General features: G+C 37.4%; 3 protein-coding genes across 3 annotated transcripts; 2 read left to right on the forward strand and 1 right to left on the reverse strand.

Moving 5' to 3' along the window:
• The first annotated feature begins 9,662 nt into the window (after positions 1-9,662).
• Positions 9,663-28,392, forward strand: LOC139745496 (probable Bax inhibitor 1). The gene is made up of 10 exons (XM_071655885.1): positions 9,663-9,885; positions 13,097-13,183; positions 13,573-13,681; positions 15,192-15,312; positions 16,662-16,710; positions 19,535-19,632; positions 20,572-20,651; positions 22,638-22,738; positions 26,560-26,635; positions 28,156-28,392. The coding sequence occupies exons 2-10, from the start codon at positions 13,122-13,124 to the stop codon at positions 28,183-28,185; spliced, it is 726 nt and encodes a 241-aa protein (XP_071511986.1). The 5' UTR covers positions 9,663-9,885; positions 13,097-13,121; the 3' UTR covers positions 28,186-28,392.
• Positions 28,393-40,220: 11,828 nt separating this feature from the next.
• LOC139745501 (1-phosphatidylinositol 4,5-bisphosphate phosphodiesterase delta-4-like) lies at positions 40,221-120,164 on the forward strand. Its single transcript, XM_071655889.1, has 20 exons — positions 40,221-40,359; positions 49,456-49,608; positions 58,778-59,012; positions 65,524-65,653; positions 68,503-68,630; positions 78,757-78,823; positions 85,141-85,234; positions 88,417-88,534; positions 91,686-91,771; positions 93,071-93,191; positions 94,047-94,132; positions 95,510-95,592; positions 96,625-96,747; positions 111,725-111,812; positions 113,074-113,253; positions 114,398-114,505; positions 115,404-115,465; positions 116,080-116,206; positions 117,799-117,948; positions 118,947-120,164. Exons 1-20 carry the CDS (start codon positions 40,338-40,340, stop codon positions 119,033-119,035), a joined length of 2,250 nt encoding a protein of 749 aa, XP_071511990.1. The 5' UTR covers positions 40,221-40,337; the 3' UTR covers positions 119,036-120,164.
• A 9,776-nt stretch (positions 120,165-129,940) lies between these two features.
• Positions 129,941-142,376, reverse strand: LOC139745497 (dipeptidyl peptidase 4-like; the record flags this gene model as incomplete). Its single annotated transcript, XM_071655886.1, has 13 exons — positions 129,941-130,053; positions 130,913-130,986; positions 131,851-131,923; positions 133,402-133,466; positions 134,500-134,593; positions 134,956-135,013; positions 136,043-136,212; positions 137,061-137,207; positions 138,367-138,583; positions 138,891-139,027; positions 139,660-139,767; positions 141,313-141,475; positions 142,309-142,376. Coding segments are annotated over 13 exons (1,479 nt in total), but the record flags the coding sequence as incomplete, so codon positions are not given.
• Between the last annotated feature and the right edge of the window lie 7 nt (positions 142,377-142,383).

Below are 142,383 nucleotides of genomic sequence, written 5' to 3' on the forward strand. Positions count from 1 at the left end.
AACAATTAATGATGTCATATATGGACTATAACAAAACATATATATCCCTTTCTATTTTTGAACATAACAAAAGAGCATTTGATTCATGTTTTTGTTTTGTTTTTTTAAAGGGGGAAATAATAGCACACTCAACACATTAATCAGTAACTATAGTGAAAGGAAGCGCACGTTACCGGTACACAAGGTAGGACATTGTGCAAAACTTTACTTGTTATTTTCTTTATGTCGTTACCCTGCTGTGGCATCATGAATTATTGTAGTTTTTAAAGCAATAGCGGTATCAAGAGTTTAAACTCTGATTCGTTACTTTTGAACGGATTGTCCAATTTTCTTCAAGCTTCACTGATGTGTGTTTAATTTTCTGCTTTCACTCAATTTACGTATTAAAGGGGAAATCCAGTCCAAATATGTTAGTCTGATAAGAAAGAGTATTACGAGTTCAACGGTATAAATTTGATCGAAATCAGATGAAAAATAAGGAAGTTAGGACATTTTGAAGTTTCACTATTTTGGGGGAAAACAGTTCTTGCACAGTCAATGTGAATACGCAAACGGCAAAGTGAGCATGTAATTCCCGCACAACTTACCGTATCATGGTTTGTACATAGAATTTAGAAATTTCCCGTTTTTTATTCAAAAGCAATTATGTTCAAGACTCAAATTCTCATATATCTAAATGATCAATATTCTGAAGTTATTCAATCAGGAATAACGTCATGTTTCAGACTTCAATGACAGAAACATTGAATTTTCGTCTTTTTTTTGTACACGATCAATGCAAATGTGTGAGGGTATGGCATGGTTAGCTCACTCATTTGCATATTCATACCCACTGAACAAGAACTGTATTGGAGAAATTATCAAAACTTCAAAATTTCATAACGTCCTTACTTTTCATCCGATTTCAGTCAAATTTTTACCGTTGAACTCGTAAAATTATAGGCCTATACTCTTTTTTTTTTATCAAACTAACTAGACTGGATTTCCTTACCCTTTGTATACGCGACAAGAACAACTCATCACACCCTTGGTAACACAAGCTGATGTAAACTATTATGTATATCGTTTCCGAGGTTTCCACTTCCCCCTGTTTAGGATCGCTTGCTTCTGTTTTTGTTTTTGTTTTTTCTATTCTGAACACCCCCCCCCCCCTTCATACTTAGTTTCAGTGAAACAGCATGCCCCCCCCCCCCAAAAAAAAGGCATAGATTGGCGATAGAGGGCGACATTCGTTATAATATACGAATAATTTATGAGTTGTGAGTGCATAGGGCACGAATATCGCACGAGGCGCGAGATGAGCCACTGGTCTATTCAACAAGGCGCGTAGCGCCGCGTTGAATAGACCAGTGGCGAATCTCGCGCCGAGTGCGGTATTACGTGCCCCAATGCACGAACAAAATCATAAATTATTCGTTTTATACAACACCTTGTCCACAATCACAATACAAAATTAGTGACCGCCAACTCAGGAAGGCCCAAAAAATAAATGTAACAATTAGGCAGAGAATTGTAAACCACCTTGCGTGTACTGCTTTCAAACACTCGTCATGATTCGACCACACAGTCACAGGAATCACGAACTCCGCAGGGTCTATACCCATTCTACGCTAACGTTAGATCGAGTTAGGCCTGACTGTTAGGTCGATCTGAGATGTCGGTAGATCTAGTAGTAGGTCTAGACTTTGTCTATTTCCGAAAATGATTTTGTATAAAAACACAGAAAAATAATCAAATTACGGTTTCTCAACTTGAAATGAAATCTTGATGTTGGGATCACTGTGGTCCACGTAGCAGATCAGAGTCAAAAGTAAAAACACAGCAGTACCGCTAGGCGTAAAGGCCGCGATACATGCAACTAGCTAGGTAAAGTAACTGCGCGTACACGTTAACGTTGCAGTACTCCGCCGGTACCCGGTTGGTCTGTGAGACTTATGACCGGCAGCGCAGCGCAGCCGGCCAGCACGTAAGCTCACGTACACTGTACAATGTAGTTTGCTGGCGCTTTGCTACGGGTGTGAGCCACAGAACTCTGTGAGCGGCCATGCATTAGTAGCCCCCCGCGAAGCCGTGCTATAGTACCTTCGAGCCGTGCTATAGGCCCATGCCAGGGGCCTATTGTATGGCTGTCACTCTCAATGAGTTTGATAGGTATTTTCTATTGAATGTCATGTGACATGTTCTTGGCCAATCACAATTCGACATCATTCTGAGGTGTTGTATAATACACAGAACTCATACACATAGAAGAATCACTCGCCACCCGTTTTGTCGCCGTCGCTCGACTCATTGTCACGTGACGTCCGCCATTTTGCTTAGCGGAACTTTTTTGCGTGCAAATCCCAGCAGACGCTATCCACATACAGTGACTGCATGTTGTACCGTGTTTTTCTGACGTTCCGAGACCTTGAGCGAGGCATTAAAATGCCATATTGTGCGGCTGTAAACTGCACAAATCACTTGAAAAAAGGATTTGGAAACAGGTAAGTTTGACACCAAGCCATGATGAGAATAAGAAGTAGTAATTCCCCAAGTAACGTTACAATTAGGCGGATCGGTCGTATGTTGGCTTTCTTGTGAGCGCAGTAGCAAAGGTAGTCCCAGACACTGGATTTTGTGTTTGCCGTCGACATATCTGTTTACCACCAACTACTATGCAAAATAAAAAAGATCAATTAGATCTAGGCCTAATTTAGGCCCTGGGGCTATATTACACTCTGTACGTTGTGAGTTGGGGCAAACAGCTTTGTACATGAAAAAAGTGTAAATTTATGTAAATTTGAGCTTAGGTGTAAACTTTACACGTAGATTTATTCTTGTCTAGGTAGTTAGAGTCACAGTACCAGTGGTGGGCCAGTGTCAGTGTCAGTGACAACACTATGGTCGTTTAGATACTAGATTGTCTAGACTGACTGTGTACTCTAGTATTAAAGTAACCCCAGGACATTGCTTTCGCAATATGCAATATTTGTCATACATGTATTTGCGAGACTTGTCTTGCCTACATATTGTTGCCACGTTAACATTTCGTACTATACCATATAGTATGTTTTCACACTCATAAGGATTTCATTTTGAATTGTGCTTGAAGCGAACAAGTGCAAGTGAAATCTTGGATTATACAGTATTGCCTTTGGTATTTTTTTTTAATATTCGTGCCAGTGTCCATTATTCATGGTTTTATTTTGCTGCCATATTGTATGCTAAGTGATTGTACATGCATTTGCTTTCATGATATACAATACATGTAGTTGTCTTTGTGACACTTGTTTTGCCTACATGTACATACTTTGAGATGCAGTGTAGTATGTTTTCACACTCTTTAGATTTCACCTTGAATTTCGTTTGAAGCAAATGGGTGCGTGTGAAATCTTGCATTATACAGATGTTCATGTATTGCCTTTAGTTGATATTGTTATGCCAAGAATGCATTTGATATTCTTGCCCGACAGTGTTCATTCTTTATGGATTTTATGTTGTTGCTATATTGCATGATAGTTGATTATACAGGCATTTGCTTTCGTGATATACAACATTTGTTGTATATCTGTGATACTTGTTTTGCTTACATGTTGCTACCAAATTATGTTTTCATACTACACAGTGTATGGGATAGTGTTTGTTAAACTCATTACTACGGATATAATCTTGAATCATGCTGAGCTAAGTACGAGTGAAATCTTACATTTACAAATGTATTGCCTTTAATACTGTTGCCAGGAATGCCTTTGGTGTTCTTTTCAGTGTTCATAATTCGTAGATTTATATTGCCATAGTGCATGCGGATCAACACAATATGTTTTCATACTATACCATAGTGTGTTTTTACACTCATTAGGATTTTCTTTTTGAATCACGCTTGAAGCTATCAAGGGCAAGTGAAATTGTGCACTATATTGATGTATTGCCTTAGATAATCTTGCCAGACAGTGTTCATTATTCATGAATTTTATGTTGTTGCCCTATTGCATGTCCATTATAGATGTATATGCATTTGATTTTGTGATTACAATAGTTGTCACAAATTTGCGACACTGGTGGTCTTGCCTATCATTTGCATAATATATTCCTGACGCATGTACTGCCTGTGATTATAGCCGCCGTATTAGGTATGATAATGGTACGTGTACTTCAAGCAAATGGTATATCACTTTACTGTGGTTGATTCTCAGCAATCAACTTTGACCTTGATGAATGTCAAATAAATTGTAAAAAATCAGGAAAATTAACTCTGTCCAACTTAACTTTCTGTTTTTTGTGGAAGACAATCTTGAAAGGAGTTCATGCTTGTAATGTGTGTGTGTGAGTGTGTGAATACATATATATATATATATATATATATATATATATATATATATATATATTATGTATATATATATATATATATATATTATGTATATATATATATATATATATATATATATACATAGATAATTATATATATATATATATATATATATATATATATATATATATTGATTGAGTACCAGGTAGTCTACATGTTGGTGCAGCAATATCATGATATCGAAAGTAAAACAGAAACCAATTTCATGTTGATCACCAACAATTTATTTACAGCACACAAATATTTGAGCGATTCGCTCTTTCTCAAGTGTTGTTGCAAATCGCTCAAAAATTGGTGTGGTGAAATAAATTGTTGGTGATTAGCATGAACTCGATTTCTGTTTTATTCATGTATACAGATATACAGTGTATACATGCCTATAGGCATATTGCTTCCTATACCAATATGTGCAATAGTGGTAACTACATTGTACTACACACTACTAATGATAATGATAACAGCAGGAATATAGATAATTAAGGTGATGTTGTCTTCCAAATTTCTCATATGTTGAACGAGTGTCAGATGGGGAAGATGTATTACATGATCATATCCACAAATCACTGATTTTTACAACTGGACTAACTGGAAATTTAATTTGACCTGTTTAATGGGAGAAAAATCAAAAGCACGAACACACATCTTCTTACAATATCATTGGAGGGGGAAAAATGCAAGACATAGGGGTGAGAGGGGTATCAGAAAAATGGCAGGACACAGACAAGGACAGGCGCGCGTCTTAGATTATTTTATACCAAAGCAGATCACGTCTCCGAAGTCAAATAGATCTATCCGAAAGGGGAAAAAACACCTGTTTCAATACAGACAACTTTCAGGGAAGAGTGTGAAATAAATAACATAAATGAGTACATGAATCTGTGGTCAACGCTGGATTGAGAAGTACCAGTTTGACAGTTTACAAGTTCAAGTAAATATCAAGGGCTATACAGGGGCGTCACCAGCTTTTTTTCAAGGGGGGTGCGTTTTGACACTAAATGTAACGAGATATTTTGGACAGACCTTTGGAATATTTGAAGCTCTCAATCCCTAGACTTTTACTTTTTTTTATTTTTTTATTTAGGGAAACCAAGCGGGGAAAGGGCACCGGCGTAGCTATATAAGATTTCATCTTGGGGGTAGGGGGGGGGGGGTGGGGGATGTTAGTATACGAGGGAGCGAGCAAGGGGGGGGGGGGAGGGTGTGGAAGTGCCTGTTGTCCCCCCCCCCCCTCCTCCCACGGTGAGAACTTTTTGCATTTTGATGTTGTACATGGTGCAAATTGATGCAGTCTTTTTGCGTTTTTTATCGACTTGAAACAGTCCCACTTGTTCAAGGTATGAGCAGTATATTTTGATGGAAATTGTTGTTGAACAATGTGCCTATAAACTATATCATGTCAATAAACTTCTTGTATTGATTCTTACACTGATGTCATGAACGCAACCGAGCCCGAGCAAGCGGAGCGAGCGAGGGGGGAGGGTGTGGGAGGGGGCCAACCCCCTCCCACGGTTAGAACTGAAATTGCATTTTGATGTTGTAAATGGTGCAATTTGATGCATGTTTTGCTTGTTCTATCGACTTCAAACAGTCCCACTTGTTTTAGGTAGCAGTATATTTTGATGTAGATTATTATTGAACAATTTCCCTATAAAATAGTATCATCCAAATAAACTTCCTGTTTTGATATTTACACTGAATATCATAAACGCGGCCAAGCAAGAGCGAGAGGAGTGAACGAGGGGGAGGATGTGGGAGGGAGTGTCCCCCTCCCACAGTGAGCACTTTTTGCATTTTGACGTTGTAAATAGTGCAATTTGATGCAAGTTTTTTGCGTGTTTTATCGACTTGAAACAGTCCCACTTGTTTAAGGTATCAGTATATTTTGAAGTAAAATGTTATTGAAAAATTTGCCTATAAATGATATCATTTGAATAAACTTCTTGAATTAGTTCTTACACTGATGTCATGAACGCGACCGAGCAAGCGGAACGAGCAAGGGGGGAGGTTGTGGGAGGGGGTTGTCCCCCTATAAATGGATTATGGAATGACGGTGTGAAACGACAAAATTACGGGCAGCAATATCAGGAGAATGGCATAACGATTACATGCGAGCGAGCGGAGCGAGCGAGCTTGAAAATTTTGACATTTTACAGTCCAAAAACTGCCGTTTGTAGCCATATTTTTTTTGCTTTGGAAATTATGGGGGGGGGGGGCGCACCACTGGCGCAACTGCTGGGAATTACTGGCAGCAACATCAGGTGAATGGCATAACAATTAAATGCGAGCGAGCAAAGAGAGCGAGCTTGAAAATTTTGACATTCTACAGTCCCAAAACTGCCATTTGGAGCCATATTATTTTTTCGCCGTTGGAAATAAGGGGGGGGGGGGGGGTCCGCACCCAGCGCAACTGCCGGAAATTACTGGCAGCAACATCAGGAGTATGGCATAATAATTAAATGCGATCGAGCGGAGCGAGCGAGCTTGAAAATTGTGACATTTTACAGTAAAAAAAAAAAAAAAAAAAATTCCTTTTGTAGCTATATTACTTTTTCGCTTTGGAATTTAAGGGGGCGCATCGGGCGCAACTGCTGGCAATTACTGGCAGCAATATCAGGAGAGCATAACGAGCGAGCGAAGAGAGCGAGCTTGAAAATTTTACATTTTACAGGCCAAAAACTGCCGTTCTTAGCCATCTTTTTTTCGCTTTGAAAATTAGGGGGGAGGGGCGCACCGGGCGCAACTGCTGGCAATTACTGGGAGCAACATCAGGTGAATTGCATGACGATTCAATGCGAGCGAGCGAAGAGAGCGAGCTTCAAAATTTTGACATTTTACAGTAAAAAAAACTGCCGTTTGTAGAATAGCTATATTTTTTCGCTTTGGGAATTAAGGGGGGGGGGGGGCACCGGCGCAACTGCTGACAATTACTGGCAGTAACATCAGAAGAATTGCATAAAGATTAAACGCGAGCGAGCTTGAAAATTTTGACATTTTACAGTCAAACAACTGCCGTTTAAAGCTATATCTTTTTTGCTTTCGATATTAAGAGGGGCGTACCGGGCGCAACTGCTGGCAATTACTGGCAGCAATATCAGGAGAATTTAAATGCGAGCGCGCGGAGCGAGCGAGCTTGAAAATTGTGACATTTTACAGTCCCCAAATTGCCGTTTGTATCTATATTTTTTCACTTTGGAAATAACATATTAAGGGGGGCGCACCGGGCGCAACTGCTGGCAATTACTGGCAGCAACTTCGGGAGAATGGCATTACGAGTAAATGCGAGCGATCGGAGCGAGCGAGCTTGAAAGATTTGACATTTTACAGTCCAAAAACTGCCGTTTGAAGCTATATTTTTTCGCTTTGGAAATTAAGAGGGGGGGGGGGACGCCCGGTGCGCCCCTCGCCCTGGGTCCGCCACTGGTAGTAAAGGGTGTCGGTTTATAGTCATGATTGGGGGAGGTATGACCAGCGAGGTGGCGTCGAAGTGACCAAGCGGGGGAAAGATGTCCAAAATCTGCACTTTAAAGCATCCCCTATTTGTGCGTGATTGTTTGTGTGTGTGTATTATACATGGAGAAGTTAGGAATTAGCCCAGGTCAAGTCTTTTTATTGGCAATGCAAGACATTTTTATATAGACTAGTATATGTAAAGCAACAATGCAAAATCAATGATTTAGCTTTGATATAACGAAGCGTATAGGTACAAAGGTGTACATTCTACATCACATTGCGCAACATTGTAGCGACTCTTTTTGCCGTTCGGATGTTCTGAGTACACTGCCCACATCCTGGTTATATGCAGAATGCCAATCAGGAATCACGCTGAATCACAATCTTTTGTCGGCTCCGGGCTTTTTGAACAATGTTTTACCCTTTATATCTAATTGATTATGGTTAAAAAAAATCATAGAAAATATCTTATTTCATGATCACCCTTTCATTCAAAAGCAGTTTACTTACCCTTGAATTACTATTTTGGTAAGTCTCTTTTTTTTTTTTACCAGCGGATAAGGGGAGAGGGGCACCCCCCCCCCCCGTGCGCCCCCCCCCCTCCGTAGTTACGCCACTGCTTTTGGGTGAAATAATTGGACAGGGGGGGGGGGCAAAATTATAATATGCTTGCCCCTCTAATATTTTTATGGGGGCAACTTTTTTTTCTGTCAAAAAAAAAATAAGGAAATCTCCTTGTCTCTGGAATTATAGAGGGGGGGGGGGGGCAAATTAATGATATGCTTGCCCCTCCATTTTTTTTTCTCATGAGGCTAAGCTCGATCTTGGGATGGCAATATGGATTGGTCAGAAGTAACGTACATAGACCCTACATACTTGTAAGTAGCACACGTACATGCAAACGTGTACGTGCTCTGTACCGTACGGATGTACAGTACGGTCGATAAATAGCAAACACTGTATAGAATACTAGTAGATATGTATAAAATTAGAGCTGCCAGAACCAGGGGTGCGAATTGTTTTTGCCCACGATTTTTTTTTTTTTTTTTTTTTTTTTTTTGTCTCTGGTGCTAAATTAAAAAAAAAAGATGGAAAAGAATAATTATTTAGCGTCCGGCGTTGAGGTCACTCGCAGACTGATTTTTTTTTTTTTTTTTTTTTTTTTTTTTTTTTTTTTTTTTAAGGATCTGAAGGGGGGTGCGTTCGCACCCAACGCACCCCCCCTGGTGACGCCCATGCTATAGCGGCTGTCATACTGTCCGATCAGTGAGTTGACCGTACCGTACTCGCGAGGAGCTGCGGAGGTACCGCTAAGCAACATGGCGGCGTGTGCACTGAGGCGTCGCATCCGGGGTGCGCGGTGGCGACACCGAGCTCAGCGGGTTGTGAATGGGTATGATTCTTCTATGTGTAAGAGTTCTGTGGTATAATACCGCGCTGTCGTACGATCATACGTGTTTCTGTGGGTAAGCACTATTTGGGCACCCGTCCCGCTTCATAATTAATATTCATAAGGCAGTAAGATACTGTACTAGTAAATGGCGGAACGCTGGATACGTGCAAAACATATGGCCGGGAAATGTAAAAATCTCGAAAAATTGCATCAACGGGGAATTATAAAACGTCTCGTCTGGAGATGAAAAAATGTTCAGTTTTGCTGAGAAATGTAAAAACGCTGCCGGGAAATGAAAAAATTATGTATTTTCACGGTATTACGAATACATGTAGATGATGAATATTCATGATGAAGCGGGACGGGTGCCCAGATAGTGCTTACCGTTTCTCTTCTGTGGGATGGGGAATTCCTTGTGTTGCGTTGATCAATAAGCTGGTGTACGTGTGTAAAAGTATTGTGTACGCCCAATAATCACACGGCACGTAAACGCAATCGAAAGAAGGATTGAGACAGGTCACATTACAGAAGTTGATTCTCACAGGAGCACCGTCATTTTACTTTTGAGGCCAACTCTAGAAGCTGTCCAGAGATAGTATACTAGAATCTCGGCTCTAGTGCTGTACTAAGTCATATTGTCAAAGCTTCGCGGCTCCTACTTCGAGGATATCCTTCGAGAAAGGCAACCGTGTCGTGTGTAGGTACAATACGATTCGTTGACATTGGTGATTGTGCGTGCCACTTTGTAGTGCTACATACGGTCAGCTACGTCAGTAACCGGTTTAACGTCAACGAACATTCTAGTTTCTACAAAATAAGTTTATCTGAATCACCACATTAACGTTAAACAGCCATGTTGATTGTTATCATATTGTCTACTAACAGTTGATCTAATCATATTCATAATAGAGGTTCATCTAGGGCAATTTAGACCCAAATCCCAACTAGTGACAGTGTGAGTGTTTACAGTGTTTATAGAACTATTATAAATTAATATCAAATGTTCTTTTCTAACGTTACAAGTACAATACATGTAAAATTACGTCGTTGTCTGTGTGTTATTTTTTTTTTTTCAGAATCTCAGTAAATTAGTGCTGTCTAGAAGTCTGTAAATGCGTATGCTGTGTTGTGTTTGTCGCATGGGATCCCCATTAGGCTATAATAAAAAATGATAGGCCTAATAAAAGTGGGCAATATTTGTGTAAGTGTATGTAACGTTACACTCTTTTTGCATTCTGCTTGCTTACTTATCATGCCAATGTTATTTTACTTTTAAATCCAGGCTTTATCCACCCAAAAACTTACAAAGTATGGTTGGGTGTCCAACGCATCGACACCTTAATTTTTTTTTTTCATATCAATTGATATAGAAGGTTTATGTAATCAATGTCACAATTTGACTGAAATTTTACTCACAATTAAAGAAAATACACTTACTTCACAGGCGCTCATTAAAAATGTGATTTGTAGTACACGCTCCAAGATAACTGCTTCGTCTTCGAATATGTGGGTTGTTATTTTAATGCACTCAGTTGCGCCGTAAATTTTGAAACCAGCACCCCTTCTCTCCATTACATTGACAATACGTGTGAAATGCATGTGCTTTTTCAATGTGCATTTATAATGTATGGTATCATTGTGTTGCTGTTAATCTTGTTTATTATCAGGTTTTTCAGTAATATTATGACATCAAATCCCCAGTGAAGAATGCAAAAACCACTTTGTGTAGTTTCACGCATGAATGTTCATTCTTATAAGCGCAATGCTATAAATAGAGGGGTGTCGCTTTCAATGTACAGTGTCGATGTGTTGGACACCTACTATACCTACCAAAGTGTGCATGTCTACAACCACAAGCATCCTCTGGAGCTACCGTAAGACAATATATTGTATGTGACCCTGCACCACAAAACAAACAAAAAGTCGCCAGACATGAATTTTTAGTTAAGACATTTCATATTCTGAAAGAGCAGACTTTAAGCTTTAAAATGATGTAGAACTCAAATCAAATGGCCCCTCCTAACCTATTTAAATATTGGAAAGAAAGCACGAACTCAGGAAAAGCGTGAACTGAGAAAAGAGGCTCTGAATTACAGTGTCTATTCAAGCGCTTAATCTTAACCAAGCTGTGCTGGCTGTGTGATGAATGGAACAAAAAACAGGAAGTAAACCACCAGAGTAACAACAATGAAGGGATTATCAGATTAAATTGAAATTAAGCATGCCTCATTAACACATTCTATCAATAATCAATGCCAACTTCCAAAGCAGTAGCATCATCCTTTCAAAAGTAACTAGAGTTGAAAGTGAAGAGTGTGTTCAAGGTTTTTCAAAAATGAAAAGGGGACTCTAAAGACACACCTAATCACACTATTCTGCCAAAATATTCGATATAAACTTCTAAAAAAACACACTTTCCTGCCTGTGTCATGATCCCAAATTTCAGCATGATGTAAAAGAAGACTCGCTCTTTCAGAAAATAGAAAAATTCAACATTCGCCAGGTTGACCCATTTCACATATTTTCAGTCCCTCATGCAAAATTAGTGAGTACGACTTTTTGTTCGTTTTGTGATGCACGGTCACATACCCTCAGACCTGATTAATTGTTAGGCCTATCCAACGATGTTAGATCTCTGTTGTGAATGTTGAAATAACTTTGAAACAAACACGCATGTTTACTTTTCAGGATCAGTATTAAATGTACTGTAGACTATAAAGAAATATTGCAGCATTTATATAGCCTAGACCCATGTGTTTGCTGTTTCTAAAATGGCACACCGTGGCCATGACTCGCATTCTCTAGTCCTCTACATTTGCACACTATCAACATTAGATTAATAGAATAAAACTTCACTAACGTTGCTACAAGTACATGTATACTAGTAACAGTTTCATACTGCCACTAGAAACGACTAGTAAAGTAGATCTACAACCTTGTAGTTAGATCAGATTCTGTACACCTATGTACTTACACTATATACAGTTTGCAGGTTTTTGTGTTTTTTTTTTCTTCTTCTTCTTCTTCTTCTCCTTCCATTAAAATGCAGGCTTCATGCATGGAGATAAACACACTTTTTGTAATTGTTTAATCTGATGGTATGTTTTATAATTTTGTTATTTTTTGCTATCTCCACATAGTTAATTGTTTGTTGTGTCCCACTACAGTTGTATTGTATGCATGTTATTCACACACATGCAGATGTAAGAGCGTGAAATTGATCTAAAGATGTATTTGTATGAAATTCAATTTTCCTGTTTTGCTTTCCATAGAGTTTATTTTCCATACATGCCCCTTATCATTTCCTCTCACACTCAGCCTTCCAAACATCCCACAATTCATTTCCCCTTCCTTGTGCCTATTATACACTTTCCAGTACCTTCTTTACTTCTCGCCCATCTCCACACCACATGACTCTTTTGTTCTGTTCCCATTCATGTTTAAGTTGAGCTCATGATCACCTCATCTTTACTTTCCATTGGTTCTTTCTTTGACCTCAGGTCACACTCTTTTCCATATAGCATTTTGATTGGTTTGTGTAGTGACTGTAGTCTATATGCAAATGGAAATAACCTGTGGGTTCTCAATAAAGAATCAGTCTACCACTGGAACTCACTGAGAGAGGACCCTTCTGCCTCTCCCTTTTGCCGTGAATATTTGTTGGAGGTTGACTAAGTAGGCCTACTGCCCAGCTCGTGGAGTGTCGAGTGACTAGCTGATGATGATTTTGGACACCAGAATAAGTGTTACAGTACAATACATGCATCTTGCGTATTACAATATTACCCGTATATGATGGGAGACACACATGATACAGGAAATAAAGAGTAAACATACTAATGGTTACAGCTCAAATACAGTTTCTCACTGAATGTTTAATGTTTTTCCCATTAATTTCACCTGCTCAGATTTGCCACGGAAGATACTTTCATCATGGACCTGTTCACGGGAAACCGCAAGATAGAGTGGAATGCCTTGTTCCAGTTTTCACAGCTGTAAGTCAAACAATCCAAGTCTTCCCTACAACTTTTCTTTTTACCTAATGAACACAGTTTATTCAACAAAAAGTCAGTCAGCTCTCAAATCTTTGATCCAGCCTTTTGTTGTTTTTTGTTGTTGTCCTTGATATGTTTTACACTCTATGACATGTATTCAACATCAAGACTGTTTCCACCTTAGATATGATGTGAAATTTATATACAGAGGGTTTAAATCACATGAGATTTGTAATTTATTCATCGTGTAGCTGAGACTGGGTAATGTCATAGCATTTGAAATGTAGGAGATGAAAGGAATATTCCTAGATTTTGATTACGAATCGATGATTATCTCCTTGAAGGACTCGTTAAACAAGATTTCACTTTATGTCATTTGATATGGACAGGAGCAAAGATTGCCAGTCCCATTTGAAGCGAGTCTACTCCTGCCTTGCTATGTGCATGATGGCTGCTGCAGCGGGAAGCTATGTGAATGTTGTGCTACAGTTCCTCCAGGTAAGACTAGTGCGCCGGTTACAGCTCGTTATTCGGAAGGGTCGTTATTCCGAAGGCTCTTTATTCCTAGGATTCGTTATTCGGAAGGTTCATTGTTCCGAATTTCATTTTCGGATTAACCAATCTTCGGAGTAACGAACCTTCGGAATAACGCCACAAATTTTTCGGATTAACGAACCTGTAGGTATAGAGAATTTGCGTGTTTCGGATTAACGACCCTTCGGAATAACGAACCTTCGGAATAGCGAACCTTCGGAATAACGAACAGCACCCAGTGCGCCACATCATAGTCAAACTCTGTCCCTAAGAATTTGTATGCCATTCTTCCCATACTTAGCCTGTTGGTGGAAAGAAAAAATTTATCTTCCTATTAAGAAGGTTCATGAACAAGAATGCTGTTAACCAGGGTCTTTTGAAGTGAGGGCAGCATTTTCAAGTATCCTCATCAGGTATGGCCTTCCTTGAGGGTGCTCCTGGTACAATAAACACTTTTATAATGGCATTTTTAATGGCATTTATAATGGCATGTTTAAATTTCTTGTATGTATGTTATTTTGTAATGTGCAGTAGAGTATATTATTATAGCAGCTGCGCAATATAAATGTCCTTTATTATTATTGTTATTATTATTATTATTTTGTTACAGTGAAGTATAAAGTCAGGTCGCCAAATTATTGTTACTGATAAGTGTCTATTGTGCAAAATTCCCTTCAGTTATAGTGATTTAACCGACAAAAAAAAAAAAAAAAAAAAAAAAAAACTGCCGGTCCCGAGGACTGTGTTACAATGGGAGTCGTCTGTAGGCCTACTTGTATATTTCACTGCCAATGTACACAATATCAGGAACCACCTTGAGATTCGAGACGGTTAAGAAACTTAATTTATATCTCATCTTTTGTCAAAACGGAAGGCATGATTTGGAAGTGTGTATTGTCAGTATCATACTCTAAAAATGAAGGGATGAAGAATCAGAGTGACCACTAGTTATAACTTTAATATGATACTCCTTTTAACCAGACAACCTTTGTAAGTTTTGTTTTTGGGACTTAAAGAGTGGAATTAAATACTGGACCAAAATGTTGCAGTAGAAGATGAAGTGTACACATATCATATTGTAGAAACCAGTGTGCTATTCCTTGACCAGGTACAGTACTTGCCATAGGCATGTGGTAGATCTTGAAAGTAAAGCTTGGCCAGTGGTGCTGTTCTGTTATGTGTGTTCCACGAGGTTAATTCTCGATTGATTTCATGACTACATTGCAGCTCTATTGACATGCAAACTTTGCTATTGCAACAGGTCATACAATTGCAGCTGATTTGCAATTTGCCCTTACTACATCACATAAATACAAGTCATCAATATGGGTACTTATACTTGCATTGTCATTCTGGTTTTAAATATGTAATGCATCATTCAGTATTACATGAGATTGTGCTCTGCGTGGTCCTTGAAAATTAAAGTGGTATATGTTTGATGTTTTTCTTATCCCCCCCCCCCCTACCTCCACAGAGTCAATTCCTGACCGCCATTGCCACATTCGGCCTCCTCCTGTGGCTGCGTGTGACCCCGCAGACTCACGACAACAACGGCAAGCGCCTGTCCATCCTCCTCGGCTTCGCCTTCTGCATGGGTGAGTATTGTGTGCTGCCCTCGCTGGAAGAAAGCCGCACAGTGACACCTGACTGACAGTACCTAGCTCAGTCATGTCCATTTGCTCCCGCAGAGTTTGTACAGTGTAAATGCCTTGCTTGTGCTGCACTGAGGCAATAGTTCTTAAAATCAATATGAAAGAGCATCATGACTTGAAGTGTTCACACTATTTTTCTCAGTCAGTCTGTTCCTATATATCATTATTTCTGTGATTGTTATTTACACCTTCCTATATCCCATATATCAGTCAGAACACCTGTAGTGATTTCCAAGGGAAATCTGCTCCAGTTCACTGGCATACTGTGCAGATAGATATCACTTGGTTTCTGAAGTCATGTGTCCACATTATGTTGCTAGATGATCGTGTTGTTTGTATTTATGAAGACTTTGCTGTCTGGGAGGCACACCTGCAAGCTTAAAGGACAGGTTCACCTTCATAGACATGTGGGTTGAGTGAATGCAGCAATATTAGTAGAACACATCAGTGAAAGTTTGGAGAAAATCTGACAATCTGTTCAAAAGTTGTGAATTTTAAAGTATCTGCGTAGTCACTGCTGGATGAGAAGACTACTATAGTGTATGATGTCATATGCATGCAACCATATAAAGAAAATAAAATCAGAATTTCACAAAACTTTACTTTTTTAATTCAAGTGCACATTTCTTCGACTTGTTACTGACATATGTTAAGGGTAATATCATTCCCCCTGCCTTCTGAAAGAGAGAAGTCAAGTGTTCTTTTGTTTTGTGAGAAAAGTGAGAATATGTTGAATTTTCTTTATTCTTTTTTTATATCGTTGTACTCATGTGACATCACAAGCTATAGTAGTCTTCTCATCCAGCCTTGAGTGAGCAGAAAATTCAAAAATTCATAACTTTTGAACGGATTGTCCGATTTTCCTCAAACTCTCAATGAAGTGCTCTACTAATATTGCTGCATTCACTCAACCCTCATGTCTATGAAGGTGAACTTGTCCTTTAAACAAAAGAGTAACATGACAGATTTGTAGTTCAGAGAGACCCTATTATAACAAGGTTGCCAGGACCAATGCTTTCACCTTGTAACCGGTACCTTGTTGTAAATGTACTAAAAAAGACTAAGATAGAAAGTTGTGATGGCCAGAATCACCTCCTTAACCTATTGAAGGCTAATATTACGAGTGTACTCGTGCAGGTGTAAATGGTGAAACATTTGTTAAAGCAAAGTTGGCTCATCCTCAACAGGTGAAAAGCAACATCTCGTCATAATGGAGTTCATTCTAATGAGGTTTTCGTTTGCATTGTAATTGTTTACCGTGTCTTTCAACTTGTTTTGGTGCTTGTTTGCAGGAATCAGTATGGGACCTCTCCTCTCAGTGGTGGCCGATATTGACCCAGCGTAAGTTATCATGTTATCGATGTGAACAGGGTCATCAAGGTTAAATTGTTTCCACTTTAAACTCTGTGTGTCAACATGATATATTACTCATGTGATGATTATTTAATATCATTATAAAAGAGGCCACAGTAGTGCTTTAGTTGTACAAAACATACCCACCATAATGCCAGTACATCAAAATTCATTGATCTTACATGATTTTTTTGATCAACCGGGTTCTTCCCAAAGCCAGGGGACAAGAACATACCACATAATTTGATTGGCATACGTGTAAATACAAGCAAGTGCTGTTGGGGGTAAAGAGGATAATGATAAAGAAGAATCAGAAGATTTATTTTGATAAGGTTTCTCCACCAGCAGTAGATTATGTGTTCTGCAGTGAAACATTTGCTTCCAATGAACCCTTATAGCAAAACCTGCAGAGACATGTACATCTATTCTGTATGTTGCTTTACTTCTCAGAATAGATACCGGTAATGTGAGCATTACAAATACGCTCAATTTTGATGTACCAAGCTCATTGTGTTAATGTATCATCAACTTCAACCTAGTCAGTGTCCCAAGTAAGAAATGGTTTCTATCTTTGGAATCAAAGATTCACTGCAAGTAATTTATATTGATCGTCCAGTTTTCACTGTTATGTACAGTATAAATAACAAATATTCATGTACGTATATGTGGAGATATGTGTTCAAACAAACATTCATCTATATGTAGCCACCTGATGTTACTGGATATATGTGTCTGTCTCTGTGTGTACAGTACAGTGTGCTCCCATTATAACGTACATGGTTATAATTTTTTTGTCCCCGCCGAACGAGTTCGAGCAGGGGACTATGAAACGGGCTCCGTACGTGTGTGTGTCTGTGTGTCCGTCCGTCTGTCCGTCCGTCTGTCCGTCCGTCCCTCTGTGCGTCCGTGTGTGATCAAAATGTTCAATTTGCTACTTCTCTGTCATTTTGTATGAGCCAATTTTGATTCTGTTTGCTTTATATGATAGCACTACATGGGAGCTTTGAAACGTCTATACAGAATTTCAGTTGTGACCTTTGACCTTGACCTTTGACCTATATTGTACATTTTGCTTCAAAATGCTACTCCTTCGCCATTTCTAACCCGATTTTGATTCTGTTTGCTTTATATGATAGCACTACATGGGAGCTTTGAAACTTATACACAGAATTTCAGTTGTGACCTTTGACCTTGACCTTTGACCTATATTGTACATTTTTGCTTCAAAATGCTACTCCTTCGCCATTTCTAACCCGATTTTGATTCCGTTTGCTCTATGTGATGGCACTAGGTGAGGGCTTCAAAACTCCTACACAGAATTTTGACCTTTGACTTCTTTGACCTTTGACTTCGATTTTTGACCTATATTGTACATTGGCTACAAAATGCTACTCCTTCGCCATTTCTAACCCGATTTCGATTCCGTTTGCTTTATGTGATGGCACTAGGTGAGGGTTTCAAAACTTCTACACAGAATTTTGACCTTTGACTTCTTTGACCTTTGACCTTGATTTTTGACCTATATTGTACATTTTGCTACAAAATGCTACTCCTTCGCCATTTGTAACCCGATTTCAATTCCATTTGCTTTAAAGGACAAGTTCACCTTCATAGACGTGTGGGTTGAGTGAATGCAGCAATATTAGTGGAACACAACAATGAGAGTTTGAGGAAAATCGGACAATCCGTTCAAAAGTTATGAATTTTTGAAGTTTCTGCTCAGTCATGGCTGGATGAGAAGACTACTATAGCTTCTGATATCATATGAGTACAACTATATAAAGAAAGTGTAAAGAAAATTCAAGATATTCTCACTTTTCTCACATAATAAAAGAGCACTCGACTTCTCTCTTTCAGAAGTCAGGGGGAATAATATTACCCCTAACATAAGTCAGTAACAAGTCGAGGAAATGTGCACTTTATTCAAAAAGTCAAGTTTTGTGAAATTCTCTTTTTATTTTCCTTATATCGTTGTACGCATGTGACATCATACACTGTAGTAGTCTTCTACCCCAGCAGTGATTGCACAGATACTTTAAAAATTCATAACTTTTGAACGGATTGTCGGATTTTCCCCAAACTTTCACTGATGTGTTTTACTAACGTTGTTGCCTTCACTCAATCCACATGCATATGAAGGTGAACTTGTCCTTTAAGTGATGGCACTAGGTGAGGGCTTCAAAACTTGTACACAGAATTTTGACCTTTGACTTCTTTGACCTCTGACCTTGATTTTGACCTGTATTGTACATTTTGCTACCAAATGCTACTCCTTCGCCATTTCTAACCCGATTTCGATTCCGTTTGCTTTATGTGATGGCACTAGGTGAGGGCTTCAAAACTTGTACACAGAATTTTGACCTTTGACTTCTTTAACCTTTGACCTTGATTTTTGACCTATATTGTACATTGGCTACAAAATGCTACTCCTTCGCCATTTCTAACCGGATTTCGATTCCGTTTGCTTTATGTGATGGCACTAGGTTAGGGCTTCAAAACTTCTACACAGAATGTTGACCTTTGACCTTGATCTTTTGACCTATATTATACATTTTGCTACTAAATGCTACTTCCGGCGGGGACATACACTGTGTATTTTACGCACCGCGTAATTTCTACTTTTTCTTGTTTTTTTGGTCACAATGAAGTAGACCTTCAGATCCAAAAATTATTTCTATTATTTGTCTATACTTAATTTGTCCAGCTGTAACAAAACTTTGATATGATAAAAGAAAACCGCTCGTCCTGAGGACTTTGTTAAAACAGGAGCTGCCAGTACATGTTAACGTTTCCTGCTATTCTTGTATACTAGGATCATCACAACGGCCTTCATGGCTACCACAGTGGTCTTTGTTTGCTTCTCTCTGGCTGCCTTGATGTCACAGCAGCGGACTATGCTCTTCTTGGGAGGTAAGTGAACACATTAACCCATTAGTATCTGAACCGTCCGAAACCACCCTTCCGCTCTTTTTTAGTTTTATACTTTACCACTTTTATTGCTTTCATATAGAATACATGATTACGTAATTTGAAAGAGGTCTAAGGTCAATTAATCTCACATATTTGTCAGTACAATGACCCCCCTCCCCCCCCCCCCCCCCCCAAAAAAAAAAGGAAAGAAAAAAAAAGGAGTGTGACTGATAGACAGCAATGACAAACTTATTTGACGGAGAAACAGTTGGTGTCTACAGGGAGATCATTCTTATATTAATAGTAATAGTACACTTTACTGACAAAAGACACTAAGGTATTGATGTGGAATATGTTTATCTTGTCTATCAAATGATATTCATATATTTTACAAGGGCATAATAGCAAGTTTCTTTTCAGTTCCCACCAAACTCGTAAGATTCACATAGCGCCCTCTGTAAGGACTAGAATAATTAGCACCATTAGCTTAAAACTAAAAGTACAGTGTAGAAGATGGTTGTGAGATTGTGTGAACTGCAAAAATTATGGTAAGTCCACTGAACTGGGGGGCATTTCATGAAGCATCGTGTCCGACAAATTTGTCGGACTTAGCCAATCAGATGCAAGGATTTCAGTAGCTTTTAACAGTTTGTCAGACGAAATATCTGACAAAACGCTTCATGAAATGCCCCCCAGAGCTGGATACTTGGACCCTTTGGTCAGGCTGGACCAACATTCAGGGCATAGTTTAGTTCCATATAGGAGCGTGGATGGCCACCGGAATGACCCTGTCAAAGCAATCTGCTTGTTAAGTGCAGTTTATCCTGCTTGTTGTTTTCTTTTTAAATACTAACCTGGGTCCCCTGATGTCTGGGCTCTCCATCATGAATTCATGTTCTTTGTTTGTTTGTTTGTTTTTCTTTTTCAATATTCATCCAGGTCCCCTGATGTCTGGTCTGTCCATCATGTTCTTTATGAGCCTCATCAACATCTTCTTTGGCTCTACTAGGATCCTTCAGGTAAAACACAGTACCAGTATAAACCAGTCTGTGGTTCCCCTGTGCACATGAGTAGAAAAAGGTCATATGTACTAAGAGGCATGATGGCTCTTTAATGCAGTGAGATAGCATCTGTGGGTGTGTTCGAGCGCTCTAAAGCGAACCAAAGCATACCGTACCGAAGTGTGCCAGATATGAAGCATATGAAAGCTCTGTTGAGAAAGCGTACCTCATGAGTTATTTTTAGAAAAGGTTACGCATTTTAATAGCAAGAATGTCATTCACCTGGCGCTTGAACTACTTACAGCTATCCCGAACAAAGAGAATGATGTCTTTGCATTGTGACGTATGCGTATGATACACGCATGCTTTACAGCAAACTTTTGGGACGCTTTAGGTATGCTTTTGAAGCACATCGGGAAGTGGTCCACTTTTGGCTCGGTACAGTACAGTACTGTACACTTAAGGAGCGTTCGAGCGCTCCTCTGGTGCGGGTACGGTATGGTACGGTTCGCTTTAGGAGAGCACTCGAACGCACCCTGTGATATAATGATTATTCATGTAATTCTTACAAATAATGCTTGCCGGTTTATCCACTATCTATGAGCAACGATGTGTTTGTTAAAGACAGCCAATCCCTTTTGCATGCAAATTTTTGAAGAATTGGTGAGAACACTTAGGTATTAAAGAAAACACTATTTTGAAACCTCCTGTAAATTTTGAACTCAAGAGGGTCTTTATTTGTTTAGTTAAATTGACCGTTAAGATTTGAATAATTTTTGCGAACTTCGCAAAAATTACAAATCTAAATACTACTATTACTAGTCTAGTTTTACAGACCTGTGTGATGCACTTAGTTGTACATGTAGTTCATGTTGTAAGTGGTGTGTTGTTATTTTCCATTGATAACAAAGTAAGAGAAGCTAGTGAATTCTTCTTTTCTGACAGCTTTAACATGCATATCTGTTGTTCGAAGTATAAGTATCATATTACAACCACAGGAGGATTAATGTTTGCAGCTGTGCCTAGTACACAGAATACGTTACGGTGAGCGTTTGGTGCACTATTTGAATTTTAACGGCTAACAACCTTCAAATATCACAGAAATGTTATAGATTTACAATAGTCTTGTCATTCTGGTAGAATATATCATGTTCTGTGCAATTTGGGAAGGAATGCAAAAGGGAAGGGCCATCTTTAAAGTCTAGTTTTTGGCAATATTTATAGATGAAGTTTGTTACTCCATTGAATTTACTGCACTGAAATCAATGCTTCCTAAATGCTAAATGATGTGCCATTCTGGTAACAAGGTCAACACATGCTCATTCTTTGTTTGAATGTGAATTACTTTGATAGTTACGCCAGGCAAGCTGTCACATTGTGTCGCATTAAAAATAATTGAAGTGCCTAAGCAATTGAGAAAAAGGAAGGTCATTTATACAAATGTACACATGAGCTACTTACATGCTGCCTTATTACTGATCATTTGTAAATTGAAAACTGATGTATGGTGATTTAACTCTTTGCATTTTATGCTGAGCTCAAAACCAACTGACAGACCAAGTATCCACCATGGTATGTGTTTATGCCGGCTTCTTCCAAATTACCTCCATCTTGCCCTGGATAAGGTAAAAGCATAGTGAAGAGTGCAAAAGTCTAATATTGTCCCTTAGGGCCCGCTCCCACTGGCATTTAGGAAGATATGCGTATGAAATGCACACAAAATTGGTTTATATTCGCTAAACATCTGCAACCAAAATTTTGTGCAACTCAAGAATCCTGGCAACTGAAAACGTGCCTCTGCAGATAATTGCGGACCTGTGCAGATTTCTGCTGACTCATACAAGCATGTTTCACAAATATTGCAGATGTTTAGCGAATATAAGCCAATTTTGTGCACAATTCATACGCAACCCTTCCTAAACGCTAATGGAACCGGGCTCTAAGTTTGAGTATGGTTTCGAAATCTTCTTGGTCTTATCTCCTGTCCTCTTCTAATTTTTCCAGATGGCTCTGTACATGGGCGTGGTCATCTTCAGTGGTTTCATCCTCTTCGACACTCAGCTCATTGTCGAGAAGCATAGCCATGGCGACGATGACTTCATCTGGTGAGTGTCAGCAATACCAGCAATAGCTCAGCAAGTATTCATGAAGAGATAAGTGCCACTTTAAAACATTTTAAGTAAGTCCATCATCAGATAGAGCAAAATGAAACCTTACCTGAGATACGTTACTTGTTACATAACAAGGAATCTTCTTGAAGTTATGAAAGAAAAAAAACACATACACGTATTTTCTTATTATTTTCTTTGTTTTTAGCAGCTTTAATCGCAAATATCTCAAGTGAGCAGTAATGGAGTTAACTCGCTTTGCGATCAACCTCTTCACATGTCTTCAAATACAGTGGAAACTCGATATAACGAGATGGTCGGGACCGAGTCGTTTTCCTCGTTATAGCCGATATCTCGTTATATCAGTAGGCATAAAAGAAAGCATAACATAAAGACATTAATTTGCACATGTGGGACTACCCATCATCTTTCCATCAATACTGATAACTTGGTAATGTGTGTGAGGTAATTACTCACCTTTATGGGTAAGAAGATGTTTTTTCGCCAATGAAATCCGATATCAAGAATGTTTTTCTTATTGTAGATGTTTGAATTTGTAAATCTATATAGCTTGCGATTGTGTGAAGATCGTCTGTGGATTGGTGTGTGGTTATGGTATGGGTGTGTGTTGTGTGTGGAAAGCTTGAATATGGTCTGCACAATGCTGTGTGTCTGTGTGTGTGACACATTCTGTATGTACATTATGACTGTGTGTGTGTGAAGATGGGGAATTCCCTACGTAGAAAGCCAATCACAGCATCAGATTGCCTCACACTTGCTTAACGTCATGATGATGTCATGTATACGGCCATCCCACCACATTTTCTGCGTGTATCACACACACACATTTCGTATACACGTACAACATGCGGTGCTAGCTGTAGAGTGAACTGAAGAAAATATGTGTGTACAAGACAGTTTTTGGCGCATCGAGCTTTACAATCTCGGAACATGATAGCACAGGCGAAGTAAAGCTTTACCCGAAGACATTTTGCTTTACCTCGCTATATCAGGTTTGATTGGCTATGTTTTTCTTTGTTTGGAAATCACAAAATTTATCTCGTTATAGCAGTTATTTCGTTACAGCCGATCTTGCTATAAGAGTAGCATTTTACATAGACTTGTGTGGAAGGAAATTTGGGACTGGGAAAATTTCCTCGTAATAACCGATATCTCGTTATAGCAGTGTTCGTTATACCGAGTTTCCCCTGTATTGTGCTCTGCACCCTTGCCGTCACCCAAAAAAATTCACAGAAATAAAAGTACTGTCTGTACTTCTACTCTTGTCAAGCTCTTTGGAGTTTCCATATGTTGTAAAGCACTTCCATCACAGAAACATTAACCCATTGAGGATGAGCTGATTTTGCTACAACACGCATTTTCCATAGACACCTGCCCGAGTATACTCGGGACTTGTCCTCAACTGGTTAAAACACAGTCAGTCTTGCATTTACATTTTTCTTGTCTGTGAAATGCCTGGCTAGCGTTCAGCTTTCCTGTCCGTTCTCTTAATTGTCATCTGGCATCTGAGTGAATCAAGTACTGAGGAAGGCATAGTCATCAGTCAGTTGCTGCAGACCAAGATGTTTCAAAAGCTCCCACGATGATGAAATCGCTTTGATGGGAATTAACCCTAACTAGACCAGGGGGGGGGGGGGGGGGGGGGGGGGGCCTCGGAGGCCCCCCCCCCCCCCTCGACGTTCCGTGCGATGTATCACTATCGCGAAAAGCTAGCGCCACGACATTTCATAACTTTTTCTTTCGAGTCTCTTGCATCTTTTGACACCAAATTTGCGATGCCCGGGCGCGCGGTTCCGAAGTTGCGCATAAATGTGTACGTGCATGTCAGACCAAAAATTGCTCAAAAACGTGAATTCGTGTACACTTTCAATGCAAACTGTGCTTACAGGCAAATTTCACAAAAGCATGATTATTTTGGTGTTTTATTGATTACAATCAATTAATAACATATTTTCTTGTTCGGAACAATGTCACCGACAAATTTCATCGAAAAAACAATGAAAAACATAAAGTCAAAAAAACAACGAAATACATAAGAAATTCAAAAAATAATGAAATACTTGAGAAATTTTTTCTGATGGCACAATTTTTTTCTCTTACATTTGGTATAAGGACACTAAAAAGAATATTCACACAAAAAATGTGCCTGTTTTGAGCTTTATTTAGTGATTTACACCAAATTGTCTGATTTCATGCATCATTATGCATAAATTAGCATGATTTAGCATAAATGGCAATTTTTAAAAAAATTAACTTCATGGTACTCTAGATTATGTCATAGGCAATGTGTGTGCCAATTTTCGTCGCGATCACGCGGTCGACGGCCGAGATCTGGAGGGGGGGCCTAGGAGGCCCCCCCAGCTCTATCATCTACCTAAATAGCCTGGCTTACTTGTAGTTAGGGTTTAAGCAACATTATTTATGCAGAAGTGGGCTTGTTTATACAGCAACAGTTGATTTTCCCAGTTCAGCATAGAACACTCAATTTCTGCCAATCCATCTGATACACTTTGCATGTTCAAAATGCTTCAAGAAAACACAAACTTCCATTTCCCTTTTCTCAAAGCAGCAGAAACTGTATAGAATCAAAATACACCGACCCAATTATTTCAATGCAATACTCCAGTCCACATGATTCTTCTTGTCTTTGACAGATTGTTATGACAGATACTTCTCTTGTGGAAACAAAAGCTTGTAATATGTTTCCAAAATTAGCTGGCTATACTGAGCACTTTGCTCAATCGGGGGGCGTTTCATCAACGAGTTCGTCGGAGGTTTTCACCGACAAATTTGCTATCAGCCAATCAGACGCAAGGATTTCAGTAGCTTTTAACAGTTGTCAGTGTAAATCACTGACAAAAAGTTTCATGAAACGGTCCTGAAAGATCCCTTACGTGGAGAATCTCACAATTATGGAATCTCTCATTGGTCTCTATTTTATGGGGTTCACTTGCAAAAACTAAGAAGTTTTAAATTGAGCAGGTTTACTGTACTCAAAGATTACCTGTTGCCTGTTGTCTTGGATGAAATGTTTTCTGACTGCTTCAAGTACTGAGGAAGTCCATTGTGAGTTGTACTGATTACATTCTCAGTAGCGTGGGGAAAGAGGGGTGGCTTGATTGAATCGAAATTTGTTCACTGCCCACAGGGGAACATTGATAGATGTATGAGCAGCATAGGCCTGCTAGAATAGAATTGCCCATCAGCAGATATGTGCATCAAAGCATACGCTCATCGGTAATATGTGATTCCCGTCGAAATTCTTCAGATGTGTGTGTACTTACATAGAGATCAGTGAGTAAGCTGCACTCAATTCATTACGGGATTCCCCCAAAAAATCCCAAGTCAGGCCAGCCGTCCCATTGCATGGTGTTACTACAATACTTGGTCTTTAATAGGCCATGTCTACTATTGCAGAAGAGAATGCGGATTGGGCTGGTGCCTCTTTATTGACTGATTTGGGTTCGTTGAGGGCAGCAGACATTTTATGGCACTGGGCGCAGCCATGAGGTGTCTCAGCCGACCCCCCCGGGCAACATGTTTATCGCGCACTTGTAACAAAGGTTCGCGCACTAAGCAAGCATTCGCGCAGTCAATACGAGACGCCCATTGGCTAAAGCAACCATGCATCAGTTTTTCATTCTGCGCGCGTGCTAATGTAGGGAGAGGGGTGGGGAGTGGGAAGGGGGGGTCGGCTGAGACACCGCGTAATGGCGCTGCCCATGCCAAAAATACACATAGCGCGTCACAGAATCGGTCAATAAACACAATACCAATCTTTTCCTCAAACTTCACAGGCACTCTGTTGACCTCTTCTTGGACTTCATCAACCTGTTCCGTCACATTCTTGTCATCTTGGCCCAAAACAATGAGGTAAGAACTTCTTCTTTTCTTCTTGTTTTAATAGTTACATTCACACTCAGTTGCCAAACTTGAGGTTTAGGTCGAAAACCTAACTATCAATGATTAGTTCCATTCGTGAATTCACGACACGGGTCCGAGCGAGCCCCACTCAATGATTACAACGGAAGTGCAGAGTCTGTGCTAGATGACCTCATGCCAATACAAAACAGCCCAGCGAACGAGATGCGAGGTTCACGCTAACTCACAAGCTCGTTGATTATTGTGTCCACACGGAGAGAAACTACTAGTGGAGAACCCCTGTGGCTCGTGGAGAGAGCATAAACCCTAAGATGTCTTGTGGTTCTAATCATTGACTAAACTTTAAGATTGCTAACTTGCAAGTGCGTCCACAGGGTGATAAACTACAAGCTAATCATCGAAAGTTAAGTTTTCGACCTAAACTTAAAGTTTAGGAACAGCGTGTGAACCTAACTATAGGTTGTGTATTTTTTTCATTATTATTATTATTATTTCAGCTGATAAAAAACAGGAAGAGCCTACCCTCGATTTGCGACATGATTTAATTAAAATGAGTCACTTGTCATGTTGGCTGACAAGATCTCATTTTTCTACCCTTTCTTTCTGTCCCCAAGGAAAATTTGTTCCCATGGAAACAGTGATATGACAGTAGCATATCATACAAAGCATTCAAAATTGTTACTGATTGTTTCTAAAATTCTTACAGACTGTCCGATAGGCACTTGAAAACAGCTGCTGTAGGCTGACATCCCTGGTAGATTGGCATCAGAATTTGCCTGTAAATGTGTGTAGAAAAATTGTGCTGATCAAGCTATTTATGTTTAATAAGTATGAAAGAAGATTGAAATCCTGTTTCTGCCAGACATGATTATGATTATGATTTAGCGTTTTACTAATCATTGTCAGAGAGGTTCATTATTGCTTGATTGTGGATATGTTTTTGTACTTTGAAGGCTGTATCATCAAACATACCAAGTTGTATTTGAGGAGTTTTAGCTTTCACTGGTTGAGCTTTCATAGGTAGGCCGCTTTGTCGGCAAAAAAAAGAAAAAGAAAGAAAAAATGTATTCAATCTAACTGGGCCTCTGAGAATTTGTAGGAGCCAAAGTGGGTCTCATGTTAAAAAAAAGGTTAAGATGGGTGTAGTAGCTCTACATGCATGTGTGTTATTTACTCTTGCATGTACAGTGTATATGTGCAGTCAAACCTGCCTTAGGGGCCACCTGTCTATAGCAGCCACCTGATGTATGCAGCCATTGAAAACAATTCCCTTCAAGAGATAAGCCATGTTAAAGATCCTATCTTTTGAAGTCACCTGTCAATAGTGGCTACCTTACTCGTCTCCCTTGGGTGGCGGCTATAGACAGCTCTGACTGTACTTGGAGCTGGATACGTGATTGACATTATGTGGCCATGATTACAATAACCCGTGCATGCCTGACTGCCATACAGTATTCATCCATTTTGAGGGGTTAAATTTTTTGTCTTTATTTCCTCTTCCGTCTCACTAGAACAAGAATCGCCGTAACCGCAGGAACTGATTCAATCAGCCACTTAACAAGCATCAAATAGTGTTGATGATGCCATCACGGATTATTCATCATATATGTGATCTTCAATTTCATTTTTATTGTACTTGATCGAATCATATACTTTTCTCAGTCACAAATCTCTGCATAACATTAATTTTGTTGTCGTATTTCTCACGATTAGTGGTCAGTGTGGTTAAGAAATGCTCTGTCATTCAGAATACCACATACATGTTCCTGTAATATGCCTCAATTCAGGAAGTGACCCCCTTCCCCTCCCCACACAGGGTTCACGATATGAAATAAAAACCAATAACAGTATTAAACAGTGAACCATAAACAATTTTGACAAAAGCTGCGATAGATTACTGTCCTACAAAAATGAACAAATTGCTGTTTTCATATTAATGCTGTTTTGCTGTTGAGTGCAGATACATGTGTGCATGATAAAGCCTTTGGTTCAAATTCATGAATTCGTATTTGTCAATCAGTTGGAAAAAAAAGAAAGAAAGAAAGAAAGAAAGAAAAAAAAACCTTTGGTACCTGTAAGTGCACGGTTGCTGTGTACAATGTCAGTGTGATTTTGTGGCAGTTTCTGAGAGGGTGAAGGAGATGTGTATGCGTTGGGGGGGGGAGGGGAAGATATTACATGGCTTCACATTGAGGAGGCATTTCCTTGCAAGCCTGATAATGCTTCTGCAAAAAGCAGTCACTTTTTGACCTCACAGCTTTGTCCCCCAGAGCAATATATATCTATATATTCAATATATTCAAATTTCAGTGTGGCTTTTGCGCTGTAAAGTTTCTTTCAAAGTGTTTGTTTGATGTACTCGGATATCTTATTGGGCAAATAGTGATAGGTAGCTCATCCTGATTCTGACCATTCTAGCCAGGCTAATGTCCATCATACATGACAATGATGTTCAGCTGCTAACTTCAATTATTTCCAACACAATGTAGGCTATGATGTACAGATTTTGCAACTGATGTTTTCTTTACTGAATATGCCGCACGTAAAATGTTTGTGTACGTGTGTTTCAGCAAACCCTGATGTAGTGCAGTGTATGTAGTCAGTAATTGTTTCATGGTGGGGGAAATGTATGTAATATCAATTCAGCTACATGTATGTGTGTATAGTTGTATCATCGACATGTAATCAATGGTATCCAATACAATTCAATTTCTTACCATTTGCCTTGTTTTATAATTCTCCAGATAAGAATTAAAGGGATGGTACAGTATTGGTGGAGATGAGAATTTGGCTTTTAACTTTTTGCGAGATACCAAGAAAACACTTATGATAAATAGTACAGAACATACCATTTTAAGAGGAATTCAAAGTTTATTTGATGAAAATCGGTTTAGAATGACTGAAACATCCTAAAACAAAGTAAAACAAAGCGATTGTAATAAAGTGTGGGTCCCACACTTTATTTGAATCGCTCTTTTTTGTATATCTCAGCCATTTCAAAACCAATTCTCATCAAATAAACGTTGAGTTCCTCATAAAATTACATGCTCTTTCATATTTCATAAGAGGTTTCTCATTATCTCACCCAAAAAATGTTAGAGACCTAAAATTAGGTCTCAACCAAAACTGTATGATCCCTTTAAAGTCAGTATATAATTATATTTGTAGGATGTGGTCAATACTATGAGACTTTGTACTGTGTTACTTGCATGACAACATAATAACATGTAGTTGCTGTTTTTTTCTTTTGTTAGTCTCACATTTTAAATACCTTAAATTTCTCTTTAAATGCTTGAAAATAGAATTGTTCAAAAGGCAACTAAGATGTACTTTGTCAATGGTAAGATCTCTATAAAGTGGATTATGCGTATTTCCAAAGTTCTTCATAGAGAACTCTGTAAGTACATGTAATTACAACATAAATGGGGTGGAATACCAGGAGTTGATTGTAGCGATTTTCATAGATGTTATGGCATTTCAATTAATTTTGTTATGTCATTTTATTCTTACCCACTTCAAATACAAAACTGCACAGAGCGTATGCATTGATGGAGAACTTTAAGAGGCAATATTGTGTATCACCAGGCCTTGTCATTGATTTGATAGGTATAAATGTACAGTGTACATGCAGGTTGTATCAAGTACTGAACGAGGAGATAAGGTGTGAGAAATTCTTGCTCGAAAAGTCTGAGTGCACCTCAGAAATATTAACAGGAAAATATTCAATTCATAATGTTCATACATGTATTGCAGAATATTGTATGCAGCAGTTGTTTTGTGATTAATAGTGAATGGATTGTTAGAGATTCTTTGCTCATTATATATGACTTGGTGGCAGAGTGTAATTGACATCAACTTTTCTTTTCAGACTGTTTATTAAATGCTTAAAGATCTTTTAAAAAGAATCAAACACTTGAGATACAGTGTGATTTTAATTACCGGCATGTGTGGCTTGTTGGCATTTTGAAAGCTGCTGCATAAGTTATGAGTGCAGTGTGTATGTACATTGTATGTTGATTTTGTTTATTGTGATATTGTATATGCATGTAGCTACGTTAGAAAGGAAGTCAATCAGGACATTACATGTGATAATGACTATAACACTAGTTTATTACAATGCACTCCTGTTATTATCAACATGGTTATAACAAAACTCTCATCACAACGAAGTAAAAACTGGGATGCCAAAATTACTACATCTACACATATACACGTATACACTGTATTTACGTGCTGTTTGGCTATAAAAAAAAAAAAAAAAAATTGCTGGTCACGAGTTAACCCATATCGGGCCATCTACGGGATATTCCGTGGTTCGTCCGAACGCCACAGGGGCCACATACGGAATATCCCGTAGTGAATAAAATGACCATTTATGAGTGACGTCATTCACTTCCGCTGAGTACTATGACTGTACTATTCATTGAATGGCAGTATATTGTATACCATATTAAAGAGATTGTTTTCCTCTTTCAAATGATATATAACTTGACATGTTTTTTTTTTTTTTTCATTGCTTGCTAATGAAGAGCGATTGTTTGGAGAGTTGTCTGTTTGTCGGCGTGTGCGCGCGAACGGTGCTGGGCCACTTGGGTGTTTGTGTACACAGGTGTGTTGGCCCGATATGGGTTAATGATAGCTTCATTAGATGACCCAGCATTACAGACTAGCTGGTGTGTGTGTGTGTGTGTGTTTTTGTTTTTGTTATTGGTTTTTTTTTTGTTTTTGTTCTCATTTCTTTGTTTTGATTATGAAACTTAAATAATGTCTACAAAACTGCACTGACACAGTCCAATTGCTAACATAAATGCATATCATAACACAAACATAGACCTATGTATGTGTGTATGTATGTTTGTATGTATGCATGCATGTATGTATGTATGCCGATGTATAATGTATACATATATCTAGCGTTCATCTTGGAACTTTCCACGTGTTGGACTTCGAATGTCGTAATTATAAGAAGAAAGAGTCTCAAATACGCCATGGATCCAACGAGAAGTTTTTTATTACAAAATTTTCGGTCTGCCTCAGACCTTCGCCAATGTAAAGACAATGATATATCATTGTCTTTACACTGACGAAGGTCTGAGGCAGACCGAAAATTTTATCATTGTCTTTCTTTATATATATATATATATATATATATATATATATATATATATATATGTATATATATATATATATATATATGTATATATATATATATATATATATGTATATATATATATATATATATATATATATATATATATATATGTATATATATATTTGCAAGAACATATATCTTTTGACTGTACTATCATGGTTTTCTTGCGTGTTGATGTGTCTGCTGACAGGTATGGAATTTTCGGCCTATCACTTTTTTTCTTTTGTAGGGCCATTGTTTATTCGTACTTGTGATGAGGGGTATTTTATGGTCTTTTTTCACGAGGCACGCGAGTGATTGAGAAGGATGCAGATGTCAAAAAAAGGGCAAAACTTGCAGAGAAGTTTTGCTCCGAGCTGAGCTGTGAACCATTTAGATATTTCAGCCATACGTTCTACACAAGACAGATGTGTCGCATGGTGCGAATTTACCCCCAACCATACACCAAATGTTCGTTAAGATATCGCTAGACCTGAATGGGATACAGAAAAACCTTCGTAAGAAATTTAGCAAGCTTTTGTTTGTTTGTTTGCTTGTTTTGTTTTGTTTTTGGAATTCCCGCCAAAGTAAAACGAACAGTTGACAACGCGTCAGAACATCGCCCTTGTGATGATCTTTTGCAGACTGCTACAAATGAACTTTTCTGCTTTTAGATTTTGTCCAATATTAGCATCCTTCTCAAGTAGTTCGCGTGTCCCGTGAGAACAGGCTTTTTTCCCATTTAGAGCATGATATAGTGCCTGGAAGCTAGAAAATCAGTTCCATCAGAGCAATGAAAGCAGATCTACAAATCAGTGAAGTTTTAAACCAATGCAATGCATTCCTTTAAGAATAATTGCTCCTGGAAGGAGCGTATATATGGCATGATACTTTTATATAACATAATCCCTTGATTCTGCGTACGACTTCATGTTATTTGACCTTGACTTCATTTCGATATTATTTTTGACAAACATAAAAAGATGTCTTTTTATTATATCATGACAAAGAGAAAAAAACAGTGTATAATTTGCGTGCGTGCATTCATGTAGATGCAGCGTGCGTGTGTGTGTGTGTGTGTGTGTGTGACTCTATAGTATTGGCATTATTTTGTACAATGTTTGTTCATAATGCAGTTTGTCTTTGTATAGTGTTTTGTTTTTGTTTCTGTGAACGTGAATTTTGTGATATGAATGAAATTGAACGAAATTCGAATAAAGAATTATTTTTACAAAATGGTCCACAAGAATGAAAACGTGTTTGGTGAACGAGGGAGGGTGATAGCTTTGTCTAGTTAATTTACTTACTCTTTCAGGAACATAACAAAATGCGTAAGCAATCTTTCATAATGATAAATCTACCATTTTCCGAATCTGTCGTTGGCATTGAGTACCTCAAATCCGGGTAATTCTGAAGAGCACCGAGGCAACCAATGCTCATGCAGATGTAATATTTGGGTTCCATGACATTTGCTCCTGCGGCAGTCGCTCCAATGAAATAATATTTCAATGGAGCAACTGCACGCTAAGCCAAACATAAATTCTACCCACAAACATAACCATAATCCTTATCTTCATAGGGGCCTATAAATCTTAAACCCTGTCACAACCCTAACCCTAAGTCCTTGGAGAAAATAAAAAACTATTTAACTGTCGCAGGAGCAAATGTCGTGTCACCAATATCTTATGCAGATAGTGTCTGATCACGTAATTTTGTAACGAACTAATCAACGCTACTCAAAAGCAAACAGATGTGTAATTTACAAATTCTCCAAGTAGGTGTAAAGTCCGTGTGTGCATTTAACGGTGAGCTCGTGGCGCCATTGATAATGAAAGGGATTCCTGTGTAGCAGCAGGTAGGTGGGAAGACGCAACGCACAGCTACACATAACATAATACCCAGGACATACCACTCGCCGTGTGCGTGCACGCCTTGCATGTGTTTCAGTTCGAACTCTGTGAATGGTTGCGAAGGTTATCTTTTTTTTCCCTAGGCCATCGCATAGTATTACTATTACAGAAACCTTTGAAATTACATTGAGTTGAATCCCAAATTGTTCACGCTATAATACATAAAGTGCATCATGAAATGAGAGACCTTTAGGACCAGCCATGCCAGGTATTTAGGGTGGCAATCTCCGATATCACCACAAATGAAATAACATAATGCGATAGGATAATATAGGCCTATACGTCCTTGCAAGCATCGTTCTCTGGAGGATCCGTGGTTTTGTCTACACATTATGTCATATCACGTTACGTAACCTATGTATACAGAGTATTGATAGCCTAGTTAGATGTTACAGCAGATAAGCAATCGCGTGGGGATCCGTGCAGATACAGCCTTGCCGTGCACAAGAATATCGTAATTAATGCACCAATGAAAACCCCATCATCGAGTCATTCTTAAGTTTTGGTGAGAGCGATATACGCCGGCGCTAGCAGAGATCGTCAAATTATCGAGCGAGGATGGACTGTCTACGATTCCGTCAACGATCGTCGGCTCTCGATGACGTCTCAGAAGGTTCCATCGACTTTGGTACCGTTACAAACCTTGAAGGTAAGCTGTCTCTTTTGCCCTAGATCGAAGACTGCAATTGGTACTTCGCGCATATTGTTATGTCATGTGAGTGAGACAGTCATTAGAGGAGAATATTACTATGTCTCTCAGAATCTCAAAATGCAACTGACACCAAAAAAAAAAAAAAGGGACACAATACTGTCTATTGTACGGACGAACTCATGATATAAAGACGCGTGGTATCCCTCGTTGTCGAACATCAGGCGGTCTGATCTCATGGGCACAGCGTATACTGAAAACCAAATTTATGTTGTCTTGATCCCTGGGCCAGTCTTGATAAGACGGTATACTCCAAAAGCCGCGATAACACTACCAGGAAGCTTTATACATTTCATTACCCTATATACCGATCAACAATGTAAATCTTCAGAAACACTGTCCAGTCCAATGGATGAGTTTGGGCCATAGACCAATGTACTGCAAATTTTTGGATCTATCATGTTTGGGTTTTTTTTTTTTCTTCTTTTTGAGTTCTGTAGTAACGAGCTATACTTATTTTTCCTTTTCCTAATTATGAGAAAAGATTTACTAAACGGAGTTGGTTATCATGCATAATCAACTGTTATTTCAAGATGATAAAAGCGTAAAACTATGATAAACTGATGTCAGCATGTGGTGATACGTCTCGAATTAACGTCACACGATGTACACTCTAAAAAGTATAATAATGATATGGACGTTCAATATTGTCAGCTTCTTGAAAATTGCCACCCACACATTGAAGTGGAAATGCGACTGTTCTCTGATAACATTATTGTTGTTGGTTGGTTTTTTTTTTTGACACCCACATTGCATTATGTGATTGATGAGGAATGCACGTCATTAAGTTAAATGTCAGAAGAATTTAATGACCATCAAGTAAGCTAAAGTCTCACCAATGTTGATCATATCGGAAATGATGTGGTGCAATTAATTAGCGTGGCTGCATGTATGAATCCGCATTATACTGAATGCACATGTTATCACCCTCCGGCAGAAACATATCGAATATAATGGCGGGCAATATAACAATCTATTTCGACATCGGCTAATGAGTAATCATTCTGCCTGCCTGCTTGAGTGTCATCACTCTATGTGCCCTGTAACCATGGCAACCATTCAATTATTGCTGCATTTTCTGCGTTATAGAATTGAGATCACAAACAGCACACTTATGGTACATTTTCTTTGATGCAATTAAATAGTCCAAATAAATGGACGACAAGTAGAGATCGGTACCTTTATAAAACGATATATTGAGTAGTTGGTAGATCGAAACAAATGCCATGTGTTAACACGTTGGGTGTTTGATTATTTAAAAAAGGGGTGTAACTTCAGTATTTTATAGTGTTCGAATGACGTAATTGCTTTTGTAGCAACATAAGGCTGATATAGATTCACCTCCGCGTGATAACTGTGTCTATTAGCATCGATGTGTGCGAATACCAACACTCAGCAATCTACCGCCATATTACAATGTATCACTGTAAAGGATAATGTCAAAGTCTTACTAATGGGTTGTACTATCTCGGATAAAGCATGAGGCCGTTTGCGAATTAATGCGATATGGTCATCGCTTGGAGAGTTGGAAAGACTGTACTATTGTCCACCACCAACTGAATCGAACGTAGTTTGCATCTCTTCTCAAAATGAAATGAAAACACAATGTTCATGAAACATGGCTACCGTGCCGTGGAGACTATTGTTCATAATACCTTGATAAAACATGGAAGGACGAACAATGGAATTACCTGACGAAAATGTCACAAGCGCTTTTAGGGCTCAGTCCCCATGCACGAGCAGTCACAATGAAATGATGATAATAATGATGATGCATGATGATGATGGTAATAATAAATAATAATAATAATAATAATAATAATAATAATAATAATAATAAACTCCAAATTTTATTGTCCGAAAATGGAAATTCTTTTTGCCCAATTGATCGTGGGCCCGGCAGTCACTGAGCAGCGCCAGATCGACGTTGCTCTAACCTTTTCAACTGTCGAACGGCAAACAAGGTAGCAGCAACTCCCATCTTTTAACGTCTTTTGGTAGGACGCGGCCGGGGTTCGAACCCACGGCCTCCCGATTGTGAGGCAGCCGCTCTACTTACTGAGCTAACGCATCGGTAATGATATTAATAATGATAATAATAATAATAATAATAATAATAATAATAATAATAATAATAATAATAATAATAATAATAATAATAATAATAATGATAATAATAATAATGATAATAATAATAATAATAATAATAATAATAATAATAATAATAATAATAAGAATCAACATTATCATCTTGATGGTGGTTCCATGTATTTGTATAGCGCACAGGTCCACCTTTCGGTGCTCATGCTGGCGCTTCAAGAAAAATGCATTTACAAAACATGAGAACTGTAAAGGAAATAACAAACTATTCAAGCAAGCAAAAATGAAAGTATATAGACCTGATGAAAGCAATTACTGGTAACTCTTGTCTTTATGTGCAGGGATTTGGTTTGGTAGACATGCATGTGTGCTCGCGTGTGTTTGTGTAGGGCCCATATTGTGCGGGTATTATGAGGGCTCGACATTCGCGGGGCCCGATGGCCCGATGGCCCGATGGGCCGGGACCACCAAAATTTGATGATGGGCCGCGAGATTTCCAATAACGTTATCTTTCAGTGGACCAATATTATTAGGCAACTAGGATTCAAAATCTATTGTTGCTGTTTTTCCATTTATTTCGGGCCAATACATTTTCTCTTTGGGCCACTACAATTTGAAGTTAAAAGAAATCGGTGACCAAAGTGGGCCACCAGGGGATGGTTGTGTCGTGCCACGCACTGTGTATTTGTGTACATCATAATTTATATTCCCAATTACTGTATCATTAGAATCTGCGCCAGTAATATATTCATCATTAGTAATATACAGTGTATACGTGTGTTTCAATGGAGTAAATCCTTGTAGCCCAATGCATGTCAAACAGTGATTCTGCAAAAGCGCCATCTTGAACATAATGATATAGGGCCAAACTTTGACCTAATCCGAAATGTACCCTTATAGTACAATGTATTACGATGAGGCTGTAGTCCGTGTGATATTCACATAATGTGAAACAGTTTGTTGTTTTGGGAAGCGTGTAAACTGTAACATGATTATGCAGGGGTGGATCCAGGAATTCCGTAAAGGAGGGGCGCCTTTACAAAATTAAGGGAGGAGCATGCCCCCTTATTTTTTATTCTTTGTATTTCTTTTAACAAAATTTAAAGGGGGTGCTCCCGTTGGGCCCCGCCTGGATCAGCCACTGCGTATGCGACCATGTGTTCGTATGATTGACTTGTATAATTATAATAGTGTTTTCAGAAGGGGAGGGGTTCGGTAACCCTTGATTGTGACGCTTGGGATGTGTTACCAAGGAGGTATACCTCCTTGGTGTTACCATTTACAGATGCCATATGGTTTGACGAGATGACGGAAAAACGTAAATCTCATATAGACTCTCCACCAAAATCGTATAACATGAAAGTTACGATGCTGTGCAATTACATTACTGCCGGATCATTACTGACATTAAATTTATACATTGAAATAACCTATTTATAGACAGTACGTAATCCGGGTTGATTTAATGTGCGTCTCTCCAGGGACAGGATATTAGAGACAGAATAAAAATTGAAAGTGGTGGGCAGGTTTCCTTATCTTTATGTAGAACCTTCTACAGCAATATAGAAACTTGCTAAATAACTATAGGACTGGTACTTACTGTTTTCGCTAAGGGATCAGTTGCGAGATCCTGATTCGAGTGGGTTGTATGGTTTATGCTCAAGAGGTGGCGCCCTACCGCCTACGTAGTTTTTGTCTTAGTACGGCACCGCACTCGTCTGTCTCAATTGTATTTTCATCTATTTATACTTTTATGTTGCCGGAAACCGGGTGCAAACCTCTTCCCTTGATTGACTTCCAGCAAACAAACATACAAAAACAAACATCTAAAAGAGATCAAACATATAGAATCAGATTAACAAAAGAGAATATGAGACAAGCACAAAGAAAGGGACAAAAGAGATTATTTATGACCCTGCATGATGGCAAACAAATGATCTATCACAATACTCGTAAAGTTTAATCGTGTTCAGAGGTTAGCAATAAAACATTTAACACATTCATTCTTTTCCCACGAAGATGAACTCACATTAAACGACACAGGGCCATGCAGTCGTTATGGGAGCAAAATGCCGTCCACGACGTTATCAATGGACGGATACAGTACAATTTCAGGTTTTAACTTTTTGAGAGATAATATTAGAAACCATTTATGTGAAATTAAAGGGCATACAATTCTAAGAGGAATTCAAAGTTTTTGATGAAAATCTGCTTTGGAATGGCTGAAAAATCTTAAAAATTAAAACAAAGTGGTATTAATAAAAGGTGTGGGTCCTCACTTTGTTTTACTTTGTTTTTGAATGGGGACTTTGGACAATTTTTTTTCACAATGTTTTGGTAATGCCGGGGGACTTAGGAAAATGTGTAGCCGCAGTTCTCAAAATCATTCGGCATAATAAGGTTATTGACATTGCCGTTTATATGATTTTGTCATTTAAAGTTCTACATTCTCATCATTACAGTTTCATGTAGACCCAGGTCCTATATATTATATTATGCTTGGATTATTACCTTCCATCTCCAAAAGCTAAATAAGCTATTTAAAGAGGGACGAACAGTTGCGAGTTTTCACAATGAAAGCAACAATAGGCCTAATGCAGTCAAACCTGCCTTCTGCGGCTACCTGCCGTATGCAACCACCAGCTCTCTAAAAAAAAATTGAGTGAAAATATTCACTCTTAAAAGAGTGAATACAAAAAAGAGTGAATTTAGAGTGAAATTGGAGTGAACATGTTCATTTTCACTCATTTTGGAGTGACCTCAGGGATCACTCGAAGATTTTGGAGTGATTCCTGTTTTTTAGAGAGAATGAACCCCCCCCCCCGAAAAAAACAACAAAAACGTTACAAGACCCGTTTATAGCGGTCACCTGTCTGTGATATAACGTTCACGTTTTTCATCTTCCTTAGAGTGTTGACCACTATTATTGTTGTTCAGGAGTTCTTTCATTATTACGCGCTGTTCTCTCGAGAAATTTCTGCCTTTATATTAAATAAAACTCTATCATCATCACCATCATCATTACAATCACTGCCAAGTTTATTAGTTAGTAGTCATCTTTTCGTCACTTTATCATCATAACCAAATAACGACGACACCATGAAGAAAGCCACGCACATTGAAACAAAACGATTAACCATGCAGAGATTACAGAAAGGAAAGTTTGAGAGGGAGAAGCAGTTGACATCTCAGATAAATTTCACGAGGAGAAAGAAGAGAGAAACCTGGTTGTGGAGAGGGAACACACGGAAGAGATTGTTTAGATTTAGGTAAATTCGCTTTTAGCCTACTAAAGTATTCATGGGTACTAGTAAATGTTTTGCTATCATTTTGCCAAACTTCTGTCTGGGGATTAGTCTTAACGCATTTTTTTTTTGTAAATCAGATCCACTGCATGAGTTTATTTTGGAAATGAAACAGGCTACGGTTATTGATGAATTTTAAAATGCTCATAAAGACTTGATCATATCAAAATCTTGTCTGTCCAGAGCGGGACCAGAGTTCATGCAAATTTGCTACACTACTTAATGATAGTCGTAGTTTGAAAATGAAAATATCTACGTCTGAATCCAATCTAAACAAGACTATCCGCCCACTACGTGCATGTATCACTATTCGCTAGCCATGCAGGGAAAACTGAGGCGCTCAGGCGAAGCAATTATTGTTTATCGATCGATCCGGCCAGCTAGCTAGGGACGCGTTCGGCTAGGTGGGAGTTGAGTGTATTCGAAGGCTGGCTGTCACCGGTTGAAGGGTGTGAACAACACTCAAGCTCAATTTTCCCGCTGAACATTACAGGGATTTACGGACACTTCGACAGTTTCATATACATTTCTATGCAACATGGGGGACAATCAAGGACAAGGTAAGTTAAAAGAAACGCCAAGTAGTCGACTTTCCCCCTCTTATTCTTGTTAGAGGTGAGGAGTGTCGACAGAGTTTGGGACAGCTCAACGAAACCTGTAGCGGGGCGCGGTCGGCCTGGCGCGCTACCCACGTTCCGATACTCGTTGTGGACACTTCCGCACAAATAGCATCAGATTGGAACAGTTCTGACTCGTTGCGTATCATTATGCAGAATAGGAGTGACTAAGCCCTACCGACGAGGCTTTAGCTACTATCCGGCGTTTGAATGGGGTACACTCCATGCCAAAACGACTTTGCTCAAGTCACTGTGTATAAAATAAAAACCTTGAATGTGGAGATGTCTTATAACTGCAGTCTTGGTAGTCTTGCCCTTGTTGTTTGTCTACAGGTCTGGAAATCCATTTTAATAGTAACATTGATGTACATTGTAAAAAATTTTACTTGTAGTGCAGATAGCGCTGCCACTAGCAATCATAATTAATATTTTAGTAGTTTAGCAGGTTATTTTTTTAAAACTCACAGGGTGAAGTTCTGAGAACAGAATTGGCTGATTTTGCTCGTAGAAGCACGTCAGTTCAGGGTAGGGAAGTCTGCACCATTGGCATTGCATTGGGAGGTTTTGCTTTGAGTCGCTCATTTTTATGCTGTGAGAGTGTAGGGCCTATAGAGTTTACAGTATAGTGTAGATCTATTGTACAACAAGGTTTGCTACACTAGTACAGATAGGGATTTGTAAACTTTGTTCCTTGCAGACATTTGTATTTATATTGATGTACCAGTATGCTTTTTGCTTTAAACAACACATATGGAGGATATTATTATAAGTAAATGGAAATCAGTTGGTCAATCAGCTTTAATAAAGAGATGCAAGCTACATTGTACATAATTGTTAATACAACGAATGATCATGGTATTTACAATGTAGTCGTGGTGTTGAGGAATCTTTAACAATTTAAATGATTTAAATAGGAAATTACAATTCTTCAGCATCGGTAATGATGTTAACTTGCATTCATTTCAAACAAGAATGCAGGGCTTGATGTTGGAGTTGAATGAAACGTAAACACCATTCGTTTGTGTTAGATTCTTGATTTCTTACATGTGAACTTTTTGGGAAGTACTTGCACCACTGTTTTGGAGGAACTACTTATCAGTACTTGTGTGTCTGATTGACTGTCAGCAAAAATGCAGCCGAGGAATTTACTGGGCAGGCAGAACACCAGTAATATACAGCAATCAAACTCTTCTGGTGTAGTGAAGCATGCTGACTTCCAATAATTATTGAATGCATTTATTGGGGTATAGTATCTTATTGTTGCTGTTGTTTTAGTTTTAATGGCATGTATCACTCAAGATTGAGTATCCTGGTGTATCTATACAAGGAGCTTCATGATCTATAGGTAGTCTCTGTACTACCCTAGATAAAAGGAAGGTCGTGTTTTACACTTTCGTGAAAATGCCACAGAGCTGATGAACTCGGTCAGGTGTGTTACTCTTTTGTTGTGGTTGAAGACCATGAAAATGCAAAGGGGATATGGAGGATTAGTAATCCCAAATCACCAGCTTCAAGACATCCTTCACTAATCCCCCCCCCCCCCCCCACCAAAGCAAACGAAACATGCTTGTACACCCTTGTAGATCTGTGGGCTTGTTGAACCATTCAAAGGCTATTTTAAAGGGATGGTATACTGGCGTATATGGTGGAGATGAGAATTGCGCTTTTAAATTCTTGTGAGATACCAGGAACCAGTTATGAAATATAATACAGAGCATACTACTCTGAGAGGATTTCAAAGTTGATTAGATGAAAATCGGTTTTGAAATGGCTGAGACATCCAAAAAACAGTAAAACAAAACGATCCTAATAAAGGGTTGGTCCCTGTGGGTCAGATTGCTCTGTTTTGAATATATCAGCCTTTTCAAAACCATTTGTCTATAAAAATGTCATCATATAAACATTAAATCCCTCTGGGAATTATTTGCTCTGTCATATTTCGTAAGAGGTTTTTCATTATTTTACAGTTTACCAAAAATCTTTAATAGAAACTTGAAATTAGATCTGAACCAAAACTATACAATCCCTTTAAAGATGGGATGTTTTTGTTTTGTTTATTTGTTTTACTTTGATAGATAGGCCAGAGCTTGCTTCAGTCTGTAGAGGAATATGATTCACAATCCAGCATTACTTTGCAGTATTATGCAATACTTTCATGTAGTTGTAGTTATGGAGCTGGCCTGTATTTCCTGGGAAGTGAAGTTCATCACATGTGATAAATTGTAGAGTAAGTGGAGGAGTTGATGACATTGATGTTACAAAGTCATCCTAAAGAGTTGTTTACACTTGATCATTATTACATGAAGCATAATACATGCATGTTGTATTGTATACATTTTAGTCATAGTGTTGCTTTGTCAGGCAAAAAAGATATGAACATATTTTGATGTACAATACCTTGTATCTGTTGAGTTTTTTTTTTTAATGCATAAATTGTAAGCTTAAATACACCTACATATTCCATAAACCATGACAAGCTTCATTGTTTCATTGTGGCTATTCCTCTTGTTGAGTGAGTCCAGCCAGTCAAATAAAAAATGTCAAGGTTAAACTCTGGCTGAGACAAAAGTGCACCAGTCTGATATAATATGATAGAGAATACAAAACCACAGAGGCCTGTGGGTGTGCTGAAACTGGTAATTTCCCCTTGAGAATGCTAACAGTTATTAGAATGAAGTGGACCTTTTATCTGGTATAGTCTCATACCAAATTCAAGTTAAGTACACTAGCTCTCATGAAAAGGGTAGAAATTCTAAAATTCTAAAGTTTCCATTAGAATAGGACCTGGAATATGAAAGTGTTTATTCAAAGGAATTTTAAATCTCATGTACTTTTCACTCGCAGAGTTACACTTAAAACTGGTGATATTTTCCCCAACCACATGGTGCATTGTATGCTAAATATAATACATACCTTTGAAATGATCAGTTCATGAACTCATAACCCTAAGCTCTGGTTTGTGCACAGTGAGTGTGGTGGTCAACAGGTGCATTTATCAACTCACTTCTAGTGCAGAATTAGAACTTCAAAAACATAGTTTTGGGCAGTTGGTAAATGCAAAGCTGTTTTGATAACTGGGTTTAATAGAAACAAGTTTCAGAAATACCAGAAAGAGTGTGATCAAAGTGTGATCTCAAACCCGTTTGATCCAGAAATGCATTTCTGTAGAAGCTATAACTGCTGAGTTACAATGTTTAGCAATGAAACAAAGAACTGATTGACATTTTAGTGAAGAGTTATGTGTAGGTTAATGGGATACTTATGATGCCATGACATCATTGCCCCGTCTAATTTGCATATTAGATGTTTGCCACTAATAAACGTCACAGTTGTGTGAAGCATAAATGAAACTTAGCTATTCCATGCCATGTGATATCAGATTTAGTGAACCACCTAGTTTTTTTTCTCTTGATTTTGTTCTGTAATATATACCTGTACCCAACCAGTTGAACATATTCACATGTTGTATACACTGTACATGTATACTGTACATTGGTGTACATCATGGCATTGCACTACTGTAGTATAGTGTAGTTGCTACTGTGTAAATTAGTGAAAGGTTCAAGGAGAAAGTTGTCAATGGAGGAAAAAAGTTGAAATAAAATATGAAGGACTCTGGATTGTGGCCTACTCAACAGAATACACTTTATTCATGAGGAAAAAGGTCGAGGGATAGAGTTTCTCAGGCAGGTGAGGGTGAGAGTACTTATTTTGTCTGAAATTTGAGACATGGTACTGTAGGTCTGTATACTGCTGTGTAACGAAATGTAGATATGGGTAATTCCATGGGGTTGGGACTGAAATTGTGACATACAAGTTGAAAATTCAAGTTGGGTAAATTGAAATTTTCTTTTTCCCCCTGATTTGTTACTCCCATTCTTCAACTTATTCCACTAGAAATCTGTTTATTACTTCGCACACTTTCAGTCAGCATGGGTAAACAGGTAGGACAAATACCTACGTTACATGGACTTCATTTTATGACATCATCAATAATTTTGTGTTCTGAAATGATAACAATGAACATATCCCAGTTTTTTTCCACCATAACACATCAACATGTTATCTGACAGGCACACAAGATCATTATTAGTAAGATTGTCCATTCTGATATCAACTGCAAGACACTTTTATTAACATGTTTTTTTTACAAACCATTTACAATTTTAACCAAAGGTTTAACTTTTTCCTCAAGAGTGACACAATAACAATATTCTTTAAAAAACTACAGTCGAGGCAAGTGAGTTGTATGGACATTCAAGTGAAAACATGATTTTATTGTTATCATCAGGGGTTTTCGTACTACAACCTTGTCCACAGTATACTACCTATGTTACACGGACAGTATGTCTTCGTAACATAGGTACATTACGACATATCAACTGATTTCCTTTGTTGTGGTGTCAGATGTTAAAAACCTACACACATAGACTTTATGTATGTTCCCATGAATAACACTAATGTAACAGTTCTTTGGAATTATACCTGCTGTATACCTTTGGAACAACACCTATGTTACACAGACTTCAATTCTTTGTAACTCTGGTATGAAAGAAGGTAGACTTAATAATAATAAGAAGAATGATGTCGAGCCTTTCACAATTTGACCTTATATACTCTGACTAACAACTTCATCAACTGTCAACTCAACTATGAAAACTAATAAAGAGAAATCATACAAGTTTTCTTGTCTTCTCCATGTTCTTTGTTTGAAGTTAATTTCTGCTCTTTTCTACAATGTCCATTTTCCCTCCGTGCAGTTTTCTTTTTGTCTAGTTTGTTATGTTCGCTCTTCTTTGGTGTTGCTTTGTCAGCTTCCTCTCTCTGTTTGTGGAGTGCTGTGGCTGTGCCCTTTTCACTCTTTCACGTAGTTTAATCACGTAGCGGCGGCAGAGGAGGATCCATGGCAGATTCATCGACAAACTGGACAAAAGGTGTGAAGAGAAATAAAATGAAAGAATTAACAGAAAATTTGTGTCTGTGTACTCTTTATATTCCTGTTGATGTATCTGTGTATATGAATGGAATTAAATAATTTGGACAATTTTGCTTACCTTTCTACCTCTTGTCATACCAGTTGGCTACAGTTCCATGTGTACCATCCACCAAAAAAAAAAAAAAAAAAATATGGGTTACGCTTAAAATGATGTACAGCAGTAAAGTTAATAATATTAATAATAATATAGCATGTAAAAAATCATTTTCATATTCTACGCTAATTTTTTTTTCACGTCTATGTAAGCTAGCAAGGCCAAGGGCAGGGCACTGCCCCCAGTGTCATGGCTAGGGTTAGGGATAGGGTTAGGTTTACGGTTACGGTCCTATTCCAAATAGACCTCAAACAAAATACTAGGCCCCCCCTTTTTTTTACGGTACTCAATCCCCATCAAATTCAAAATTTTTGCCCTCTTTTTAGGATAGGATAGACCAATATTATACCAATTTTGATTGCGGTACACATGGAACTATTTCCTACCAATTACCTACCCAAAAGGAATATGAAACTGGCATTTTAGCTTTGAGACTTTACAGTGGGTGAACGTGGAATGGAAACAGTGAACCCATGTACTGCTTCATCAGAGCACCGTAAAGCCATCTAACACTATTAACAGGTCAGTGAAATCTTGAAAGGAAAACACTGACATTGTAAATCTGTTCAAGAGAAAGAATCTAACAGCTCTTAATTCCCAAAATATCAACAACAAAATTGGGCAAACTCTTTCTTTAGCTCAGACGCAGTCTGGACGTCTACGTATTCCAACTTCATAGTACCGTACTAACGTTCAGCACATCTACTTGGTAGATACGAATGACATAAGTAAGGTCCAAAATTCACAAGAATCGGGAGGTAAAATAATGTTATATTGCCGTGAAGATACACTGGACATACTTTTGTACGGTTTTCTAAGAGAGGAACACATGTTCCTTTTGCAGAGACGGGCATAAAAGGGGAAATTTGGCGATCACAATTACGAACATGAACAAGTAACAAATATCTCAGTATGTGGGACTACAGCGTGTTAACAGCATCATCGTCCACCGTATATTTGGCCAGTTTAGTGGTTTTAATATCGTTTTTTCCCTCCAATACAGTTTACAAAATGTGACAAAAGTTATTTACTTCGTAAAATAGCGTACAAGCTTACTGATTGACATCGGAAACATTGAAATTCCCGATCGGAAACATCGAAATTCACGTACCGATGTAACACGGACTACAGCAGAAAAACGGGTCTTGCGCCGTCCAGGTAGGTGTGAACGGGCTGTAAGTGGTCTTCCCGCCGTTGGGGAAGTACTGCCAGTGACGTAAATACGATTGCTGAAGTTAGTAGCTCTTCTTTTTGTCGCGAGCGCGACTTTCTTATCCGATGTTACACGAAGAGGCCGGACTTCGGACGGAAGTACGGTAATATGTTCTGTGTTTTCTCTTTTATTTGGAGCTTTTTGATGCTAATTTTTGGACAATAATACTCCTAAAATATGAGTCTAATTATAGAAATCAAGTTTCTGATCATATTATGATTATAAGTGTATGTAAAACCATGCAATACCGATGTTACAACAAAAATCGCCGCGGACTTCGTTTGTAACATCGGTATGAGGTTGCTTCAAGATGCTCTGGTGTTCTTATTTTGTGACACATGTTTATGTGCCTTATACTGTCTTTGTAGAAGTCACCTTGCCTCTCTTAATTATGATAGGCATAATGCTGAAAGGTTGTGTATTTCTGTATTACATTGCCATGAAAATGGCATATATTTTTGTCACAACTGGTACCACAAAAAAACCATGAGACATCAACAATGAAACAGTCACAGACAAAATAAATTTGTACACAGGCTTGTTTTTTATTCATCAAATAATTCTTCACACATCTCTCTCCAAGAATAACCACAAACCACAAGCAATTATTCGATAAAATTTTCAGAATATGACTTTTATTCCCTGCACAACATGAAAATCTAGAGCAGGCCCAACCCCATGGAATGACCCATCTCCAAACAACTTCGGCTGAGAATCAAAAGGGCATTATTGCGTTGTATATATATATATATATATATATACCTATATATATTTTTTTTTTTTTTTTGGGGGGGGGGGGAGGGTATTGAGTTATTGGTATCATGTTGTAGAGCTACATCTCATCTACAATATGGTGTCAGTTTTAAATTATTTTCATTTTCAGTAAATGTTAGAAATCAAAATCACAGGGGCACTATTTTATGTGATTTTTTTGGATCAATGCTATATCAACCTACTATTTGTACATTTGATCAGGTAGACTTTTGATTGTTTCGTTTTTATTCATGCTGAAATCTTAGAATGGGACTGTGTCTCTCTGGTTCTCAGCTATTGGCTTGAGAAATGAGCAGCTGATTCAGTCCTTGAGGTGCTAAAAACTAATATTTTGCCCTCTTATAGTTTGACAGAAGGGGTACATTTGTAGGTATAGTGTGTGTCCACTGAGCCCCAAAACCCTGGAAATCAAATTTGTGTATGACTAGAATACACACACACACAAAAAAATCTGTGATAGCCCCTGAAAGTAGACATATATTTTGATAAATCAAATCTTTATAATGATTTAGCACTTGTGCTATGCGCGTTTATAAGTTCTGCTCCGTTTATAAGTGCCAGCACTGATGTGTAGGCTACTACGCTTTCTAGCTAGATGAAAAAGTGCACATGTTTTTACGAAAAATATTGAGATTCCATGTCAGTAGCTTAGCTGATCACGCACATGCATTGCATTTATATATCACTATCGTTCAAGACATATTTGGACAAAGATATTGATAGCTGGATCATTTGATTGAAAGAATTAGGTGATCGACTAGTCTATTTCAAGTCGTTTTTGCTTTTGTATACTCTTTAAAATCTGCATTTAAACCCAATGAATAAAAATCAGAGTGACAAAAAAATCAAATATTTTGCAGACGGCATGTCTCAAGTATATATTCTACAAATCTAGCAAGCATAATAAAGAGTATTGGTGGACATTTTAATCCAAAGGTAATTTGAGGTTAAACAAAAAAATCAGATGGGTCTCAAAGAGTCCTTTAGCTGAGGCTTGTCTCTGTCTTGCATGATGCCCTCTGCTTACTTCTCATGGACTGATTACAGTCAGAGGGCCTGTGATGAAGGCTAAAAGCACGAAGGGTAAGGAAGACTGCAGACTTGAACAATTTTGACAGCTGCATCATTCTATTCTTATTTGAGCAGTTGGTATCCATGATGACTGGTTGATGATAGTAGCGCTAATTAGGGGCCTTTCCAGGGGGTTTGACCGTACCACAGCTCTGAAAGAGGAAACTATGGCATTACTTTTGTATCTAAAAGACTTCCATTTGCCAAAACCCAATGTCAAAATCTGAGGTTCTGATCTACATGTGCATGTACCCTGGTACAATATCAAAAGTAATGTACAGCTGTACATCTGTAGGTCCTACCATACGTATACACTATGTTTTATTCATCCCCAAAATACTATTAAACATGTCCATGTTGAGTATACTGCCATGCATGTTGAACCTTTTGGATGTTCAGGGGAATAAATAACATGAATTTGCATTGGAATTGGTATTAAATTCGACAATCTCCATTGGCTAAGAGTACAGCTGTATGCACTGACATTTCATGTATCTGTACATTGTATGTTGTAGTCCCTTGTGCTTCTGAGAACACCGAGCCCCACAGTGTTGAATGAAGTGAGGGCATCTTCAAAATAGTGTACTTTGTTCAGGACTCACACAAAAATTTGAATTAGTGGATGAATGTATGAATGTACGAAAAAATGAATAAATGAATATAAATGAATAAATGAATAAATGAATATAAAAGCCCCACAGTGTTGTACGAAGTGAGGGCATCTACTTTGCACCTCACACACACACACAAAAAAAAAACTTGAATTTAATTAGTGGATGAATGCATTCATGAGTGTATGAATATGAATGTACAACTGTATGAATAATTATGAATAAATGAATAATCATGATAATAAAACCAGCTCCCTCCGTTCTGGTCCTCTCTTTGCAGCGGAGCAGATGCAGCAGAAGTTGCGGCAGGGGACGAGGTTCACCAAGATCTCGCCTAATAGCACCAAGAAGCACACACGCACGTTTGTGCTCACCGATGATGCCTCCGCTCTCTGTTACACTCCGTCCAAGAAGGCTGCACACAAGGCGCAAGGTAGGCATAGATTTTCATGCCCCTGTATCTCAGGTTTTCACATGAATTTCTACCATTCAAGCGCTGTTTGGAAATGATGACTCGTTCTCTGTAATTATCATTCTTTTCTTCTTCTTTTTTTTTTTTTTGGGGGGGGGGTTATCAGAGCAGCTTTACGTAGTTTACAAAGGGTATTTAGTTAGTCGTCTAAATTCAATTACAAATGTAACACAAAATAAGAAATTTTATTAGCGCAAAAATAAGCAAAGAAAATGAGATTCCATGAGGATTCGAACCCGGGACTCCCAGATTGTTATCCCTGTGCTCTACCGACTGAGCTATAGAAAGCCCAGGTAGTTCAGTGTTCGTCCCAGAAAAGACAGCACTCGTATGAAAACAAGCAGCGATTGTCGCCTCCCTTGTCTGCAGGACATGCAGTCATAATGCTCTGGGCATCTATTTGCCTATTCATATGGAGACAGGAAGGCGTGCTTCAAGTACTTACGCATACTTGGGTATGTGGGACAATGCACTTTGACGATTTTGTTTCTATAACACAGGAATCAAGTTTTTAAGTGATATTTGATTATAGCGCTATGATCCCTCAATGACTGTTTTAAAATTATAATTACTGTGCACTATTGCACTTCAGATCTATCTGTTGGTTAATACAAAAAATTATGAACAAATTTTGTAATGCTACCAGAAACACTAGAGGCACACAATTTTGTATACAAAGTAGTAAAAGTTGATCAATGTCTCTTTAATATTGTCTTTAAGGCTCCAGACTCTGATGTGTAACTTAGCATGGAAGTTAACCTAGTATGGACAACTACAACACTGTAGATACCATAGAAGCATCTCTTAGGAATTAGAGGCTCTTTACAGTCCCGCTGTTGAATAGAAAACAAGGGTAAAATTGGACCCTAAATTTGTGACCCATTCAAGCGTGCTTTTAGGAGTGGCATTGTGTGTAGGAGGGGAAGTAGAGATCCCATAGCACACATTACAAGAGATTCATCAGATTAACCCAAATTTTGGCAAATGCTTCAAAGTTTATATACCGCTTGGAATGCCTATCTCTCGGCTCACTCAGGCAGAGTTACATGAGGTCGAAAAGCGTGAATTTAAAGTCAGCATATTCACTATTTCATTGAATATAAATACAATACCTATTGTAATAATATTTAAATCTCTACATGTATAGAAAAAAAAAGCTGCTTTTGAAACAAGTTCTGCTTATCCAACAGTGGAGCTTTCAGTCTTAACAGAATCTTTGCAATACATGTAGGCAAAATCTCTGTTCTAAAAGACACATTTTTGATCCCCAAATCCATTTGACAAATAGCAAATCTTTTAGTAAATCAAAAATGGCTAAAACTGAAGGTTGATCTTCCCCTGGCAAAGTGAAATGTGCTTGAGCTGAAAACTGTCATCTACTGACTTGTATACAGTACATTTATTTGCCATTTTGTTGGTGGGAAATGACAAGTGCATAGTGTTTCCTGAAAGTGCATGTATTCTTTGTTTGGTCACAGATGGTAACACTGATCAAAGAGTAGTCGGTTAGTGAAAAACCAACAACAAACATACAAACAAGCAAACATGAAATGAAGCCCTTATGTACTGTATTAAACCGTTTTAAGTCAGCAAATGCTCCTTTTTCCTATTCCATTTCTTTTTCAGCGGTATATGCCCAGTACAGTCACCAACAAAAATGTTGAGAAAAGGAAATAAGTCCTTTGGGTTCTTTCCTGAGCAGCTGACTGTTTGAAGCTTTGACTCATTCTCTTCATTGCTACTTTTTAATGGTGTACAAAATGTATTGGCTTATTACGTATTGAAATACCTGGTAGTGTCTGCCCGGATGATAAGAAATGTTTGCATGTTTTATGGGTGTTGATGAAGGTATTCTCTGAGATAGTAACAATATGCTCCTTTAAAGAACATCTAGAGATCAGCAAAGATTGCTGAAACAACTGAATTTGATTAGTAAAATAACTGAAAAAGATTAACTCCAATTTCGTGTTCTTATTGCATTGTCCCACATATTGACATCTGCCAAGTAGAATGTTAAGTGCACAGTGTGTCAGTGCCATTTTGGTATGGTCATTTATGGCCCAAATTCCCTACTATTTTCCTATTTGACCACATTTCAAAGGATCTTTATATATTTCAGATTTATATTTATGCACTAGAATGAAATTTTTATTCACCCTTAATCTGTTTGAAATGAAAGTCATCAGTATATTACAAAATAAGTAAAGAAAAATGTACATCAAAATGGTGGTATATAATTGGGAATATGTTGAATAGAATATAAAACTACTACAGTGTACATGCTCTTCACTACAAAAATGCACAATGTGGTGCTGTTATTATCATAAGGTGTACTGTGGTACCAAAAGTTACCTTGAAGATTATATGTTTGGGCAGATCTTTGTGTTATGGCAGATTGTGTGAATGTCTACTTGATGCACTTTGTAGGGTTTACTGTAAAATATGTACCAGAGAATGGAAGGAAAAAGAAATGCTGGGGGAAAAAAACATAGAGTGGGATTGAAATTCAGTTACATCTTGTATGCTGTATGCAAAGTGCATGTTGAGGAGTCAAAAAATACCCTGACTGTCTGACTGTGTTTGTTTGTTGAAGGCAGTGTGTACAATGTCTGGAATGTGTCATAAAAGTGTAGGTGTATTCAATGCATGTTCAAACCAAATATGAATCACTGATTTTGTTCGCTGATATGTAGACCTACAGTTTGTACAGAGATAGGCAGGACTAATGATGCAATTGAGCTTAATTACAGGTATGCAAGTACAGTATGCTAGATGATTGAAACACGTACAATGTAGGCAACCTAATTATCTACTGGCCCACGCGAACTGTGCAGCAACCCTGTAATTATTTGCATTGTGATATACCGTATTATGGAGGTAGGCTTCTTGAAGGCTTGGCTTTTGAAACCACTATTAATAAAAATAACTTTCTTAAAAGATCCCACAATTGCCAGAGTCCAGAGAGATCAAATTTTCTTAAATTGCAGAAAGCTGGTGTAACTTGATTGGCGTCAAGTGGATTGAAGTGCTAATATGCAATTTACTGTACTTGCCCACATACAGTTGTATATTTTTATCAGTCTAGAAGGCTTGTGTAGTACATTATACAGTACTTACATGTGTTGTGCGCAATGAAACCTTGATTCTAAAAGTACCGGTATCAGTGATATCATTGAGAATGATTGATCTACAATGATTCTATCACTTAATCTTGTACACATACTGCTTTCAGGCTGATATGTATCATGAGTGCTGATGATCGAAAAAACTTGTATCATTCTACAGGCAATGATAAACTGAAAAGCTTAAATTTGCTATCATAGGTAGTTTCTGAAATTTGTGATTTAAATTCATGGTTCAAATTAATTCTTGGACCAGAACAAACATGATATTAGTGGTAAAGTATGTGTGCCTACATTACATTTCTGTGAGTATCAATGTGCATTCAGCATTGTATCTCGTGTACTTGCACAATGTTTCATGGACATTAAAGGACAAGTTCACCTTCATATATATACAATATGTAAATAAGGTAAATGCAGCAATAATAGTGGAACACATGAGTGAAAGTTTGAGGAAAATCAGACAATCCGTTCAAAAATTACAATTTTATTTTTTTTTGCACAGTCACAGCTGGATAAGAAAACTACTTTCAGCTTATGTGTGTAGAACGATACAAGGAGAATGCAAAGAGACTTTATCTTTACATCTTTAAAATCTTTACATTCCCTTGACTTTTTTGTAGTGAAATATGAACATAAGAGTTTGGGAAAAGTTTTTTCTGACACCAAACTGCATTCTGCGTCTAAATTTGATAGAAATTTGAAGGTACAGTTTGTACTGTCGCAAAGAAAGAAAGAGATAGATAGATTGATTGATAGAGAAAGAAAGAGATCTATGATAGATAGATACAGTGTACATGCAGATACATAAGCTGTAGATAGATAGATTTAGAGAGAGGGTTACAGCTAAATATTGTAGATGCACATGTGCACCTTTAGACCAGTAACAAACTGTGGTATTTAACCTCATCAGCATTGCATTGATCAGGAAATGACTTGTCACGGATTGCGGAACTAGCCCAGTGTGAATTGTACCACATGTATCAAGGTATTACAGTACCACAAGGCTTTGGCTGGAGTCCTGCACAATTGTACACCAGTAAGATGTTCTGCATCTCGTATTATGTCTAGATGAACATACAGGTGTACTGCTGTAATTGAGTGTAAAAGCTGTTATTTTCATGTACAGTATTTTCATGAATGTGGACATCACAGACATTTTCCAGAGATGCTGTTTTCGTAATTCGACACCAAAGCTACAGCTGTATCATACTGCCTACATTAGTAAATTGATTGCAAGCAAGATTAGATGGCGATGTTATTTTCATAAGTGTCATTCAAAATTTGTGGCCCAATAGTGATTCACAAAACTTGCAAAAATAACAGCTTTTACGGTACAATGTACACCAACACTGTACCGTCATTTCTGGGGTGATTCATAAGAATGCCCTGATGTTACAGATATTTTTTTGCAATGCCTTCATATTGTTACACTTGTACTTACAAATGTACATATACCCACAGTCATGATTTTATAGGGGGCATAACATACTGTACATGTAGTACATCCTCTGTCCGAAACTCACTAGCACAGGTTTAAAGGCATAATTTACCATAATGCAGATGAAATAAAAACCCAACATTAGTGCTTCAAAATAGTTCTAAAATGTGAGTTAGGGATAGAAACAACCAATGTAAAAGTTTGAAGTAGTATAATCGATATTAAGTATTATTAAGTATGCAAAATGTGAACAATAGTTGTAATAAAAATGTTTCCAAACTCAACCGTCTACAGTTACGGTTTAATGATAAAAAATAACTCCTTATATTTTAGGTTTTATTGCAAAAATTTTATATGGTACATTGTAGGATGTTTTGTGATACAACTGACCTACACATGATGTACTGTATGCATCAAAAGTGATGTCTTGAACATTTTTTTTTTATCACTGATTCCAAAGGTAAACAGGACCTTTAACAGTGCTCCACTAGGGTGGGGCATAGGATTTAGATGAGAGCCATGGCCTAATTACCATGGCACTGGACACAAACACACTAAGGGGTATGATTAGGTGCCTTTAATATCTAATTGCATTCCTCAGATTCCAAGGGTGTTGTTTTCATTTCCATTGTTTCTCTCCAATCTGTGATTGTTTGTAATGTGATGATAATGGATGCACCCTTATTGACCAGTCTTTAGGTGTGTCCGTCAGTACAGATAATTGAATTTCAATATTTACAATGTACCAAAGTGAGGTTTCTATCCAATTTAGAGAAGCTTCTAATCAAATGTATAAAAACTAGGGCCTATAGATAAACTTGTCTTTTATAGTAATAAAGACATTATTTGCCATTTGCAAATGAAACAAAAACCCAGCTTTAGGGCTTCAAAATAGTTCTAAAATATGAGTTGGGGATAGAAACAATCCATGTTAAAGTCTTAATCAGTATTATTGTTCTGTAAAATGTGAACAATAGTTATCATAAAATTGTTTCTAGAATAAAACATCTACAGTTATGGTTTGTTGAGAAAAATAGTGATATCTTCTAATATTTTCAGTTTTATTGCAAAATTTACATATGGTAGGACATGTGATACAACTGACCTACACATATATATATGCATCAGATGTGATAAGGTGTACATTTTTTTAAATCACTGTTCCCAATGATAAACAGTTCCTTTAAAGGGACCCTAAACCCAGAGAGCAATGTGGATTGAGTAAAAGCAGTAACATAAAGTCAAACACGTCAGTCAAAGTTTGAGGAAAATCGGACAATCGATGCAACACCCCCCCCCCCCCCCCCCAAAAAAAAAAAAAAAAAAAAAAATGAATTTTTAAAGTTTTGGTGTTGGAACCACTGGATGAGGAGACTACTAGAGGTTATGTAAATGACATACGTGTATGTGTGGACAACAATATAAAGAAAATATCTTAACGGGAATTCACTTTTCTTGCATAATGAAATGAGCACTTGACTAACCGCTTTCAGAAAGCAGCCTGGGGAATAATTGCTAACCTTTATATTTATGCCAGGATCGAGTTGATGAATTGTGTAATTTTCGTGAAAAATGAATTTTGTGGAATTCCCTAAGTTATATTATAATTCCCTTTATTCCTAACTTTGCATCAATTGTCTGATTTTCCTCAAACTTTCACTGATATGTCCTACTATTGTTGCTGCCTTCACTCAATCCACAAACTTCTCTTTGGGTTTGAGTTTCCTATAAAGAGATGCTTAGGTTTGGAGTCTGTACAAGGTTCAGCTTCTAAACCACCGACGTCTTGAAGTGTATAGATCCTACATAAATGGACACTATATACAATGTAGTATACTGTATACGCCGAATATTTCGCGAGGTTTTTATTTTCGTGAATTTCGCGAGTCGGGTGCTATTCGTGAAATTAAAGACACATGAAAGTATTGACTCTGATCCTGATTTGGATGTGATGTACGCATGTACATGTCTCCGTTTAGGACAGGACTCCGTGATCGCGAATTTAACTACTCGCGAAATTGTCGGGAATTCCCAATTCGCGAAAATGTAGACTCGCGAAATATATGGCGTATACAGTAGTAGGTGGCAGTTGGCAATGACTTTAATAGCCTGCATGGATGGCTCTTTGTAGGCCCAGGAGTGGGAAGGTCATTGTACGAGGATTATCAGCTTAGCTGGAACCAATTCATAGATCAGTCCCGAACTGTCCAACTTCAGGAGAAAATCTACCAAAATATTCCCAATCAGTCTTCATTGTTGGTATTCCGTTCTGGAACTTGTGTGTTGTACATGTACAATTGTACTCCGTACTGTATGCTGTGTTTATAGCATAAAGTGATCCAAACTGGGCTCACCCAAGCATGCATAAGTTGGGCGTGTCAGTAATTGGGAGGTTCGGCGAACCAGTATTTGCTATCTGTGATACTAGATAAAAACAAAGCATACAATGTAGATAATACCTGCCTTCAAAGCTTCGTCTATAGGCACATTTTATGGGTGCCAGCCATAAGTTTCTCACAACTTGGGTCTTCAGGAAAACATATCATGTATTGTACATATTTGTGAAAACAAATTAAGAAGAGAGAAGTTTACATTATGTGTGCTTGATTGAATGGGCAAATATTGTATTTCTTACACTACCAACAGTGAAATGTTGATTGAGGACGGATTGATTTTGCTACAATACGCATTTCCCATAGACACCTGCCTGAGTATGCTCAATCAGGACTCATCCTCAACGGATTAAACTCATTCCTCTGAATTACAGGATATCCATGCACCTAGCATGAAATTCATATTTTGCAGATTATATATGAAAGATTGTCACGTTTACTTCGTAGAAATGCACTTTTCAAAGAAAATGTCTATAGTGAATTTACATACAGCTGTAATACAGCACAGTACTTTGATTCAATGGCCTTAATGGTCTACCATACATTTAGTGAGGGTGATACCCAAGACATATTTTCTGGATACTCCGTGGGAAAAGCAGGCAAAAGAAAGTCACCTAAAGACACAGACTGTGAAATAATAGTGACGCTAATGGGTAGTTGAAACTGAAATTTTACACACTTGACGCCAATTAATGGTTGATGCAGTTTTTATTTGAAAAAAAAGTACACAGGGACATACATTATTTTTGATCCTGTATGTGGTTGAAAGTTTGTTTTGCAAAAGAAGGTCCACGTAATATTCAGTTGAACACTGTTTTCTATGTGTATCTCCGTCTCTCTCCTTTGTAACTTTGTAGGATGTGAACTTGTACCATGTGAACTTGTACCATGTGAAAAGCAGTGGTATGGCCATTGGGTCATATGCAGTCTGTTCAAGTACAGTTGAACCTCTCTTATCCGGCCTCCCTTTATCCGGATCTCTCTATTATACGGACGCAATCTCGCCGTGATTCTTTTTTTAAGAATTACGGGAGGAAAGGGGGATTCCCAACTCCTTGAGAACTCCTACACAAACACACATGAATTACATATACTTGATACATTTCTTAATAGTTATTTAGGTAAATAATCCCAAGAATTTATAAAAGAAAATGATTTCAAACTTGCAAACACAAACCTCTATTTTGGGGTCTGTTACTGAGTGTAACAATGAAAAGGTTGCAGTATACACATTACTACATGTGGTACTACAATGGGCTACTGTACATGTGTATATCATGTACACATATAAAGCATTGAGTCTCCCGTATCCGGCCAAATCCCTTATCCGGATGAGCCCCGGTCCGGACTTGTCTGGATACGAGAGGTTAAACTGTAAGTGTTTTTCAAAATACAATTTTCTATGCAATTCATTTCTGTGAGTTATTTTTAGGGGGAGATGAAAAACTCGATTACTGAGTGCATTGGAGCAATGCAATGTGTTTGCTGTGCAGGGTATTCTATTTTTTTTTTTTTTTTGGGCGACAGCTAATTCTAATTGTTGGGAGCATCATCGTATCATTGTATGCAGTCCCTACCACTTCCTATATTAAAAAGTTTGTTTTGTTTTCTAGGATCTGATACAAGGCACAATACAATATAATACACATTCCTTCAAATGTATGAATTCTTGTGTCGAGTTGTTTTCAATTACGTCGATGTAGTGCAATTTGTTAATTATAGTGTAGTTGCAACACACATTCCATGAGTACATGTAGGTCCCATAAGCCTACAGATGTGTATAAAGTATGTGGCTCAATTGTGTCAATGTTTGAATAAAAAAAAAGGGTATTTGATATTGTTCTCACTGGTGACAAAATTTCCTTAGCCTTGGCATGGACCTAGTAGGTGTACAGTGCACTCCCATTATAATGAACATGGTTATAACGAAATTCCGGTTACAAGGAAGTAAAAATTCAGGCCGCAACATTATCCGCTCTATTTTTTTTTTATTGTTTGTTTGCTCGGTTTATACATGTAGTGAAACTTCGATATAACCAGGGAGGTGGAAAGATCCACCTCCTGTTCAAAAATAAATATTATTCTTTTTGGCAGAAGGAAAGATTTCATTTCTTTAAAAAAAGAACAACAACAAAAACAAACCATCATTTTCATTTTCTTGTTCTAACCAACAGTGTCTCTCTCAGAGATTCATGAAGTGCGCAGCGGGCAGGAGACGGATACGTTCCGCATCTCAAAGAACATGAAGAAGTATGACCGCGAGTGCTGCTTCGCTCTCATTGTCGGCAGCAATAACCACACCATCAACCTGGTGGCGCCCTCCGTTGAAGATGCCCGGACCTGGGTGATGGGGCTGCGCTGGCTCAAGAAGAAGTCGCAGCACATTGATATTCATGCCAGGCAGGCTGCGTATCCTTTAGAATGTTTTCTCGTGTTTTGTTCATTCGATACGATGCAGATGGATTATACTGTTTCCTATTATGCCGATTGTTTAGCCAAATGTTGTGAAATGCACATCAGGGGTAAAGATTTATGTGGCAGCAATATAGAAAACAAATATTTTCAAGTTTATGTTTTTTGCTAGTAAGATACCATGAAAAGTGTGCAAACGTGCCTACACAGCATAGTATTCCACTTTTGTGGTATTTCAATTACCTTTAAACTTTAAAGACCTTGTGAGTCATACATCAAGTGTTAGTCCATGAGATGAACACATGTTGCTACAAGCTGGATAGCATCGATAAGACTATTAATTTAGCTATTATAACTACACTCATACTGGACTTACAGTTACCAAAAGTTACAGATCTATGAACTGCTTCAGAGGCAGTATGTTTTTGCACTGTAGAGCTCACATCAATTTGACGGCGATGTACTCCATATCAGATGAATATTGGATCTATAGGTATAGGAGGTCTTACACTAAATGATAATGAAACACTAGAGCAGAATAGTAAAGAGCAGAAAAGTAAAGGGATGGTACAGTTTTGGTAGAGATGGGGATTCAGGTTTTAACTTTGTGGTGAGATAATTAGAAACCATTTGTATGAAATATTAAAGAGCATACAATTCTAAGAGGAATTCAAAGTTTATTTATTTAATGAAAATTGGTTTTGAAATGGCTGAGATATCAAAAAGAAAGCAAAACAAAGTGGTCCTGATAAATGGTGGGTCCCATCTTTTATCAAGACCTCTTTGTTTGTGATGTCTCAGTCATTTTAAAACCAATTAAATGATAAAAGGTGGGTCCCACCTTTTATTTAGACAGATCTCTTTGTTTGTGGATATGTTTAAAATAGACATTTCAAAACAGATTTTCATCAATAAACTTTGAATTCCTCTTTTAGAATTGTATGCTCTTTGATATTTCACATAAGTGGTTTCTAATCATCTCACAAAAAAGTTCATACATGAATCCCTATCTCAAATGAAACTGTATCCATCTCTTTAACTGCATTTGGACTAGGTTCTCTCTGTTTTTGTTTTGTTTTCTCAGTTTGGCTGCCAAAACATCATTCTTGTGAATGATGTTGCTAGCTCGGGCTGAGTTTTGGCAAACTTGGTCTTTGAGACGAGGCACTTGCCAACTACACTTGTATGAGCTGTGACTGTGTGACACTACCAATTGCTTAAGTTACAAACTGGGATCCCTAATACCTGAATCTATCCATGTGCTCAATTCTCTGGATTTCCACATGTTAAGGCCCTAGAGGCAGCCGTCAAATGGAAAATGAGTCATAGTGCGGGTCTTGCCAGATTTGTTGTCGGTAACTTTGTCAGTCGTCACGGCAACAAGGAGTTAAAACCTCTGATGGCCGACAGAAGCGGGGTTAGGAACGTTTGAGGGAATTGAGGAGTTCCCCTTCGTGCAAATTTCTGAACCAAGAGTGAATAAAAACAAAAGTGAAAAAGTAGCAATCATTTTGTTGCCTTGTGTTGTTTACGTGCATGCTCTCGATTGCAAATGATAGGCCGGGTCCTGCATGGATAAAACCCACTACCAAATTTGGTCATTTCTTCCTCACGCGGGGAAATGTGTGGGCGCACTCCTGTGACATAGTTTAAAGGAAATAATCTTCCTCTGGAGTAGTATCCTTTTATTTTTCAGTGGCAAAAGTCAAAACAAGTAATGCAGGTGTACATTCTTATTTGTAGTCTGCGATACCAAAATATCTGAATTCTTATTCCGACAGATGTAATGGTCATCAGACCAGGAATAAAGTATGAGATTACCTGTTGAGCTCAAACTTGCAGAGAACTGCTATGGCTGTTATGGATCCCTTGAGCCAAACTGTTCATCCAAATGCTGGTTGATATATTTTTAAGCTTTATCATGATATCAACACATTGTAACTCTCTATAACAATTGCCTCAACTTCCAAAGCTTATTTTGAATGTACCTTATAAGAAGAAGAAGAAAGAAAAAAAAATGCACCAGATACTTTATTTTTTCTCAATTTGATTTTAACATAATTCTTAACTCTTTATTTGCCATGGTGGAAACCCCTGTGTGCCACGTTATTCTGAGACACGAAGGTAGTCATGCTTTGAGAAAGAATTCTGTTAAATTTCCATTCTATATATTATCTTCTACAAATTTCTGTTAAGCTGGACATGATAGTGAGCAAACTTGAAGAGGAATGCCAAGCTTTGCTTTGATATAAATTGTATGACAAATCTGTTTCTATTTATTTTCTTTTTTAATGACCAGTTGCTACATTACTGTAAAGGCAAGACTTTTGCACATGAAACCGTGAGAGAAACTTAGAATTTACACGCAAATTTAGTTGGGAACACTGCTTGATAGTCAATCACCACATAGAATGCAAGCTGTATGTGAAAGGAACAAAAGCGTGAGAAAAGCTTTCATTGTACCGCGGGATTAGGCAATTTATCGATCAGTTTAATCGGATTAGTGCGTTTGAGCGGAATATGCGAAGTTCGCCCGCCATCGACTGAGTGGGACGTGCGAACATGGCACATAAATAGTTAAAGCGCATCAAAATCAGCAACTTATGTTTTTTGTTTGTTTGTTTTTTGGCCATGAGGATATTAAATAGTGACTCTTTAAATATAGCCCTGATGATGAGTGACCCCTTTGTCACTCCTGACAGGAATGTGATTATGTAATAGAGACGGTGGACAGGGATGAACACATGCTAGGAGGCGGCTTACAGGGTCTGATTAATTGAGGCTTTGATCAGTCAGCAGGTGATTATCTGCTGTCCTACGGCAAGACAATTAGAGGAACTGTCACTGGGGGCATTCACACAGGAGTTATCGCGTTTTGAATCACGATGCAAAAATCAGTTTTATTTGTCAGATCATTAACATGGGCTGCATGGAATAAATTATTGCTTGACTTTCCTAGAAAATGCTTCTATTGCACAAATTTACTTTCTGCATTCTCTTTTCTCTGCTATTGATTGATATTGAGGGAAAACTTGATCATTCTTAATTGCACACATCAATAGTGGCTATAGTGTGCTAGGATGCTTTTTAAATGTTTTTGATGACCTTTGAACAGGAAATCACTCACCTGGCAGCCCCAGCTATTAAAAAGCAACAACAAAAGGGGCAAGATTGAATAGGAATGGGCTTCTATAGTCAATACTGTGATGTGATAGTTATCATATCACATCAATGCTTGAAGTCATCACGATGATTAGTTTTGCCTTTCGCATCAGCTGAACAATGTGTCCTGGCATCAGTGATTGTATATAGATGTGTGTGATGTGGTCATGCCATTTGGTACACTTGGGTGAGGACAAAAATTGCATAACAGTTGTATAGAGAGCCAATAATGATGATCAATATCATAGAGAGGGTGAATTGATAATCATCTTGTCAGTTTTTCGTGATGGCAAAATTTGATTTCTGTCTATTCTCTGGTTCTTACTGACCCCAAAAAGGATTGCTCTTGTGACAAATATTTACAGAGAATATAGATACAGGTATGTCTGTGGTGGATCAAAAAATGGATTTCAGGCCTACGTAAAAGAAGAACACCATTATGATGTGAATAAGATGACATTGAAGGCACACAGAGTTGGGTGTGGTCTGCACCAATATAAATCCCATTAGTACTGTTCACTGGAGTGTGCGTTATTAGGTGATACGCTATCAGCGTATCACCTATTGTGATTGTCAAAATCTCTCTTTATTTTTTTTTATTCTTCTTTCTTTCTGGACAATTTTGTGTCGTCAATATCTCAACAATGACATTACGGAATGACATGAAATTTTCAGTCAACATGTCTCATAACAATATCTAGCCACAATAAGGTTTTCATGACAGTAACATATCTATGACGTCATCTAGGCGCCATTTTGTGATTTTCGGACCTTGTCACATGATCGATCATAACTTCATAACTAGATGTCATTTCTGCATCATTTTCGGTGGACATAAAGTTCAGGTCACGCTCTATCTTACTTTTTAACGCTAGTTACCCAGGTCTTCATTACGCGCGCCTACGCGCGCGTCAAAATTTTAAAAGGCTCAAAACGACTTCCCAATGGGAAATCTCGAAGTTTCAGACAATTTTAAGCGTTTCAAACATTTTCTCGCGTGCGCGTCCGTCCGCGCAATTTCACGCGCAGAGGGCGTAACCAACATGAAAATGCAATTTTTTTGACTGATTTGGATTCCTGATACTTTGAGTAACAATATCCACTGATTTCCGATCGATGTTGACCTATAACAAAGGAATGCACTGGCGTCAAAGTTGAAATTCCGCGCGCGCGTCTTTCTGCAAATATAGTGAAAAAACATGTCTTTGTTTATTTCGCCATAGCTCTTTAAATCGTCCGTTGACCCGATATTTCTATTGCATATTACAAAAGCATATGAATTGTAAATAACATTCCTAGTATCAATATTGCCAGGAAAACGCGATGAAGTGATCATATCGTCATTTTGAATAAAAAAAGTGGAATTGATTTTTTTGAGGTACTGTTTCTGACATTCATTTGCTCGTATCTCTGTTGTTTAAGCTCAATATTATCCCAAATTCACATATGTTGTCCTTTAAACATTTGCCTTTCAAGTCCATGTCATGGTTTTGAAATTTGATGACGTCATCATACTTTAAATTGTGATTAAAAGTAAAGATGCAAAATCGGACAAGTTTACGTGTTATGTCTATGGGAGGTGATTTTTTTTAAAAGCATGCATTGACTTAACAACGTTTAAGCACCTTTATCTCAGCTGATTTTGCTTCATTTCCTCTGAAACTTTAGTATGTTGTAGCTGAGACAATAAGCTGCAGTAATCATGCATTTTATTCTTTGAAATCTCCTCATCAGATTGACAATTTTGCAGTTTAAAACTGAAAATGAAAATGGAATGTGGACAAAACGATTCCTCATGTATCTTTCATATACATAAGTTTACGTTCCCCATATTTTCTCGTCGAGACGTATGGCCGAGTGGTTAAAGGCGCCGTCTCAGAGACGTGAGGTTGCGGGTTCGAACCCCACAAGATCACGAAACAATTTTTTTTTATTTTACTTTTTTTTCTTCAATTTGTATTATATATTCGTCCATGTAGAAATCACGTTCGTATATAAACGCACCTATACACACACACAGACACACACACACGCCATATCCCTCTTTTTTGTGTGTTGGAGACCACATTGCTTCGACTGCAGCAACATTTTGCAGGTTGACTTTGTCAAACCGATCATAGTATGTAATGACGACGACTGAGGTGTTGTACTTTGAACAATTGTCTTTCAAGACGATGTCATTGTTTTGTAATTTGATGACGTCATTACACTGAAAATTGTGATTAAAGGCAAGGTATCAAAACCAGCCGATTATAGGTTTTATGTCTGCGGGACGTATTTTTCCCAAGTTGCCAGAAATGGCATAGCGACCTCAGTCGTTACATGGCCGCTTTTCCGTCTAGCAATGCAATAGATGTTCACACGGCCACGTTAGTTGAGTGGGCATTGACTTTCCCCCTGTTATATCTATACATTGTTTTTTTTTTTTTGTCTTACCATTTCCGTGGATGACCCGTGGCCGAGTGGTTACAGAAACGGTTTCGCATGCACGCTCAATATAACTTCAAGGTGCCTATATCACATTCTTTTCTTTGTCGATCACAGATGACTGTCATCTGATGACCACAAGCGTATCACCTAACTCGTCCTCAATGTGACGAGTTTTCATGTCTCGTTTGAATTTTAAGGTGGGTCACTCAACTTGATGGGCACTATCATATATGTAAAATCTTGTCCGTCAAGAAATAGAACCAAGTGAATTTATTCTATATAATGCTACCAATCAATATCCAATACTTTCTTGACTCCATACACATGTGGTATAGTGTAATTATTTTACCATTATTGTAATATATCGGAATCCCACTACCTGTATAAAAAAACACGTAGAGGATCGATTGATTATGATTATACACTCTATAAATTACTATTATCAAGACTTCTGCTAGCTTTGCTGAATGTGGTCTATGCTCAAAGGAATATTTAACAAGTTTCTTTTCATGTGACATGTTTGGAATAAATCATGTAATGTACAGCTTGTATACAACATCAAACTCATCAACGAAGAACTTGTGGAGCTGTTTTGAGACCACTGCACAGATTCAAATTGTACAAAACCAATGCACAGTCACATAGAATCAACGTGGATACATTCTCTTTTACACCTTTGCCATTCTTAAAGTTTGTTTAGTATTAAATATAACCTATTTGTTTTACAGAACAGTTAGATAATCATTTACCATATCTATAGGTGTGTTTGATACCCACTTCATTGCAACATGTATCAATTAAAAACTCAAAATTAGAATTTGTGAGAAAAAAAAAATATGTGATGACTTTATGATTGAAATGTTGGGCAATGATTCATGACATGCACCTTGACCACCACCACCTCACTGGACATCAGGTGGATCATGGATACCTTCCGTCAGGCCGATGTGGACCAGGACGGAACGGTGGACTTTGAGGAATCCTACAAACTCCTCAAAAAGCTGAACATCAAGATTGAGAAGGTGCACGCCAAGAGACTCTTCCAGGTGAGATTTGTGAAATTTGATGTTTTGTCATCGAAAGCAGACCGAAGCCATTAACAAAGGACTTTATGTATTCATGACTCTCAAATGTTCATTGTAAATAGTTGTATGCACGTGTACACATTTAGATCAATGATAGCCTTGCTGGCATCTGATACTCAGTCAAAGACACACACATGGACATGCATACACACAGACAGACAGACATGGAAACCTGTAACTACCAGATGGAAAAGTCTGATGTTTGATCGCTTAAGATATATTTGTTTTGTTTGCTTGTTTGCATATTTTCTGATCAAATCTGATCTTTGATCTCCTAGAAGATATTTGTTTGTGTGTTTGTTTGTTTACATGGTTGTGTATCTTCTGATCAAGTCCTTGATATTTGGTCCCCTCGAAGATTTGTTTGTTTGTTTGTTTGTTTGCTTGCTTGTTTGTGCATTTGTTTATCTTCTAATATTGTCTAACTCTTGGCTCGAACAGCAGCACAATGTTTCTTTGGAGACTCACCAAATCAGTGATTGACAACCTTGGGAAAGCAAGGTCGACATTACCATGGCAACAAATAGACACTTTGAAAGCTGATCTGCCATTGTTAGGATAGTGCTCTCACTGTGACAAATCTGCACACAAAGTAAATCTTGTCAGTAATCATTAATCAGAATCATTGATTTTTAAAAATAGATCTTTTATCTACAACTACAATCTACAACTGATTTTAGTCTATTTATTATAACTTGAACGTCGTGTAAAATAGCACTTTCAGGAGGTGAAGTGGGAGGAAACGCTCATGAGGAGCGTCAAGTGTAAAATAGGAAGCGTCATGGAAATGGTTCGCCCACGGGGGATGAGTGATATAGAGGGTGTCTGACAATTCATGACTGCTCTGTCAAGGTGGCTTGGGTGCCAGAATCCATGCGAAAGGAAGCAGAGCATTTCGAGTATTGCGTTAACAGGCCTGTATCCCATTTGAGGTTAAAGGTCCTGTTTACCTTTGGGAACAGTGATTTAAAAAATGTTCAAGATATCACTTTTGATGCATATGTGTAGGTCAGATGTACCACAAAACATCCTACCATATCAAATTCTTGCCATAAAACCTATATTATAAGGAGATATCAGTATTCTTTTAATTAAACTGTAACTGTAGGCGGTTTAGCCTGGAAACATTCTTATTATATCTACTGTTCACATTTTGTGTATTTAACAATACTTAACATCGATTATACAGATTCAAATTTTTACAGTCGTTGTTTGTATCCCTAACTCACATTTTAGAACTATTTTAAAGCACTAATGCTGGGTTTTTGTTTCATCCTGCAAATTGTAAATTACTGTATGTCTTTAAAGTGCAAACTTCGCAAACAAGTTCCATTTTGTGAACTATAATGCTCACAAAATATGAAGTGTTTGCAGTAGCCACACCCTTTGAGCATGGTGTTAGTAGCATTGGTTTCATATGCACACAGTTATCAAAGAAAAGTGAAATCCTATAGATATGGTACCATAGTAATACTTTCAACGTTGTTCAGAGATAAAGCACATAATGTTTTCCTCTAATGACGCACTGTGTTGTATGTACAGCAATAATTCTTTTTTTTTCTTTTTTTTTGATAATGCTTGGGTGGAAAAATGTCTGTTAATCATTGATTTGTCAGTTTTTGTGTCATCATCATCAAACACATTGAAAGAATTGAAAAATATAAATGTGATTGCAGGGGATACAGCTCTTCAGTGTCAAATGATAATGCTCAAAGAGCTGAAACTATTTCTATTAAACAAACAGAAAGGCCACAGCTTATGGAGTAAACCTTATAAAGAACAGATTATTTCTACTCTGCAGTTGACTTGAATTATATATTTATCCTTGTATGGAAAAAAAAGAGAAGTGTCAATATCATTTTGTTGACATTTGCACCTGACTTGTGCAGTGAAGTCCAGGGATAGAAAAAGTGAGATTACTATGTATAATAGTCTGATAGCTTCTTGTTTGGATAGGGCAGCCAAACACCAGTCCACTTGGCATATATTGTTTCAAGATTGGAAACTAGACTCATTTGTCATTTTGTAGGCATTCTGTCAACTGGAGTGTAGAACTCGGGATTTTATCGATTCACCTTCGTGTTTGCAGACTGTTAAGTTGCCAGTAGTGGTCTCATTCAAAGGTTTTTGTTTTTTCCTCTGTTGTATAATGTTGACTCTAATTTCTGTGTTTTCATTATTCCTGCTTGTCTCAGAAAAAAGACAATGAAAGTACACTCCATGATTTTATTATTAGTCAATTATTATTATCATTTATATATTATTATTATTATTATTATTATTATTATTATTATTATTATTATTATTATTATTGTTAACATTATCATTGTTATTATCATTATTTTTATTATTATTATTATTATTATTATTGTTATTATTATTATTATTATTATTATTATCATCATCATCATCATCATAATTGTAAGAAGTAGTAGTAGTAGTAGCAGCATTAATGTCACATATTTTGGGAGCAGAATATTACCTAAAATTGGACGCTCAAACCTATTGTCAAGAAATGCTATGCTATAATGAGAATTAAGTATCATTCCTTTTCATAATGGGAAAAGTAACACTTTTCAACCTTGGAGAAGTTATTAATATCTTTAATTGTCCTTACATTTGTTGATAGTTGGCTTTTTGTTGCTTTAGCAACTATCAGTCAACTCACATGAAAATAAAATTGAAACATTTGGCATAATATGGTATCACTTACGTTACATTATTTATCGGTTTTATATTGTATTAAGAAATGCTAATGACTGAAAAACTAATGTAATCATCCTTACCCTGTTGTAACCACCCTTTCCCAGGTTGCCAACACCCAGTCGGCTCAGACTAAGAAGGGGAAGGTCAGAACTGATGCACTCAACGAAGACGAGTTTGTCGAGTTTTATCGCATCATCACCCGTCGCCCTGAGCTCTATGAAATCTTCAAGAAGTAAGTGTTTTTTGTAGAAGTTTGGAAACAAAAGGAAGAACAGAAAGCTATGACGTAGGGCCAATAAACCAATTTACTGAGTTAAGTTTTTTTTTTTTCAAATCTATGGATGCTTTTTCCGTCCTTTGAATACACAGTAACAAGCTATTCTATTAACCCATTGAAGATGAGCTGATTTTGCTTAACATGCATTTCCCATTGACACCTGCCTGAGTATACTCAGGACTAGTCTTCAGTGGGTGAATCTTTCACTAAAAACACTTTTCAATACTTGGAATCTAGTTTGCATACATTAGTTGTTGCTACAGGCATAATAGGTCATAAAAGCTTCCTATACCAAATGAGCAATGTAAACTAGGGGTTTCAGGTTCACTGTACTAATGCTGTTCATCGCTCAATTGGTTTAAGGGCACCGGTCTAGCAATCCAGAGGTCTTGAGAGTGAATCCCAATGGAATCTAATTGTCATTACTCATTTCCATTTGAAGTTTAGATAAAGCATATCATTACACTCATCCACACACACCCACACATAGAGTGTAGTATGAAAAGTCATTTTTTTTCTTTCTTCTAGATTTTCTGTAACGAGGGCCTTGTCTTATGAAGAGTTATAATCTATTATGATTTCTATCATAAGTCTATGGCAGCCTGTGTGTTAAGAAAAATTATAATCGATATATCTTTACCACATTGCCTTGACTAGATTGCATATATTCGGGCTTTACTTTCCCACATTCGGGCATTACTTTCCCACATTTGGCTGTACTGCTGCTAATAGAGCCGCAGTGTTATTTCTATTAATGAGCAGAAGGTCGTATAGCTAACAGATAGATCATGGACATGTAATTTGACAAAATGGATTTTTCAAGGTTGCCGTAATGAATGTGACTGATTGATTGCTCACTTTGATACTTCAATGTAGTCCATGTAGTCTGGGTGCCAAAGCCACTTTTTGGGCCTAACCTTGTTTTACCGTCCACCCAATGTTTTTTGATGGTTTTGCCCTATTTCGAGGGTGCTGAATCCGAATCTGGATGATGCAACTCTTGCATCCTTGAGGGTTTTAAGATATTCAAGATGGCCGCCAAAATGGCCGCCCAAACCGGAAATTCCCATGTATTTCCTTCTAAATGGTGAGAAATTGAGAACAATTGATGGTTTTGCCCTATTTCGAGGACGCTGAATCCAAATCTAGATGATGCAAGTCTTGCATCCTTGAGGATTTTGAGATATTCCAGATGGCCGCCAAAATGGCCGCCCAAACCGGAAATTCCTATATATTCCCTTTTAAATGGTGAGAAATTGAAAACAATTGATGGTTTTACCCTATTTCGATGGTGCTGAATCCGAATCAGGATGATGCAACTCTTGCATCCTTAAAGGTTTTGAGATATTCAAGATGGCAGCCAAAGTGGCCGCCGAAATGACTGCCAATTAAAACCAGAAATTCCGATGTATTTCCTTCTAAATGGTGAGAAATTGAAAACAGTTGATGGTTTTACCCTGTTTGGAGGGTGCTGAATCCGAATCTTGATGATGCAACTCCTGCATCCTTGAGAATTTTGAGATATTCAAGATGGCCACCAAAATGGCCGCCAAAACCGGAAATTCTCACGTATTTCATTCTCAATGGTGAGAAATTGAAAACAATTGATGGTTTTACTCTATTTTGAGGGTGCTGAATCCAAATCTGGATGATGCAACTCTTGCATCGTTGAGGATTTTGAGATATTCAAGATGGCCGCCAAAATGGCCGCCCAAACCGGAAATTCCTATGTATTTCCTTTTAAATGGTGAGAAATTGAAAGCAATTGATGATTTTACCCTATTTCGATGGTGTTGAATCCGAATCTGGATGATGCAAATCTTGCAACCTTGAGGGTTTTGAGATATTCAAGATGGCTGCCAAAGTGGCCGCCGAAATGACCGCCGATTAAAACCAGAAATTCCGATGTATTTCCTTTTAAATGGTAAGAAATTGAAAACAATTGATGGTTTTACCCTGTTTGGAGGGTGCTGAATCCGAATCTTGATGATGCAACTCCTGCATCCTTGAGGATTTTGAGATGTTCAAGATGGCCACCGAAATGGCTGCCAAAACCGGAAATTCTCACGTATTTCATTCTCAATGGTGAGAAATTGAAAATAATTGATGGTTTTACTCTATTTTGAGGGTGCTGAATCCAAATCTGGATGATGCAACTCTTGCATCGTTGAGGATTTTGAGATATTCAAGATGGCCGCCAAAATGGCCGCCCAAACCGGAAATTCCTATGTATTTCCTTTTAGATACACAGTGAGAAATTGAAAGCAATTGATGATTTTACCCTATTTCGATGGTGTTGAATCCGAATCTGGATGATGCAAATCTTGCAGCCTTGAGGGTTTTGAGATATTCAAGATGGCCGCCAAAGTGGCCGCCGAAATGACCGCCGATTAAAACCAGAAATTCCGATGTATTTCCTTTTAAATGGTAAGAAATTGAAAACAATTGATGGTTTTACCCTGTTTGGAGGGTGCTGAATCCGAATCTTGATGATGCATCTCCTGCATCCTTGAGGATTTGGAGATATTTAAAATGGCCGCCAAAATGGCCGCCAAAACCGGAAATTCTCACGTATTTCATTCTCAATGGTTTAAAATTGAGAACAATTGATGGTTCTATCCTATTCCGATTTCAAAATGGCCGCCAAAACCGGAAGTTTCCACGTATTCCAATTCTAATGTTTCGCAATTGAGAACAATTTTATTTATGATTCTACCCTATTTCGATCACTGTGCTGAATGCGAATCTGGACGATACCACCCTTGCATCATTGAGAGTTTGGAGATATTCAAGATAGCCGCCAAAATGCTCGCCAGAATGGTGAGAAATTGATAACAATTGATGGTTTTACCCTATTTCAGGTTTTCGTCAATGGCAAAATCTAAACCCAACCATACTCTGCTGATAAACGAACGCATATTGTACATCCCAGTTTGAACTTGCTGTACTGTGAAACCAGCTTTACCGGATATCTTGGAGTTTGTAAGATACAGCTGTGCCAGAATGAATCCTGCAAGACTACAGATGCGGTTGAATGTTTGAAAGATTACACTGTTTCATCTACATATCATGGATACGTTTTGAACACTAACAATCAGTGGACAAGACATACCCATCTCGATCAAATAGTGATAGTGATGTAGAGAAGTATACCGAGATTCCCAACATTACCTGTTTTAATCCATGAACAGTTTTAATCGTTTCATCCATGAACACTCACATTGGTTAATTGGTTTATATTGGTGGTCTTGATGACATTGTTGAAGACAAGAGTTGGACATTTTTATAGTTCTGCTTCAAATTTTTCTTCAATATGATGTAATATCATATATAATAAATGTGGCGACAAACCTCGTATCTACAAAATGTCACATGTTCAGGAGAGAAAAACAAAAACAAAAACAAAAAGCAAACAAACATGGCAGCCAAAGCACTATAACAAATGAGAGAACTTTTCCTTTGACATGCCATGGTAGCTTCATATTTGGGGTAAGACAGCTAAGGTTTGGACAGGACATCATTAACTGATTATCTGACTGTTTATTCAAAAAAGTCATTTTCACTAAAATTTCAGATACAGGGTCTTGTCGACCAAGCGACAATATCATATATACACACGAGGGGATGGAAAAATCACAGGTAACTCGCAGTAAAAACAAACGACAACATGTAAGGTAATAGTTGATAGTCCAGTACTTACGAATATCATAATCACGCAGAGTGCTTTTGAAATTACCCTTATATTGATATCTACTATAGTGGTCATGGATGCAACCATTTCTAGTGACGTAATCAGAATATGCCACAAGTTTCATAAGAGTACGCGGCGAGACTCATAAAAATACAAAAAAAAAAATTCAACACCAAATACCAGCAGGCCATAATTTGATATTACTCTTATAGCCAAAAAGGATTAACTTCACATCAGTCTGCAGAGCTCTTATTGGCTACCACAGGCATTACTTTATAACAACTGTGCATAAAAAATTCAGTCTTATCTTTGTGTTTGTACGTTTCAATATGATGTCAATATCATTTTTCTTTCCATTGCGTGTTAAAGTTCCGTTTGAGACATATCGGAATATCTCAGTATATTACAATACCATTGTGACAGTCATTTTGGATGCCATTAATTGTTGGCTGATTTGACAAATTTGCTCAACCGAGTTGAATTCAAGAATACAGATTATTGCTTTTAATCCCTCGTTTCACGTTATAGCACAATATTTTACAATTTATAAGAAAATATCAAGGAATTTTCGTTTATACAGGACATTTGTAAATATCTCAAAGCCTTCAGCATCCTCGAAATGGGGTGAGACCATCAATTTATTTTCAAATTTTCACCATTTAGAAAAAAAATATTAACATTGGAATTTCAATTTCTGCCAATTATTTTGGCGGTCATCGTGGACATCTGATAACCCTATAAGGAATGCAAAAATGGCAACAACAAAATGTCGAGGGTGCTGAATGGGGTCTCAAAAATTTCAATATTGACAGTTATTTTGGCGGTCATCTTGGAATTCTCAAAAAACCCAAAACACAAGAGTTGCATCAACCAGGTTCGGATTCAGCACCCTCAAAATAGGGTAAAACCACCTATTGTTTTCAATTTTACACCATTTAGAACGGATTAGGGGGCCTACATGGGAATTTCCGTTTTTGACGGCCATTTGGGCCAACAGTTTTTCAATCTCTCACCATTTAGAAGGAAATACAGGGGAATTTTCGGTTTTGGCGGCCATTTTGGCGACCATTTTGAATATCTCAGAACCCTTAACGATGCAAGAATTGCATTATCCTGATTCGGATTCACCACTGTCGAAACAGCTTCGAACTATCAATTGTTTTCAATTACTCACCATTAAGAAGGAAATACATAGGAATTTCCGGTTTGGGCGGCCATTTTGGCGGCCATCTTGAATATCTCAAAATCCTCAAGGATGCAAGAGTCGCATCAGCCAGATTCGGATTCAGCACCCTTGAAATAGCTTAGAACTACCAATTGTTTTGAACTTCTCACCATTAAGAAGGAAATACATAGGAATTTCCGGGTTTTGGCGGCCATTTTGGCGGCCATCTTGAATATCTCAATATCCTCAAGGATGCAAGAGTCGCATCAGCCAGATTCGGATTCAGCACCCTCGATATAGGGTAAAACCATCAATTGTTTTCAATTTCCTCACCATTTAGAAGAAAATACATGGGAATTTCCGGTTTGGGCGGCCATTTTGGTGGCCATCTTGAATATCTCAAAACCCTCAAGGATGCAAAAGTTGCATCATGCAGATTCGGATTCAGCGTCCCCGATATAGGGTAAAACCGTCAAAAAAGATTGGGTGGACGGTAAAACAAGGTTCAGCCTTTGGCACCCAGACTAATGTGGACTTCCGTGTAAGTGCTGTCAACCGCATGCTAGTACATGTACTTGTATATTAAAATGGAGTATCTATCCACTAATAGAACAAAAGCTTTAATGGAAACCACAGACTTTTGTGTCAGTTTTTATCTCTTTTGTTTACTTGCTTGCTTTGGTGCTTGATCAAGGAGATGAGCTGAGTGTTTTTAAGTAGATTTCATGTAAAGATAATGATTCTATCTCTCTAGCTCTCTGTCTTTAATATATTAGTGCTATGTCACGTGAATTATTGATTAACCCATTGAGGACGTGTCACGAGTATACTTGGGCAAGTGTCTATGGGAAATGCGTGTTGTAGCAAAATTAGTTCATCCTCGACGGGTTAAAGTTCTTGCTGTCTGGAAGAAGGTATCTCATAGTGTATGAGATTGGTTGCATGGGCTAGTCTTTGGTCCAGATCCCCCATTTCATTGTTTCTTTTTTTTTTTCTTCTTTTTTTTTGGCAAGACACTTAATGTGCACTGCTCAAATGTCTCCCTAACTTGACATGAAGCCAATCCATGTGATCTTTAGGAGAGTGATCTTGATATGGCTGTAAGGGTGAAATGTACAAAGTGCTTTCCCCATGCAGGGATGCCAAGTTCAAAAAATTTTTATGAGTGAGATTTTCATGACTCGGCATCGCTCGGCATCTCGGTGCGCGAATGTGCACGCAAGCGAGGGTGTAGGAGGGGTTTTTCCCCCTGTGGCCTCCCAGGGTAGGGAGCTTTTTCAATTTTTAGCTCTTAATGGTGCGATCAGGTGCATACTTAAGTGACCATTTTTTACTTATTTTGAAAGACGTAAGGGAAATATACCTTCAGTTGCAACTATCACTTTAATCTTTTGAGCTATGCTCCTTATTATAGGCCCAAGTTGCAGACTTTGCCCAATGCATGAGAAAAACGGGTGCCATGCGTGAGATTGTGAGACAGACCCTAAATGCTTGAGTCTCACGCAGAATGCGTGAGACTTGGTAGCTCTGCCCATGCTGTATTAAAAGATGGTTCTCATTAGTATTGGGCAGACTTGCGTTGTGTGTAATATCTTGGGACCAAGAGCGAGGATTTGCAGTTGAGAGTGACTTGATAGTAGACTATGAAACCAGCACCTCCACCCTGTTTTACCTACAATATTGAGGGCAAGTCCCGAGTGTACTCGGGCAGGTGTCTGTGGATAATATGTGTTGTAGCAACATCAAACCATCCTCAACGGGTTACATTTTGAAGAGGGAAGTGAACTGGACTTTTAAAAAATGTCTGATTATGTCTGGTTTTGAGGATGAACTTGTTAAACCAGTTTGGGTGGGGCATGGGATTGGGTTGGGGAGTGTGAACTGGATACGTAGCTGCTAATGACGTACATGGAATGTTCATGCTATGTCTCAAGTGGCCTAGAAGTACGCCAGACTGCCTTATCTGCATGTTTGTATGATTCGTTGGGATGTGCATCTGGAGATTAAAGGTTGAAAAGTTAATCATTACATATTTTCTTTTCAGCTTTGGGAGTTCGTCTCTGACGTTATTTTGCGTGGGGCGAAGGGGGAACGCATCCCAGTTAATTGACCCCAGCCTAGAGAAGGTTTTGATTAGGAACTGGATCACACATTATGTCGGGGCAGAAAATAATCGTTTCTGATTGCATGAATGTTTCAGGGCCATTACGTGCACTGTGATAAAAGTGAGGGACTCGTTGTTACAAGCTCTCCCAATTTCTTCGAGATTGTATGGGCAGATCTCTTTTTGTAAAAAACAAAGAAAACAAAATCACAAAAGTAAACCAAAAAAAAATATTTGCCCATAGCTGCTTCAGATAGATATATGAAAAAATTCTAAGATCTCCTCTATATTTTGAGAGCTTTTGAAAATAGTGCTTGCTACAAATTTTTATGTCTAAAAGCTTGTGCATGTATGATTGTCTCAGAGTCTCCAACTATAAGATGGCAGAGCTTCGTCAAGAAACCAGTCATGATATAGTCAGTACGAACAAATCATGCTGATGACATTGTAAGTGTATGGGGCCTTACACAGATAGAAGTACATGTATTTACAACATTTCGTTGCAGGTGCAGCAGTATATTTCATTTTTAAAAGCAAAGTAGCATTTCAGCAATGCCATGGTATTTATGTGATTCTTTGTCACAAAAGCTGTGTTGAGACCTTTTTTTTTTCCTCTTCTAAATCTCATGCCTTCTATCATGATAAAAGAACAAAGTGGAAAACTGACATTTTATTGGAGAATGCTGTCCTTTATGCAAGTGCAGTACACAGCTTGAACTTCTATCAGGTACATGTATAGTGTTGCAAACAAGCTAGAGAACTCCTGATCAAGCAGCAGGAATAGACCAGACAGCCATCTAGATCATACCCCTGACTCACTGGGTGTAGAAAGCTTCCAGCTTCCTCGTCTGTTTCCCTGGGGCACTTTTTTTTTTTTTCAAATACATTTTTTTTCTCTCCCCCAGATGTGCCTTTCTTTCAGACTTCTTTAGGATGCCATGCTGTTAGTGTTTTAAAGTCTGGGTGTGGTATATATAGAAATAACCTAACCCACTCCCCCCCCCCCCCCCCCCAAAAAAAAAAGGAAAAAAAAGAAAAGAAAAAAAAGAAATAAAGAGAGAAGATAATTGGAGATTGATTAAAATCAAAAAGTGAATGAAAAGAAATGAATGAATAAAAAAACAAAGAGAGTATCAAGTACAAAAGAATTTCAGTCTTTCTAACTAGAGTGTGCAGTGTGATTTAAGTCCATCTCACATGAAAATGTCAAAACTGAAACGAACAACTACAACGTAGTTGGTCTAGTTAGTAAACCTGAAAACTGCAGTATCCCATTTAATTTCATCTCCTAGATTCTCTGAAAGCCATTTGATATATTTATGTGCAAGTATTTGCGGATGTGGCACCTGAAACATAAGCCTGAAGAGCACTTGTACCTAGACTAAAAAAGAAAGTAAAATGAAAAAAAAAAAATGTTTCCAGTAGGCTCACATTTGACAGATAGGTAAATCAAACTGGGCTGAATGACTTTACAATATGATGTGTTAACAATGGAGAATTGAGCTTTATACGGGACATCGTCTTTGTTGATTTTTCAATGATCAAATGGCTTTGTAGTTTCTGTATCTTTACTGGAGAACAGTTGTTGTAGTATGCATAGTAATCTTTGGGACATGGCTGTTTTGTAGCGGGAAAATGGATTTGGGGCATTTCCACAGTAAAAGGGTACTTTTCAGGGATGTCCCCTTATTTTCTGTTTCCAATGTGCATTATCCCCCAGTACAATATGATCTTCTAGAACACTTTTAACAAGAGATAAATTTGACAGACCAACTTGTTGCATTTTGGTCTGTCCATGTTACATACATTCACCACTAAGTCTAGAAAATGGTATAAAACACAATGTTCAATAGAATTTTAGAGCTGTTATTATCTCTTCTAATAGATATTAGGCCATTCAATTGAAAAAACAACAAACTTTCAGTGAGCATTCATGATTTGACCTTCATATGTTAGTACACAAATTTTTGTCCAGCGTTACATATATGTTCACCAAAAATTTTCCATTTCGGCATAAATTCTAATAGATTGCTCATTTGAAGCAATTTTTGGGCAGAGTTATCTCTTATTAGATTGTTCTAGAAGATCATATTGAAATTGGGGGGGGGGGGGGGTAATGCACACTGGAAACAGAAAATAAAGCGACATCCCTGAAAAGTACCCTTTTACTGTGGAAATGCCCATTTGTACAAAGATACATGGTATGCATTCCTTGGGAGCAATCTCAACTATTTGCAGTACATCAACTTTTACTGTTGCCATGTGTCATAACTTTTGTCGCTGGTGTGTCTGTCAAACACAAGCTCTGTCATCGGCTTTTCCACATTCATGAATAGATATATGACTCTTTGTGGCCAGCCAGCTGTCCTTTTCGTCTTTTCCTCATGTTGTTTCTCAGTGAAAGGAAGCAGGATCTGTTTGGGAGACTTGGGGAAATATTAAACCTCTCAGAAATTTGCTTCCACCTCAAAACTGGAATGAGTCTGGGCCATGATGTAATCAGTGAGGCCGTTGAACCAAGAAGAGCTTTCTTGCTATTAAAGTTGCACTGGCTCCACCTCATCAATTTAGATCAATAATGTCGCTGAATCTGCCTAGTCAATAGTGGAGTTAATGACCTTCTGCTTCTGACATGAAAGAATGTGTACTGAACCTAACCTCCAACAAACTGGAGTTGTAAGTTTAGCATACCATACCTCAGACAACACCATCTACATTTTGATCGTTACTGAATACTTCCATTCTCGTATAAGCACACATGGAACACATAAAGCATGACATAATCTATTACACTGTTAGACTCTGGTTCCTTTGGAATGTAATAGGCTGCAACTGATTAACAAATCAATATCGTATGGAATTCAGGACTGCATTTCATTTTCTTCCTTCATGATTATGATAATAGTTCCCAAGCCTTATTTTTTAATTAATTAATCAATTCTTTTAATGAGGTTGTGTGTCTGATAGGGGTAAATGCCCTGTGAAAATATGTTTCATTAAGTTTAGCTCAGTCTATAGTGCATAAGTCTTGAAATCAGACTAGATGAAAGGGTTCTCTCCCCCCCCCCCCCTCTTTATTTTACACTCATGATCAATGTCTGTTGCTTCTTCTTTGATACAGGTATGCTGGAGATGATGAATACTGGACTCCAGGAGAGTTTTTGGAATTCATGCACCAAGAACAGAAGGTATTGTAGACATCTAAAACATTGGAATGTACTGTAAAAGTGGAAGTTTTCATGATGTGCAAATTTTTGTGCATTTCATGCGACCAGACACTAGCTGCTGCACAAAAATAAAAGCAAACAAAATCATTGCTTGTTACATTTGTATGTTCCACTTTAATAGATGTTTTGTGGTCTTAAAGATTAATAAATTCATCTTCCCGTTATGACCGCCAAAAAAATAAAAAATGAATAAATAAATAATTACTGGCGTGAAATATATCCACTTTTGCAGTTACTGAAAAAAAAAGAAACAATAATATGGTGTAAGAGAGCAAAATATATCAAACAGTGTGACCTTGGAAGCTATTCTCTTGTCTCAAGTCGTGGCTGACAGGTATGATAAAAATTAAAGAATATGTTTGTAAGCTTGCTGTCAATTAAAGTGTGTAGTTGTAAGGCAACTCTCTATTAGAATGAGAATGCTATCATTAGAATGAAAAGAGCTCTACCATGACTTCCGGAAATTTGTTTGTATGGTTTCAAATGACCGAATGCTAATGCAATGGACGATATCAGCTCAACCTGACCTTACCATCATGATGATTGAAACTCAAATTATTGTTTGATTATTCCCCCCCCCCCCCAATCAATTAAAGATGAAGAGCATGAAATTTAGACGTGCTTCCAATTTCTCTCAAGTGATGCTCGATTTGCGGTCATGACAGGCATAAAAGTCGTGGAAGGAAGCTTGCTGGCAATTAAGACTCTCTTAAAGGGGTCATTCAGACTCCTGAAAATACTAACTTTGTGTCATGGTTTAAATATGATACTGGTCCACATACTGCTGTCATGTGACAATGGTGTACCAATTGTTGGTAGTAATAAAATCTTGGACACAATGACCATAACGATAATGGTGATAGTAATTAGATGGATGTGAAATGATTGAGGAGGAAGTGTTTAGTATATTGGTGGTATTGATGATTTAGTTATTTCAGTTTCAGCTTGATTTCATCAGAGCTCTCCTTTATATGATCGTTCAAGAGCTATCGTGTGAGCAGTTTTGGAAGGCTGGCCTGGCTCAGATATATTTGAGATTCCTCTTAACCCGTTCCTTACGGGAACCTGGTTTACCAGGTTCCCGTGGGAGCAACTGATATACGGGAACCTGGTTTACCAGGTTCCCAAAATGAAGACAAGGGTGCCTGCTTCAGTGGCCTAAATTCATGTTTCGATGTGTTAAAATGCTTAGAAAAGTGGGTTTGATAAAAAGATCAGAGTTTATTCTATCAGGATTTGTTCTTCTGCTGTTAAAAAAAGGAGTTTTACAGTACTATATAATGTACCTTTTCTGATTTAGTTTTTTGCTTGTTCTGCTGTAAACTCGTACGAACAGGTACATAATGATCAAGGCTGAGATCAGTTAGAAATGCGGGTTCGCTGACCCCAGTCACCTCATTCAGGCACCTGGTTTTGTGTAGAAGAAAAGAGTCTGAGAGCTCATCAGCGCACGCTCTATTCATACCTCGCACCCGATCAATATTTCCATTGTTCACGGGCACATGTACAAATGTAGTTGACCATAGAAAGGGGGACACAATGAACCGCTTGACTGCCTTCACACAGCTGGATTACCAACCTGTGTGCCTCTCTGTCGACGGGCGAAAAGAATCTCGTTTGGGGGCATTAAAGCTACTCAGAGAATTGCGGAAGGAACGGGTTAAGAATTGCTTACAGCTTTATCACTGATCTACTGATCTTTTAGGGTAGATCTCTGAAAAAAAAGCAACAACAACAACTCTCATCAAAGTACCAGCATGAAATATTTCAAGGGAATAGATGGAGATTCTTTATGCTCGGTTGGCTTTAACCCGTTCCTTATGGGAACCTCGTGCCCTGCGTATCAAGTCTGTGGACATTTCAGAATTCAGTATTGAACGGGTAAATCAAAGGTTGTTGGTTTGAAGCCCAAAGTGTAAGATTGTATAGTACAGTGTATTCAATGTTTGTTTCACAATTGTAATTATGTCAAATACTCCCTCATATTAAAAAAAAAAAAAAAATAATAAGTAGATCAAGGGAAAAAAAAAACAGACTGTAACAAACCACTCACAAACACACACACACACAGACATGCACACACACATACACACGCACAAAACCACCTGCTATTTGATTGCCCGCATAGACTATTTTGTTTTTAATTGGAATTTTATTATGTGAAACAATGAATGCGTATTAAGCCAAGCTGTATCCTCTCATAATAAACTGTTATATGATAAATCATATTGAGTTAATATAAGTCAATCAGTGACTGTATTATAAGTGCACTAAGTACACTCTGATGTCACATCTTGTTCTACAGGTTTATATACTGTATTTCCTGTGCATTTACACATTGGCCGTCATTGAGTGAATTCACACCAATATGATAATGGCCTCAACTCCATTCCAATGAGTCCTTGAACCAAGTCTGTACTTGAGGCCTTATTATGGGCACTGCCTCCTAATATAGTCTACTGGTATCAGAAGATTACACTGTAATTCACTTGCTGTACAGAAAGTTATAGCCTAGAATGACATTATGGCCTGCTTATTGGTTTTAATCTTTTTTTGGCTTGACTAAAAACAAAACAACAAAATGAAACAAAAAACATAAGCAAAAGCCAATTGTGCTTTCCTTGATTATTCTAAAGTAGTTAGGTGTCTTTGTAGATATTTGAGACTCTGAGATATGTATTAAAATGATAAAAGATATACAGTACATGTATGTCTCTTTATCTCTATACAATGTAAGTACCACAGGTAGCTAGCTAGCTAGCTAGCTAGCTAGATAGATAGATAGATAGATAGATAGATAGATAGATAGTAGGTAGATAGATGAATAGTTAGAGAGAGACAGAAAGAGATGTATAGATGTGTGTACTTATACAATTATTCCTCTTTCAAAATGTTGGTGTATTTCTTCATTTTATACTGACTATGACCAATTTCTAAACCATATGAGGGAATTTTACACAATGAGTTCTACCCATTGATTACTGTGTGTCAGTTAATAAGATATCGGTCCAGGAATACTCATGACTCAGCACAGCTCATAATCATATACTTTCATTCTGGACACTTGTCACCCAGTACTGGGGGTTTGAAGATAAATCAAGATTTAAAAAAAAAAAAAAAGATCTTGTGAGATCGCTCTTGCCATGGTTGCCTAGCAACTGCACATTGATTGCCCCATAAAAAGAGTATGACGAGCGCCAGTGTGCTTGTAGTCACTGTCATACCCCGTGGGACAGGTATTGGGAGGTTTGGCAGGTTGCTCTGTGCTGTAACTTTCTGATCAGGAAATGTGTTTAATCGACTCTTTTCTTTCTTTCTTTGTTATCCTCTTATGCATTGGCTGTGTGTACTGAACGTGCAATTAATAGGAGGTATATGTGATGTAGATTAGATGCTAAGATCATTTCTTGAGGTCCAAGACCTTACAGTGCGCTTGGAATGCAATACTTCAAAAGATCTGGACACACACCAAATATAATGAACAATTTTTGTCCAAACATATTTAGACCAGTTTCAGATCAAAACTGCATTTCAAAAGTCTTGTGGGAGATGTGTATGTGAATGTTTCTGAATCGTAAAATTTAGGTTCAGTACAGAATACTCATTCTGCAAAATGGGTCTATCAATGTGTGAGATAAGGTTTGTCTAGAATTATAAAGATTTGATATTTTTCTACAGACTTAAAAAGAACTAGAGATTGTAATTTGTCATCACTGACAAATTAAGGTGATCCGATTTTTTTTATCAATGATTCGAGTCCTGATCGCAATAGGCATGACCATACAAGTTTCATCTCTGTTTAGAGACATTGGCCGTGTGATGTTTGCATTCTCATTTAGAAAAGGGAGTCATATCTGCCATCTTTGGTACCAAATTCTGTATACACTGAATAACGAAGATACAGCAATGAATACATATGACCTTTGACCCACCTTTGCACTCCCAAGATTGCATCTGATGAAATAGTGGTTATTTTGTGAAATGATTCTCGCGACATCGTCTATACGTGTGAAAAATATGGGAAAGATAGGACAGGTATTCACTAAGATACAAGATGAAACATTTATGACCTTTGACCCTAATTTACATACCCAAGATGTTGTCCGATCTAGTAGTTGTTATTTTATGAAATAATGTACGAGACATGAACTAAACATGTGCAAAATATGGGGGTGATAGGGCGTGTTTTTCTTGAGTTATTGCAAAGAAAGTTGCAGAAAGAAAGAAATATCTCAATACATAGAAGATAAGCTTTAATTTCAACCAATTTTTTATCGTCATCCCGATATTGTATGAAAAAACAAAGGAAACTAAACGATAGCGCAAAGTCTCAGCTACAACATATTAAAATCTGGGAGAAATTCACCGAAGGGTAAGTGAGCTAGTGCTCGATAAAGACAATCATGTCAATTTTCACATTAAAGAAAATTCCCTCCCATAGAGATAACACGTCATAACGAAGATACAAAAAGAAGTACATATGACCTTTGACCTCAATTTGTACAGACAAGATGGCATCTGAGTAAAAAGTGGTTATTTTGTGAAATGATCCTTGTAACATGGTCTTTGCGTATGCAAAATATGGGAAAGATAGGACATGTATTCACTAAGATACAGGGTGAAACACTTATGACCTTTGACCCTAATTTACATACCCAAGATGGTGTCCGATCAAGTAGTTGTTATTTTATGAAATAATTCACGTGACATGAACTAAACATGTGCAAAATATAGAAGTGATAGAGGCCGTTTTTCTTGAGTTATTGCAAAGAAAGTTGCAGAAAGAAAGAAATATCTCAATACATCGAAGATAAGCCTGAATTTCAACCCAATTTTTTGACGTGATTCTGACATCGTATGAAAAAACAAAGGGCACACTTACGGTAGCGTAAAGTCTCAGCTACAACATATTAAAATCTGGGAGAAATTTACCGAAGCTTAAGTGAGCTAGTGCTTGATAAAGATAGTCATGTCAATTTTCATTTCCAGAAAAACTGCACTCCCATAGAGATAACACGTAAACTGGTCAAATCTGACAAGATTACTTTTAATCCATTTTTACGAGGTGATACCGTTATCCAATCAAAATATTGTAATTTTATGTTTGAAAGAACATTAAATAAGCTACATCATACTGAAATCTGGGTGAAAATTGACAAAGGACTAGTGAGATATGCTCGAATGAACTTGAAATTTGATGACGTCATTTTGAAAATTTACTTTTTTTACTTTATTAAGAAATTTGATATCTTTTAATCATTTTGTCAGCATTGCCACCCCATGAAATGACATGTACAACTCATCAGCTTTCAAAATATGTACAGAAAATGGGGGGTCACCGTCCATCCTGACGAGTAAAATCGGATTTAAAATTGGCAGTTTTTTGGCATAGTTGCACTGTATATCGCCATTGACGCGCGCGCGGAATTTCAACTTTGACGGGCCCGTATGACGTCATATTGAGTCGGATTGATTTGAAACTTGGTATAAATATTCCTTAACATTTCAGACATCCGATCAAAGTGAAAAAACTGGAAATTTCAATTGCACATGAGCTGTGCGTGCGTATATGCGCGCGCGTGTACGCATCCGTCCGATTTTTTCAATTTTTCAAAAAATGCTCCAAATGGTCTGAAACGTGTGCAAAAAAATTTTGAGCTCGATTGGAGCATACAAATATTTCAACGCGCGCGTACGCGCACGTTTTAAGAGAAAATATGAATTTTGAGAACATGAGTAGAATGCGCATAATTTGAAATATATGTGACGTAAATTTCATTGAAAAATTTCATTCCATTAATGAGATATGATTGAGAACGTGTTTTCATATAATGACGTCATAGTGACGTCACGGTCCACTGATCACAATGATACGTTAGATTTGTCGTCTTTGGGACATGATGCATACATGGTATAATTTTGAAATTGATAGGCAGCGGACTTTCTGAGCTAACCTCTGCACAACTTTTGCGGAGAAATAAAGAAACAAAGAAGAAGAAAGAATCCGTACAGATACAGAAGGTGATCCGAAGGATACTCGGATCACCTAATAAAGACTAAGAAACATGAATTTACTGCTGTTGTAGATACGATGTTAAGTCTACTTTAACTGTCTGCACCATTCTGCACCATCTGTTCATCTGTAAATGGAGTCAGGGGAAGAACCGTTTCTAAGAATGCAACAGTATCTTAAAAAGCTGCTTTGCATTTATGGGACTCTACCATTTCTCTTTACCCATCTGTTTGTCTGTGTGTTTTGTTTGTTTGTCTGTCTGTAGAGGATGGAAGTGACCACTGAGTGGTGTGCGTCGGCCATCGAAAAGTACGAACCAAACCAGGAGTTCCGAGATAAGAAGATCATGACCATGGATGGTAGGTGATCTGTTGTGGATTAACTGATTGTGCCCTGACGCATATTTTCTGTAGACACTTGCACTGAGTCTTCATTGGACTACTGTAAACATACATTTTCTCGGTACCATATTAATTTTCATGTACTTGGCAACACTTTTGGTGAGTGCAAATCTTAAAACACATGTTATCTTTTTCATCACATTTTGAACAAGTTGACAATTGCACAGTGCAGATTGAAGAACATGAGAATATGTTTTTGAAACCCTAAGGGTGAAAAATTAATCCCGCAAAAAATATTTATGCTTACGGCCATCTTTAACTGGGTCACATTGATGTAACCTTCCCTCAATATCTCTTGCCTGAAAATTAGATATCAATGAGGTGTGAGACCCTTTCTTGAAAATGAAAATAAACCTACAAACCTACCTCTTATGCTTTTGCAAATTAGATATCATTACATTTGCGTGAAAATGAAACCAAACCTACAACCCTTATCCTTTTCAAACAGTATTCATGATTATTTTTAATAATAGGGAGCTTTAGATTTTTGCAACGGGATGTTCAGAGGAAAAAGGCATGTTCTGAGCATGTGCAAAAACGCACGTCAAGTCAATCTATTTATAGCTTGCATTGTCTGAGTTTTTCACTACGTGTTCTGGGCTATTTTTACGTCCGCTCAATTTACGACGTAGAGAGCTACCTCATGCACCGATCATATGGGGGCGCCCCTTTTTTTTTTTAATACGTTGCGTCCCAGCGTAATCTAAAACTATGTTTCAGCACGACGCAGGGAGAGGAGAATGTCTGATGCACTTGTCGTCTCAAACGTCCGCGCAGCAAATCTAAAGCTCCCTAATATAGATTCAGAGCAGCAGTTACAGAATTGAGCATGAAGCCTCTCGCACACGTACATCACTTCTGATTATAAAATCTTTAATCAGTTGAGTACAAAATTTTATAATTATTGTAATGCAAATGCTCCCCAATTTATTTTTCTTACTTCCCCTTGACATATCACCTTCTTAACCTCTGACTACAAGATAGTGTACATTGTAATTTCTCATGGGGTAACACATGGTATACACAGTTTGCATGTGCCGTGAGCAATGTGCAAAGTTGCTGTAAAAGATTTTACTTTGAATTTAATCTACAATGTGGTTGTTTAGACATCCAATAGTTACAATTTCATGTGGAATCTGGGAGGGTAACTATACATTTTCGAGGCTTTGCTTAATTTGTCTGCCAATGAAAAAGCAGAGCCAAAACAGATATTGTTTTCGGAGCTAATGATACATAGTTTCTAAGGAGCATTTTGATGTGGACAGTTTGACTATCTCCATGTGAAATGTCAAACTGGATGCCAGGAGCACTAAAAGTGTAGCACAAAAGAAAATTAGATTAAAAACAAAAAAACTTTTATATATAATTTTAAAGGCAATAATTTTCAAGCCTCTCATCAGAAGCCAGCAAGAGCATATCTTTCCCTTGATGTTAGTGTGGAGTAATTTGCCATGGCTCGTTAGTTAGGGAACAGGCCGCACTGCTGTTAATTGACCTAGTGTACTTTGCAAACTAATGATGTTCACCAAATGACTGAACCTTTCATACCCACCATCCTCTGTACTTTAATGGAGCAAGCGGTAGTGGTATGTTAACGACAGCCTAATATGTTTTTCCTTAATTGGTAGTGGAGATTCCAAATACGCCACTCATACACACATACACACACAGGCATTAATGAAGAGTTTTATCGCAAAATGATCTGACTTCTTGTTAAGTTGAGATATTTGCAATTAAAGCTGCCAGAAAACAAAGAAAATTGTAAGAAAATTCAGGATATTTTTATTCATAACATCAAGAATATTCCTTGTTATGTTACAAGAGGTTTCACTGGAAAGGCTTGATTTTGCACTGTCTGATGATGGGGACTTCAAAATGTTTAATATTGGTGCTTAGGCCATTATGCGATTAAACTCTTCAAATATTTGATGATATATGCACTCCCCCACATGCATGCACACCCCCACACACATGCAAACACGTCAGAGGAGAGTTAATCTTTAAAGAAACATTGAAAATGAGAAGGGATGTTGTTTTGGTAACAATCTGTTCCGCACTGGATAGCACAATAATGGAAACCGGCGGTAATGAGTGTTTTGTTGTTGTTGTTGTTGTTGCTATTCTCTACTCCCAGCCCTCTTCCTGTTCATTGCAAGGCTGCCTCAATGTACTTTTCATGTTGTACTGTTACCATGGAAACAGAAAGCCAATATAGTCAATGCTGTACAAGGCATATATTAATTCTATTTCTATGAAGCATTTGCTTCTGAAATTGTGTTCAAGATATAAATTCTTTGGGGAGATTTATGTCAATTTGGAAAATGTTCTCCAGTTTGTCAAGTTTATTATGTTCATATTCAGAGAGCACTCAGACAAAGTTGTTAGGGGCATTACAAAGACCCTACATGTATGTCATTATTATTAATGGCATTCTATTGCATGACAACTATTGCAAGAGGGAAGTAAAGGGATAAAGTGAACATACCCAAGTCAATTCCCTTTTGTCATTTTCTGTTTGTTTATGAATTGCTATTGAATGATAATTATTCAGCTACTAGATGATTACAGAGATATCAATATTTAATCATGCCTTTAATGTTGATTATGAGTGTTTGTGTGAGATTATGGAAGGTACAAAGTACACAAATGTTGAAGTCAGTATATATATACCACAACCTATATCTTCTCTTTTTTTCCTCTCTAGCTAGGTGTAGGCCATTGTCTTTAAAACTTTGAATAATGTAATTTGATGTGGTGAGTCATTGTGAAGTGAATGATTACTTGCCACAAGGATATGGAGCTGCTTGGTGAATTTTTTAATTCATAAATTGTTGTTTTGTTTTTTTTTAAAGTTAATCTGAAACTAGCCTTTGAAGAGTCAGAAAGCTTGCAGTCAAACTAGAAGAAACAATAGCAGCAACAACAACAAGTACTCTTTATCTCAAGCTAGGCACTTGACCTAGACTTAAGTCAAGCAGTCATGCACAAAAGGAGAGCAATAGAATTGCTAGAAAGATTAATTAGTGAAACAGGTCTGTAAAATGTGACTAATTCAGTCAAACTTCATAGTGGACCTTAAGTTGTGCTCAACTTATTGAAAGTTGGTGATTATTAGTTTTGTTTTGATCATTTTCCATCAGGTTTCTTCCTCTTCATGATTGGACCCAATGGCCTGGTGTTTAATCCCTTCCATGAGACCGTCTACCAGGATATGAAGCAACCTTTGGCCCACTACTTCATCAACTCTTCCCACAACACGTAAGGGGTTAAAGTTGATTTTGTGCTGGTGTTTTGTCACATGAACAAAAGTCTGTCTTCGTTAGGAGAGGAAAATGTCATTGAGGGTTCTAGAACAGAAACCAGCTGATTTTATCTCGAGCAATATCTGTTTTGTCTCGACACATACTAGAGATTAGTGTAGTGTGATATTCCTGGGGGCATTTCACAAAGCATTTGTCAGACATTTTTTTTTCTGACAAACTGTGATAAGCTACGGAAATCCTTGTGTCTAATTGGCTGACAGCGGATTTGCCAGAAAAAAGATATTTTACAAAAATGCTTGATAAAATGCCCCCCTGGAGTGACATAGATGTTTCAAGTATGGGAGGGAATGTTGAGGGTCCTAAAACAGAAATCAGCTGATTTTATCTGTAGCAATATCTACTTCATCCAGACACGTACTAGAGATTAGTGTAACATTATGTTACTTGAGTGAAAGAGATACTTCATGTATTGGAGGGAATATCAGGTAGATGCCTTTAATGAGCATTTTAAAAGGAGAAATAAAGCTAAATATGAGGAATACAACATATTTTCATTCATTACCCATTGTTGTGGAAGTTACTCCAGAGATACATGTGGAATATGTACATCATTTCAGTATGACAGTTTTGTGATACCATAATTACCTCCGCCAAGGGAGGAGGATATGTTTTCGTTACCGTTGGTTTGTTCGTTCGTTTGTTCGTTTGTCTGTGCACAAAATAACTCAAAAAGTAGACAATGGATTGGGATGAAACTTGCAGGAAAGTTTGAGAATGACACGAGTAACAAACGATTAACTTGTGGTAGGCTTCTATATTGGGAAATCGGCGACTTTCAGCACAGCATGGGTGGAAGTATCTCTATGGAAGAACAAGATCAGTGGTGAAAATGATTTGCATGCTTGGCGGAGGTCTGCGCTCTCTGAGTGCTTTTCCAGTTATATATGCGATGTCGTTGCCATCTGCAATTTGGCAATGATTAAGAAAGCTCTGCTGCAAAAGTTTTGTTACCTGTCTCAGAAAATGCTGTAAAACAAGATATATATGTGGCATGAAATTTTTGTGAATATTCACTGGTATTCGATGTATATAGTGTAGACAAAAACTTTCACATGCAATTTAATTTCTTGAATCTAGGCTCTCGCAAAATTCATGAAAATAAAAATGCGTGCGAACATACCTCATTCTACAGTAGACCAAGAGGGGAAAATGCTATAGAGAAAAGCAGTTGAATGAAAACATGAAAAACAAAAGTGAAACCAAAATCTAGTACCAATATCCAGCAAAGACATGCAACAGTACTGGTAGGAAATCCGTCTTATGAGATTGTGAAGTCTAGATAGATATTGTACAGACCCCCCAGTTTTCCCACAGCTAGCAAGTTAATCCTTTGTGTACCAGGGACTTTGGACAGTATGTACAGTCCTATGGGGTTTCTGCACTGGTCAAAACTCAAAGCACATGGAGTGTTAAGTGTACCAGCAGCCTCACTCCTTGACACAACTTCTTATTTGCTGATTGTTAGCAAGAGGAAGCTAATTATAAGCTCTGAGCATTGCGCTTGCACCATTTTATGCAGAGCTGTCCTGTCAAAAATTGACACACTGGAATTGCGTTTCTGATTAGCAGCTCCGATTCAAGGTTGGATTTTGATGTTTGCTTTATGGGAGTACGCTTTATCCAGTGGATGGAGCGTATGTTTACATTCATGGTATCGCTGATCATCTGTGGAGAGGTAAGTTTTGTGTTAGGCTTGCGTTATTTCGTGCTGCCCGAAAATTATATTTTTTGTGACTTTTTTTAAATTTTCTGGAAATTTCATAATGGATCAGCTATTAAAAAAAAGAGAAAAATGGAAAAATAAGGGGGGGGGGGAGTTAAAAGGAACTACTTGATGTTAGAAAGAATCAAATCAACTATCAGTGTTGTCATTGAAAGGGATTTTCCACAATGAGATACACATGTAAGATATGAGAAGACAGAGGAGATGTTATTAAAGGACAAGTTCACCTTCATAGACATGTGGTTTGAGTGAATGCAGCAATATTAGTAGAACACATCAGTGAGAGTTTGAGCAAAATCGGACAATCCGTTCAAAAGTTATGAATTTTTGAAGTTTCTGCTCAGTCACGACTGGATGAAAAGACTACTATAGCTTGTGATGTCACATGAGTACAACGATATAAAGAAAGAATAAAGAAAATTCAACATATTTCCATTTTTCTCGCATAACAAAAGAACACTTGACTTCTCTCTTTCAGAAGGCAGGGGGAATAATATTACCCTTAACATACGTCAGTAGCAAGTCGAAGAAATGTGCACTTTATTCAAAAAGTAAAGTTTTGTGAAATTCTCTTTGATTTTCCTTATATAGTTGTACGCATGTGACATCATACACTGTAGTAGTCTTCTCTTCCAGCAGTGACCGCGCAGATGCTTACAATATTAATAACTTTTGAACGGATTGTCAGATTTTCCTCAAACTTTCACTGATGTGTTCTACTAATATTGCTGCATTCTCTCTATCCTTATGTATATGAAGGTGGACTTGTCCTTTAAGGTCTTGAGAACAATTTTAATAGAACTGCAAAATATTGTTCGTCTGCATATTGCAAAGAACACTTTGTCATTTGCAATGCCATGGAATTGCATCAGTTCTATCACCACCCCACCCCCCCACCCCCCACCAAACCAAAGCAATACCCTGACATCCAACAAGGAAGAGTCTATCAAATCATCAAATTGTCGGTTGAGAATGATGAGGGTGTTTTAAAGTTACCAGTAAAGCCATAGACCCAAATTCACGAAGGTGGTACAATTGAAATCATGGTTTAAACAGTGGTTTACTGTATACATATTTCGTCTGTGTAAATGCTATTGACAGATTGTGTACACCAATAGACGTCCAGTAGCAAGCGTGCATTGATTCGCACATGTCAAAGGTACGCCTATTTCACGCTAATTTCAGACCATGGTACAAATTTTATATCATGGTCTAGATTTAAACCACCTTCGTGAATTCGGGCCATAGTGTTCAAAGCACCTTAACACCCTTCTCATTCTCAGCTGACAAATTGTGGCTGGTGATTGTATCTGAGAGATCCAGGTATATTTCAATTTCTCTTTTTCACCTTTTTCCTCCACAGATACTTGATGGAGGATCAGCTGAGAGGACCCAGCAGCGTTGAAGCCTACATCCGGGCCTTGCAGAGAGGATGTAGATGTGTGGAGTGTGAGTCCGGAGAATGATCAGTTCATTCAGTCATCTTTTGATACGATATGGTTTGATAAATTCATTTTGATCAGTGTGTATGTTGTACATGTATCACATTTGGCTCTCACTCAGTCCACTATTATGTTCCAACTGTATGTTTTCCTTGGAGAAGTCTTAAAAAGTACATTAATTAAGAACTGCACCCCTGACTCGTGGTCTTGCCCCCTTACCCCACCACTTCCCCTTCATCCCTACTACACCTCTACCTAGGACCTACATATACCTCCCTTACACCACTCTACACCTCCCTTTTAGCTTTTGAACACCTCCCCTCATCTCTCCGACACCTCCAGTATACCCCCCCCCCCACCTTATAACTTACCTCTACTTATCTAACATCTCCCCCTTCATCTTCCCCACACCTCTAGTATACCTCCCTTATACCCCCACAAACCTTCCCTAAACCTCTTGTGAATGCCTCCCCTTTATCTACAGTGTATCTATATACAATGTACCTCCACTACACCTCCCTTACACCGCCCTATGCCTTCCCATACCTCTTGATCATCTTCCCTTCATCTCCCCTACATATCCACTACACCCCCTTATAGTATACCACCTTGCGCCTTCCCAATACCACTTGATTACCCTCCCTTCATCCCCTTCACCTCCAGGGTTCCTCCCCTATACCCCCACACCTTCCCTAAACCTCTTGAACACCTCCCCTTCATCTCCCTACACACCTACTATACCTCCCTTACACCACTCTATACTTCCGAACACCGCCCTTTACTACACCTCCACTGTACCTCTGTTACACCATGCTAAACCTCCCCTATGTCTTTAACATCTCCCCTTTATCTTTCTTACACATCCACTACACCACCTATACACTATCCTACCTATACCTCTTGATCGGCCTCCCTTTATCTCCCCCATACCTCCAGGATACCTCCATTACACCGAACTACACCTCACCAAACGTCCCTTGCATTTCTCCTCTACATCTCTAATGCCTTTTGTAAACTGCCTCTACACTTTCTCTCAGTATCTCATACACCTCCCCAAAACTTGTCCTACACCTTCCCTTAGCCTCCCCTAAATTCCCCCATTAAAAATGTACCTTCCGCACACTACCCCTACACCTCTTCTAAACAGCATCTCCTCTCCCTCTCCCCTACACCTCCCCAAAACCTGAACCACACATGCCCTCTTCACCTCTCTTACACCTCCCGTACCAAGTTGGATCCTCTACGTCAGTAATCCCATCTGCTGCTACCCCAAAGTGAACCCCTTTTTCTTGTTTCCTTCACCCAGTGGACTGCTGGGATGGGCCGGACAATGACCCCATTGTCTACCACGGACACACCCTCACCTCCAAGATCAAGTTCAAGGACATCATTGAGGCTGTCGACAAATATGCTTTCGCTGCCTCCGAGTAAGTAATACATACTTATGCATATATATGTATGATGCTTAACCCGTTGAGGACGAGTCCCGAGTATACTCAGGCAGGTGTCTATGGGCAATGCGTGTTGTAGCAAAATCAGCCCGTCCTCAACGGGTTAATGCATGCACAGTAAATTGTTAGCCAAGACTAAATGAAAAAGAGAAGAAATAATGTCCCTTAAAGAGATTTCAGTCATTGCATTCACAATCTTCCCAAACAAACTATTTCCATTTGAAATGAAAGTAATAATATTAATGTACACCGCACACTATTTTTGAGAGCACCCTCTTATATTTGCCGGTAGTTTCCATTTCAGCTCATTAAACTATATGTGCAAGTGAAAGTACTGGCACTTAAATTCCTTCCTGTCCGTTTCAAATGTCTGCTCTTATGGTTTATAAGATATCTAATAACGCTGTCTCGTCTTATCTTAGACTTTGTTTCTCTGCACTACTCTACTACAACCTGATCTCTTTATTATCTCTGTACTCTGCAATTATGATATTGTCCTTGCACTTGTACCAATTATGGTGATAGGGCATTCTCTGTCATTGCTTTATTCTGAATTTCTTTATAACAAACTCTCCTGTCACTGAAGAATCTGTACGTATGGCTTATTGTTCCCTACACGGCACAGCAATATTACTCTCATTTCTGCAACATTTTAAATTATGTAAAATAGCTCACTGCATGTTTATTTTATTTATTTATTTATTTTTTTATAAATCATGTTTATTTAAAAGCCTACTAAGATTTTATCAAGAAACTGGTGTGTCACAGAAGTAATTCTGGCATACTTTTGTTGACCTTTTACCTCTTTCGTATTACATATTATGTCTTCAGGTATCCCCTGATCCTGTCATTTGAGAATCACTGCAGTGTAGAGCAGCAGAAGGTCATGGCCCAGTACGTCACTTCCATCCTCGGCAGTAAGTCCTCCTTAGCAACTAAGAGCTCTGCATTGACGGGCTTGCCCTCTTGATAGTCTACCTCCATTTATGGCTGCTAATCTGTTCGTGTAACAGCCCGAAGCCCGTCCTTAAAGGGGAAGGCTAGTAACTGATCAGTGGGAATCAGTGGAAATGCTGGGAGATGGATTGTTCCAATCCTTATGGAATTCATTCAAGAGTTCATTGTATATCTATTGTTGTGTGAAAATGATTTGCTTCAGAACGGTCTCATTTTCAAGTAATGTGCAGATTAATGCTCCGTCACTGACCAGGGACGCTAACCTGGAAGCATTAAACTGCACATTACTTGAATATGAGACCATTCTGAAGCAAATCATTTTCACACAACAATAGATATACAATGAACTCTTGAATGAATCCCATAAGGATTGGAACAATCATCTCCAAGCATTTCCACTGATTCCCACTGATCAGTTACTAGCCTTCCCCTTTAACAAGATTGATTTTGATATGGAAGAGAAAATATGAGACAGATGCTGCAGAAATTTATGCAAACATGTACCTCCGAAAAATATATAAACAATTGACTGTACCTCATCCCATTTCACAGTTTCCAGTTTCTTTATATCAGCTGAGGCTAAGAATGACATGACATTTCAAGGGTATATTTGAAGAGTTTGTTCGCAAAAACCGATAAGTTCATATTTTCCAAATGGAGATATTTGCGATTAAAGGTCAAGAAAAATAAAGAGAATAATTAGAAAATTTTTGCTTCTTTTGACCATAACTTCAAAAATTTACCTTTATATGTAGTGACCAATACAATACGTTTGTGTATCATTTAAAAGGTATTATTTTGTACCGTGTGACAGACTCTGTACTTCAAAATCTTCAAAAATGGACTTATCGGTTTTTGCGAACAAACTCTTCATTTGCAATTTGAAAAAAAAGCTGAAGCTGCGCAAAATTCCTTTCATAGATGTATTTCACATTTTCTTTGTTTTCTCCCTAGATCAGTATGTTTATGTGGGTCAAGAATCATGCGATTAACTGAGCATTTGTAGAGTTCTTTTTATGTTTGTAGAGTTTCTTTTTGTTTGAATCAAATTTAAAATGCATCACAACAACAAATGACCACTGCTTACTAGGGTAAAAATACCCTACCAGTTGCCAAATTTGATATCAAAAAGACAAATGGATGGAGCTCTTCAAAACATATGTTATCTTCATTCTATCATCTTTTTTTGTTGTCAGTACAACAATTTATGATTTGCACAATTTATGTGTCCATCTCTTTAGTATGTCATGAAGTTCAAATTACATTAGGAATGATAATACAGAATGTACCTCTAATCATACTGTGTATACTAATGTCTTCTCACCTAAATATTTCAGACAAGCTGTACACGAACAACAACCTCCACAATGCCGCAGCCTTTCCCTCACCGGAGGATTTGAAGGGAAAGATCCTTGTAAAGGTGAGATGGAAAATATATTTTTGGTCCACTATTCTCAAACTATACAGCTGTTATAGATCCATGCATATTCTACATTACAATGTGTAATTTGTTATAGTAGTACTTTGTACGCCATGTATTTAGTGAGTCTAAATTTTCACGAATCGGAACTTCCTGACAATTTTGCATGTGGCTAAATTCGTGATCGTGGAGCCTTGTGCCGAACAGAGAAATGTATGTACGCGTATGCCACATTAATAGCCTGATCAGAGTCAATATTTTCGTGTGTCTTTAATTACGCGAATAGCGCCTGACTTGCGAAATTCTTGAAAATAAAAACCTCGCAAAATATTTGGCATATACAGTATATGAAAGCAAGTGCAAGTTTGATTTCTAGTCTCATCCTTGTGACAATAGCGAGCTTGAGATCTGCGACGCACACGCTAAGACGACGTAGCCTCCTGGGTTGGACAATAGAAACAACTGCCTCGCGCAAGTGCAGATCACCATTTTTTGTCTAATTAGCATCATCTTAGCATTTGTGTTGCAGATCTACAGTAAAGCTCGCTAATGACGGTATTGAACATGCAGCTTTAATCAGGTAGAGAGAAGGAATATGGAGTTGAGAAAGAAGAAAAGTGTCATGAAAGAGTAGATTGAAGAAATGGTAGAAACCAGACAGGAATCAAACTGTGGGGCTGAGACATATGAGGTGGAGAGGGTGATGTACAATGACTGCACATAGTTTGGAGTACGACCCATAGAGAGACAGAGTATACAACATTAAACCTGTCTATAATGGCCACCCAAGGGAGACGAAAATTGCGGCCTTTATAGACAGGAGGCTGCTGTAGACAGGTTTGACTGGATGCAGTTCTTTTTTTTTTTTACCTTTCTCTCAGTGTCTCTTCTTTGCCTGATGTTTATGATGCCTGTACCTTGACATAAACTGAATATTTGATCATTTATGAATAATACATTATGCATCAGTAGATTCATCTGCTCACATTGGATGCATTATTGACCAAATTCATTCTAAATATGACACGCTAGGGAAAGAGGCTTCCCCCGTCCACGACTGCTGAGGATGACGGAGAGGTCAGTGACGAGGACGAGGCAGCCGACATCGACCCTGATGACCCACAGATCAAAGAAGAGTTGGAGAAGAAGAAGAAGGTGAGAAAAAAAAAATGGCATCAAATATTAGCATGTCGTCAATGTTCAGTAGATGTTAAGAGCACCAAAGTTAGATATTTTGTTTGTATATGTATGTTTTAATTTATTTTTCTGCTTCAGAGTTCGAGAGTTATTCTTTTGACATTGAACCAATTAAATGCAAAAAATGCCATTTTTATAGACAAGAAGATTGTACATTGTATGTTGCATGTATTCTTAGGTGCATACAGACTGGGAGACAATTTTAGGGAGCGACAAATTGCATAGTGCCTTTATCAGACACTGATCTTTGTTTATCTCTTTTATGTTCTGTTCAAAGAAAAGTAGCGCATGTATGCTCTAGTTTTTTGAGAAGTAGCTTGATTTAAAATATGTCATGCTGTTGTGTATTGCCATCTACAGTGTATTTGAAGAAGTTGTTATGTTGTTATTTTTTTGTCATTTTTATTTTTTTTCTTCAAATGAAATTATAGCTGGCAAACTGCCTACATTCCCACAGTTTAAGTTAAGATAAAAATTTTGCTGGAAACTGTAGCTAGTACTGAGTTCTTGATCAGCAAGCACCCTAGTGTAGTCTTTAAAAAAAGCAGTAGTGTGTCGTGATTATATGGTTACTGACCTGTAGAGCAAATGACATAGAATACTTAAGAAAGATAACAACTATGTGTAATATCCACTGTAGATAATACATGTACATGATCAAAGCAGATCACAATTTGCTGCAAGATCATAGAATATTTCATGAAATCAGTGAAGTGGTGGTCAATTTCTGATCCACACCATGTGAGGATGTTTAAAAAATACATGTAAAATGATAACTATTTGAGGTTCGGAATGGACCAATAAAGGAGGGTCAGAAATTGACCATCGCTTCATTGATTACATGAAATATTGTATGATCCAGAAGCAGATTGTGATCTGTTTTGATTATGCAACATTTACAGTGGAAATTACACATCGTTGTTATCTTTCAGAAGTACAAGTGTATTCAATGACATCTGCTTTGCAAATGAATGCTAATACATATCGTCGCTGGGGTGACAAGACCTTGTATCTGCAATTTTGGTGAAAATGACTTTTTTGGATGAATGGTCAAATAATGGGTCAAGTGATGTCCTGTCCAAATCCCAACTGTCTTACTCCAAAAATGAAGCCCCCACGGCATGTCAAAGGAAAGGCTATCCCATTCGCCATAGTGCTTTGGCCGCCATGTTTTTTGGCTCTCCTGAACATTTGACATTTTGTAGATATGAGGTCTTGTCGCCCCAGCGACGATATGTACTTGCTAATATTTGCTGCTTGTCAAGATAATTCGTGATTGCTCATATGTTTGATTTGCATATGGCATGATAAGCATTTATGTTAAGCTGGATTCTCTGAGATGAATAATTTGCTTACACCTAGCAACCAAAACCAGCTTGACTCTGTTGTTGAATTCCCTTGTTTCAAAGCATTAAGGAAAGCAACAAAAATCATTCTTGCATTCAATGGGAAGGGGATATTGGAACAAAAGTAAGGATGAATGGAAAGACACTTTGTTGTACTTTTGAAGTTTGGCACATTTTGGGGACTGAGATGTTATGTCTACATGTGGGAGTTTATACTCACTGTCTTTCCTGATATGGTCTGGTGTTTCATTCTTAACATAATCCAACTTTCTTTGAAGTACAGATATTGGTGCAAGAGAGCTGTATGAATTTCATTTAAATGCTACTTAATTAACACATTTTTTTTTTTTTTTTTTTTTTGCAGTGACAGTTTTGATGATTGAAATTTGGTTATTTGTCTACTAATGATGCTGTTTCATCAGCACTCGGTGGCTTTACATAAACATTCAGTGGGATTTTTTGGCTTGACCATACACATGACTGCCATGTTACGTGATAGGACCAGCTGTTCAATTGCTGTTTTAAGGCCATGGCATTGTCAAGGACATGATTACATAAGCTGCACCTCCCCCATAGGTGTATTATTCCATGACAATGGAAAAATCATGTCATTCTTCCCCGCCCAGAAACCTACCGAGCAAGTGAGAAAGTTAATACATGCCAAAGTCCCCATGATGGGCAAAAAACGGGTGATGAACTAAAATTGGTTTGTTTTCAGAGTTTTTCCCACCTTCTGCCATTCCCTCCCCTTAGGTGCATATGTCTGTCCAAGATTTCTTTCATATCATAAGGCTCTTCTCTTCTTGTGTCTCTGCATTGCATACGTGTAGTATGAAACAAAAAGCCAATTAAAGCAAGAACAAAATAAAAGAAATAATAAAAAGTAACCACAATTATCAAAAGCAGCTGCAATTATTTCTTTTTTTCCTAGTAACTGTGTACTGGGTCCTGTATCGCACATATCACTTTAAGGCAGCTCTAATGACAATTGATAATTGCAAGCTACCACAGCAGTTTCTTAACTTCTTGCCCCTAGTTATTCTTTTTTTTTTAATCAGCTTTTGTCATCTTAGCCATTACTCTTTACATCCGTGCTTGATACAGTAGAAATCTGAAAAAAGTGACTGCATTGTCCATTGCGATATCTGTGTCATTCCAAACATCGGCAGCCATTTACAAAATTCTGTGAAGACTTTAAGCAATTGGCAAATGTCTGCATTTTATTGTTTCTTAACATACTTTTGTTAAAATCATCAATGTGACATGTTTCGTGCGTGGGAATGCTAGGGAATGCTAGGATACGCTTTGCTAGGGAACAAAGCATGCTTGCAGGATTTTTTTCTCCTTTATTTCTTTTTTGGACTCATGAGGTAAAACATTCCATAACTGTGAAATGGAGTATGATATGCAAATGCTAGTCAGTGCCAAGAAATCCTTCGTATATAATGTTCGTTGTAAGTGTCATGTAAAAATTCAAAATGTGAGCAAATTGCAGCAGAATAATATAAAACTGTTATGGTTTTGTAAAGAAAAAAAGGATTAAACAAGCAAACAAGCAGAGTGCTGTAATGAATCTGCAAAAGTATTGTGCGCTATTAAAGTGGGCCTTGTCATGTATCATGCATGTTCAATGATTACCAGTGGTAGAAAGGGATAGAAATAGTTTTTAAGAGTGGGTTAGTGGTATGTGCCGACTTTTGGAGGGATGTTGTAGGGTTTCTCCCTTTCTCACTTTTTATGCCTCTGCTCGAAGGGCGATGGGAGGCATCATTTTGTCCGGTTGTCCGTCTTTCTGTCCATCCTTTTTTTATATGATACTGCAGCAATGCGTTGCAGACAAAGTACTTGTTATATTTGAAAACCTGTGTCTGACAGTAAAGAGAGTGTTAGTGTGAATGTTGGCGGAGTACTCTTACCGTTTTTACGCTGTTTGGTTATCGTTTATCTTGTCTTCTCCCAGGAGGATGGTGGCGGTCAGGTATGTAGTCAAAAAGTGTATGCTGCATTGGTCTCTGTCATATTTAATCGATGTGGTGGTCATTTTTCCTCTCTTGGGACCTTCTCTAATTTTGTATTTTGTTGTTTGTTGTCAATATCACAAAGCACTTCTTTCGATCAATTGCAAGTTTTTTATACCCCCATCCCTTTCTTTCCAATCTTTTGCAAGTTCCAATGTGTTTGTTTGTTTGCCCCCCCCCACACTTTCTTGAACATCTTTGTCGTTAAACAAAACCATTTGGAATGAAGTAACCACCTCCATGTTGTGAGCAGTGTGAGAATGTTCCCACTGAGCCACTGCTTGCCAATTACTGTTCATTACTGGAGCATCTGTTCATTTGTTTCTATGTGTGTGATAGTCATGTGTCTTGACTACTACTGGTAGGAATGTGCCTACTAAAGTTCATTACACCGAGGTCATGACGTATTTTATGTGACTTCGTTGGATGTTGTCTCTTTTCAGACTGAACTTTGTATTCTTCTTCTTTGTCTGTCTGTCATTTACTCCCTCCCTCTAATTATTTACAGAAGTATTCTGTACAGCTTTATTTTGAGTACTCTAGGAAATAGTATATCTATATGTGTATCTATTTTAAATACATAAATTAAGAGATAAAGTTTGAAAAGTATTAAAGTAGTGAAGAGAATTTCACATATGTATTCATTGGGACCACATGGTAGCATTTAACTGGTGGATGGGCATATATCATATAATAATAATTGCCAATATGGAGTATAATACCTGCACGATGATACAACATGTATGTATATTAAAGGGAAAGACATGGGCATCTTTAACAAGCAAACTTCATGGATACCAGTGTATATTGATGCAATAGAAGATGATTATATTAACCTGTTGCCTTGGAGATATCATAATTCCCAGTGAGTTTACATGTGTCAAACCCAGTCTGGTATTAGCAATGGCTTAAACTACAGATACATTTTTTCCTCTTTCAGTCTTGGGACTCTACGATAATCAGTACCTGCATGATTACAGCAGCTACCAGAAGGGGCTCAACTACTTTACTTTAAGCCCTTCGATCACTATACAAATATTTATATGATATTTGATATTTATATATTTCTTCAATTTCATGACAAACATAATGTATGAATTATACATTTTTCATTTGTACAAATCATAGGATTTTTTTTTAAAGAAGAATTAAAAAACTTGATGAAGACGAAATATTGATAATTATTTAATACAAATTACACAACAAATTGATATTAAAGAAAAAAAAATTCAAAGGTACAATCTGAGGGAAGTAATTTGCAGAAAATGAAAATAAAAAGAAATATTGCAGAAATGAGATACTTAACATCCTCATCAGGGATGCGTGATTTCAGTGGCCCTGACATTAAATAATATGTTTTTAGAGGAAAAATTTTGACTTCTGAAATGACTCTCTTGCAGGTGGTGTATTTCATATATCCAATGCATACACCCAGCACGAGGTCACTATGGGAAACTGCATTTTAATGGAAGACAAAAAAAAAAAAAGGCTCCACAGCTTTTATCCTATGATCCATTACTCATAATGTATCAATGGATTTGATTTAGGGGGGGCATGGCATGTCTTGATGTATTGTTTTTGTGATAAGACTGTCAGTTGTTTTTGTGTCTTTTCATGTGTGAATCAATTGTTATTTGTGATTCCATTGCAAAAAATGATGGTGAACCACCCCCCCCCCCAGAAAAAAAAAAGAAAGAAGACAAAAAAAAAGAAGAAGAAAAGATATACATAATATCAAAGCATGCATTTTCTGTTGCAGTTAAACTTGGGTTTAAAATGGAAAGGTATGGAGATGGTAAAGTCCCAGACATTGGTCTAAGTTTAAAGTCCCATGGACAAATTTGTCTAGGTTCCTGAATTTGATCTTGTTAGAAAGAGTATCCCTTACCAAATGTTCAGTTGACGTAGGCACCACATTGGGAGTTGCCTACCTTCGCTCCCGCCTTCCTCCCCCCTCCCCCCCCCCCCCCCAAAAAAAACAAAAAACAAAAAAAAACACAAAAAAACCCCACAAAAAACAGTTACCCATCTCTAATGATTGGCACCGTTTGTGAGCATGTGACTCAAGCCTGCTATGCACTGAAGTGGGGGTGGGGAGATGAAATGGCTGTGTAAAATTGATCGGCTCTTACTTTATTTTTGGCTCAGTGAGCATGTAATTACGAAAGCAAAAGTCGCCGAGAGCTCCATGGCATTATACTTTGCACGTTGGCCCATCCATGATATGTGGGTTTATAATGGTGAACAAGAATATACAAGATTTATACATTTTATTTGCATAATTTAATGCATAAGATATTGGTGATATTTTTTTTCCATGCCGCCTTGCCTTTTGGGCTGAATTTGAAGGAAGCAAGCAACATTTTGTGATTTTTTTTTTTTCTGTGTGTGTGTATTTGCATGAAGCATTTTTATTATTTTTTTTTAAGAAAAAAAAATATACAAGAAATAATTTGAGGAACCCATATTTCTAGTAGGGAAGCATAAGAAAAATGCTGTAAATTCCATGATACTGAAAGAATCACATGCTTCCATCAAACAGAATTCAAAATGATTTTATGAATATCCTTCCATATGGCTAAAAAAAAGTCATACAATTGTGATTGATATAAACAAGTAGACCTACTACCATATAGAGGCATTCCCCCCAAAAAAAAAAGATTAAAAAAAATAAAAATCTGTATATACATTGTATAGTGTTGTACTATGTATAGTTTAGAATGACTTTTCATTGAAATATTGTATTTACAGGATGAATGATGGCCCAAAATTTTGTTTTTGCACCCAATAAATTGTGGTGCATAAAATTAGGCCCATTTATTGGTGATGACACACGCAACACATACATTGTACATTGTACATATGTGTATTTACATACTGTTATACACACATGAACACACATTTTTTATATACTTAAAAAAATGCATACAAACACTCATACATACCGTACAAACACACACATAAGCACATACACATAATACACACACACACACCCACACACACACCACACACTTTGACATGTGTGTGTACATTTTTTAGTGTTATATCTGTGACTATTCATGCGTACATGTATGCATCATATGATCGCTGTAATGTCGACTGCTGTTCCTGTCCATTCCACAGCCCATCCCTGCGTATTTTGTTGTTGTTTTTTCTGTCATTTAAATGTTGTGGAGTGTTCTTTATATTCTTTTTATCATTTACCACTTTTAATGTCATTGATCTACCGAGAAATTGTGTGCATTATCTTGATTCTGCACTGAATGCCGAGTTTTTCTGCATTTGATCGTAATTTGTGATATCAAATCGCACTGTGTAACCTTTTTCCTGTCATTCCTTTTTAACTTTGTCACACTTTCTACCTTGTTTTCTACTCTTTTTTTTTGTTTATTTTGTTTTGTGATGGTTGGGTTTGATGGTAGCAGAAAGACAAGAAGAAGGTAAGTGCCTTGTATGCCAGCCAGTGATCATGTGATTTAGTCATGTGATTAGTCATGTGAACAGGCATGTGATTGGCATGCTGTCACGTATGTGTGCATCTCATCTCCGCTCTGCTTCACGCACTGAGACAAATAACACACAGCTTCATCTCTAACCACACTCACGTTCCAATTGCTGTCTCTGCTTACGTCCAAGAAAATATCACTGCGTTGAATATTCACATCTGTGTAGAACAATTTATTGCATGTATTTATGGCTTTCAAGTCAGAATATGTTATGAAATGTTAATCAAATTACATGTATGTGTCACATTTGAATAGCAAATGATGTTTGGTGATATACAGCTATATTTAGTTGTATTTCACTAGAAACAGGAAAGTAATCTTACATAGCTATTTATTTGAAAGTGTAAGATGAAAATTGCATTATCCTCCCTGTTCTCTTTCCACAAAGGTGACTTGAAAAGACTGATTTACAGAGTCACACACTTCACATTTTCACACATATGTACAAAAGTAATTCACCCTTTGCTACATATGTGCACTTTTAATAGTTAAATATGAGCTGCAAATAAAGGCAACTTTAATTTAGCCCTGCATAATATATATATTTTTTCCAATATATTTTTTCCAACATGCACAGAAAATGAATGTTTTTCTCTTTTCTCTTCTTCATCTTCCTTTCCCATTCCTTGCTCTTCTACAACTTCTTCCTATTCTTCTTCTCCATCTTGTTTTTGAGGGGAGTTGGTGGTTAGCAAGTATAAAATTGAAAGGTTTTACCTATTAACTTGTAGGAGCATGCAGTGTCCGATTAAAAGGATTTTGATTTGAATAATCTCTTTAAGACCTGGACAGTTAGTCGAGGTCCAGAGAGCAAGGATAAAAGAAAGAAACAAATTTGCAGATTAATTGCAAAATGGTAAACTTGAAAAAAAATATTCATGAATACATTATGGATGCAGAATCATGTCATCATTCAGTTGACATGATTGTGGCTACTGCAATATGAACACTTTCATCATATCTTACATTTTCCATTTGTCTTGTGAAAGACAAAACAAAACTACCCCTAGTAGATACATGTAAGTAATATAAATTTTCTTGACCACTAGACTACAATGCCTCTGATAATTGATGACCCCCCCAAAAAATGACAATAACAATAAATAAATAAATAAAAAATAAATAAAATAAAAATAACCTCGTTAGAAAATCTTCTACACTTTGAATTTTCTATTTTTATACATTGTAGGAGTTGTAAAGCCCTGTTTCTCCTGACAAATTATATAGATGTAGGCCTTTTTATTACAGAAAATTCCATGATGAATTTGTTGGAGCTAATACATCACACTATACAGTTGCTTTCACTTAATGCCTTTTAATCTAAGAATAGAGATAAAACTTTTTTATTACATGTGCATCTAGGTGTGCTACTAGTATTTTAATTTCTATCAATATTGTTTTTGTACAATGATAAAATTTCTTTAAAAAATTGATTTAAATGTTGAATATCATGTTAACCATGTTTCCCAAAAGGAGCCAAGGAAAGAACAGAAACCTACATTAATTCTAACCTCTTCTATATATGATTTTATTTCTAGGTTTGTTTGGTAATTTGTGCTCTGCAGTAGGTAGAACAGTTCCTTGTGAAAAGAGGGCTCTTTCTTATACACACATATGTATGTTAGATTCAGACCTAGTTTTGTCATTGTATGTAGCTTATGATATGTTTATTTCTCTACTGGTAGTGAAATCTATTTATCGTGAGTATAATCTATGTCTTCTCTTTGAAGAGAAGAGTGGTTGGTAAATAGTGTTGTTTAGAACCTGTATCAAGCAAGAGCTTAGAAAAATGCATGTTTGCTTTAAAGCTGCATCCTGTTTGAGCTGTGAGCATGCCTTTAAAGTGATGTAATAAAATTAGCATGATGTATATTACATGAAACCCTTTGCTATCAGTTGTTATGAAATATATGCATGAATATGATATGACCATGAAGCATATAGCATAATAAAGCTTTACAAAAATAAAAACCATATGACTACAAACAAACAACCAATAGTACATGTACCTCCTAGCAGTGCTGTCAATTTTGCAAGCACTTGCAGTTAACAATTTTCATATTCTACGAGTGTGAGTGACTATTTTTTTTCTTCTGTACATTGTAGACATTTGAATAATCTTGCCAAGATTGATGAGTTCAATAATTGAGCGAGCAGTTACAACTCCTTTGATTAAAAATGATCACTGCTCTGTAATGATAGACTGAGTTTAAAGTTGCACTTTGGCCATTCTTGCCAAGCAAAGAAGTGTAATGTGAGAGCAGTATTAAATAGTAACAGCAGTTCAGTGCCAGTAATGGTGCTAACAGTAATAAAGTGTAAAGATACAGTGGCAGACATAATCAAAATAATGACATTTGATCGGTTTCCGTCAGGTTGGTTTCTTCCATTTTTTTCTGAGTCAGTTATTTGATGACATCTCAAACCAATGAAGATGGATTTGTAAGAATGAGAAATAAAGAAGTGTATGAAGAATATTAAGCAACTGCAAAGTTTGATCTACAGTTATATGTGACCGTGCACCACAAAACGAACAGAAAGTTGCTCACGTTGATTTTGTATGAGGACTGAAAATAGGTGAAATGGGTCAACCTAGGCGATCTGGAGTTTTTCATATTTTCTGAAAGAGTAAGTCTTCTTCACATTATGCTAAAATTTGGGATCATAAAACGGGCAGGAAAGTGTGTTTTTAGCAGTTTATCTCAAAATTTTTTTGGTGGAATAGTGTGATTAGGTGTCTTTAGAGTCCCCTTTTCATTTCTTAAAAAACCTTGTACACACTCTTCACTTTCAACTCTAATAACTTTTGAAAGGACGATCCTACTGCTTTGAAAGTTGGTGTTAATTATGGGGAGAATTTGTTGATAAGGCATGCTCAATTTCATTTTTATCTGATAATCCCTTCATTATTGTTACTCTGGTGGTTTACATCCTGTTTTTTGTCCCATTCATCGCACAGCCAGCACGGCTTGGTAAAGATTTAGCGCTTGAATAGACACTGTACTTCAGAGCCTCTTTTCTCAGTTCACACTTTTCCTGAGTATGTGCATTCTTTCCAATATTTAGATAGGTTAGGGGAGTCCTTTTGTTTTGAGCTATACATCATTTTAAAGCTTAAAGTCTGCTCTTTTAGAATATGCTCTACCAAAACTAAAATTTCATGTCTGGCGACTTTCTGTTCGTTTTGTGATGCAGGGTCACATATAGTTCTTGTGGCATAGACTGACGAGGTTTTGATGCCAAGAATGTATAGGCCTACTAACTACCCTCATCAGTTACAAGCCACAAGGGTCCAGCACAGACCTGCATAGAACTCTAGAAGTTACTTAGGCTGCAGAAACCATTTTGCATTTTTACTTTTCACTCACTTTGTTATTTTTTCTTTGCATGTTTTATTTTTATTTATTTTTTTGCCAAAATATTATAAATTAATATCTCACGTTTGCACAAGCTGTTATAATCTTAAATAAGAAAAAGAATTGAAAATTAAAAACTTGCCACCTAATATTCATTTGTAGAGTAACCAAACACTGGCATACTTAGAAATAGATAGCTTCAGACTTAAATGGAGACTAGTCTGTGTGATAGACAAATGATATGAAATGGTAAATTTGTGTTATCTCATAAACCTGCTAATGTATTTTATTAAACAATTTTAAGTCTTCATTTACTTTCTACCATAATTTTATTTGCTGACATTTTGTTTCTCATTGCAATCTTTGGTTTCTATATGATTTGTATTTACAATGTATATTCACCAATAACAATTCAAAATTCTTATTTACCATATGGCTTGATAATCAGTTTGCTTTAATTTTTATGTATTAAATTTCTAATGATCTAATTGCTGCAGCTGAACCACTTAATATCTCTTGAGGTAACTGCACATAGATGAGTATAAATATTTAATGCTTTTTCCTATCTTCCCACTTACTTTAAATTTGTGTGAAGATTTTTCTAGTTGTTGTTAAGTAGCCCTTCGAACCTGTAGTAAAACAAATATTATAACAATAACAAAGCTACAAATTGCATGAAGATTAAATGCATGATCATTAACATGTGTAATCGTTCGTATCAAGAGCATGAACAGTTTTTCGTGTATCTAAAAGTTGAGCATGTTGTTTGGAAGTATTACAAAGTGTGGTTCTGTTTAACCTTCTCTGACATATGAAAATATATGAAACATATGATTCAACTAGGGCCCAGCATAGGAGTTCAACTGAAAGGGCTAAATGTAAAGACCCTGCTCTGCAAATAATTAAATTGAGACACAAACTAAAACATTGACTTGCTCTTGTTAACCAGGGCCTCATCTTTTTCTATTCATATTAAGCGATATAGCTTTTTGACACTTGACACAAAATCAATTTGTTAATAAGGATACCATTGTACATTTCTATGGAAAACCAAACCAAACAGCAACCAAACAGATATGAAAATTGATGGTACATATTGTATTCTCAAATCATAGAATTTACTGAATCAAAGGAATTATTAATCAATCATATCATTACACAAAAAGTTTTACAAATCTTTAAGCTATCTTATGATTTGTCAAATGCATCAGATAGTGAGTGATATATGTCTTCTTAATGTTTGATCACAATGAAATAAAATGTATGAAGTAATAGTATTCAGTTTTCAGTGAGAAGAGGAGCAGTGATGCGGAAGTGAATCACACCATTTATGTATTCGTGCAAATAATGCAAAAGATTTGCATCAGCTGAGAATTTTTTACTTTAATTTCTTGTTATAAAGTATCTAAGAAAACCAGCCAGAGAAGTTCTTGCACTCGATCGTACAAAATTTCATTAAAAAAAAATCTTACGAAGTGTATCATGTGGTGTAAATCAAAACTTTCAATATTTTTGACATTGACAGTAAAGTATGTCTTTGAAAGATATTTAGAACAAATTGAAAAAAAAGCAAAACAAAACAAAAAACAAAAAAAAACAACACTGTGGCCCCAGTGTGTTTTGCTAGCCTCATTAGCATACAAGCTAACACTTAAGCTACTCAATAATAAGTAGTGTGATGTGAAAGTTTGTGTGTATAACCTCAATCAGAGTTTGCTTTCTTTTTTCCTTCCTACTACTGGCGCATCAAAAAAAGAAAAGAAAAAAAGAATCATATTTTTACAAGGAGGTTTCTTTTCATAAAATCTCTGCCTCTTGTGTGGATAATACCATTTTTTGAAATAAATTTTTGATATTTCTCAATCATCCTACTACTGCTTCGAAGCTGCCTGCCTTTAACTTTTTTTTTTAAATTGATTGATATATTTCACTTATCATTGCAAACCTTTTCAATCAGTCATAAAATTGCAGATTATATTTCCAGCAAGAGTTGTGAAATTCATTCTACAGAGTTGATTTAGAAATAATACAAAGGGCGATGGAAAACAGATCACAAAATTAAAACAATTAAAATAAAAAGATTTGCCCTCTATCTGTGTAGAAAAGTGTTGTGACATTGTAGCAGAGCTCTTATTTTTCTACTTTTTTATTCCTTCTTAAAAAAGAAAAAAATCAGACATGTGTCTATTAAACACCATATTCCATATGCTGTAGTAGTTTATGTATGAGGTTGTAGATACAGGGCATACATATTCCATGTACAGTGTGTGGATGTTTTGGTTATTTTGTGAAAATGTAGTTTGAACCATGACCCTAGGGTCATATCATCAGGGATTTTAGAAGCCAGAGGCAAAGAGAAAAAGAGAGAATGTAGGTGCTGAGTCTTTGAAAGGATTTTGCAGTGCAGACATTTCTTTGACAATTATCATTATTTTCTAAATGTATGTCTGCATGAATTAATTTGATATGAAAGCTCCAAATATTTTTTTTAAAATCCTTTATTCTAAGATTTGAAAGTTGGAAGAGATAAGTATGATACATAGTTTTTTTACTCTTAATGTTTTGTTATTTATAAACAAACATACAAAACAAACAAAAAACAAGTTACCAAAAACTTAACCTAAATGATAAAAAGCAGCAGAAATGAAAAATCTCCCAAAATATCCATGCTGCATGCCTGATTTCACTAGATGTAAGGCTTTGTGAAAAATAAAAACAAAACAAAAACCAATTTATTATGACTCAAGTCTCAAGCATATTCAAATGCTGACATACTACTTCAAAATTTCTCTCTTTTTTTTCCTGAATAGGTCATCCCTGCACAAACAGCTTACATGGTTGTAGAATCGGTCTTTAGAATCAATGTTGTAGTTTGGTATTTTCTTAGATATACAGTGTAGCTAATATACAGTGTAGTTTGTCTGGTGGCTTGTCAATGGAGGTTTTTTTTTTTCCCTCATGTAACTGAGTTGTTGGACTAGTGTAGATTTGGCTCTGCTTTCTTGTTGTGGTGTACAGCAATGCAAATAATAGACATTATGGGGCCTAAGGTGGTTTCACAGCACAAATTGGTTTTGAGTATTAAAATGACTGTATTCTGGCAATCTTGGAACCAATCTTTTTTCATGAATATTAAGATTGTATGGAAGTAAAGAGTTCTTACTGTAATAATCCTGCAGTCTAGTGCAAATTTTGAACTTATTGGCAGAAAGAATACCCTTTACAAGATTGTAGCCCTGTGTATGGATAAGACTGCAATTACTGTTGAAAAAAAAAATGTATCTTTAATAGCAACAAGCTGGTCATGGCCAATCAGCTTTGAGCATTGTATTAGTTGCTATAGTAATGGAAGTTGTCATAGTTGTGCATCGGTAACTTTTGTACGTCTCTCTATGACACAGGGTTCAGAGGTTTAGCATAGAGGTGACTCTAGTATCACATTTTACACTCTGTTGCCATAGCAACACCAATCACGCGGGGCTACGCTCATACATTTACCTGTTTCTGTTCTCACTTGCCTTGTGGATAGAAGGCTAACCTTTAGAGTAGTCTGTGATTGTCTGGCTCTTAGCTGCAAATTTTGGGGCTACACATTTTGAGAACAAACAAGAAAAAAATACAATTAATTGAACCATCCCCAAAACAACAACAACAGCAAAAGAGAAAATCTTATATAGCATAATCTTGGGTTGAAGGGCCATACTCAAGCACTCATTTCCTCCCTCACCTCACCATATGGGCGAGTGCTCAGTTCTTCTAAAAATCCTGCACTGAGGCTGTTGTGCAGAGTGCCTTCTCAGGAATATTCAAAACACTTCACATAGCAAGTGAAAATAGGGACAATTTTTCATATCCCATATTGGGCATCTGTAGTATGGGACCAAGAATATACAAGTGAACAATATGATCTGAGAAAACCTCCTCGCTTAAAATAATGTGGGACTAAGGAAGCCAGTGAGATAAAAAGGCCTGTATAGTCAATTTTCCTATTTAGCCACCTGTCTTCTATGTTAATATTGGAGTCTTAGTTAATCAGTTGTCTCTTCTTGTGTAAATTCCATATGGAGTTTGTTTGTGTGCAGTACGTGTATGTGTATATTTTGTATATAAACATGCATAAATGGGATAGTTCTCATAAAATGATCATTTCTGAATATGAATTTGTACCAGACATTATGTGTGAAGTTTATTGTAAGACATTATACACCCAAATAATAGTCTGGTCTCATGGTTAATCTGTATTCCCTTTATAGTTGTTTGATTATCCTATACACATTACCATTCCATATTATATTTTCAAGAACTATGGTATACAAATATTTCCTATATCATTCTCAAAAATAATATTCTTGACAGCCATTTTAGCAAAGATGATATTTTGCATATCACCAAATATCAACATATAACTCTGTATAGATAATATGTCTGTGCCCAAATCTTTGATAAAATAGTTAAATCACAAGTATGTAAACTACATTTTCAGTGATGTTTACTTTTTAAGTATTCGCCAAAAACAGATATAGCCAGAAGATTCTCCACCAATGTCCCCCCCCCCCACCCCTTAAAGAGCTGTTAAATCATCAGTGTGGTAAAGTTTTGAGAGCTGTACATGTCTGTGTGTGTGTGCATATTTTATCACCCTCCCTGAAATTGTACATTTCTAATGTTTTCTAATGTTTTTGTTATTTTTTTGATATATCAAAATACAGAAAAAACTGAAGTTGGCCAAAGAGCTCTCGGACATTGTCACTCTAGCCAGCGTCCACTTCAAGGCCTTCCCAGAGTCCAAGGAAAAGTGTAAGTTTAATCATGATAATACGATAATCATAAGTTACATATTTACCATAAATGCTTAATACAAGGTTTATAGTGCCTAATAAAATTATAATAAGTTATTGCCATAACATGTATAAATCTTGCTTTTATTATACTTATACTAAAACACATCAGGTACAAGTACATTGTATATGAACAAAAAGTTAAGCATTGTTTTGCCCTATATTCATTCTCTCTCTTTCTCTCTCTCACACATTCTGTCTGTCTTCTCCTTTTTTTTCTCTTCCTCTATTGCTGTCAACCTTAGTTCTTTATGTCTTTCTCCCCCTTCTTTTCTTGAAAGAGGTTTTATTTGGAAGTACAGTTTAGGAGCAGATTTCAAGTGACACTCACAGGCCTGAATACTCTGTATGTTTCTAAGATGCATACTGGAATACTTGTAGCTTTAGTATACATGTATATTTTATCAAAAATGTTTACCTGCAGCACCAATATTGAGGCAGACATCTATGAAACAATAATCTATTCGTTGATGTGGATTGTTTGCATATTGTTGCTTTTGCTTTTGCTCTTGCAAGAGAACAAAAAAGTATGTAGCTTATGGTTAGATTAGTGAGCATGGCCTTCAGTATTTCATCTCGTATTAAAGTTGCAGTACTTGCTTTATTGCTGCAAATAAGGAAATCAGTTATGTACAATGTATTTCATTCATCAGCCAGGATAGGGTGATTCTATTATGCAGAGAAGAAAAATGAGTTTATAAATGACATGAGACTCAAATGTGCCATGATGATAGTTTGTTCATATTCACCCTGCGTTCAGACGATCCCCCGCTGCGAGGGGAATCTCCCGTTTGCCAGGACATCCCCCGGCAATCCCATCGCGTGGACGCTCGGTGGGACATTCCCCTGTCCCCTGGAAAGCTTGTCGAGCCCGGCAACAAATTCTGGTTGGGGACAGAGCGCGCAGCTCATGCAACTGTTTTCCTCCTAAGTGCGCATGCTCAAAATGCCATTTTGTACGCGCATACGGTGCCTAGCCGTGATTTGTCCCCCGTTCAGCGGGGGATATCGTAAGAAAGATACAATCTCTCTACGCGCTCCCCGCGCAGAGGGGGATCGTCTGAACGCCGGGACAGTGTACATGTATGCTTAAAGGATCTTGAATTGCACAAATGAGACAAGCAAAACAGAAGAATTATCATCATTACGATAATGCGCATCGATGTTGAAAAATATGTCATCTCTCAAATTTGATTTGATATTTTCACTGACTGATGCAGATAAGTGCCACCAAATGTCATCCTTCGCTGAGGGGAAGGCCTTCGATCTTGCTGAGAACAAACCCCAGGAGTATGTAGAGCACAACAAGGTCTTTGTCAGCCGCATCTACCCTGGTGGTCTCCGCACCAACTCCTCCAACTACAACCCAGTGGGCATGTGGAACGTCGGCGCTCAGATCGGTAAGCCGCGAGGGATCTCCCTGATCTCCCTTATCTTATCCCTTAATCCTTTGCATTGAGAGAAGGAGAAGGAGACTTCTAGACCATTTCAAACAATGCTCAGATTGAGTTTAATAAATTTAGAGTAAAATCAGGTGAACAGAAATACAGACAGTTCATCAAAATTAGACATGAAATATGAAAGGTATATAGGCTTAAAATTTTAGGAAGTGTTCAGGGAGGATTGTGTCCATGAATTTTGTGTACATATAAAGCCCATGCATGACTTTTGTTAACACTTTTGGGAAAGAGAAAATATAGTGTCCTATTTTGTCCTACATTCACATGAGCCAAGGCATGATATCACATATGTACAGTACCTCACAGAATGTGAAAGTTGGATGTGAATATATCTTTACAGAAACCTTGGGTTCAGATACAACTGTATAAAGCAACTGCCATCTTATGATTCTGTCATTGAAAATGTGCTTATCCACCCACAAACGTGGTCCCTCATTCTTTCTACCATATAGAAAGCTTCTAGAGACATGATCTTAAGCAAGATATCTTACTTGTACCTATTTTTATTATTATCATTATTATTATTAATTCTTTAGTAATCCCCTAGTCTGCCAGGGCAGCAAAAAGTCAACTCAATGACTATGATATGTAGTCCTCCCTACCCAAATATGTACATTTTAGTATGTATGACCACTACATTTTGATTTAATACTCCATACTCTTTATACGAGAGATGTGAATTGGGTTCTTTCATGTGTATAGGGTAGGACTCTTCTACACATGGGTCCGACAGTTTTTAAAGTCTTCTAAAAAAAAAAAAATAAATAAAATGGCAATGACAAGAAAGTGCCACATCAAATGACAACACTACTGGGTTTGTACCCAAATCTAACACATGTAGAAACTCCTGTGCTCTCATCCACATGGTCTTAACCATAACAGCATATAGCTTGCCCACCACATCACTGACTTGTTCATGACTATGCAAGAATTTGTATTTTTCCATTGAATCAGATGAAAACCCAGACAGTCACTCATGATTTCCCTTTCCGTCTCTCGCACCTTAAAGATGTCATGACTTAGCAAGGTTCTATTTTGCCGCGAATGTGTCTGTGTAATTTCCTTTCATCCTCTCTCATTACAGTGGCTCTAAACTTCCAGACTCCATGCGAGGAGATGGACCTCAACCAGGGCAAATTCCTCCAGAACGGGAAGTCAGGATTCATCCTCAAACCGGTTTTCCTCAGAAAACGTAAGCTGTAGGAAGTGATGCAGTCCCGTTGCCAACGGCAACAATTGTGGTTGCACTTATGAGTCACTGTTTACTTGTTGCTATCTCCCTTGTGTGCTTGTTTCAGTTTCACTTTCATTAAAGCAGGAAACGTATAAAAAACGCATGTCATACTATCACAAACATATCAGGTAAACAGTGAAAATACTGAAATAGAATGAGAAATACCGTGAACACTCAATTATGGCACATATTTTTTTCATCCCGTAGAGTCCCCCCAAGTTAGGAGTGCTTCTTATACATCAAGCAAGAAAATATCGTCTACCGAGCTTTACAGGCATTCTATGATAGGCAGCAGCTACTTGTAGGAAAGAAATGATCCTTAGTATATATCCCATAGTGCCTGGTCAGAATCATTTTGATGACCATCAAAAGTTACATGGTGTGCACCATAAGAGGTAGACATTTAATTGCGTATCCAAGATACGGCTGCTTTGCGTTGCTGCTTCAACAGATCTTGTACTGTTCTCGGCAAGAAATTAAGTCAGTTGAGCAACTTGGTCTTTTCTTTTTGTGTATAGGTTCATCATTTGAATTGATTTTGATAGCAGTGAGTGCCACTGTGGGACAAATAATGATTTATGGAAACCTGGAAAGCAAGGCTCCTTCCCTGGTCATAAATGCACATAACTGCCATGTGAATGTTACATTGTCAAAAAGTTCATTTCAGATTATGAACATTCTTTATCTACAAGTTTCATTTCAGATGAACATTCCATACAGTATTTATCTTTCCAGGCTACATAGGAGCTTTAACAGTATTAGATATCTCTGGGTGCCTGTAAAGGGACAGCTCACCAACAAGGAGTGGTATGGAGTACTTTGTTAGCTCAAATGTTTTACTGCATCATTTCCACAGCCAATATGCAATTTGACCCGAGCAAGCCAGGAGATCAGTACACACAACGTGTCAAAATCACGGTAAGTCATCATGATTATTCTTCCTGGGATGATAAGACCTTGTATCTCAACTTGCATAGATTGTATCAAAAACCTGAATTTTGAATATCAAAAATGCTGATTTAATGTGTATAATAGTACATTGTTTGTACATTATTTTATACCAAGGTTAATGTTATTTTGTGAATATGTTGCCAAAATGGAAATTTTTTGTCACTCTCCAGAAAATTTATGATTTACTGTATATTCATGGTATACAATGTATGTTCATATCCATAGCAATGCTTTTAAATACAGGTGTATCAATTATTCTTTTAAATCATGAATGATGTGTGTGTGTCGCCATGTGTGTGACTTAACATGTTACACAAATATATTTATTTCATCACTTTATAGTAGCACACATGAAATGTACTGCTCATACATGTTTTAATTTGTATGAATACCATGATGAAAGCAGAGCCATGTCACATGACTGACTCTCTTTTGAAGGTTGTCTAAAGAAAGAAAAAACAAAACAAACACACAGAGACGCAGACACATGGTTGTACACTGAAAGCATGTGTTTGACTATCCTATCTTTCAAGCTGAATTCACTGATTGGTTTCTCTCTGCTCATTGGTTGTATACTGTAGGTCATCAGCGGTCAGCAGTTTCCCAAGCCAGGGTCCCAGAAAGAGGTCATTGACCCCTACGTCAAGCTGTTCGTCTGGGGAGCTGGCAGCAAGCAAGAGTTTAAGACTGAGACTATTGAGAATAATGGTAAGGAAAGTTGAGAGGCACCAAATAGTCGTAACAAGGACCTTGTAAACATGCTGCTAGTAAAGGCTTATTATCTCTCTTTCCCTCTTGATATATCCATTTCTGTTTTGGAGCAGAATACTCTAAAAGTTACAGTAGTTCAGATTTTGAGACTCTGTGGAAGTATGTCAGAAAGAATCAGAGAGAATTTTAGAGTATGTGTGTGGGAAGTTCAGTGAAAGATTGCTATTATTATTATTATTTTTTTTTTTTTTTTTTGCGAGTGGCTCTATTGCTAGCTCTTTTCTTGTTTTTAGCTCACCTGAGCTGAAGGCTATAATGTGGTATCTGTCTGTGTTCCCAAATTTAATGGTGTATGCTATTTATGTTTAACCCTGTAGGATCAAACTTCATAATCTCTTTTAAAACTAGAAAAGCACTCCGAGAGCGCAGACCTCCGCCAAGCAATTACTTTCCACCGATGATCTTGCTCTTCCATAGAGATCAGTGATTTCCACCCACTGAAAAATTGCCAGATTTCCCTGTATAGAAGCCTCTGTTACGTCATAAACCCTCAGCTGCACAGCGCGCCTCGCCCCAGCAGAAACTAGAGCACGCACTTTAGTGCGGGCAGGCAAACCTCAAATGCGTGCAGCCTGAACTTCCAAGTTCATTGACCCTACTTGCCAAAATGTCAAAAATCCTTCATAAATTCCCCCAAAATTCTTTGATCATTACCAAAAGTTGATTGTTTGTTACTTGTGTCATTCTCAACCTTTCCTGCAAGTTTCATCCCAATCTGTTAATTACTTTTTGAGCTATTTTGCACACGGACAAACTAACTAACTAAGTAACGAACAAACAAACACACAAACCAACGGTAACGAAAACATAACCTCCTCCCTTGGTGGAGGTAACAAGTGTTGTGGCATGTACGTAAGTGTCTATGTTGCTTGAAATATGCAGAAATCATGCCAAATGAAATCCAGAATCAGCCAGGCAGTATATTACAATATGTTCGAGCCAATTTTGGTTCCTGTGGATATTAATTACATGAAATTTTGATATTTGACACTTGGTTCTTCAAGTGTAATCGGACCCAATGAAGTCAGAAATAGTAGGCTCTACTGCTGGGATATCAATGGAGGTGATGAAAACAACATGAGAAAATAAAGAAAAACAAATGTCTGAAAGACCACCCCCACACAAACAAAACAAAAACAGTCTTTTGTATTCATACTTTAAATAAACTGTTGAACCATGTAACAGAAGTATGGCTTGACAAAAACAAAAACAAAACAAAATCAAATCCTCCCTATTGTTAACTGTTCTAACAAATGCCTCAGATTGTGAGTAGTCAAAAGTTTATGCTAATTGGCATGATAATGATTCATTAACCTTTTCTATGCCAGGGACTCCAAAGGGTCAAAATTAGAAAAGTGTATAGACCCATGCAAACTAGACCAATTTTTCCCTTTAAGCGTGAAAACTGTGTCACTTTGCAAAGTGTTCAAATCACACATGTGGTTCATGTCCCTTGTGAGTTTCACTGTAGTCCATGCTACTATAGCTTTGACACATGTTGTTGCCATGACAACTTCCTTTGAATGCAGGTTTCAACCCCACCTGGAACCAGGTCTTCGAGTTCGAGGTCAAGGTGCCGGAACTTGCCCTCATCAGGCTAGCGGTCTACGACTACGACCGCGCGTCGGCCAACGAGTTTATCGCCCAGTACACCACACCCCTCGCTAGCATGCAGCTTGGTAAGTCAATTGCACATTGACCAGAATCTCTGTTGTTTGAACTCTCATACCATTGGATACATCATGATGTTGTTGTTGTCGTCATGGTCGTCGTTGTCGTTGTGTGGTGTGTGTGTGTGAGTGTGTGTGTGTGTGTTTTATATACAACATACCTGATCAAAAGTTGCATGCAAAGTGTCATCAAATATTCAGTGTGCATCAACATTGAACATATGCTGCAAACAAAACAACCAAGTACTGTATGCAGCTATGAATAGAGACCTGATTGAAGAAGACATGAGGAAGAGATCTAGTAAAAGGTTATTCATTTGTCTGTTTATTTGTTTGATTGTCTTTTGACTTGGGAATTGTCCTTTCTATCCTGTCTACTGTGATGAGTTGTAGTTGCATAAAGTGAAGTGCTCAAGCATTGCCATATTACTAATAATCATGAATTATGGTCATTGCATGGTCAAATTCACTTGAAACTGGTGATCTCACCCATGAACCAGCGAGTGATTTCCACTTCCCTAATACAGTAGCAATGTCAATTAGATAATTTGATTGCGTATGATAATGGTAATGATGATGATGAACAACATTTATTGTATAGGGCCATTTGTCTTTAAAGAACATTCAAGGCGTCCGTTCACCACAATATGTCACATATTATTCACAAAGTTCATGGAAAAGATACGTTTTTATACTGTATATGCCTAACATTTTGTGAGGTTTCTATTTACGTGAATTTTGCTAGTCAGGTCCTATTTGCAAATTCAAAAAAGATGCGAAAATATTAAATTTGTTCTGGACAAGAATGTGACATGCGTGCATACATTTCTCTGTTCAGAACTGTACTCCACAATCGCAAATTTAACATGACATTGTCGGGAAGTCCTGATTCGCAAAAAATCAGGCTTGAATTGGCGTACACAGTATGTCATGTAATCGCATACATGTACGTCATATCATTTCATGAATGTCTGAATATGATTCCTCTTTGTCTGTCCTCATCCCAGGATACCACCACGTTCCTCTCCTCAGCGACAAGGGTGACGACCTCCTACCAGCCAGTCTCTTCATACACACCATGGTCAACACGTCATAGATGACCCCTGTGTGACCTCCAGGTCAAGGGTCACATCACTTACAGCTGCAAAAGGTCGGCCATGATCATTTGAGAGAGGACCCAAATACCAACTAAAAATAATAATAATAGTGTTTTTATTACTTTTATCCAGTAAAAGGCCCTCTTTTTTTAATGTCTTGTAAAGGGACCCACAAGTATGCATGATACTTTGTAAGAAACTGTAATTTCCCTCTCATGTTATGGAAAATATGTTATGTATGTAAAGGCAAGTGATATGCAAAGAGGAATCAAGTGTCAAACTGGCTTACACTGAATTGTTACAGGGTCTCTTGGAGGAGCTGAACCCACAAAAGTTTTGACGCTACTCCCTCCTCAACAATTCACTCTTAGCTAGTGTCATCTCTTGAGCTGCATTGCTGGAGAAGACAAACATTGAATATGAATGTAATTTGAAATGCTAGCAGTGTCCTAGAGCTAACTAATTTGTAGATCGCTTTACATGAGGAAATGGTCGCAAGCCAGAAACTTAAGAACGTCTTTCAGAATGTAAAACTGTAACTTACAAGACTGCTCTCATGGTATTACATTGATTTTTTTGCCAACCTGATAATTTTTTACTAATGGATACAATATACGTATGTGTGTATATTGAATGTGTATGTAAGGAATGTGGTATTTTGAGGAGGTATTTTAAGTGATAAACTGTTTGTGGTTGTAGATAGAAAGTGTGCTTTTTGAGGCATTTTGTGTTTTTCTTTTTATACTGTGGGTAAACCGATTTTCATCGTGCAATGTGAACGTATCCCTGTTAGTCTTCACTGTATGCCACATGAAAATCAATGTGTGGGATTGAAGGAACCATGATTATGCAAATGTGGCATTCGAGTGCATCATTGTACATTTCACGATTAGTATGTCCAAGATCTGCCATCATTTAGAAGCAGCTGTTGAGATTCTCTCTGGAATTTTTAGATATTTTATCTCCTTTTTTGATGATGTCTCGTAGGTATCATGTGGTCTGTGTTAAGATGAGGGTTTTTCAACATTTTTAGAGTAACATTATCACAAGGTTCTATCCTGTTCACTAGGGTGCTAGAGGTAGTAGTGAAAATATTCTAATTTGTAGTAAAATACCATCTCTTAGTATAACCAGTTTGTCAGTTTTGGGTTTTTTTTTTTTGCAACAAAGGATATTGCACTTCGTTCTGCCAAATTTAGGGTAAACGACATGGTGGTGAAAAGGTTCAAAATCACTTCAATTTTTCAGAAAGAGAAGAGGGAAGATTGTTCACAGTTCATTCAATCTTTCATACAGAGATAGTGCACTCTTGGACTGGCAATTTAAAGTTCTTGTTGCATGATAATTAAAAGGATTTTCCTTCTCATAAAGTCAGGAATAGCATTAGTGGCACATGCTGTTATATATCACTATGATTGATTTGACTACACTCATCTAATGCTGTCTATCCGAGGCCTGTTTCATGTAAACAGTATGTGTGGCCATTATTGTCGCATTGCTTGACATTACCATTGCCACGGCAACAACTCAAATGCTCTCAGTTAATTGGTCGTTGCCTAGCTGCTCCCATTATAACTGCAGTTGCCATGGCTACAATGGTTGTAATTTACGGCATGAAATGATGCCCAGTTTCCGTTAAGTCCCATGCAGTGACGTTAGCAGTGTATCAGTGTGCGTGCTATTCTGCATGCTATTCTGCATAACAGTATGAGGCCATATTGTTGTTGTTCTTAGAGGAAGATAGGATGAGCATTTTGGGAACAAATACTTAAATGCCATTTTGCCTCGTGAATGTGTGGCTACATCTTGTGCATGGGAGTGAGGCATGGCATCGATTGAGCAGGTGGAAAGCCCCAACACCACTGGTACCCCACAGTTTCTTCAACGCTACATATGTTGCAGCCACAAAGCTTCTTCCGCTCATGACGGCACATTCTACTTTCTACAAAAGGTTAACAAATTGACATTTGTTACAGATCTATTGTTTTTTTGATAGCACACATTGCCATGTACCTTCGTGTACCTTTATTCCTTTCCAGTTTTTTGCAAAAATTGTGTCTTTCAATTTATCGTCTTCAAATCAAAGAGAGGTGGATGGACCAATTTCAGTTGACTGAAGCTTTTACGTATTGCAGGTTTTTATATATTTTCTCACATCATGGGTATGTTACCATGCCATTGATTTTCATTTATATGTACTTATAGCATTACTGTGAATGTTTGTTCTAATTGAAGCGGACTAAGTTGCAAGTATTGCAGAATGTGACGCATGTGTTTTTAACATCTTTTTTTTTTTTTTTTTTTTTGAATGAGGAGAATGGGAAGCAAAGTTTTAATGCGTGATAAAATGGACTCAGAAACTGTGTATGAAATATATGCATATGAGTGTCATGTATTTGTGACAAATGGCGTGGCAGGTGGGAATATAAGGCAACAATATGTTCTTCAGCTATGAATAAAATGGACATCACCCGAAAAATTTGAAAAATAAAGATAGAATGAGAACAAGAAGAAACAAACAAATCGTCAAATATGGTGGAGCTCCATTGTATAATTAGCAAGTCACACAGTTGATGCGTATTTGCTAATAGAACATGAATTTCCAATTAACAGTATTGTAGTGGAGACTTGGTCAAGAAAGATGAATATATGTGTATCAATACAGAGCCAAGAGTTACATATATTTGGAGATTTGAATCAAAACTTGTTCGCATGTTGAGGTATAAACTTCAGGCTTTCAAGTATTCAAATGAATAAGGTGCCTTTCAATATTCAGGAATACTCACCAAGAAAACAAACTCTCAAAAAAGAGAAAAGAAGGCACAAAAAAAAAGAGGCACGTTCAACCACTGATGGTCTTTCATAGAATGTGATTATGGATATCAGCTCCCACCTTTAACGTAATGTACTTGGCCTGCATGATACAATTCTAGCCTTATCAAACATCTGTATTATCATTTGGAATATTATTTTTTTTTAATCCACTACTAGTATTACAGGGACCATAGATAAACAACATATTTGTGATTTCTTTTCTTGCAGTTGTGTCAACAAAGCAAATATATGTCCACTAGCCATACATTCCCTCTGAAATCGTTGTGCTCATAAATGTTGACAAGTCAATGACACGTGATCATTTGCAGTGACACCAGTCTTACATGTACAAAATGTGTTTCATCTACAGTATGTGTGTTACTAGTGGTGTATAACAGTCTCCCAGCCTATTAGGAAGCTTTTAACTGAGTGTCATGACAAATCAAGTAATATGCTTCAAATTCTGGGTTTGTCCCACACTTTTGACAATCACAAATCGGCTAAATCCGTGTCACACATGCCTGGATCATTGTGCTGACACATGTCATTTACAGTGTAGTTGGAGTTGTTTTAGATTCAATGAATATATCTGTCGACTTATGCGTCTTCCAACAAAGAATTCATAATCCTCTCTGACTCGAAACTTACACTTTGTATGAAAAATGTTTTAATTTGAATACTACGCTGATTTTTAAGTTCCGTGAGAGCATTTATGGTGGTTGTTGCATTATCAAACTTTATATATGCGATGGGATCAAGTGAAGTTTTGTTTGTCAGGCTGTCTATGATTGTGAATATTACAGCATTATTAGTTTATGTGATGGAGTTGGATTTATTGAACAGGTTTCCATCTGGCACATGAATTTTGGTATGTGGGACTAAGGCATACACAATTATTGTTTGTAGAAGTAGTGATCTGATGTGTTGCCGTGTGCTAATATGTGGTGTGTGAATTATTAGGTACGTAATGTTGAGATTGGGCCCGTCAAGATCAATTCATTGCCTTTTTTTTCGGGACGAGGGGTGTCTTTTGTTAAGAAGACAAAAGCAAGGCTCACAATATTATAGATTTATTATTACAAATGATGGAAATTTGAAAAGAAAAATCATAGTTTTTGTTGAAATGATCTGGCAAGATCGCTGTTTTCCTGTAGTTCATTTCGCTGTTAAGTATTTTGAGTAATTTGGTCCGTTAGCTTGATAGTCTTCATACATGTGGTGTACTTGTAAACATTAGCTTTTTGGTCAACTTAGAATCCTTTGTTGTCAGTCGCGTCATGGTGAATTTTAAGAAGTCAGCGTATATTTGAAACAAAGTTGTCAGTGCGCCAATGTAGTTTATGCAAGCAAGTCAGCAAGAAAAAAAAAGTTTTATGCACTTTATTGTCTCACAGTATTTCACTAGAATGGATTGTTTGCACGATATGAACAGTGGTGTGAGCTGCAATCCATGGTTCTTCATCCCTACAGTGTAAACTTGAACAAAAGCTTATATGGATTCAACTGTTTGAGACTACATTGTATGTAATACGTGCTGCTTTCTATGCATATGGTTAAGACATGAATAACTGTTGCGCCTAATGGTATTAGGTGTAAGGCAAACAAACATAAGAGCATTTGAATCATAAACACCGGTACTGCCCAGTGATATTTTTCTACTTTTAATATATTCTATCATAGGTGTACATGGCTTTGCATTCCAGAGATCTTTTCGTCTACTGTATCTGTGTATGTCAAAACCAATGAATGTCATAATGGAGATTGGGACCTGGTTAACCCTCTGTACTTTTTTTGAAGAAATGAAGTTTTTTCATATACAAAAAATGGTCAAATATTTTTTTTTTCTTTGAGAGGGGAGAAATTGCCTAAATCCATGAACTGCTACAGATACACTGCCAAGATAAATGTAGAACTGTTATTAAAAGTGAATGAAATGTTGAATTGAATATTAGCCATTTCTGTAGTGCAAATGATGATTAAAAAGAAAAAGAAAAAGATGAAAATAATCTTCTTCTTTTTTTTTAACCAAAGCTGTGTGTTGTCCAATTTATGATGCAAGTCATAATGCTTCTAGTTATTTTCATGTAGTGTATGTGATGTTCAAATGAGAGCCAGTGGAGAATAAATAAAAGAATTCAAAATGGTGAAATATATTCCTCCGGTAAGAATGACCATGATGGACTGTATCTCTGTTGTTGCTATTCTGGATGGCATGCAGTACACCACAGCTGATTTGGTTTCAAGATGTGAAATAGGGATATAAGGTGCCTTCATGCGTGTAGTAGTCACTTTTAACATAGAATCTTTATAATTATCTTATATTACATCATTTTGTATCATAAACTTGAATTTCTCAATTATGTATATTGTGAATTTATTAATGAGTGTATACATTACTTCTACCATTATGAAGATTATTTGTTCAAGGAAATCTTATTCCTCGTGTTACTTTGTGCATGTGAGTGTTGTATGATTTGTATAGGGGATGATCAAGAGACATATCCAGTTGAATGTAATGAGTATTATGATTGGTTTTATCACACATTTCACTTGATTTGGCAGAGATCTCCGTCACTGTATCTTAGTCTTGATTCTGGTTTCATGTGGGTCATATCAATCACATTGTTTTTTGTTTCCCTTCTTTTAGATCACATGGGTTCCAAGCCAAACAAAATAGCTTCGTCACTTTTCATCTAGTGTGTTGTGTTTTTAAAAGAGTCGAGTGCGGACTCCATGTTGCGCTGTTGTATTGACACATCTTACGTAGAATATTCTCATGATCTATGCCTCACTCAGCATTGTTGCACTATTCTGAGAAGTGAAACTGATCTTGATTGGTCAACCTGGGATAATCACCTGAAATCAAATTTCTAAAATGTCCATTGTTCACCACTGGCACACTCACAGGCTTTCCAAAATAAAAGGTTGATGCGTTACACAGCTTTCAGCAGTATTGAAGCAGTTGTACATGCAAAAATAACAGTAATCTTGACTGCCGGCAAAGAGTTGTAACCCTCACACTCCATTGTGGTTGTTAAATATTGAGCAGCATCTTAAAGAGTGGCCATCTTCCACAATTTTTGTATTACTCAGCTTGATGAGGGTAATTAGCTCAATTTTAAGCCACGTACATTGTGTGCATATTGTTTGATACTTCATTGCGCAACAAATAGATCGACATGTCTTGTTTGGATATATGTGTACCTGTATGTAACACGAGTTATGTAACAGCTGCTGTTAGTCTACATCCCTTGGAATCTGTTCTATTGTTCCAGTCACAAAGTCTCTACGCGAATGAATCACATCCAGTTTTGCGTTGTACTTAAATGTTTTTTTGTTTACCGGTACTCCTGTGAAGAACAAAAACAGAATAACTGCTCTATGAATAATCTTGTGCATGTGAAGAGAGAGATGAATCTGCTGCCAGGGCTGGTTGTAGATGATTAAAAACAAGACATGAAAATTTCATGAATTTGAATAAATACATGAAGAGGAGTCGAGACTTAAGCTGCGCTCCCACTGGAGCTTGGCAAATAACCAATCATGAATGAGAATAAATCTTAACAGCCAACCACAACTCTTCGTGTCCCCTGCTTTCATTCTCATTCACGTTTTGTTTTGTTTTGTTTTGTTTTGTGATGTTATATGCCCTGTCGGGATGGGTATGTGCTTTATGCAGACAGATAATTTAGAAAATGGGATATCACAAGAACCTGAATGAAGCCATTACTTTGAAGATGACTATCCCACAATGTACAATGTACTACAAAATTTGTATGTAAGTTGACATATTTTGACTCACGTACACTGTGTATGGTATGGTACTGCACGGTACTTTATCAAGGAGACTGGATAACACTTATTTTGTATGACAACCTTTCACATGTTTATTGTGCGTGTATTTTACATCTTTGTGAATAACAAACAGTACACAAACTTCAGCACTTATGCAACTGTACATTTCTTGATATATATATATTTAAATATTTTTTTTTAATATTTCTTCTGGAAGTACTTTAATAATGGCTTAATTCACCAAATTGTCACAATGTGAAGTAAACATGTTGGTACTGAACATACACATAAATCATATAAACAACAACAGTACTGCATTTGAAAATTCCCGTATCACCATCACAAATGCATACACAACTAAAAATCTTGCACAAAAAGACATATAGTCCGAGTGAGCAACGCAGACAAATATCTGCAATGAATATGTGCACGTGTAGAATGTATCCCCTAAATGAAAAAGGGAAAAAAATAATTGAAAGCACTATTTTCTCGAAACTACAATGCACTTATGTTCTTTGTTAAAATCCTGTTTTAATATCTATATAGCTAGGGGGATAAATTAAAAACTTGAGAATATTCCAAAAATATCACTTGTAGATGGCTCTTTAACAGGTGGAGGCAGGGCTATGACAGGCCAGTATCAGAGTACAGATCATACCACATTTGTGATACCACCAAGAGTTTGGGATCTGGATTCCAAACACAAACAGAATGAAGTCCTATTTGAGAAAAACAAATGTTTAACAATCCTTTGGCTCTTATGCTTAACAGAACATTAAGAACCGTTGTTGATTTTGCATACCCTTGACAATTCCAAACTAAAGCTTTCCCAAGGGTTGGCCTGAACTGGCAGGAACCAATGAATGAAAAAAGTAAGAAAGAAAGATCCCAGCCACAGACCGAGTATCCACAAATACATGTACAAGTGGAATGCCTCGGTCATCACAGGGCAATAGATAGTTTCCTAATGTATTCAAACTCAAAGGTACGAATATTTTGCTTCTCTAATGACCAATACGCTATTCCATGCACATGTAAATGTCCATGCACACATTTCAGTTCTTGGAATGCACCGTGCATGGTAATAGTTGTTGCTGTGTTGGCAAGCATCGTATAGGCCTCGGGCAAGTTTCAGGATTGTTGTGGAAAGCCTTTGTTATAAAGGTACATTATGCATAAAATTTGAATACATCACTAAACTGGTCTACTGGAATTAAAACACACCTATGAATAGACCTTGATCTCTATATTCAAATTTTATGCCTACATGTACATCTTTATGACAGTTTTTCCTATCTAAAGTATCAGACAGTGGACCTGGGTCTTACCTGACTTTACAACTGATGAAACACTGAACTCAAAAGTACTAAAAAAGTATCAGTTAGGTAACAGATGGATTCAGGGACGTATTATTACTGTAAGTACTCATGGATAAAGTATTCATAAATTTGCTAATACATTAGCACTCTGGTCTATGAACAGCAGCCTATCCTACAAGCATTACAATGTAGTAGAGTGTGTTGCTGTCAGACACACACTTGTAGATATTTATTCAACTTATCTTGTATTTCAACTCTCCATGACAATTCTTTTCTCTGAGTCAAAAGACATCAAAAATATCAATAATGCCCAGTTCTGCTCAAACAGTTCAAAGCTGAATAAATACAAACGCAAACCATACCTAAGAACCCAATGGGAAATCCCAAAAGTAGGAAACCAATTCATAACAATCACATCACTATGATGGCATGAGAATAGACCAAAGAGCGTGTTTTCAGAGCCCAAGTTTTGATCGGTCTGCCATGGATATGCATACACATAGCAATTTTTATTTCTATTCTATAAAAAAAATACTTAAATAGGGGAAACAACTCCATTCACAATTTGTGTCGTCATGATTGCATGCCAATAATTCATAAAACACCATATTTAACGGAATGTCAGCATTTCCAATATTACACATAATCGTCCATACACAACCACGTAAAAACGGACCAAAAAAAAAAAAATCAATGTGATCCCAAAACAACTGACGATAAAACCACACGTACCATCTATCATGACATGTAGAATCTCACATACCTGGTGTGTGCATAAAACAGAAATCAACTGATTTTGACGATGCACTCTCTAATGTGCAATAAGAACCAAAACACACTGTGTGTGTGATCACAACAATCTTACAATAAACTTGCAAATTTCTCACTTCCCACAATTCATCTTGGATCAATATGCCCTTCACCATATAGAAAGAACATCATACAATTTATCCACTTGCACAATTACATTTTTTTCTTAGCTCTCTTTTTCTCTGCAAGGACACAAAATAATTTGTCATCTTACTCCCAATTTGTGAGTTATTTTTCACAAGCTTGCATCTCTTGCTAATACTGTTCCTGTTTCTCTCCATACAAACACTGCATTCATTTATGAATAGCATAAACTCAAAAACAACTTGCCGATAAATCCAACTATTCTCAACAAATTATGGATATGACATTAATTAAACGAGAGCTAAAAACTTGTTTGTTTTTCAGTGTGCGTGGGAACAACCTCCATGTGGCTGAACTGTGAGGGCTACAAATCAAATATATACAGTGTATCAAAAGAAATAATAAGCCAAACTTTTTACAGGTCTGCACATCATTGAAATCACATGAACATTAAAACTGATGTAACTTACAAAATTGCAGTGATTTTTTTTTTCTCTCCCTCTCACTGGCATGTCAATGAAAATTTGGTGATAAGGCTGATTAATTACTGATTTTTTTTTTCTGCAGACAGAGCTTGTCTACTATTCATTTTTCAGATTATTTATAAAAATTGTATAGTGAAATCATAAAAGGGGGTAATCATAGTGTGTGTAGAAAGAGGGAGGAGATGGCCGAAAGGATAGTGAGGTTTCATTGTTCTATATATGAGAAGGTTCTATGGTCAGCTGGTCCTAATGACGAGGACAGAATACAAAAATCTAGTGTAGATCGTCATGCATGGCATCATGACGCTAAAGAGATAATGCAAAGTTTGTTTGTGTGTATGTGTGTGTGTGTTTGCATAAGCATGTGTGTGCATGAATGTGTTAGGTGTGTGGAGTGTGCGAGCATGTACATATGTGCAAATTTGTGTTCAGCTTGTGTGCACAGCCCTACTCATATTACGTTGTTTCTGTCGGTTCCCAGTTCCTCAGTAGAAAACTACACTGTGCATTCATCCATCATGATTTGATTTCATGCTCTGGCATGGTTATCAATATGACAACTTTCTTGTAGAGGTAAACAGCCAAAATAAAACTTCTTGGGGGGAAACGTATCTGTAACTACAGTACATATCATCTGAAAAACAGGTTTTAGCAAAATGATTAGTTTTGTCAATCCCCCCGGCCATCTGTTGAAAGTAATGGAATGAGAAAAAAGAATATGAAAAAAAGCAGAACACTCGCCTATGTACTTCCTACCTACTGATACTATCTGTGCTTGACAGCAAACAGAGGCAAGCCCGGAATTTCAGCAAAATTGTAAGACTTTCACAATAAAAATGGAAGCTGAGCGAAAAAAAAAAAATAGACATGAAAGTAGTAGCCCAATTCTGCAAGACAACAAGTGGGGGGGGGGGGTACACAGGATAGGTCGTTAAACCAAACTCTGGGTACATTGAAGCTTGATGTTCAAAGTCGTTTTCTTGTGGTAACAACTCAAATTTATGTTGCTACCTCATACACTTTTGATGTAAGCAAGGAGAAAAATACATGCTTTTCTCTCATATAAATTTGAAACATGCTACATCTTATGCATAAAAATGTGTGAAAAAAATTTTGAATTGATGTTTACATTTTTAAAGTAAGAAAGGCAGTGAAAATGCTAAACGTTTTTCTACTGTGGAAACATGTTTTGCTGTGACACCATTTGCCATGAAGGAACAAAACGTGTAATGGGACTTACAAATAGAGAGCTTGCAAGAAAGGGCTACAACTTCCAAGTGTAAAAGAATCAAAATCCTCTCCCATAATATTCAAACAAGGAGCTAAAACAAGGAAACAACCAAAAAACACTAAAAGAACCTGACACCATCCCTCAGTTGAATCTGTGCAGCTGTTTTTAAAGGGATGTGTCAATAAAGGCGGGAGACTTTGCCAAAAATATAGGGTGTATTTCAAGAACCTTGGTGCAAGGAGGGACGTATGTGAAATGGAGGGAACATTGGAACGAAGGGTTGGTGGCTGAAGGGGCGGGGGGGGGGGGGGGTGGTGTTTAGTGGGAAACAAGGAGATGGAGAGAGGGCATGGGGAGGGGGGAGGGGTCTAATGTCAGCATTTGAGGTCAAGACAGCGTAGTAAGAAGTCCGAGAGCGTCTGGTAGAGGTCCCTCTCCACCATAGGGTCGGGCAACGCGTGGTCCTGATCCGGATAATACTGCAAGAGGGGAGACAACACAAATATTGGAGCAAATTTTGTCAATTCAAATTGATTTTATGATAATAATTATCAAATTTCACAAACACAAGTGAGTCCAGTAGTATAAACTCTTGAAGTTAGTTTCATCATCATGCATACATCACTACAGATAACAATGTATGCTATACAGTAGTGGTGAAAGGGAATATTTTTTGTCACAAAGCAAACAGCTTCATGTACTTGTGTATGTTTCATTGGATGTGCAATGGAAATCTCAAAAAGTTTTCATGTCCTAATGCACTGTAACTTTTCATCGTGTTAAAGTTCAACCAAGGAAATATCGAGGGAACTAGTTTTGAAATGCAACATTCAAGTCAACAGAAATTAAAATAGCATTCTGACAGGTCTTTCACTTCTTATGGAATGAATGGATTGTTTTCAGCGAATAATTTTCCTGGTATCACATCGCAATTTGCTATGCATTTTTACACCACTGCTACACAAACTAACTTTTGTGTAGCAGTTTTCTTACATAGAAGTGTACAGGATATCATTGAAGATATTTTTCATCAGCTGAAGTTGCTAATCTAATTTGAGTTAGAAAATTATTCCCTGGTTTTGGTCATGTTCCATTTAAAATCTAGGAACAAAGCAAATCTTTCATGTAAAATGCAATGTTCACAATATATCAGAATGACATTAAGGGAAAATAAGAGTTGAGTTATGATACATCAAAACTTTTATATTGTATAGTTTGTATCTAAAACATTACCTCTTCATCTTGAAAAAATGCTTCACAATTGATTTCTCATTATGCATTGCACCCCTACTGGTGTAAAGTTGAAGAATCACAGGCTTGGGAGTATAAAGTCTTTACCTGAACTTGGTGAGGAATTCCTTCTTGAACCAGTGATCTCACCAAGTTGGCAGAATTTTGGAAATGAACATTATCTGCATAAGGGTGGGGGGGGGGGGGGGATAGATAGATAGAGAGATAGATAGAAAGATAGAAAAATAGGCAGAGAGAGATAGAGAGATAATAGATAAATAGATAGATAGACAAATAGATAGACAGATAGATAGATAGAGATAGAGATAGACAGATAGATAGATAGATTGATAGACAGACAAATAGATAGACAGATAGATAGAAAGATAGATAGATAGATAGATAGACAGATAGATAGATAGATAGATTGATAGACAGACAAATAGATAGACAGATAGATAGAAAGATAGATAGATAGAGATATATAGATAGATAGATAGATAGATAGATAGATAGATAGACAGACAAATAGAAAGGTAGATAGACAGACAGACCAATAGACAGATAGATAGACAGACACAGAGAGATAATGAGATCAGAGAGATACATATATTTACACAGAGATAATTCACTTTTTACATAGTGGTATGAAATATTTGCACTTTAACTTGATTATTTCTATATTCATTGCTGTACAGTGTACACCAATAAGCAGTAGTTGCATTCACTTAATGTTATGAATGAATAATAACACAAGTTATATTGTAGATCTCCTCAAATTTATGATAATCTCATATCTTACAGTCAGTTTTTGCATTTGAATACAAAGCATAGTTCAAATTTGTACGAAAGTGATATACTGGTACCATTATAGGGCCTACAGATGACATCATCAAATTCCTAGCAGGTTACCATGCCAACAGACGATCAAATGGCCATTTCTACATGTCTAATTTTGCTCAAACTTCAAAATAATCACACAAATGTTACTAGTACTAAATTCATAAAGATCATATCAATGACCTGACAAGCAAACTTATTCTTACCATCAGCCAACCCATGGACAAGGAGGTATTTTGTGTTATGGAGAGAGGACGCATGTGATGACAAGTTGGAATCCTGGTAGGGACAAAGAGAGGGGAAAAAAGAGACAAAAAAACAAAAAACAAAACAAAATTAAATGCATAAGAAAGGTAAATCCACGAAAACACTGAGTCACATACTGTAGGAACTGTTGTTATTTTCATGGAATATTATGATTTTTATAATCTAAGCACCAGTAGAATTTTGAAAATGAAATTTGGAATGAAATGAAATGAAATTTACTTGCCAAATAATAACATCAAAAACAAAAACAAAATAGTCAGAAGTTAAAGAACATTTCAGTTGGTAAACCAGACCCAGCAATAGCAAGCAGGCTGGAGTTGTGGCCAATCCTTTCAAGAATGAAAATTATATTACGTTATGCAATATTTACAGATCAGGGCCCCATTTCATAAAAAGTTGACACGATAGCGACTCTTGCTGGAATGGCAATTGTCATAGTAATGACACGAATCCAGCTTTTTGATTGGCTGTTGCTATTGGAAGTTGCCATTCCAGCAAAAGTTGCTATCCTAACATCTTTTATGAAATGGGGCCCAGAAGTATGTTATAATACATGCATGTCGAAGCACACAACTACACGTGTAAAACTGCCTACATCACAACACAGATACCAAGAAATGGTGCCAAACATGTTTGGTCTTCCACAGGTGGGGAAATATATGAACAAAATACTATTCAAACTCACTAAAATCACTCTAAGAATGTCATTCTTTCAAGATATCACTCAAGATCATGGCTCTCATTCTTAACCCATTGAGGACGGACTTATTTTGCTACAACACGCATTTTCCATAGACACCTGCCCGAAAAATACTCGGGACTCGTCCTCAACAGGTTAATCTCCATTGTTAAGGGAACAAAACGTACAAGAAATGTCTAAATAAACATGGGGGGAGCAACATAAGTCTTTTAAATAATTTCTATGAGAATCTTTTAGTGTCATTAAAGCAGAAACTTATCATGAGAGTGAAACCATGAAAATTAAATTCCTTTTGTACGCTGGTATTTATGTAGAGGTCGGTAATTCAGACCTCTCCTTAACCCGTTGAGGACGATTTTATTTTGCTACAACAGGCATTTCCCATAGACACTTGCCAGAGTATACTCAGGATTTGTCCTCAACGGGTTTCTGAAAACTGTAATCTTCTTTATTATGGAAGGGACACAAGTACATGTACTATAGATTTCCAGTAAATTTATACGGACCCCCCCCCCCCCCCCCCCCCCAAGAAAAAAAAAATCCAACTGTTATTGTCCATACAAATACGGGGGGGGGGGGGGGGGGGTTCTTGAGACACAGGGTTAGTTTTTCTTTTCTTTTTTTAAAAACTCTGAGGTACATTCCCATGAAAGTTCATACATGACGTCGAGAGACATTATACTTGAACCATGAAAAATTTTGTGATGTGTGTGAAAGGGATACTGAAAATTTAATCATTGATGAATAAATGCACATCAATTCAAAAGTTGTCTACTTGATCCATACACACCTTATATGCCTGCAAATTATCCGTGGGCTTTGGGAGGCCCATATATCTCTCTGTGTAGACTGAATCTATTGGAGAGAGAGAAACATAAAAACAAATGTAGAAAACCCCACAAAAAACAATGGAAACCATGATGTAAAATGCACCTCGGTGACAGTAATTCAGTTGATATCCTCTTTGCTCCAGAGTAGAAGATGTAATATTACTCCCTCAGCTCTCTTTTTAAAGATAATATAAAGTTTTGGTACCTCAAAAGTTTCCCTGAGTTTCCTTGTCTTAGTTTGTGTTTCAGGTTAAAGTACCTTTCATATAACTAACACTGTGAGAATTACTCACCCCAAAGTGCTCTCATGTCTTAGTAATCATGCAATAATGGTTTCGTACCAGAGCAGAGCAGGCTCTGAAAAATTCGAACGAGCCGTTAGTTTGACTCGAAGTGGTACTGCGACAATCAATATACACGTACTATACGAAACCATTATTGCATGATCACTAAGATATGAGAGCACTTTGGGGCGAGTAAGTCTCACAGTGTTAGTTATATGAAAGGTACTTTAACCTGAAACACAAACTAAAACAAGGAAACTCAGGGAAACTTTTGAGGTACCAAAACTTTATATTATCTTTAACTACTGCCATTTCTGTTCTTTCCTGAAATAAATGAAAGCAATTGAAATCATGAGAGAAATCAATAAAAGTTACACCTGTCGACAATTTCAGGATATAAGTCTCTACTCACAGAAAATCTTAGGCACTCTCCCTCATTAAAAAAAAAAAAAACGTGGAAGATTCTTTTATTCATTTTTTTGTTTGGTATTAAAACGATGCTACTGATAGTAACTTTGTCTGGGAAGAAAGCAAAAACTAAACATAAAGATAATTTTGAGACAAAAGCCAATAAAAGAAAATCATGAGCATAGCATTAAATGGAAAATTCAGAGTTTCACGCATCATTTTAACTCAACATACCTTTCAATTCCAAATTTGTTTAGAAGGGCAAAGTCGGTTACCTACACAAGCATATGCACTGATGCTTAAAAGCAGCATCGTAGCAATTTAATGAACTAAGGATGGTTGAAAGTGAAGTATAAAAATCCTCACCATAAAATCTCCAATCAGTAACGGGAGCGACTGCCATCGTACAGTTGAAGATGCCATGGGCTGCTGCTAGAGTTGACGCAAAGCCACCATAAGACTTTGAGACCAAAAAAAAAAAAAAGACAGGAAAAAAAATCAAAGTCCATTAAATCTAGACATTTATTCAGTAATAAATCATTTTGAAAGATAGAATAAAATGTAACAAAGTATAACAGGGAATGTAAAGCAAGAAAAGCCAGAGGCTTGTTAAGATATAATATATCTTTATGTCCTAGAATAGAAATCAGCACACTGGCACTGGTCCGACAGTCTGGGACCAGTAAAAATTGTTTGTTTGTTTCAAGCTGCACAGATAAGCTGATTCTAAACTGGAAGGCATTGACATGGAAAGGAATAGAGGCTGTACAAATAGGATTACATTCCTCAAAAGATACGGAAAAAAGAAAGAATGGAACTCACCCATCCCCATATAGCAGTCTTATTCCAGTCAAGGAACTTCTCAGTCTCAAGAAGAAAACTTAAAATTTAAAGAAGAAAAATCACAATAATGCACACTTTATTCATGTGATGGTAAAAATTACAAGCATTTGGACAGATATTCAAATCATAATTTACTTTTTGATTCATTAACAAGACATGGTAGTAATGAGAACTTAATGATAAGATCCTCCGAGAAACAGGACAGTCTCAAAAGCCTCAAAAGATCACCATTTAAATTTTTGTTTATAGATACATTAAACCTGTGACAACTGCGAAAAAAAAAAATTGGAAAGATGAGTAATTGATAATATGTGGCCAACCATAAGAAAAAAAAAATCCTGATATGGTTGCTGAATATTGAAAATCTCATTTTGGCACTATGAAATTTTCCATTTATGCTTAATTTGTCCTACGACACAAACATAAAGCAATCTGGCTACAGAGTTAACACTGTATTGATAATAAAATTGGCTGTGAATTTTCAAGAAGCAGTAAAGCATAGAAGAGATGAGATCTTGTATTAGATAAAAAGAATAGGTCTATTCAGCATGTCATATGGAACACATTGAGAAAAATTACCAATTCAAAATTTGAGGCATGTTCAAGATTTTTACACTGAATGAGAAGGAAGTGAACACTTGGAATTTGATTAAAAAATGAATATTAAATACATTCTTCAGCCAAATCATTTAAAGTGATTCTACAGCTTTGGTTGAGACCTTCATGAGGTTTCTAACATCTTTGGTGAAATAATAGGAAGCCTCTCATGAAATATGAAAGAGTATGTAATTCCAAGAGGGATTCAACGTTTATTTGATTTAAAAAAAAAAAAAAATTGGTTGTGAAATGGCTGAGATATCTAAAACAGAGCAATCCTATTAAAAGGTGGGACCCATCTTTTATTAGGATTGCTTTGTTTTACTTTGTTTTTGGAAGTGCTTTCTTGGTATCTCGCAAAAAGTTAAAAGCCCATGTCAGTCCTCATCTCCACCAATACTATTCCATCCCTTTAACTATGGCATGAAGAGAATGGACAACCAGGAGATATCACGATAGTTTTCCTTACTTGGTTCCAGTGACCTGGTCTTCTATCTCCACAGATCCAAGTCTCCTATACAACTCATACATCATCTTCTCTCCTTTATAGCCTGAGCCCCGCCCATCAATCCTGGCAACAATGATGTGGTAGTTACTCATCAGGTATGTGTACCATCCCTGGATGAACTTTGAGTCCACCTGTTACAAGATGCCAATAATGTCGCATTTTATTACAAGATAACCAACACACAAAGAAAAAGCATGAATGTTGACCAGAGAAGAATAGGAGATGTCTAAAACAGAAATAAGAATATCAGGACAGCAAACATAGAAAAAGAGTAAACAAAAACAAATTTGGTAAAAGTCTAGGCTGTTCTGATGGCAAGAGTCAACTATAGGGTTTCAATTGAGATTCCCTAAATTGTAAGGCTTGTCAAAAGAATGTGAAAACATGCATACACACATCTGCACACACATGCACCTACACAAACAAACACACACATACAGCATGTCCACATTTCACTATCACAGGACACTTGAATCACAATGACCTCTGAACTTAAACTGTATTTGAAATGAATTCAAAATATTGAAAGAGTAAATCAACAAAATACCATATAAATGCTAGATGTGATTTGCCTATAAACTGTTATCTGGTATGCTTTTAAAACATTTTTCCTTTATCATGATGCAAACAACAGTTTTTCTTTTCCAAAATCACTGTCAACCGTATTTTGCTGTTACCTTTTGATTACATTCTAGTTCTGTCACTCTTTTTTTTTTTTTAATGAGAGAAAACGCAGAGAACATCATTCACTAAAAGTATGTTTTATACACAGGTGTACTAATCATTTTGTATCTTCATCCTCACACATTGACAACAGATTTTGTGCTTGTGGATGTGTACCGTCTTTGTGCCAATTACTTTTGTGCCAGATACTTTCTGTGTTTTTCCTTTTCCATACACTTTCTGCTGTTGTTGTATGCTTGCTATCTATTAGCCTTGTTGATGACTGAGGATTAAGACTGTTGCCATGTTTTCTTACGTTTTGGCTCCCTGGGCCTCCGTAGACATCGATCATGAGGGGGTGCTTTCTCGCCGTGTCAATTTCTCGCGGGACCAGAAGCTCGATGGGAATCTGGTAATTTCCATCTTTGGACTCTGTCTTATACAATCGCTTGACGACGTAATCCTTGAAAGAGAGATGCACAAAAATATATTCTGTAAAGGATACTGTTCATCTGTTTTTTATCACAGCACAGATTTGCCGGTTACGAATCTAGGCGAGATTTGACTTCACATACAGTCTAAAGAGATTAGCGACTTGATGGTTGATATCTGGACAATTTTATGCGGAACAATACCTTGCTTCTTAGGGTAATGTTCACAGTGAATTGATACTCTTGTTTAAACAAAAAGCGTACTTTTTAACCCATTGAGTATGGACTGATTTTGCAACAACACGCATTTCCCATAGACATCTGCCAGAGTATACTCGGGACTCGTTCTCAACGGGTTAAAGTAAGCTTTCAATTGTGAGCCAGACTTCGCTGATGATTACTATGACTTTTCTGTCCACTTCAGCAGGAAGACAAATTCAGATCACATTCCAAACATTGATATTCAAATTGTGATTACAACACAGGGTCTTCTTTCTTTGAGCTTGTGTGAAAGGGTTTTATTTAGCAAGGCATTTTCTTCATGAGCTTTAGTACGTGCATGCCTTACAGGCAAGGCACGACATAAGCACTTGCCTGATTACCTGTGGCAATTTAAGTGTTTTGGAACAATGCAAAAAAATGATTACCTGAAGTGAGTGAGCAAAAAATAAAACCACTTTTTATCCCCACTTTTCCCCCTTCAAATCCATGAAGTCAACTATACAGAGGACCCTTTCTTGATGCAATGAACTTTAATTTCATTTCAGTAACTTTTTCGAACACTTACCTGAAGCAGCCCAAATGCAATGCAACAGCAGCACAACAGCAGCACTCGATTGAACCAAGTTCGTAACTCTAATGTGTTTAACTGTGCAAATCAATTTTTGGACATGTAAAATCCATGTTTGGGAATTTTAAAGTGTTTTGCAACAAATTGAAAATCTGCTTAAGTGGTAAAGTGGTAAAAAAAAGAGTTGTGTAGCACCCTGTTACAGGGCTTGTGGTTTGCAAACAATTTTACCAAGATGTAGTAAAATTCAGAGTTGCAAATTCAGTGCAGACACGATAGTTTCAGCAACAGAACCACCCCAGAACTTGGTGAGTTAAGGGACATGATATTTGTGGAGTATGGCAAGATCATGACAAAGTCTTACTCTGAGCGTGACAAAAACTGCGCGCACTGCCATTTACCTTGTCTTTATATGCTTCAACCACCGCCGCATTGTCCTGCACTACGGTGTAGTTTGAGGAATCCACGGCGTGGAGCGTTGTCTTGGGAACCCAGGGACCGTGGCACTGGAGGAAGTACCGCGTGGCCTCGTCGTTGAACATGGCACTGAAGTAGGTGCAGGTCTGGTTCATCAACTTACACGTGATACAGGACTTGGTGCCAGTGACAACATTCAGGCTATGAGAGCAAGAAATCAAGAGAGAGACAGAAGTAAGAAGTGTATAAATCATAAATGAGGTTGAGGTTCTGAATTGTAGTAAATTGCATATTATGGTACTAGAGCATGCAAATGCTTGTGAGGATGCACTTGGGCATATGCATAAAGCAAAGATTATGTTACCAGAATTAGTTATGTTCTGTGTACAACTTATAGTTATGTTCTAAGTACAACTATTCAAGTAATTAAGTGCTGTATACAACTAATCAAATTCCTGATTGTGTCTCCATAAAAGATAGTTGCCACAAGCAGCTATTTGAAAGTTACCTGAACATGGTCCTGTTGCCGGGCCCGAACTCTGTGCTGAGGAAGTAGAGTGTGTTGGCGTCCTTGTTGTAGGCCACGATACTCGTGACCTCCCATTGACCTTGGGTCAGGAAGGTCACCTCCCCAGCCTCAGCATCCTGGGTAGAATGAGACAAAAAATTAGCGGCTGCATCACAATCGACACTTGGCTGTCATACCTGCCTTGATGTTGTACACTTCTTGTTTGACTTCTAACAAATCAAAGTTCAATACAGAGGACTTCAATCCTCATTTGATTACAAATTGCAGGTATCACTTTCTTGCCTACAAGGACCAAATATTAGATGCAAGTGACTGTTTTTAGTCACATATGCTCAGAATTCTCAGGGAAAGAAGCAGAAGAATGCTATAACATATTCAAGATGTACTTGGGGGAAAAATAGAGCCCTAATATTTTCTTGAGAGTGCAATTTTTTTTTTTGTTAAACCGAGTTGCCATGACTGCTAACCATATCCTTCAGTTATAAGGAACATTTCAACATGTAACATTATACAATATTCTCTATACATAATACACCTGTACGTCTCAATAGTCTTTTATAATCCTGCATGAAAACATTTTCATGTCAACGCATCATTCAACAGATCCATAGAGATATTGGGTTCCCAGAATTCAGCTCTAGTCTAACAGCAGCAACAGCTATGGTGACCATAACGATAACAAAGATGATGATGATGATGATGGTGCTATCACCACCACTACTACTCCACCGTTGGCATGGCAACTCACCTTTGAAGTGACCTGTGCTATATGATAGTAATTTCCCTTTGGACCCTCCCTTTGTGGAAGGATGGTGAAGTAGGACTCGCCTCCGTCTGCAAAGATGATATCTCCCCTCTGCGAAAGTTGGAAAAGAAAATGTGGTATACAAAAACCTTGGTAAGTAACAAAAAAAAAGAAGTTTGTAGGCTTCATGACTTGACATTGCACACTTAATCAACATCAGCAGCTACGGTGCATCTTAACTCATCCTAACGGAAACCTGGTACACCACATTCCCAAAATGTAGACAAGACTGTCTGCATTTGTGGCCTAAATTCATGTTTATTTGTGTTCTGCTGACCCCCCCCCCCCAAAAAAAAAAAAAATAAATAAATAAAAATACTTTGATCAAAAGATTAGTTTCTTCTGTCATCTATTCTTCTTCTATCTCAAAAATGTGTTTATTTTTGTCTTATCTACCTTTTTCCTCTAAGTAGCAGTGCGCTTGTTTTGCTATAAAGCTTGTTTGAAGACATACACGGTGTACGTAGCCGTCAAGGCTGAGCTCACTAGATTTTGACTTTCGCTGACCCCATTCGGCTGTCATTATAGTGTATAACAAAAGAATTTGCAAGCCCATCAGCGCATGCTCTATTCATACCTTATGACCAATCAATATCATCAATCAATACAATGTCACTTTGTGTCACATTATCTGATCTTCCACGAGATGGATACGCTACTCTGAACATCAGGTACAAGAAGATATGTGACAGTGCACCTCAAAACAAACAAAAAGTCGCCAGACATGAATTTTTAGTTAAGTCCATATTCTGAAAGAGCAGACTTTAAGCTTTAAAATGATGTATAACTCAAATCAAATGGACTCTCCTAACCTATCTAAATGTTGGAAAGAAAGCACAAACTCAGGAAAAGTGGGAACTGAGAAAAGAGGCTCTGAAGTACAGTGTCTATTCAAGCGCTTAATCTTTACTAAACCGTGCTGGCTGTGCGATGAATGGGACAAAAAACAGGAAGTAAACCACCAGAGTAACAACAATGAAGGGATTATCAGATTGAACTGAAATTGAGCATGCCTCATTAACACATTCTGTTCATAATCAATGCCAACTTTCAAAGCAGTAGCACTATCCTTTCAAAAGTTATTAGAGTTGAAAGTGAAGAGTGTGGACAAGGGTTTTCAGAAATGAAAAAAGGATTCTAAAGACACACATAACCACGCTATTCTACCAAAAATGTTCGAGATAAACTGCTAAAAAAACACACTTTCCTGCCCGTTTTATGATACCAAATTTTAGCATAATGTAAAAGAAGACCCGCTCTTTCAAAAAATATGAAAAAGTCAAGTTCGGCTAGGTTGACCCATTTCACTTATTTTCAGTCCTCACGCAAAATCAGTGTGTGCGACTTTATGTTCGTTTTGAGGTGCACGGTCACATATATGCATTTCTGATACTTGGTAAAGTTACTGTAAAAGTGGACATTTTTGTTTGCTGTACGTAATACTACATTATACTGTATTTTGATTGCATGGATTTCAATTCAACTTACTCTGCCAAGTGTGGAAAACTACTCATGCAGAAATTGTCACTAACATCAATCACTATGTGTCACTAATTGTCACTAAAATCATTATGTGATTCTAAAAGTCGTTCTGACCTGCACAATCCATCCATTTGGTGTCTGGTGCTCGTAGTTGACATCGCAGACTCCCGAGTCCACCTGGCACAGGGTGATGAGGGAAATATTCTGAGGCCGGTTCCACCACGTCACGGCGACTTGGTACTGGTCCTTCCAAACCGCACTCTTGAAATAGTGATCCCTGGGGGCAGATGGATGGAGCAAGAAAGTTTGTTGAACCTCCTCGAGTATAAACCTTCTTTTGGGACCAGACTTGTCACACTATTACACAGTGATGGATGCCATGGTGCCATTTTCATTATGGTATCTAAATCAACTGATTTTCTTAAGCATTTACCTGGCAGCATTCTACATGCTGAAAGTGTCTAAGTTAATACTATGGTGGGCCCAATGGTATTAAAGTGCTTACTTTTACCAAGCCGTGCTCCCTGGAATGAATGGGACGAAAACCAGGATGTCTATCTTTATAGCAACAACAATAAAGGGATTATCAGATTGGTAAGCTGAAATTGAGCACAATAAAACCATTCTGTCCATTATTAATGCCAACTCATGCAGCCGCATCATCCTTTCAGAACTTATGAGAGCTAGTGTAAAAGGTTTTAAAGAAATGAAAAGGGCACTCTACGACACACCAAATCACACTATTCTACAAAAAAAAAAAGTGTTACAAAAGACTGCTAAAAACACAATTTCCCATTTGCTTTATGATTCCAAACTTTCGAATAATGTAGAAGAAGAATTGCTCTTTCAGAAAATATGAAAAACTCAAGATTGACTAGGTTCATCCGTTTCATCTTTGTTGAGTCTTCACACAAAATTAGTGTGTGTGACTTTTGTTGGTTTTGTGATGCACAGTCCCATAATCATATCAACCCTACTTGTGATTTGAGTACCAATAGGTAAGGAAATCCAACAGCATTGTACAAACTGTCCAAAGTCCTTGGAACAGACAAGGATAAGTGGGCCAAGACAAGGACAGAGTCAAAGACAAGGCACTGGGCTAGAACTTACTGGTCCTGGAACTGAGCAGGAGGCTTTATGTGGACCAAATTCTGCTGGTTGTTAGTTGACATCACATAGAGTTTG

The sequence above is a fragment of the Diadema antillarum genome, unplaced genomic scaffold (assembly GCF_040938485.1).
Source record: "Diadema antillarum isolate AM-2024a unplaced genomic scaffold, OU_Dant_1.0 seq00001271_RagTag, whole genome shotgun sequence".
Lineage (NCBI taxonomy): Eukaryota > Metazoa > Echinodermata > Echinoidea > Diadematoida > Diadematidae > Diadema > Diadema antillarum.

Excerpts from the sequence above, each read along its gene's own strand:
- LOC139745496 (XM_071655885.1), top strand. The coding sequence starts at position 13,122 with ATGGACCTGTTCACGGGAAACCGCAAGATAGAGTGGAATGCCTTGTTC. Across the intron at positions 13,184-13,572 it reads TTGTTCCAGTTTTCACAGCT|GAGCAAAGATTGCCAGTCCC; the intron begins GTAAGTCAAACA and ends TGATATGGACAG. Across the intron at positions 20,652-22,637 it reads GCTCTACTAGGATCCTTCAG|ATGGCTCTGTACATGGGCGT; the intron begins GTAAAACACAGT and ends TAATTTTTCCAG.
- LOC139745501 (XM_071655889.1), top strand. The coding sequence starts at position 40,338 with ATGGGGGACAATCAAGGACAAG. Across the intron at positions 85,235-88,416 it reads GAAGATCATGACCATGGATG|GTTTCTTCCTCTTCATGATT; the intron begins GTAGGTGATCTG and ends ATTTTCCATCAG. Across the intron at positions 117,949-118,946 it reads CCTCGCTAGCATGCAGCTTG|GATACCACCACGTTCCTCTC; the intron begins GTAAGTCAATTG and ends TCCTCATCCCAG.